A 144,179-nucleotide genomic window follows, 5' to 3' on the forward strand; every position below is an offset into this window, starting at 1 on the left:
GGGCAGACCAAACAGTGCGAGCACTGCAGCCCAGAATTCTGCCGTATGACAAAGGAAGATAACAGCAACTTAAAAAATGGACTATGATTGTGAGACCCTTTGCCGTTGTGAAGTGTTATCCCCGCTTCATTCCGTGAATGTCCCCGACTCACGACGTTCACGTGATCCCTGTCCACCCTGCGTCGGCCGAATGCCGTCGCCCCTTGCAGCAGGCAAAACGTAGTAGTTAGAAAAGAAATATATCCCCTCACTGATGAAATCCCCCAGCCATGCAGATACTGTGAAGTAAATCACAGCTTAGTGCCTTGTGTTCCATAACAGGAATAAGATGACAACATGTGAATTACGACCTATTTGCATGTTGAACTGCTAAAAGAAAGCAAATGAATAGGGAACGACCTGATGGGCCTTCCAGAAGTACCTGTCACATTTCACAGTTTTCTTAAATACGTATTGGGAGCAAGCAAATCAGCTGACATTGTAAAATGATTTTTGAAGTGGACCGAGTTATAGACGTAGAAGAGAAGGTAAGAAGGAATCTTTCGTTAGGGAAATTAATAAATAAGTCCATTTGGAATGGCCACTTGGTGTTATTGCAGAAATTTCAACTTTAAAATGAAGACTGCCAGATCTTTGCAATGGGAGTTCATTTACAGTCCTACAGATTCTGTCGAAGGTTTTCGCTGTTTCATAGAAAATAAGGATGTAGATCTATCCTGAAAAGTACAGTTTATTGAGCCGGGAGAGAATGGTAATAATCATAACAGTGGAAATTACAATAACAAATCCTTTAATGAGCACAATCTAAATAGGCAGAGGCAAAGAGAAATGAATTTAATAACCAGGAGAAAGAGACAGCAGTGTGAAAATAGGAACTTTCAAAGATAAATGGATACATTTGAGTCACGGAAAGATGATCATGAGTGACAGGGCCAAGATATGGTGATCCAGCAGCTGCTAACGTCGAAGACAGATAGTAGGGAAACTAACTGATGTCTCATACAGGATATGCAGAGGGAGCTAGTAATTATCCAATGAATAGGGCCAAACAACATAGTAACAGAATGAGAAAAGGTTAAGGGAGGGACAGGAAAGAGATTGGTATTTGTCATGTGGGTGCTACGTTAGGTGGAAAGAGAATGTGAAGGGGTACATAGTGTTTTCAAGGTTACTTGCCGGCACGGTAGCTTAGCGTGTTCGGTTAATGGATCAACAACGAGCTGAAACGAGTGTCTTTCGACGTCCGCCTAGAGCAGATACAACGAACAAAAACGAACAAAATGAGCTTAAAACAAAAAAAAAAGAAAGTGGTCAGCGCGAAAGAATGTCAATCCTAAGTGTCCGGGTTCGGTTCCCGGCTGGGTCGAATTTTTTCTCCGCTCAGGGACTGGGTGTTGTGTTTTCCTAATCATCATCATTTCATCCCCATCGTCTCGCAAGTCACCGAAGTGGGGGTCAAATCGAAAGACTTGCACCCGGCGAACGGGTCACACGACATTTGCATTTATTTAGCGTATGTGTGTCATTATCGAACTACTTTATACCAAACGCACCACTGTATCTTGTCTGAATGTAATGTCTTTTTCATCCACCGAAGTACAGATTTGAATGTAATTTCCAGACGATCGTCCGTCACACATGTTTTTCATTATTTTAAGAGCTTGTCTGCGTGTACTACATATGTTTCTCTGTTTCTTTATCATATATTCTGCCATAACGATGGTTGCTAAAACTGAAACTGATTGAGAGTAAAGGTGTAGTTTTATTAAAGTTGGTGCAAGTGGTCTTTTTATGTATGCCGTTTGATGCAGCGCCTGTTTCATTTATTTCAGGAGCATCCTTCCCACTCTTTCTGACTTACTCCGTCTAGTCCTGAACTACAGCGTAGGGTGGTCCCATCCGTGATTCATTTATGATGCAGGGGTGTCCTCCTCTTTGCCAGTAAAGTTTCATACTTTTAGTATTTTGTCGTCTACCTGCTGCCAGACGCGTGTTACGTATTTCTTCTCGGTGCTGAATGAGGCCAGTGGTCATGAAAGGCAGCCGTAATAAACGGAAGAGTAGTTCTTTTTATGACTGGCGCGCTGTGACGGCGACTGGAGACGAGAGACGAGAGACGGGAACCGAGTGCAGTATACGCCTTACATATATCCACCCCGCAGCGCAGGCGGCGGCAGCGCCTACCCTTTGCAGTGGCATCGAGCGTTCGGACCTAGAAGGCAGCTTCTCATTCTTCTTCCTGAGTTACCGCTCCACTCCTCACCGGCTTCTTTTTCTGTCTGTATCGTTTACGCAGCTCAGAATTTTCAATTTCCCTCCTGCTACCGTATAAAGATAAAATACGTTGAATTGCAAGAGCTGCAAACGTGGCCGGAATACGTTTATAGTTGGCCTGTCTAAGTACATCCACCTTCCAAGATCTACTTCACGTTCTGCGAAGAGTAAAATGCATTAGAATTGTATGGTCACTCAAAAGCCTTGTGAAAAATTGAGCAGGCTGGCTGTCAGGTGCTGTATGTCTAAAATTCAACTTTCACAACAATAAATTTAAGAGCTGCAGCTCACAACGACACAGTTCATTAGTAAATTAGGGCACGACAGTAACTTGCAAATGTAAACTTTTTATCGCAGCGTATATATCTATTGTTGAAAGGTTTCAACCACCTCAAAATTAAAACTTTCAAAGTATTCAACTTTAAATAACGATCTAAGCAGAATGAGCTTCAGTAAAACTAAACCATCTACTGAAGAAACAGAAGCGTTATTTATTGTCGAGTGATACTAAGAAAAAACGAAAACTGGAAAACATAAAATGAAAATTCAGACGATGTCAATATTTTGATCCTGTCGTGATTTCATCAAATTTTTCGTCACTCTTTGAAACGTTCCCACGACCACATTGTAAAACTAGAAAGAAATTTATGTCAGCAGTGAGGTATAAAGTTCAATAGTTCTGCCATAGTTTTTATTTGCTTCTGATACAAATTTTCCAACATGACAGGGCCATATATAATTTTTTCTACAGGAGGGAAGGAGCGGGCAGAGAGGGTATTCAGTTCTGTTCAAGTACAAGCTTTTTATTCAGATCAGTACCAAAAATATCCATTGCTCAATTATCATAAACTGTTTCAACGTTTAGAATGGGAAATCAAGTTACATCTACTAAAAATTCTTATAAAAATGAATGTAAATGAAAGCACTGTAGTAGAAAAATTGTGATGCTTATTGACGCTGCCGTGAATGGCTATGTAAACTGTAGATGATTAGCTCCTGTAAACTGCAATAACGTTCTTTCTTTGCGTAGTTGAGCTGGAAAGAAAGTACCTTGCAAAACATGGCACGCGTCTGAATAAATAGATAAAAGATCTGTCCGTCTCAGGATTAGTGTTTCTCAAAAATATTTGTCCTGGAAATGTTTTAGAACCCAACATAATAACCATTGTACGAAGTTTTTATGACATTGATACCAAGCACATTGTTCTACGCATGAATAAATAAATAAATCATGCCTTAAAATAAAAGTAGGACACTGGTAGCAGCAGGTAATAAGTACGTTCCATATAATGACACATCAACTTTCTTCTTTCTCTTGGAGCGGTTGCCTATCACATGCAGTTGTGTAACAGATACTGAATGATGAAGAACCAAACGGAATAATCCATGTAGTCATCTATGGAAAGTTGAAAGAAAGTTATCAGCTTAACTGAAATGATAAAGAACCACACTTCATCTACTTTTAGAACTTGTATATATTAATAATTTATGGTATAAAAATTGACGTTCGACTTAACGCGAAACAATAAATTCCAAAACTTCAGTGTATTTTCTCACGTTTTTCAAAAATTGTTACCTTCCATGATTCAGTCATCTGATTCTGTATGGTACAAAATGATTCAAATGGCTCTAAGCACTATGGGACTTAACATCTGCGGTCATCAGTCCCCTAGACTTAGAACTGCTTAAACCTAACTAACCTAAGGACATCACACACATCCGTGCCCGAGGCAGGATTCGAACCTGGTCACCTGTCAGTGTACGATTCCTTCACGTGAGGAGCCCTCAAGTCTAAGGCGTATCGCAAGAATCCTCATAGTCTTAAAGAACTGCAGCGAAACGTTTCGGATAAGACTGCAGCAATTCCAGCAGTTCAGCTTCGATTCGCCTTCACCATCTTGCTGACCAGGTCCCTAAAGTACCAAGAGATGAATGGTGGTCAGTTGCAGCATCTGCTGTCTGCAACTTAGTGTAATATTTGTTTTCCTCTGCTGTGTTTCTTTGTACCCTTGTTCTCGGGCCACTCTTATTTCCCCCGCGCTGTAGGACTTGTGTACTTATTCCTTTTTGTACGACTTTCTAAAGCTGATTTTTACTTCAGCGTCTACATTCGCTCGAAACTTTCCTTCTTTATGGTCTGGTAGCTCCTCACAAGATATTATTCCGGAATCCTTCCTTCTTCTTTAAATAAGTTCCAGCCTACCACATAAAATAACTCTTTCAGTGATTGGTATTAAATTCTTTCTAGTTTTCATACTTTTTGTTTGTTTCCCATTGTCAAACAAGTGCTCAGCAGGTGTCCCTGATTTCGTTTTTGCAGATAAAAATAGATATGCGTCATGAATTCAGTTTGTATGATTCTGATTTAACGTCTTGAACACCATGAATAAGCTATACTGCTATTGACTTATGCCAGAAAAATAATGTCCGTCATACTGCATTTACGTGGTTTCGTAGTATTCAAGAATTTGCATTTTCCTTCATCATGCTATCAATGTTTGCTGGGTTCTCGATGAACATAAATTGAAAATGCTCTCAAAAGTGCTTGTTTTGAGGTATAATTTGTTGGTAGCATAACAGAAAAAGGATCGGCAGCCCTTTGGAACAATTACCGAAGTGATGTATAAATCGACAGCATAATTATCTATTTATGTATATCAGGCAGTAGGACCTGTGTATGAAGTAACACTTCCATTCTTCTTTTCTTTCCACAATGGATCTGTCTTCTGGAGCATTACCCTTATTTTTAATGCATTTTAGAGAGCTACTAGAAACAGACGATTTTTACTCTATGTTAATAATAACCACATGAACTTAATGTTGAATGGGTGATATAAAAGCTACATTTCCTGTCATGTAAGGTTAGCCAATTTAATAACACTTCACACTTCTAAAATATAAATAAGAAAGTTTACAGTGAAAGATCACTTCAGGTGAACTGGTCAAACTATACAATTTGAGTCACTTTAAGAATTGCAGCTTTCTTCTTGCTGTCAGTGTGACGAAACGTTTTAAAACTTCCACAGACTCTATTTTTTTTATATCCTCATGTAAACTAATATAAGCTCGGTGATTGGTCTGTAACACTGGGACACTGGCATCGTATGTTGTTACGTCATTGGAAATAGTTCCAACAAATATATAAGAGGTACTGTTGTTACGTCAATGTGAATGAAACCCGAGACACTCTGAAGTCTAAAGGATTAAAAACCTTCAAGCTTTGGTAATCATTTTGTTGTTTAAGCCATTTTAACTTTAATTCATGTTTTAGTGGTGTTAGATATCGACAGAAGTCGATATAGTTGTCAATCCTAAGTCAAGCTCCGACTTCCGTGGAATGTGAGGAGCGGAAAAAGCAGGATGGAGAACTTTGTCGCCTAATTTTGGGAAGGACGTAAGAGGTATAATCTTTCTGCTACACAATGGTACCAGTACAGGCATGCGAGTATGGGGATAATCAGCAGCTATGGTATAAATTAGACGCAGAAGCAACAAGATTATGTGAAAGCATATCGTAGAGTTGTTCATATTGACACACACTCCTTACGCTATTTGCTTTTCAGTTGACACACGCAACACTATTTCGCTACGCAAGTATAGTGCTACAGTTGTTGTACCGCTGAAGTTGGCAGCAGTCGCAAATGAAAGACAGTCGACACGAAGTGTACAGATAACAAGTAGGAAGCCGAGGCTGAACTGAGCATCTACAACTTACAGACATCACGGCAGCTTCTTGCTGCTCCCTAAATTTTGGTTCTAATAGTCACTGCCAGTGTTCGAAAGGCAAAATTTAATTTCACATTCATTACAACTAATAATTATCATATTTTAACGAGAGTGACTTACACCTATTATTAAAAAAAAAGGCCCCCACCCGTATCTAGGCCCCTGCATCACGCAAACCCGTTTAAAACGGATGCCGAGCAGAGCTCAATGAGAGGTGGGCGCTGCTGTTTATAGGAGAACGTTTTTTCCTCAGTTCAATCTCCTGCAATTCAGTACTGACGTTCGGGGTTGATGTGTAAAAAAATATACTCCTTGTGCTTTATCGTACTTGCTATATGCATTTTCAGCCAGTTGCTTTCATGTCTACAACATTTCCCCTGTTCATAACACAGTCTTGGTAGTTGACTTTCATGAACCACAAACCTCTTCGTTACCCTGCGGTGGCAGTGGACTTGACAGCCATGAGCATTTGCATTTATACCAGTAACCCCCATGGCGCTCAGTTGTTTCATTCAGTGTTGGTGAACTACCGAACTAGAAACCACGCCACTTGTCGGATATAAAGAGCTGCACGTCTAGCACATTTATTTCAATTTCTGCGACTTATCTCTCTCTCTCTTTCCAAGCATCTATCCAAAATTGCGGGGTCTGCTTCGGAATACTGATTTGGGATGATTAACTTCGAAGGAGTGGCTGGGTGCCCTCCCTGTCGCTAAATTTCTGCAACTTATATCTACACCTTGGCAACTAACCCACCCAAATTTGTTGGCAACATGTAATCTACGTTTCATAAAGACACGTGATGACTGAAACACAAGCAATGTAACTTATTGGTGGAGAAAACATGAGGGTGACAAAAAGGGAGATTAATTGCAAATGTGGATTTCGTGTCACACATACGCTCTTTGCATGTAGTGACTGACACCTGACTAAGTAGGCGGAGAGCCATCACTATGTTCATTTTAACTGACAAGAAGTATGTGTCGGAAGTGGCCTTTTGCTGTGAAATGACAGCGGTGTAGCTTTGCATTAACTGCTTCCGTTTATGACGTTGTAAGCTAACCGAGCCGTTTTGGGATGTCTCGTAAATGCTGTAGTTATTCTGTTAGAGCTATCCTCCCGAGGATTATTCGGTGCTTAAACGATTTAAAAGATGATTAAACACAATTCTGTCAACTGACCTTTCCTTTCATCCGCATTGTTATTTCTGAACATGCGATAGTCAAACTGCATGTAATAACATACACAGGTATTAACAAATACGTCAGCAACTCAAACAAACTCCATGCAGCCATACGAAAATTAGCAAATATCTATTATCAACTATCGAAATGGTTGAATAACATACTTTTCACTGTACCGATCAACTTAAATAAAAATTTGACTGTAGACATTGAAATGATTGTATGAATATCCCCTTACTAAAGCTCGACCGCATCTGCGTGACATATAGCTCTGCATATTGAATGATTGGCGACGATTCACTGACACGGAGGTTTGAGGTTTACGGAATGACTGCTACAAGCAGTCTCACTGTGGTTTTGGACAGGGGTCTATTTAAGGGGCTCCGGAAAGGCTCAAAATCATGAAAAGTTCAATTTTTACTTTTTTGCGTTTTCTGAATCTGCAGACTATTATTACCTTTTAATAGATATATAATTTATTCAATTCCGAAGACTACAACTATTTATAATTTTTTTTAAATGTGTTCTACATGGGCGTGACCCACTGTGGCGCTGTTAAACTGCTGTCAAATGGTGTTATTATTAACGTCCGTGTTCATCAGGTACATTTTAGTGATGTGAGATAAAGTATGTGTTGTGGCTAACCTGTGATGGTTCAATATATATCGCTAGTGTGATTGTCGAATGTTTCATGTTTATTTACTCTGTCGTTATCTCGAAAATATTCGTAATTAATTCTGTTTCTTGAGTCTCTGTTTTGTTGAAGTATAATAATGAGTAAAAGTAAAGTTGCTGTTCCGACTTTCAATGATGGCAACATTGTAAGGTGCAAGGTATTTAGAAATATGGGAATGAAGATAGGTTCTAACATGGTACGAGCGATGCTTGCTTTAGACAAGGAACGCCTTCGGGCTGCAGACAGGGCTGTAAAGAGTCTAGAAATACAAGCAAGAGTAAACAGGAGGAGGAACAAGAGGAAGCTGGAGGAGGAGTTTGCAGAGGATGAAGATAATCCATCCTATGGACCTGGAATGCACTAAAAAGTTAATCCAATCTTTGTCGCTCGATTCCCAAAACTTTTATTTTCTCATACTAATTACATGTTTTCTAAGGATCTTCCAAAGATATTTGTTTCAAATTTTCAGTGAATGTTACACACTACCTTCTGCATAATTTAACACAGCCTTTTTCCAAAAAACTGTATATTTTTGAATATATAAATAAAAAATTGCAAAAACATGTTTTGAATTTTCATTACAATTGAAAAAAAATCATCTTTAATAACTGAACTAAAATTTTGTAAAATCCCTGAGTTAACTTGTAGCCCATATTCTAATAAATAATCTGTAAAAAGTTCAACTTCCTACCTCAAATACTTTGTGAGGAAAGATGTAATTTATAAGCGTTATTTTAACATTGCAAGTATAGGGCGTACCGGAGCCCCTTAAAGAAGTATGTAGGATGGACTATACAAAATGTTGAAATGTAAAGCAATTACTTTTTAGACGCTAACTAGAGACAGAAAAAGTAAGAAACTACGTAAACAGTTTAGGCAGAGAAATTGTTTTGCTCAACTATTGTATGGATATCCTTCACCTGTTAAGAATACTGGTTTTATTATATCGGCAGGAGCTTTGGTGAGCACTTGCGTCTAAGAAAGTCCGCCAAGAATTTCCTGACAACCTCGATTTTCTAAATCTAATATTTCACAAGCTAACAAGATGTTTTAGAAAAGTTATACATTTTCGGAGACAGAAAACTTCGGCCTACAAGACATTAATGGGAGAATAGGAGAAATTTTTGAAATACAAAGAATTCAAAAGAAACAGAACGCTTGTTTGAAAGAGAAGAACGAATGATTTCGAATGAGGTATGTCAATTCAAAAAAAAAATTATTAACGTGTTCGAATTTTGAAGGGCACATGGTTTTAGTGAATCGTATGTGCATGCGTTTTGTGTGTGGAATAGAAAACAGAAAAGAAAAAGTAATTATTTGAGGGATTTGATAATACCACGTCGAGGTATTCTACCTTCCTAAATTACAATATGTTCGACACACAGTGGTAATAAGAATGAGAAATTAAACGCCTACGACAGGTAAGGACTAAATGTAGAAATGTCTCAGATATAATACAGACCGTGAGGGTAAATAATCTGATAGTATACACTCAGAAGATAAACTGATAACAGTTGAATTCACTTACCGCTATTTTACCTTGTAAATATTGGGTTATATAATCTTTAAAGTCAATGTAATATGTATATAACGTCTATGTATTTAACAATGTTGAACTTTTTAGCAGGCAGCCACCCGATTAATTGCGCTCGAAACTGCAGCCTGTATGCCTAATAACGGAGAACATGCAAGCAGAGAAATGTGTTCACTTAGTAAATGTAAAGAAAGCATGCGTTGTAACGTGGGTTGTCGTTGACGGAACCATGCCACAGAAGGAAAATTGTACAGCGTGTACACCACAAACAGCCACAAACCTCTCTGAAATGGGGCGGCAAAATCAACATGCACTTTCCCCCATGGGTGGTTTGGTCACGGCCGTACAAACGCATGTTCTATTGCAGATTCGATATCGTGCCAATATAACACACGCTGGGCTGATGCCTTAATGCGTGTCATTTCCCAATACTAAGTATGAATTGGCTCGTGGGTGTATTGCAGATGGGGCAGAATGACGACACAACACTCATAGATGTCTGAGAAACGTTAAGGCGACGTTGGTTGCATTGAGCCTGCGCTGTATTGTAAAATAGTTGGGAATTGCCAGGTCAGGTCTGTTTGGCAAACACTCCTGCATCTCGACTCCACCACTGGCAAACGTTGGTGCCTTACGGGGTCGTAGGCCTATGTTCTGGCTATCCCTATCGCTGTCAGTGGGAATTATTCCATGGTTTGTTGCAGGTTCTGATTGAGTGTATAAGAATACATTTCCGGGTGATGAAACACGACGTATGGGCGAGTAGGAAGGTGTCCACGTTAGCGTGTTGGGCGATGGGGCAAAACTGAATTACGTAGTTATAGTAGCTCCAAAATCAGCCCACAACATCAGATGCTGAGCTGTCATTTTAGGGAGCTTGAACTTATGCCCAAAAAGCGATTTAGTAATAGGGCATAGTCTGGGATAATTTGTAGTGTTGGCAGAAGAGCCAACACTGTGTTGCAAGAGGAGGCCGAAATGCACGCGTCAACTCACGCAGGTGGGCGGTAGGTCTGAAACAGGATACGTAATGAATGCTATAAAGAAAAGTACGTAGCTGCTGGAATACTTAACTTTAATCCATCATTTGTATACAGCATTCTTGATGATACAAGTGAGGCTCTCTCTAGAAATGGTTAATGGCGCCTTGTTAGGTCGTAGCCATGGACTTAGCTGAAGGCTATTCTAACTATCTCTCGGCAAATGAGAGAAAGGCTTCGTCAGTGTAGTCGCTAGCAAAGTCGTCGTACAACTGGGACGAGTCCTAGTACGTCTCTCTAGACCTGCCGTGTGGTGGCGCTCGGTCTACAATTACTGACAGTGGCGACACGCGGGTCCGACATGTACTAATGGACCGCGGTCGATTTAAAGCTACCACCTAGCAAGTGTGGTGTCTGGCGGTGACACCACATAATTTTTATGCACTCTTTATTTCTTCTCGTGTAGATAGACCGTTCATCATTTTGCTGTTGTCTTATTTTTCATACCTGTCCAACTGCTTTAATATCTGTCGTTGCACGCTATTTATGTTTCATGTTGCAAGCGACGCTTCCGCATCACACGAATAAATAAGTTAATTTGTTCTTCCCTTTCCAGTCAGAGCAACTGGGATTGGTATTCAGCCGTACAAGAGTCGCGTGAAATTGCATTGCAACGACTGGTAAATATTTCCAATTTGCTTTTTCTGTTCAGAGTCACGGTCAAACAAGTTCTGCAACAAATTAAATATTCTCTTCGTTTTCTTTCGTCGAGGAAGTCGAACGTTCGGGAGCGGGCTGACTCTTAATTTTGCCCCGCACTATCTGTTTCAATTTCTGGCGCTCTCGCCCATCGAGTCTCTTTTGAAACGGGTCTCGTCCGATGTTCGCGCCGCCCAGTTAAGAGGCCGGACGGTCAACGTTTTCACAAAGGCGAGCCGAAGCGAGCGATCTTCTAACGGAAATTCCCCCTTTTCCCTATTTTTAAACACAAGCGCTTGCACGATCCGAATAAACTCTGTTCCGGTGCGTAATTAAACTTCCTTTGAACGGATTTCCGCATGAAAAAAGTTCGCAGAGGCAGTATGCCCGCTCGCCAGCTCCGTTTATGTGAACGATAACGTTTTTAGCCGGAGACGGCGTGGCTCGGTGCTGCGAAAGGGGGGCATGCAAGCCAGAAACACCAGCGCCAGCGGCTGAAGAGCTGCAAAAAGCGTTTGAGGCAAGGGACTCAACTGCCTATCACCCACTTCGCTTTGCCAATAACACAGGGAGACGAAATATTATTTTTCTTATTTATTCAGTGCTCCTAACATTGGTAAACAGCTGTTTGTTTTCGGGTTTTTATATACAATGTTAATAATTCTTTAGTTTTTCACTAGTTGACGATACCGTCTTCTTCATTACAAATCATTACAAATCTTCACCCAGGCATTCGTGACCTGTAATTACTCAAGGTATTGCCATTGTTTCGTACTGTGGATGTTCTCGAATAACTTTTGTGTTATTAATCAAGACTAATTTTCTAATTTCAAACTTTAATATAAGATACTATATAAATCCACAGCTGTTAAACGCATCTATAATTAAGATGCACTGTCGTCTCTACTGAATCTGACGTAAGTTTATTTCTCTGTGTTGCTCGAGACTGCACACAACTGTCTCCTTTATACTGGAGTTGTAAGGACGTGGAAGAGTACTAGTTACGTCTTGCCGAATCAAGAGCAAAACAATGAAGTTCTGAAAATGTCCATCATCTTGGCGTCTTAAGTTGATGTTCTCGTACCAGCACAGATAGCACTTACATCGTCATTCCGCTGAACTCCCTATGAGGATTTAATGGAGCTAATCATTAACTGGCTAAAGCTCACTGTTACAGAAATTAAAATCCAAAAGTTTTCTGAGATACCATCCACTTTTATTTCTCACAGCTCATCAGAGGAAACTGAATAATGCTCACAGAAATTGTGTGGCATAAATGTGTAAATCTAATTAAATGAGGTGATTCTGAAGGACACTGGGTGTTGTGTGATGTCCTTAGGTTAGTTAGGTTTAAGTAGTTCTATGTTCTAGGGGACTGATAAACATAGATGTTAAGTCCCATAGTGCTCAGAGCCATTTTTTGCTGAAGGACAAAACATTTCATCAGATGAACATCCACAACTGAGAAATACGTTTACATAATAAAAATCCACTTCAGTTGCTAATGATTTTCTTAATTTATTCTATGGCCGGTATCGAAGCTTAAAGCATCATCTTTAGCAGTGTGTTGAGATGGGCGCTGTGGCCGGTGGTCCTACCCTCCCATCCGTTTGTTTGACATGAGTGTGATCCCCAATGACTGGCCGGCAAGACAGTCACGATAATTATTTGGTGGCACCTGAAGATGAAGCTATAAGCTTCGAAACCTATAAACTAAGAAAATTACTAGCAATTGATGCGGAATTTTACTCTATAGATTTACTTAGGTAATTAAATTAGGACATGAGACATTTAAAGTGTTGCTATCAGAGCAGCAAAAAAACTGATGATGGCCGAAGGAGAAAGAAAATAAAATGTAGACTGACAATGGCAAGAAAATCGTTCTTCAATAAGAGAAATTTCATAACATCGAACATACATTTAAGTGTTAGGAAATCTTTTCTGAAAGTAGTTGTGTGAAGTGTAGCCATGTATGGAAGTGAAACATAGATGGTAAACAGTTTAGCCAAGAAGGGAACAGAAGCTTTTGAAGCGAGATACTACGGAAGAATGCTGAAGATGAGACGGGTAGATCACGTAACTGATAATACAATTGGGAAGAAAATAAATTTGAGGCACAACTTGACTAGAAAAAGCGATCGGTTGATAGGAGAAATTTTGAGACATGAAGGGATTACCGTAATGAGGGGGGAGGGGGGTAAAAGTCGTAGAGGGAGAACGAGAGATGAATACAGTGAGCAGATTCGCAAGTACGTGGGTTGTAGTAGTTATCTAGAAATGAAGAGGCTTCCACAATATAGAGCAGCCCAGAAAGCTGCATTGAAGCAGTCTTCGAACCTAAGACCACAACAATAACAAATGTTGGCCAACTATATTTACAAGTTAAATCGTTAATCATTCACATTATTCATAAATACAATTAATGAACATGATAAAGTTGTTAGTAAGTCACAATTCAAATTACAATTCCAATGCTCAGTTATTTTGCTCGGATACTTGCGAATGGCTCTAGTGGGTAACAAAAACAGCTTCTCGTTACTCAATTATTCTCCAAAAATTAACGCTAAAACGAACTTGTAGCTAATTTAACACTGCTGTATGAGTTTCCCTCACAGAGTTGACAGAGGACCTGCCACGTCCCTCTAGACCACCAAGTCATGTTCACATTCACAAATGTTTTACCATTTGAAAGCTGATATTTCACGACACATTCCGAAGTGTCTATCTTGTATCTTAGATTTATGAAGTTCCGTGGTTGCAGAAAATGCATTTGTAGTTTACCTATATTATTCTACTTCTTCTTCTTCTTCTCTTTCTTCAAGTCTTTAGTGATTTGTGATTTGCCTGTTGCGTCCTCTTTATCAATAAAACTCTATTGTGTGTGGCTGGTTATTACTTGATCTCTCCATCTCTGTCTAGGTCTATCTGTTAATCTTTTCCCTCTTGGTCAGTAATTATTCATTACTGTTTTACGCATTCTATTTTCATTAAATATTGTGTAATGATCCATCCAAAATATTTCTATTATCATTGTTCTGCTCACAAACGCTTTTACTCCCTAGTTCACTCCTCATTGTTGTATACCTTATCATATCAGATAGCCTAGAGTCACCTGCTCTTCTTAAAAGCCGCTCTTACATGGCTTCTGTTCTTAATTCATTTTCGGGTACTATTGTGGAAATCTCACTAGCATTAAAATTAGAAGAGGGGCCATTGTTTTGCAGTACTTTGTTAAAGTTTTCTCTCCTCGACTATTTATTCGTTTTTCTGCCTTTGGTGCCATTAACATAAATGAATATTTCAATATTTTCGGGATAATTTTTAGTATGTAATGGAGATCATATTTTCCAAGACGATGAATTCATTCATCTTTGGTTTCTAGTCGTTCATTAAAACTTTACCTGAGAGCCTTTATACCCCATGACCTACGTTCTTTGCTCAGAGACTGTTACATTATAGCTCTCGGCAGTAATACTTAATTTGTAAATGGCGTAAATAGCTTTTTGAAGGCTATCTTCACAGTCAGCTAAAAGAAGTTGGTCATCAGCAAAGAGCGTTGCTCATACACAAATCCGTTGTTTAAACTTGTGGGTGTAAAACTGTGTTGTATTGTCGTTGTCTCAGCTTATCAGTGGCTAACTATCTGGCAATATCGGAGACCGAATCCGTCCTTGTTGTAACCCTTAATTTGTCCTTACTTTTACACCAATAGCAATTTTAGGGCCCTGGCAAATTCATTGGAGTATACTTAGTGTTTCTGTGTTAAATTCTACATCATTGCTCCCTTGAACGTACAGTCTTATTCCTGGAGAAACGTGTAATGGCTACTACTGAAACGCTTGGACACTGAAATGTCTGCAGCCATCTTTACCAGTTCTTACTGGGTGCGCCGCATTCACCCAACTTTTCCTTTAGCAAGTACTGTTGGTCTTTGTGCTAATATCTTCGACATATTTTATATATTTTTAGTATAATATTATATAATTCTTACTGTGTTTCCTGTCTCCTTTCTTAATGACAAGTGTTGCTATGACAGATTTCCAGCTGTTTGGAATAGTCAAGCACTCGTTGATGTCGAAGAGAAGGAACCCTGATTTCACAAGGGGAGACTCATACTTGGTCAATTTAGCATTTATGATTTATTGAGAATATACAGTCCCTTTGTTTTCAAAACCATTGTTTCCAAAATGTATGACTTTCTTCCTATGAGTCAATTGTATCCAACGACGTTTCGTTCATTCTTATATTTACAACACATTAAAATCTATTCATGGTTTTTGCAGTTAGTACCAACGGGGTCAATATGACCCACCTTAAAATGTTTGTTTGTATCTTCTATGTAACATTTATGAAAATTGAACAATGAACGTAATTTTGAAACACATGTACCAATGAAAACATTATTTCCCACATATTTATGAAACTATTAGTAGGGTTTCTTGTATCAGTTGTTGTTGTACTCTTCCTAGTACTAATGTGGGATAACATAACTCCATAAGCCCATTATAAATAGTATTTCCCTTGCCCTCAAAGCTATATTTTTAAATGTGTTACTTTCTGTCTCTGAATCAACCGTAACCAGTTATGTTCCATTGAGTTTTATATTTGCAACACATTAAAAGTTATTAATGATTTTTGTACTGAGTACCACTGGGGACAGAATAAAGTCTACATACCCTTTCGTTTCTTGAACTTAATATTTACCAAAATGAATTATTACTGTTAGGTCGAACAACTGTAAAGTATATTTTATGCTAGTTCATTTATATTACTTGGGGTCTATATGACTCACAAATACAAAAACATCCTGCCAGTAGGAGGGTTAACTGACCAACAGTGTTGTTTCACTACCGTTGTTAGTCTCTTGTATTCATTGATGCTTTCTATTGTCTTGTTTTGTATCCACTTAAGGTACGTAATTTTTTTTATCTCCCTATATCTCTTTTATCTTCCGATACCATCGTTTCAGAATTTCAGTTCCTTTTTTTCTGCATTCGATTTCCGTACACATTAACTTCTTCGTATTATAGTTTTGCTGTGCTCCAATTCTTGATCTAAACCTTTGTTCTTCTTTATTTCCTCATCATATTTATTCCATCTATGTTCGTATAACTCCCTAACGAAATTTTTTTTGGGTAGAAAAGCTTACCTCTGCTTTCTGTGGCGTTTTTCATCAAACGGAATTTTCATCCATCTTGCTTTAAAGGATATTGTTGCCGTTAGCATATAGTGATTTGTAATTACTTCTGCTACTCTGTACACTCCTACATCCGTAAACGACAAAGATATTTTCTGGTTGTTTAGAAAGTAGTCCATTACTGATTGCCTTCCTCTCTACGCATAGGTTATGTTATGTTTTTCTTTATCCTTGAAATATTTATTATAATTCAGAAGTTTCTGAAGTATGTGAAATCTCTCAAGAGTTTTCTGCTGTTATTTATAGCATTTTCACCATTAATCACCGCAGTGTTTTCTATTGGGATATTTCTCACTCTTCCACTCATTTCACCACCAGTTATGATGTATTCTTCTTTTTTTTTTTTTTTGGCGTTTCCTGTTTCTTGCAAGTTCCGATACAAAATCTCTTGTGTCTATTTTCCTTCCTGCTTCACTGGAATAGGTGCGTGCCCTTTCTATTTTAAATATTAGGTATACCATCCTCTCATTCACCTGTATATACAAGCGTACCTTATTTTCCTTTTTTAAAGTTATTCAGATTGCTACTCCTTCTAAGGCTGTGGGACGCCACTGTATATAATGGAACATTCTCCTAAGTCTTTAGTTCCTTTCAATTTCTTATCTCTGTTATTAAATAATTATCTATATTTCTTTCATTTAGTATTCTTAGTTCATCTATATTCTTACTTGTTATACACCATTCATTCTAGTTCACATTTTTAAGACCACATTTTATAAGAAAACACCTGTCCTTCTCCGGTTTCCCCCGTCATTGCTGTTAGCGGTCCTGTACTCCAAGTCTTTATTGCGAGGACTGCCAGCTGGTAAGATGTCCCTTGCCCTGTGCATGGCAAGGGTTCTCCTGAGCCTGTTACCTTCTTTGCCTTCGGGCTGGCTTGATTTTCTGTCACAGTGTAATCCCTTTGCTTATAAATATCCGTCTGCGTTTAAGGTGTCCCTCCGTTAACTCCACTGTCCTGAAAGCAATCTTCGTTGTAGCTGACGTCACGGTCTTCACCAAAACCCAATTAGCCGTCACTATTTGCGGTTCCGTTTGGACCTTCACAGCCACTACAGTTGCCTCGGGGTACACAGAGTCCCCATTGTACTTACCCATATAGGTAATCCCCTACTTCATGCCGTTAATCGTCTCCCACGACCTGGACGATGCGGATTGACCTATGAGAGACTTTACCAGTATTATAAACGTAAATTATTCTTAGCTGATGGTTGTGTCATATGGTAACGTTGTTAAGCATAGATATTTTATATTTCATCATTGTAAAACTTGTTAACTAGCGCAAGATGGGCTTAAGGTTTATCAGTGACATGGAACAATAAGTTAAGGCATATGCTTGTTTCCAACAATGAACATCTCCCACAGTGTTGTTTACTATTACCTTGCGTGCCATTCTTTTACTTGACTTCGTCGTTGTCTCCATGTGAGAGGGTCATGTGTTGGTCTGTATTTGTACAAGTTGACTTACATTGCATATCTGAATACGATGCAAAAATCTGGGCTTTGAAGTATACAGAAACACTCATAGGTTCCGTAGCGTTTTTTTTTTTTTTTTTTTTTTTTACATTATCTAATTCTCATCTGGGTTTGAATAAGCTAATCACTTTTACTCGGACCTGAAGAACTGCATTTTAGCCATAGTCTGTGCGAATTATTCTTTTTTATATACCTGTGTCGGTCGTAACGATCGTCTTCGCAGGAAGTCTATCAAAAAAATTACATATGCAAAGTACACCTAAGAGAAAATAAGTAAATAAAACAATAAGTCAAGTAATTACGCGAGTGTGTGGAAAATCAATTCATCTTTTCTTTAGAAGATCTTCTTGTGGGACGCCACTGTATATTATGAAACATCCTACTAAGTCTTTAGCTCCCTCAATTCCTTATATCTGTTATTAAATAAATATCTATATTTCTTTCATTTAGTGCTCTTAGTTCATCTATAGTACTGAAATTTCTACTGCATATGGAGTACACTGCGCAAGAGACGTACATCGAACATGATGATCTTTCCTTTTAGTAGTTCCACGTCGCCTTCCAGAACCAGGACATCTTGCAACCGTATGTTCTCATTAGCACCACTGCCAGCAATCACAAACAGTGGCTGTATTTCTGTCAAGTCTTTTAGCAATATAACGGAAAACCAGCTTCTCGTAGTCCTATTTCACGACATCTTTCAAACATAATAAGGTGCTAATAAGATGTCTTTATCTCCTTGAAAGCATTCTTGACTAACAGCAGATAACCATGTCTAATTTCACAGATAACTAATTCTCGCGGCCGTTAAAACGTGTATTTCAAGCAAAACTGACTTGCATCCTCATAGTGGCGCTATGAGCGCCACTCTTAAGTGAATGATGCGAAACTTGAATACACATCATCTTTCAGAATCTATTGATCCATTGTGGACGTGGGAGATTGTTGTTGTTTGTTGTTGTGGTCTTCAGTCCTGAGACTGGTTTGATGCAGCTCTCCATGCTACTCTATCCTGTGCAAGCTTCTTCATCTCCCAGTACCTACTGCAGCCTACATCCTTCTGGATCTGCTTAGTGTATTCATCTCTTGGTCTCCCTCTACGATTTTTACCATCCACACTGCCCTCCAGTACTAAATTGGTGACCACTTGATGCCTTAGAACATGTCCTACCAACCGATCCCTTCTTCTAGTCAAGTTGTGCCACAAACTTCTCTTCTCCCCAATTCTATTCAATAACTGCTCAATACTTATGTGATCTATCCATCTAATCTTCAGCATTCATCTGTAGCACCACATTTCGAAAGCTTCTATTCTCTTCTTGTCTAAACTATTTATCGTCCATGTTTCACTTCCATACATGGCTACATACAAATACTTTCAGAAACGACTTCCTGACACTTAAATCTATACACGATGTTAACAAATTTCTCTTCTTCAGAAACGCTTTCTTGCCATTGCCAGTCTACATTTTATATCCTCTCTACTTCGACCATTATCAGTTATTTTGCTCCCCAAATAGCAAAACTCCTTTACTACTTTAAGTGTCTCATTTCCTTATCTAATTCCCTCAGCATCACCCAACTTAATTCGACTACATTCCATTATCCTTGTTTTGCTTTTGTTGATGTTCATCTTATACCTTCCTTTCAAGACACTGTCCATTCCGTTCAACTGCTCTTCCAAGTCCTCTGCTCTCTCTGACAGAATTACAATGTCATCGGTGAACCTCAAAGTTTTTATTTCTTCTCAATGTATTTTAATACCTACTCCAAGTATTTAATTTGTTTCCTTCACTGCTTGCTCAATATACAGATTGAATAACATCAGGGAGAGGCGACAACCCTGTCTCACTCCCTTCCCAATCACTGCTTCCCTTTCATGTCCCTCGGCTCTTATAACTGCCATCTGCATTCTGTACAAATTGTAAATAGCCTTTCGCTCCCTGTATTTTACCCTTGCCACCTTCAGAATTTGAAAGAGAGTATTCCAGTTAACATTGTGAAAAGCTTTCTCTAAGTCTACAAATGCTATAAACGTAGGTTTGCCTTTCCTTATTCTTTCTTCTAAGATAAGTCGTAAGATCAGTATTGCCTCACGCGTTCCAGTATTTCTACGGAATCCAAACTGATCTTCCCCGAGGTCGGCTTCTACTAGTTTTTCCATTCGTCTGTAAAGAACTCGTGTTAGTATTTTGCAGCTGTGGCTTGTTAAACTGATTGTTCGGTAATTTTCAAATCTGTCAACACCTGCTTTCTTTGGGATTGGAATTATTATATTCTTCTTGAAGTCTGACGGAATTTCGCCTGTCTCATACATCTTGCTCACCAAATGGTAGAGTTTTGTCAGGACTGGCTCCCCCAAGGCTGTCAGCTGTTCTAATGGAATGTTGTCTACTCCCGGGGCCTTGTTTCGACTTAGGTCTTTCAGTGCTCTGTGAAACTCTTCACGCAGTATCATATCTCCCATTTCATCTTCATCTGCCTCCTCTTCCACTTCCATAATATTGTCCTCAAGAACATCACCTCTGTATATACCCTCTATATACTCCTTCCACATTTCTGCTCTCCCTTCTTTGCTTACAACTGGCTTTCCATCTGAGCTCTTGATATTCATGCAAGTGGTTCTCTTTTCTCCAAAGGTCTCTTTGATTTTCCTGTAGGCAGTATCTATCTTTGCCCTAGTGAGATAAGCCTCTACATCCTTACATCTGTCCTCTTGCCATCCCTGCTTAGCCATTTTGCACTTCCTGTAGATCTCACTTTTGAGACGTTTGTATTCCTTTTTGCCTGCTTCACTTACTGCATTTTTGTATTTTCTCCTTTCATGAATTAAATTCAGTATCTCTTCTGTTACCCATGGATTTCTACTTGCCCTAGTCTTTTTACTTATTTGATCCTCTGCTGCCTTCACTATTTCATTCCTCAAAGCTACCCATTCTTCTCCTACTGTATTTCTTCCCCCCATTCCTGTCAATTGTTTCCTTATGCTCTCCCTGAACTCTGTACAACCTCTGGTTCTTTCAGTTTATCCCCATCTCCTTAAATTCCAACCTTTTTGCAGTTTCTTCAGTTTTAATCCACAGATTGATTGGTCGAATATTTAACAAAGAAATTCTCTAAACAGCCGTGCAAATTGAGAATTTATTTCGTTTTAATTTTGTCATCAGTTTCGGCAATTCAGTATCTTCATCTATTCTCAAGTGCTCGACAATGTCTGAGCGGTACATATGGGGCCTAAAGATGACCCACTGAATGGCCGAAGTTGGTAGCGAAAAAAAAAAACTTCTCAATTTGCAAGGCTGTTTGGCGAATTGCTTTGTTAGATCATCTTTCAGATGTAGAAACACGCCCACCATCTTCCCTTTATGTCGCATAAATGCGATTTTTTTCTTGCTGTACACAACTCGCAAAAATAAATACAGAGTTTAACTCACTAATTAGGTACAGCATAATTTAATCATAAATTGCGTGTAATGCAATATATGAAGCTACATGAACATGTTGTTGTTGGGTCTTCAGTCCTGAGATAGTTTGATGCAGCTCTCCATGATAATCTATCCTGCACAAACTCCTTCATCTCCCAGTACCTACTGCAACCTACATCCTTCTGAATCTGCTTAGTGTATTCATCACTTGGTCTCCCTCTACGATTTTTACCCTCCACACTGCCCTCCAATGCTAAATTTGTGATCCCTTGATGCCTCAGGACATGTCCTACCAACCGATCCCTTCTTCTAGTCTAGTTGTGCCACAAACTTCTCTTCTCCCCAATCCTATTCACTACCTCCTCATTAGTTACGTGATCTACCCACCTAAAATTCAACATTCTTCTGTAGGACCACATTTCAAAAGCTTCTATTCTCTTCTTGTCCAAACTATTTATTGTCCATGTTTCACTTCCATACATGGCTACACTCCATACAAATACTTTCAGAAACGACTTCCTGACACTTAAATCTATACTCGATGTTAACAAATTTCTCTTCTTCAGAAACGCTTACCTTGCCATTGCCAGTCTACATTTTATATCCACATGAACATATATCTATTAATTTTGAAGAAGTATAATACTGTCAAAATACAACTGTTTCAAATCGTATTCTTATACAAGTAAGATTTCAAGCGCTCATCAGTAAACATGTAACCACTACCTTGGGCAGTAATTATTTAATTTTTTAAATATCGACAAACGAGCAAAGTGCGTCTCCCGGCGGACAGTGGGAAAGATGGAGACTCCAGCAGGCTGCTATATGGAGACGAATTGCAGTATTTCTGCAAGATATGTATAAAATTCCTTACAGACATATCACGAGACAAGCATATGCACCAAATGAATTGCAGCAATGAGATGAGCTCATTGTAGCTTGAACCTTGACTCTAAACAAGGCACATTAGAAGTTGTAGAGATTTTATTCATTTTAGTTTATAAAAAAATATGATAAATCAACCAAACATGCAACAGTCGCTTAGGTTACTGAATATGGAAGCTGACTATGTCAGCAGCCACGATAATGTGTTTCTTTTACAATCAGACAGATAAATAAACAGTTTTCTGAATTTATATAACGTTACTATGAATTCTCCACACACTAACACTATATGAAGTCAGCATGACTTTACCCGACGATTACCCAAAAAATTGTGATAGTTATGAAACGTAATTCAACGTTTTAAGATGTAGTTGTACTTTTTAGTTTAAACCAAAACACGTTACAATGCCGGATATGAGAAGTATTCGTGTATTTATTAATATCTATTGAAATAATGTATAAATATGTTAATGAGAGGTCGATAACTGTCAGTAGGAATTTACTCAACGCACCCATACGTTGTACATATGTGAAATTATTATTTATAACTGAATAGTGGTCATTTCGTATATACTTGTATACAGTACAGTAGTAATCACGTTACCAGAAGCATAAAAAGGCAAGCAAGTCAGCGTGCAGAGTCTTTTGGTGATGTTTCATTTGCAGTTTTCGAGCAGAGTGATAGCCTGGTGTTTTTGGGCTACCAGAGCGTGTCATGGAGTAAGATAGCGTTCGTTGGACTTAGCACATTTCTGCTGGTCGCCAAGCGAACTCTTATAAATCTTTTGTGAGGTAAAACAGTTCCGTGAGAGTGAGGTCTGGATTTTAAATTCCACTGGGTCATATAGTTACTGTATGACGTTCATTGATTGTTTTTCCTTCGACCATGGGGACTTTATGGTTGTTTAAACGAAGGTAGCTTCAATTAAAATACTTACGTGCTTTTAGTATTTATAACCGTTTGACGATCTGGTCTCGATAGTTATGTTGATTAATGATCATTAGCTTTCGTAACGACTGTTAGTGAAATTAGCGCACTAATGAGCTCTTTAGATTTTGCTGTACGCTTTCGAGAATTGATGCGCTACAGTAAAAGTTTATTTCGCTCACGCGATTGATTTATCTCTTGCGAAGATTACCATTCCCGTATTTGCGTGCGTATCTAGTAAATAACCTTTTGGGTTGAACTTTAAACAGTTTAATTTTGCTCAGATTACTATCCTACGGGATCTCAAGCATTTGTTCCGCACTTCAGTTATTAATTTATTTTACGATACAGTTTCACTAACATGCTGTTCTTTTACTAAAAGGTTTGAAGAATGTTTATTTGTACCAACATTAGGGCTTAAATTCGAGGATACGCGACCGCCTCCCACAGATTTGAAGGGAGCCATTCTAAAAATGTTAGGTCGGGGTCTATTCCACACTAATTTGTCAGGCAGAGTCACAATAGGCAATGCCCACTTTGGTTCGTTGGTAGCATTTCAGTCCAGTTCGAATCGTCGTAGAATTGGAGGAAACGTAATTGAGTTGACTCGTCATGGCATCTGATCGTTACATCACATCAGTTCACTTTTATAAAACATCAGTACGCACATTTCTATTCAATACTAAACAGTAAAGTAATATTTTAGGTTCTCGCAGGTCTTAATTGTTTATGAAGCAAATTCTATAGCTTTTTTTTTATAAATATAGACAATTACATCATAGCATTGACGAAGCACAGTTTACTCTAAAGTAAAAGAGTGAATTTTTTTTTCTTAAAATGAAAATACTGATATTCACTACCACCATTTCTTTCTGTGAGACAGCGTTGTGTAGCCCCGGAAAGTATTGCGGTTAATAATCATACAAGTTCATTTTATGAGGTTAGTATAAGAGATGTTTCCTTTATTTGGCCACTTGCATATCAAATTTAAAAGTTGACGAGATGAATTTCACAGTTCTCTTCGTTAGTGAACTTTGCAAAGCCGTACATCTTGTGTTTATACGCCCACAATATTTTTATGGCGGTAAAGGCTGTTGTAGTCCCGGCCTACGCTTTGCCTGATTCTATACAACTTTAGGGGCTGCATATTAATTATAAGACTCTTTTGACAGCGACAAGAGTTTCGCTTTTCCGCTCTTTGCAGGTGAGCCCTGGTGTCTGCTCAACCTGCAACTTCCTTGGAGACGCTGTTATCTGCCGCTAAAGTTTCCTTCGTTAGCACCGACTTTCATTCGAAGAGGACGACGGTAGGCGTGGGGAAGGGGAGAAGCAGGAAAGAATTCCGACGAGCGCACGTCTATTGACCCCACCTGTCTCAGGACGTGAAAACGACGGAGGCGGGGTAATTACCTAAACAGCAAGTACGCAAGTGTGCTAGCACTTTTATCAGGGCCAACATTAGTTTATTGTCATTCCGTTTTTTTCTTCACTGCCTCTATTAGCAACAAAAACAGAACACTATTCCTTTCGCGTTCATCGAACACATATAAAGACCATCGATTAACACTCAGCACCCTCTGCTCGCTATCATACGTCTTTAAATTCTTTTTCCAAAGCTGTTTCACAGAGGAAGACCGCACTGCACTTCCTTCTCTAAATCCTCGCACGAACGAAAAAAATGGCTGACATCGAAATAAGTGTCCAAGGAATAGAAAAGCAACTGGAATCACTCAACAGAGGAAAGTCCACTGGACCTGACGGGATACCAATTCGATTCTACACAGAGTACGCGAAATAACTTGCCCCCCTTCTAACAGCCGTGAACCGCAAGTCTCTAGAGGAACGGAAGGTTCTAAATGATTGGAAAAGAGCACAGGTAGTCCCAGTTTTCAAGAAGGGTCGTCGAGTAGATGCGCAAAACTACAGGCGCATATCTCTGACGTCGATCTGTTGTAGTATTTTAGAACATGTTTTCTGTTCGCGTATCATGTCATTTCTCGAAACCCAGAATCTACACTGTATGAATCAATATGGATTCCGGAAACATCGATCGTGTGAGACCCAACTCGCTTTATTTGTTCATGACACCCAGAAAATATTAGGTAGATGCCATTTTCCTTCACTTGCGGATGGCGTTCGATACAATTCCGCACTGTCGCCTGATAAACAAAGTAAGAGCCAACGGAATATCAGACCAGCCGTGTGGCTGGATTGAAGAGTTTTTAGCAAACAGAACACAGCACGTTGTTCTCAATGCAGAGACGTCTACAGACGTTAAAGTAACCTCTGGCGTGCCACAGGGGAGTCTTATGGGACCATTGATTTTTCACAATATATATAAATGACCTAGTAGATAGTGTCGGAAGTTCCATGCGGCTTTTCGCGGATGATGCTGTAATATACAGAGAAGTTGCAGCTTTAGAAAATGGCAGCGAAATGCAGGAAGATCTGCAGCGTATATGCATTTGGTGCAGGAAGTGGAAACTGACCTTTAACGTAGACAAATGTAATGTATTGCGAATACATAGAAGAAAAGGATCCTTTATTGTATGATTATATGATATCGGAACAAACACTGGTAGCAGTTACTTCTGTAAACTATCTGGGAGTATGCGTACGGTACGATTTGAAGTGGAATGATCATATATAATTAATTGTTGGTAAGGCGGGTGCCAGGTTGAGATTCATTGGGAGAGTCCTTAGAAAACTTAGTCCATCAGCAAAGGAGGTGGCTTGCAAAACATTCGTTCGACCGATACTTGAGTATTGCCCATCTGTGTGGGATCCGTACCAGGTTGTGTTGACAGAGGAGATAGAGAAGATCCAAAGAAGAGCGGCGCGTGTCATCACAGGGTTATTTGGCAGGCATGATAGCGTTACGGAGATGTTTAGCAAACTCAAGTGGCAGACTCTGCAAGAGAGGCGCTCTGCATCGCGGTGTAGTTTGCTGTCCAGGTTACGAGAGCGTGCGTTTCTGGATGAGGTATCGAATATATTGCTTCCCCCTACTTATTTCTACCGAGGAGATAACGAATGTAAAATTAGAGAGATTCGAGAGCGCACGGAGGCTTTCCGGCAGTCGTTCTTCCCGCGAACCATACGCCACTGGAACAGGAATGGAAGGTAATGAGAGTGGCACGTAAAATGCCCTCCGCCACACACCGTTGGGTGGCTCGCGGGGTATACATGTAGATGTAGATGTAGATTTAGTCGTATCTAGACGTACCAGGGATTCCATATCACTCCAACTGCACACGCCCCTCACCATTACAAAGCCTCCGTCAGCTTGAACAATCGCCTGCTGACAAGCGGGGTCCATGGATTCATATGGCTGTCACCATACCCCTACAGGTCCATCCACTCGATACAATTTGAAACGAGACTCGTCCGACCAGGCAACATGTTTCCAGTCATCAGCAGTCCAATGTAGGTGTTGACGGGCTCAGGCGAGGCGTAAAGCTCAGTGTACTGCAGTCACCAAGGGTACACGAGTGGACCTTCGGCTCTGAAAGCCCATTGCGATAATGGTTCGACGCTGACACTCGTTGATGGCCTACTATTGAAATCTGAAAGAATTTGCGGAAGGGTTGCACTTCTGACACTTTCAACGATTCTCTTCAGTCGTCGTCAGTCTCGGTCTTGCAGAATCTTTTTCGGGCCGCAGCTATGTCGGAGATTTGGTGTTTTACCGTGTTCTTGTTATTCACGGTACACTCGTGAAATGGTCGTAGGGATAAATCCCGAGTTCATCGTCACGTCGGAGATGCTGTGCCTCATCGCTCATGCGCTGACTATAGCACCACGTTCAAGCTCACTTAAATCTTGATAACCTGCCATTGCAGCAGCAGTAACCGATCTAACAAGTACGGCAGACAGTTTCGTCTTATATAGGCGTTGCCGACTGCAGCGCCTTGTTCTTTCTGTTTACATATCTCCGTATCTGAATACGCACGCCTGTGCCAGTTTCTTTAGCGCTTTAGCGTAGATACAAAATTGCTACTCTGTACCGATATGGTCCAAAATCGATACAGCACATATAGATCGCAACAATAGAAGTGTGTGATTGCACCAGAGCACTCAAAAGTAAGTTATTCCCATACTGTCAACGCTAAGTATCGAAACGATATGTGCACCATTATTACATCTAGTTCCTGCACATAAGTCAGTGCAACACGATATAGGCGAGATACTTCACAGAAGGAGACCTGTCATGAGCCTGCGTACTGTCTACAACTCTCTTTGCATTTCCATACGTACTGTGGAAGCTACTGGGAAATGTATGTCAGAGAGCAGGCAGCAGTATCACAGTTTAGGATTCCTTCTCGTTCCGATCTGGTATGTACCACGGCAAGATGCCTAGGTGCGTGGTATAATTAACTGATATTGTCTTCGAGGTCCCTTCGGGAGTGATACGTCGGGAACTGAATTATGGTGTTAGATTCTTCACTTAATACTGTCTCTTGAAGCTTGCTAAGTAGGTTTCCGCGGTAAAATTCCGCGAAATATATTTTTTGATAATCCATGTGATGGTATTAAGTATAATAAACGTGGTTGTGATACTGTGTCAAACAGTTTTCGGAAATTAAAAAGTCTTACATTTACGTCTTTTTTTTAAGCTGTCGCACCACGAAAGCTGGATTTCGCATCACTAACATTTCATATATCCTTGATGTTTGGCATTGTGTTCGATGTACCTCATTAAACAGGCTTCTCGTAAAGTCTCAATCAATTTCCAAAACACAATGGATGCATTTACATAATACATCAGTATAATTAATTTATGTGATAGCGTGGTGGTGGTAAGTTCCTTTGAGACCAAACTGCTGGGGTCATCGGTTCCTACGCACTACTTAACCTAACTTAAACTAACTTACGCTATGGACAACACACATGCCCGACGGAGGACTCGAACCTCGACGGGGGCAGCCGCGCGAACCGTTTCAGTTATTACCCAGCTGCGCTGAGGCTAAATTTATAACACACATTTTTAGTGGTGTCAGAATTAAAACAAGGCAGTACTTCAGTGTATTCCTTTGTACGGGAACAGTACATTTGAAAATTGAGCTCAGCAGTTCTGCTTTTTCATTATTACATTAAATTTCGGTTCCTGCGCCATTTAAGAATATCATAGCACAAACTTCGGTGGAGACATTTTTCTATAAGATGCTGCTACTGTGTTAATTGAAGGCTTCACAAATTGTCGTTTTCAGAGTCGAACGCGCTTCATTTATCATCTCCGTAACACAGCGGTATGCTTTCTTTTACACTCATTGTGAAGTAGTTGCTGTTTCTTCCAAAACTGGTTACAGTTCTCCGACACGCCACTGGACCTATAATGACAGATCATCTTGAGATAACATTTGGGGGGGGGGGGGGGGGCACTGGAGAGGTTGTTCAGAAAACGCAAAATAATCTTCACACTTGCCAAACTTAACACCTCTGTACTTCTATCTCTGGTGAAAATTGAAAGAGGAATCAGGAAACGTAGATGAGTGGCGAATGCTTAAAATGCACTACAACACACGCCTCCAGATGGAATCCAGCGGCAGTATTCTCACAACCACTTTGCAGCGTTGAGCAGTACTCATGGTCGACAGTTTGAGCACTTGGTATGACAGCCGTGATAATAAACACACGAATCGTACCTGAGCTACGTGCCTGCTCACATTTGGCATAACAGGGCACACCTTTGTGTAAAGCGGGAGAGTGGTCTGCTGCCCTGTTATCTTGATACTACACTCATCCTCATAAACTAAGACTAATGGTGAAACAACGCTCTGGTGGGCGGTTTTCTGGTTTAAATCACCTCGGGGTATGACCATGTGCTGCATCTGACCTGCGGTCGTCGCACGGTGGCGCTGGCAGCAGTCCACACACGCAGAGGTGTGTTGGTGCATGTCAGAGTATGGCGCAGCGAGTAAGTGTACAGACTTTTCAGACTCGCTAATGGTGACTGTGTGTTAAAAATGGCTCAAAGAACACATGTTGATGACGTTATGAGTGGTAGAATTCTAGGGCGACTAGAGGCTGGTCAAACACAGCAGGTCGTAGCACGGGCCCTCTGTGTGCCACAAAGTGTGATCTCAAGAGTATGGCAACGATTCCAGCAGACAGGAAACGTATCCAGACGCTACAGTACGGGACGTCCACAGTGTACATCACCACAAGAAGACCGATATCTCGCCATCAGCGCCCGCAGACGGCCACAGAGTACTGCAGGTAGCCTTGCTCGGGACCTTACCGCAGCCACTGGAACAGTTGTCTCCAGACACACAGTCTTCAGACAACTGAACAGACATGGTTTATTCGCCCAGAGACCTGCAAGGTGCATTCCACTGACTCCTGGTCACAGGAGAGCCCGTAAAGCCTGGTGTCAAGAACACAGTACATGGTCATTGGAACAGTGGTCCCATGTTATGTTCACGGAGGGGTCCAGGTATAGTCTGAACAGTGATTCTCGCCAGGTTTTCATCTGGCGTGAACCAGAAACCAGACACCAACCCATTAATGTCCTTGAAAGGGACCTGTATGGAGGTTGTGGTTTGATGACGTGGGGTGGGATTATGATTGGTGCACGAACACCCCTACATGTCTTTGACAGAGGAACTGTAATAGATCAAGTGTATCGGGACGTCATTTTGCACCAGTATGTCCGCCTTTTCAGGGATGCAGTGGGTCCCACCTTCCTCCTGCTGGATGATAAAAGGCGTGGCGCCGCCGACCTGCCATCCTCGAGGAGTACCTTGAAACAGAAGATATCAGGGGAAAGGAGTTGCCTGCCTGTTCTCCAGACATCAAACCCATCGAGCACGTCTGGGATGCTCTCGGTCGACGTATCGCTGCAAGTCTTCAAACCCCTACGATACTTCAGTAGCTCCGACAGACACTGGCGCAAGAATGGGAGGCTATAACCCAGCAGCTGTTCGACCACTTGGTCCAGAGTGTGCCAACCCGTTGTGCGGCCTGTGTACGTGTGCATGGTGATCATATCCCAGCCGGCCGTGGTGGCCAAGCGGTTAAAGGCGCTACAGTCGGGAACCGCGCGGCCGCTACGGTCGCAGGTTCGAATCCTGCCTTGGGCATGGATGTGTGTGATGTCCTTAGGTTAGTTAGGTTTAGGTAGTTCTAAGTTCTATGGGACTGATGACCTTAGAAGTTAAGTCCCATAGTGCTCAGAGCCACTTGAAGCCATCATATCCCATATTGATGTCTGGGTGCATGCGCAGAAAACAGTGGCATTTAGTAGCACATGTGTTTCGGGACGTTTTTCTCAACTTATCACCAATACCGTGGACTTACAGAACTGTTTTGTGGTTGTTCCCTATGTGCCTATGCTATTAGCTCCAGATTTGTGTAGTGCCACGTTGTGTGGCACCACATTCTGCAATTAACCTTAATTTATGAGCATGAGTGTACATGGATACTCTGCAAATCACATTTAAGGTCCTGGCAGAGGGTTCATCGAACCGCATTCACAGTTCTCTATTATTCCAGTCACGTATAGCGCGAGGGAAGAATGAACACCTATATCTTTCCGTACGAGCTCTGACTTCACTTATTTTATCGTGGTGGTCGTTCCTCTCAATGTAGGTCGGTTTCAGCAAAACATTTTCACATTCGGAGGAGAAGGTTGGTAATTGGAATTTCGTGAGAAGATTCTGTCGCAAAAAAAATCCCTTTCTTTTAATGATGTCCACCCCAAATCCTCCCCCCCCCCCCCCCCCCCATGAACTATGGACCTTGCCGTTGGTGGAGGGGCTTGCGTGCCTCAGCGATACAGATGGCCGTACCGTAGGTACAACCACAACGGAGGGGTATCTGTTGAGAGGCCATAAAAACGTGTGGTTCCTGAAGAGGGGCAGCAGCCTTGTCAGTAGTTGCAAGGGCAACAGTCTGGATGATTGACTGATCTGGCCTTGTAACAATAACCAAAATAGCCTTGCTGTGCTGGTACTGCGAACGGCTGAAAGCAAGGGCCGTAATTTTTCCCGAGGGCATGCAGCTTTACTGTATGATAGAATGATGATGGCGTCCTCTTGGGTAAAATATTCCGGAGGTAAAATAGTCCCCCATTCGGATCTCCGGGCGGGGACTACTCAAGAGGCTGTCGTTATCAGAAGAAAGAAAACTGGCGTCCTACGGATCGGAGCGTGGAATTTCAGATCCCTTAATCGGGTAGGTAGATTAGAAAATTTAAAAAGGGAAATGGAAAGGTTAAAGTTAGATATAGTGGGAATTAGTGAAGTTCGGTGGCAGGAGGAACAAGACTTCTGGTCAGGTGACTACAGGGTTATAAACACAAAATCAAATAGGGGTAATGCAGGAGTAGGTTTAATACTGAATAGGAAAATAGGAATGCGGGTAAGTTACTACAATCAGCATAGTTAACGCATTATTGTGGCCAAGATAGATACGAAGCCCACACCTACTACAGTAGTACAAGTTTATATGCCAACTAGCTCTGCAGATGACGAAGAAATTAAAGAAATGTATGATGAAATAAAAGAAATTATTCAGATAGTGAAAGGAGACGAAAATTTAATAGTCATGGGTGACTGGAATTCGAGTGTAGGAAAAGGGAGAGAAGGAAACGTAGTAGATGAATATGGATTGGGGCTAAGAAATGAAAGAGGAAGCCGCCTCGTAGAATTTTGCACAGATCACAACTTAATCATAGCTAACATTTGGTTTAAGAATCATGAAAGAAGGTTGTACACATGGGAGAACCCTGGAGATACTAAAAGATATCAGTTAGATTATATAATGGTAAGACAGAGATTTAGGAACCAGGTTTTAAATTGTAAGACATTTCCAGGGGCAGATGTGGACTCTGACCACAATCTGTTGGTTATGCCCTGTAGATTAAAACTGAAGAAACTGCAAAAAGGTGGGAATTTAAGGAGATGGGACCTAGATAAACTGACAGAACCAGAGGTTGTACAGAGTTTCAGGGAGAGCATAAGGGCACAATTCACAGTAATGGGGGAAAGAAATACAGTAGAAGAAGAATGGGTAGCTTTGAGGGATGTAGTAGTGAAGGCAGCAGAGGATCAAGTAGGTAAAAAGACGAGGGCTAGTAGAAATCCTTGGGTAACAGAAGAAATGTTGAATTTAATTGATGAAAGGAGGAAATATAAAAATACAGTAAATGAAGCAGGCAAAAAGGAATACAAACGTCTCAAAAGTGAGATCGACAGGAAGTGCAAAATGGCTAAGCAGGGATGGCTAGAGCACAAATGTAAGGATGTAGAGGCTTATCTCACTAGGGGTAAGATAGATACTGCCTACAGGAAAATTAAAGAGGCTTTTGGTGATAAGAGAACCACTTGTATGAACATCAAGAGCTCAGATGGGAACCCAGTTCTAAGCAAAGAAGGGAAGGCAGAAAGGTGGAAGGAGTATATAGAGGGTCTATACAAGGGCGATGTACTTGACGACAATATTATGGAAATGGAAGAGAAGGTAGATGAAGATGAAATGGGAGATACGATACTGCGTGAAGAGTTTGACAGAGCACTGAAAGACCTGAGTCGAAACAGGGCGCCCGGAATAGACAACATTCATTGGAACTACTGACGGCCTTGGGAGAACCAGTCCTGACAAAACTGTACCATCTGGTGACCAAGATGTATGAAACAGGCGAAATATGGTTCAAATGGCTCTGAGCACTATGGGACTTAACATCTATAGCCATCAGTCCCCTAGAACTTAGAACTACTTAAACCTAACTAACCTAAGGACATCACACACATCCATACCCGAGGCAGGATTCGAACCTGCGACTGTTGCGGTCTCGCGGTTCCAGACTGAAGCGCCTAGAACCGCTCGGCCACACCGGCCGGCCCAGGCGAAATACCCTCAGACTTCAAGAAGAATATAATAATTCCAATCCCAAAGAAAGCAGGTGTTGACAGATGTGAAAAATTCCGAACAATTAGTTTAATAAGCACAGCTGCAAAATACTAACACGAATTCTATACAGACGAATGGAAAAACTTGTAGAAGCCGACCTCGGGGAAGATCAGTTTGGATTCCATAGAAATAGTGGAACACGTGAGGCAATACTGACCTTACGACTTACCGTGGAAGAAAGATTAAGGAAAGGCAAATGTACGTTTCTAGCATTTGTAAACTTAGAGAAACCTTTTGACAATGTTGACTGGAATACTCTCTTTCAAATTCTGAAGGTGGCAGGGGTAAAATACAGGGAGCGAAAGGCTATTTACAATTTGTCCAGAAACCAGACGGCAGTTATAAGAGTCGAGGGACATGAAAGGAAAGCAGTGGTTGGGAAGGGAGTGAGACAGGGTTGTAGCCTCTCCCCGATGTTATTCAATCTGTATATTGAGCAAGCAGTAAAGGAAACAAAAGAAAAATTTGGAGTAGGTATTACAATCCATTGAGAAGAAATAAAAACTTTGAGGTTCGCCGATGACATTGTAATTCTGTCAGAGACAGCAGAGGACTTGGAAGAGCAGTTGAATGGAATGGACAGTGTCTTGAAAGGAGGGTATAAGATGAACATCAACAAAAGCAAAACAAGGATAATTGAATGTAGTCGAATTAAGTCGGGTGATGCTGAGGGAATTGGATTAGGAAATGAGACACTTAAAGTAGTAAAGGTGTTTTGCTATTTGGGGAGCAAAATAACTGATGATGGTCGAAGTAGAGAGGATATAAAATGTAGACTGGCAATGGCAAGGAAAGCGTTTCTGAAGAAGAGAAATTTGTTAACATCGAGTGTCAGGAAGTCGTTTCTGAAAGTATTTGTATGGAGTGTAGCCATGTATGGAAGTGAAACATGGACGATAAATAGTTTGGACAAGAAGAGAATAGAGGCTTTCGAAATGTTGTGCTATAGAAGAATGCTGAAGATTAGATGGGTAGATCACATAACTAATGAGGAAGTATTGAACAGGATTGGGGAGAAGAGAAGTTTGTGGCACAACTTGACCAGAAGAAGGGATCGGTTGGTAGGACATGTTCTGAGGCATCAAGGGATCACCAATTTAGTATTGGAGGGCAGCGTGGAGGGTAAAAATCGTAGAGGGAGATCAAGAGATTAATAAATTAAACAGATTCAGAAGGATGTAGGTTGCAGTAGGTATTGGGAGATGAAGCAGCTTGCACGGGATAGAGTAGCATGGAGAGCTGCATCAAACCAGTCTCAGGACTGACAACAACAACAACAACAACCCCAAATCCTTTATCATTTCTGTGTTACTCTCTCCCATATTTCGCGATAGTAAAAAACGTGCTGGCCTCCTTTGAACCTTATCGATGTACTCCGCCAGTAAGGATCCCGCACTGCGCAGCAGTATTTTGAAAGAGGACGGATAAGCGTAGTGTAGGCAGGCTCCTTAGTAGGTGTGTTACATTTTCTAAGTGTCCTGCCAATTAAACAGAGTCCTTGGTTAGCCTTCCCCACAACATTTTCTATGTGTTCCTTCCAATTTCAGTCGTTCCTAATTGTAATACCTAGGTATTTAGTTGAATTTACGGCTTTTAGATTTGACTGGTTAATCGTGTAACCGAATTTTAACGAGTTCCTTTTAGCTCTCATGTAGATGACCTCACACTTTTCGTCATTTGGGTCAACTTCCACTTTTCGCACCATTCAGATATCTTTTCTAAATCGTTTTGCAATTTATTTTGATCTTCTGATGACTTTATTAGTCGATAATTGACATCGTCATCTGCAAACAACCTAAGACGGCTGCTCAGATTGTCTCCCAAATCGTTTATATAGATAAGGAACAGCAAAGGTCCTATAACTGACTTTCCGTCAATTACTACGAATTGTGACCTCTCTGACAAGAAATCACAAATCCAGTCACGTAACTGAAACGGTATTCCATAAGCAGGAAATTTCACTACGAGCTGCTTGTGTGGTACCATGTCAAAAGCCCTCCGGAAATCCAGAAATACGGAATCGATCTGAAATCCCTTGTCAATAGCGCTCAACAGTTCATGTGAATAAAGAGCTAGTTGTGTTTCACAGGAATGATGTTTTCAAAACTCATGTTGACGGTGTGTCAATAGACCGTTTTCTTCGTGGTAATTCATAGAGTTCGAACAGAATATATGTTACAAAATCCTCCTGCATGTCGACGTTAATGATATGGGCCTATAATTTAGTGGATTACTCCTACTACCTTTCTTGAAATTGGTGTGATCTGTGCAACTTTCCAGTCTTTGGGTACGGATCTTTCGTCGAGCGATCGGTTGTATATGAATGTTCAGTGTGGAGCTAATGCATCAGCACACTCCGAAAGGAACCTAATTGGTATACAGTCTGGACAAGAAGACTTGATTTCATTAAGGGATGTAAGTTGCTTCACTACTCCGAGGATATTTACTTCTACGTTAGTCATGTTACCAACTGTTCTCGATTCAAATTCTGGAATATTTACTTCGTCTTCTTTTGTGAAGGCTTTTCTGAATGCTGTGTTTTGTAACTCTGCTTTGGCAGCACTGTCTTGGGTTGTATTTCCATTGCTATGACGCAGAGAAGGCATTGATTGTTTCTTGCCGCTAACATACTTCACACACGACCAGAATCTCTTTGGATTTTCTGCCAGGTTTCGAGACAAAGTTCCGTTGTGGAAGCTGTTACAAGCAACTCGCATTGAAGTCAGCGCTAAATTTGGAGGTTCTGAGCGTGTGAGGTGGAATGGTTTCAAACAATCAAATTGAGCTTGCTTACTGAGAAATGAAATTACTTCATCTCTGGTGCAGAAACTGGGCTACCAAAACTATCATGTTCGACAATGCTGAACGTACCCTCCTATGGTAAGAGGTAGGAACAAATAAACATGATAATTTTGGATGTCCAGGTATTACTGTGTTGGGAGGCATAATGCTGCATAGGCGTACTCACCTCCAAATCTTCGAATACGGCACATTTACTGGTCAGCGTTCTTGTGACACTTTGCTCTTTCATCATGTATGTCTTTTCAGGGGTGCATTCCGCCCTGACTTAATTTTTATGGATGACAATGCACGACCGCATCGAACATCGGTGATGGAGGAGCTCTTCGAACTAGAGGATATTCCGCCCGTTACCCCAACATAAATCCCGTCGGGCGCGTGTCAGATATGTTGGGGAAAAATATTGTTCCACGGACACATTCACGAACGACCATCCAGCAGATGTGAATCATGCTGGTCTAGCAATGGAGCGCCGTATCACAAGAACTCTTTACCAATCTTATGGTCGGCTTGGGAGCAAATTGCAGAGTCCGTTTGATCAGACACCCCGGTAAGAACCATACCCCGAACTTTGTAACGGCCAGGGACCATCATAAAACGCAGTGTCTTCAGCGAAATTGTCTTTGAATAAAAGAGTCATTTCTGTTCAAGTCATTCGTTCATTTAACATGTGCGCTGTACTGTAGTAAGTCTGTTTATGTATGTTGCCCTAGGTTATTTGGCTGTGATACATCAGGCGAAAGTTACTTTTGAAACGTCCCCTTAGAAAAATTATACATGACTGTGCTTAAACTGACACACAATATTTTTAGCGCAACGCAATCTGACTTTCAAAAATCCCTACAAAAGAATGGCCCTGACTAACATTAACCTATACCTTTCACAAATCACTTACCTCACCAAAAATCTTCGTTACTCGAACTACTGCAATACAGCGAGCGCCACTACTGCCAGCTAAATAATAGATTCAAACTACGGAAGGCACTAACTACTGATAGGCATAGTTAGCAAATGAAAGACTTTAATAGAGAACAAGCAATGTATTTACCTCAATAGTGTTCAAAAGTCATAATGTATATAGCAGTTCATGATATCCAGTATTACAAATTTCAAAACTCCGCCATCTCTCTCCCCACATCCACCACTGCTGGCGGCTCACCTCCAACTGCGCAACGCTACGCGCTGTTCACATCCAGCTGCCCAACACTACAATGGCAGAGAACAATGCAAACTAGCCACAGACTGCATACAACACAGCCAGTGATTTTCATACAGAGCGCTACGTGGCGTTACCAATAAGAAAGCATAAACAGCCTACTTACATAGTGCAGCAATGGTTAAAATAAAATTTTATAGATGTACTAATATAAATATTTTATGCCTACAGACCCAGTAAAGAATATCTTTGATGTACTTCAAAAAAAAACGAAGGAGCACAAAAACACATTTCCCTTCACAGACTGCATACAGCACAGCCAGTGATTTTCATACAGAGCGCTACGCGGCGTTACCAATAAGAAAGCATAAACAGCCTACTTACATAGCCCCCATGCTCCCCACAAAAAAATTTACAAATTGTTTTGGGCAGTGGGCAATAATGATTTGAAAAAAAATTTCATAATTCCAATAACAAAGATATCAAATGCACACACTTATTGATACAATGTTGGTCAAAAGCTAAAATTTTCTCACAGTCCATAAAGACAGTCCTGATCATTCATCATAATAGTAATTACAGTTTCTTTTAGTTTCACTCTTAATTTTTGCCCATCTTCGTATTATGCGTGATATATTTGGAATTAACTGACACTTATTGAAGCAAACACCTGGGCGACGTGGTACCTGACGAGTACTCTTGGCCACTTTTCCCAGTCAGATGCCATATGTACACTAATGGTTCACAGATGAAGCTATCAAACCAAAACAAACAACTGCATTGCAGGCCAAATAAGTTGTTTAAAAATTTATGTTGTGCAAAAATATTGTTCTAGGTGTAAGCAAGGTAACAGGAGTATTAGAAATGACTTACCTTAATCAGACGCCAGGAAATCAGGTCCATCTTTATATAGATAGTTGCAGTACCTCTGCTGAGCAGTATTAAGTGACGAATCAAAACACCTTCGGCCATCTAAATTACCTGTTATTTTATTTGAGCAACCGGTTTCAGCGCTGCATACTCTACCTTCAAGTCCCCTGACCGACGTGTAAGAATAGTCCGACCTCTGATCCAGTCGAAATATGAGCCAGCATTCAGTGACTCCTATCCGCAGACTTTTCTTTTGTTAACTCTCGTCGCTAGGTTTGTAAAGGCCTCGTCGCTACTGCTGCGGACGCCGAGTTGCCACTGCTGTTACGGGAGGCAGAGTTTGTGAGTTCGTGAAACGGCTTCTGGCGCAGTACACCGCTAAGACAATTACTGCCTGCCACTACTAGACAGCTATGGTCCGGGTCAGGTAGCACGATACGAGAAGGAACGTTCTACAGCACTCCAACAAATTCTTAAAAAAAAAAAAATTGGCTCTAAGCACTATGGGACTTAACATCTGAGGTCATCAGTCCCCTAGACTTAGAACTACGTAAACCTAACTAACCTAAGGACATGAAACTTCCTGGCAGATTAAAACTATGTGCCGGGCCGAGACTCGAACTCGGGACCTTTGCCTTTCGCGGGCAAGAGCTCTACCAACTGAGCTACCCAAGCACATCTCACGCCCCGTCCTCACAGCTTTACTTCTGCCAGTACCTCGTCTCCTACCTTCCAAACTTTACAGAAGCTCTCCTGCGAACCTTGCTGAACTAGCACTCCTGAAAGAAAGGATATTGCGGAGACATGGCTTAGCCACAGCCTGGGGGATGTTTCCAGAATGAAATTTTCACTCTGCAGCGGAGTTCGAGTCTCGGCCCTGCACACAGTTTTAATCTGCCAGGAAGTTCAAATGGCTCTGAGCACTATGGGACTCAACAGCTTAGGTCATAAGTCCCCTAGAACTTGGAACTACTTAATCCTAACTAACCTAAGGACATCACACACACCCATGCCCGAGGCAGGATTCGAACCTGCGACCGTAGCAGCCCCGCGGTTCCGGACTGCAGTGCCAGAACCGCACGGCCACCGCAGCCGGCTGCCAGGAAGTTTCATATCAGCGCGCACTCCGCTGCAGAGTGAAAATCTCTTTCTGCAACCTAAGAACAGCACACAGATCCATGCACGAGGCAGGATTCGAACCTGCGACTGTAGCAGCAGAGTGGTTCCGGACTGAAGCGCCTAGAACCGCTGGGCGTCAGCGGCAACTAGTAACAAAATCAAACAAATGAATTGAAAGGTTAACTTATCTCTGTGGTTGGTTGAATATTTAAGTCTGCAACACTGCTTGTAATATAACAGAAAAACGGCTCTCAATGGCTAACTGCAAATAATTGTACGTAAACTTCACAGTACATAGCAAATGCAAATACAGCAACTGTTTGCACAATTCTAAGAACTCACTAAACGACGTTCCCTGTCTAAGACCTGGACGATGATCTATCACCAAGTGGGCGAGAGTTGCTCTTCTACCTTCCCAGTCATTGATGGATTGTACTCGGCCGGCAGCTGGCCGAGGCGAAGTCGATACCTTCATCCTCAGAGCCAATCTTGTGGCGCTGGTGGAACTCGCACAAGGGGTGACTCTCTATAGCACTGGCACCAGCTCGCTTCTTTGCGCCTGTGGTGCTTTTGCCCTGGCTCTGTCTTGTTCGGACGACACAGCACCTTCGATCATCACTTGTTGACGATGGCAAATACGAGGGCAGTTCAATAAGTAATGCAACACATTTTTTTTCTCGGCCAATTTTGGTTGAAAAAACCGGAAATTTCTTGTGGAGTATTTTCAAACATTCCCGCTTCGTCTCGTATAGTTTCATTGACTTCCGACAGGTGGCAGCGCTGTACGAAGCTGTTAAACTGGCGTCTGTAACGGATGTGCGTTGCAAATAACGGGCAGTGATCGAGTTTCTTTTGGCGGAAAACCAGGGCATCTCAGATATTCATAGGCGCTTGCAGAATGTCTACGGTGATCTGGCAGTGGACAAAAGGACGGTGAGTCGTTGGCCAAAGCGTGTGTCATCATCGCCGCAAGGTCAAGCAAGACTGTCTGATCTCCCGCGTGCGGGCCGGCCGTGCACAGCTGTGACTCCTGCAATGGCGGAGCGTGCGAACACACTCGTTCGAGATGATCGACGGATCACCATCAAACAACTCAGTGCTCAACTTGACATCTCTGTTGGTAGTACTGTCACAATTGTTCACCAGTTGCGATATTCAAAGGTTTGTTCCCGCTGGGTCCCTCGTTGTCTAACCGAACACCATAAAGAGCAAAGGAGAACCATCTGTGCGGAATTGCTTGCTCGTCATGTGGCTGAGGGTGACAATTTCTTGTCAAAGATTGTTACAGGCGATGAAACATGGGTTCATCACTTCGAACCTGAAACAAAACGGCAATCAATGGAGTGGCGCCACACCCACTCCCCTACCAAGAAAAAGGTTAAAGCTATACCCTCAGCCGGTAAAGTCATGGTTACCGTCTTCTGGGACGCTGAAGGGGTTATTCTGTTCGATGTCCTTCCCCATGGTCAAACGATCAACTCTGAAGTGTATTGTGCTACTCTTCAGAAATTGAAGAAACGACTTCAGCGTGTTCGTAGGCACAAAAATCTGAACGAACTTCTCCTTCTTCATGACAACGCAAGACCTCACACAAGTCTTCGCACCCGAGAGGAGCTCACAAAACTTCAGTGGACTGTTCTTCCTCATGCACCCTACAGCCCCGATCTCGCACCGTCGGATTTCCATATATTTGGCCCAATGAAGGACGCAATCCGTGGGAGGCACTACGCGGATGATGAAGAAGTTATTGATGCAGTACGACGTTGGCTCCGACATCGACCAGTGGAATGGCACCGTGCAGGCATACAGGCCCTCATTTCAAGGTGGCGTAAGGCCGTAGCATTGAATGGAGATTACGTTGAAAAATAGTGTTGTGTAGCTAAAAGATTGGGGAATAACCTGGTGTATTTCAATGCTGAATAAAACAACCCCTGTTTCAGAAAAAAATGTGTTGCATTATTTATTGAACTGCCCTCGTAATAATCGAAAGGATCGCTGTGTCAAAATTCTACAGATACCAGTCACAGAATACTGGCCCCTATTTTGATTGGACGAGAAGTGGGATTCTCCCTAGACGTCGGCCACGAGGCTTGAAGATAGCGCAATATAGCGCTGAAACTGGTCGCTCAAATAAAATGGTAACTGGAAATTCAGATGGCTGAAGGTGAGCCATGTGCGGATCACGTTGGTGCCGTTCACAGCTTGGCATCTCGTAAAAGCGATAGTGGCGTCTTGTTTTCTTAGTGTGTTCACTGGCACCACCACGTTTGCTCGCCTTGTCTCTCCGTGAGTGGCAGCAACAGCGCTTATCGATAGCGCGTACTGCGGTACCATGTTTGGAGCGACGTCTAGTATTTCCGGGTCGTCGTGCGTCGAGCGAGGGAATTGGGACGGAGCAGCAGTGAGGTCCGCATAGCCAGTACTCGCCCGACCGTTGGCGACACACATGCACTGTACGATGGAAGCACGTGGTCGCGAGACTGCACGACCACGGCAAGGACCGGATTCAGAGAGTTTTAGTTGAATGGACAGTGATATTTTTTTTCCTTTATTGTGATTTCATTCCCCTGCCCCATATGGGCAGGGGAGGGCTGTCAGCGGCACAATCCGCCCCTCTTCAGCCGAGTGACACGACAACTAAAACAAGAATAAAATAATACAAAGGAAATAAAAAAGGGGAACATAAAACAGAGTAAGGGGAGGAAATGGAGGTAAAAAGACATGGACATGTAGACGTTCATGGGGGACAGTTAAAAAAGTCACCATAAAGTTAAAGAACACAGTTGGCGATTCTTAAAACACAGAGAAGACACTGGATACTCATGCACAGGTTAAAAGTTGGCCACAGTATTAAAAACACTCCGAAACAACACACTTAAAACCCACTTGGAGCACACACGACGAAGAATAAAACTACCAGGTGGGACCTGCCGAGGGAAAGGTCAGAGAGGATGGAAAAGGAGGGGAGAGCATGGGGCAGCTGGGAAAGCAGCGGGATGAAGAGAGGAGGGGCAACCGCGGGTTCACGAAGAGGCAGGAGACAGGTGGGGCGGGAGAGGAAAAGGGAAGACAGGGCAGGAGGGAGTGCAGAGACACTGAAAGAAGGCACAAGAGATGGAGGGGGAGTAGGAGGGGGAAGCCACTCAGAAGGAGGGAGGGGGAGGATAGGGAGCCCTGAGGAGGAGGCTGGAAGAGGGGGTTAGAGTTGGTAGGAAGGGTAGATGTCAGGGCGAAGCTCATCATCCGGGAGGGGTAGACGGTGGAAGTTGTGTTGGGAAAGGAGGTGGAGGGTGTGGAGATGGAGAGAGGGAGGGACACAACGGTAAAGGCGCGGCAACTGGTTGGGAGTGGAGAGGAAGGGAGACGCCAGGGGGTGGGGGGGATCAGGGCGGCGGTCAATATATAGTGTGCGGATGTGTTCGAGGGAAAGGAGAAGGTGGGGGAAGGGGATGAGGTCATAGAGGATGCGCGTGCGGGACGGAAGGTGGATGCGGAAGGCGAGGCGGAGTGCATGGCGTTCGAGGAGTTGGAGGGCTTTATAGAACCGGGGAGGGGCAGAAATCCAAGCGATGCTGGCATAACAAAGGATGGGGCGAATCATGGATTTGTAGGTGTGAAGGATGGTGGAAGGATGCAGACCCCACGATGGACAGTGATATTCGTGTAGTGCAACTTTCACCTGTGTGTGTGCGTCCGCCTGTGGAAGTGCCCTTAAGGGGAGCCGGAGGTGGTCAATGCCAAAAAATTACGATTTTTTTTTTTGCTGCCGAAAATTAATTGGAACATTCCTCTTTAATGTAAACTTTGAATTATTGTTCTACTCGCCCTAGAAGTGGAGTTATTACTATTTTCCCCCACGCCTGCAGAGGAAATGGGCGGCCGCTGAATGCATCTAACACCCTCTCGTGACTTCCTGGCGAACTGCTCGGGATTTTCTCGGCCTGTTACGTATACAGCGCCTTACGTTACGCATACAGCGAGTGTCCAAGGGTTGGCTACATTGTTTTCTGTGACAAATATTACCCGTATTTCCTTATAGCTTACTTCTATTTTCCTCAGAATTTCAAACATCTTGCTCAATTTAATATTGACGTACACTTTTGTTCTGGTTACGATGCCACATTTTAGTAACCGTGTATATAAGAAGAGGAAGAACGTGAGGAAAAGAAAATTAACACTAATACCAAGTTGCGATACTACAATTAATAAGAGCGCGGAACATCGTCTCTTTGCTGTTTACCGTTTCAAACTAGTTCAGTGTTGCGCCTGTTGTTGGTAGTATTATACTTCTTGTGTAAAGCTGGTAATATGCAGTATGTACAAGAATCAGGAGGGAACAATAAAACCAATTTTTCATGACTTAGCACATCCAGAATTGTTACACAAATTTCTACACGGAAAGACGCAGAATCCTAATGAGAACGTAAACAATTTGATTTGGAAAGTGATTCCTAAAACGGTGTTTGTAAGCATAAAAGCACTGCACTTTGGCATTTATGATGCAATAGCAACCTACAACCAAGGGAACAGTGTGAAGTGTGACGTTCTGAAGGCATTAGGATTTACAGCTGGGGCGAACACTGTACGAGCACTAAGAAATATTGGCAGAGAAAGGATAAGAGGAGCAGAAACAAGAGGAAAGGCATATGACGTATAATGGAACAACAGGCCAGAAAAGAAGACAGAAGAGGAAGCTTTTGGAGGATGAAGAAGAAGACCCTGATAATCCATCCTATAGTGCAGGAATGTATTGAGAAACTTTGATAGCCATTTCCCGTAAATTAGAATTTTTCGAATATAAGGAACATTTTCTCAAAATCCACGCAAGCTAGAGAGATGAAATTTTGATACAGCACTCCTAGTGGTCAAACTTACATTGTTAACACAGCCATTTTGCAATACGTTCAGTAGTTTTATTTCAGTTATATTATAAAGCAATTATTTGTAAAAAATTTTGGTCATTAATAAAAAAATAATTGGAAGGAAACTAGAAAAGATACTCCAAAATCCCTCTGTCATAATTGCAATACTAAACCACTCTATATGTAAAAAAACATTCCAGTTTTTCTATTTGGTAGTTTATTCATAAATGTTCCTCAAACTTAGTGATTTTAACATGGGCAGCATAGGCACCCCCGGCTCCCCTTAAGGCAATAAGTTGTCAGTCGACGATTTATACTGGGCTCTTTCCCGTGCCTGACTTGAGTGGGGACGACCGTTGATCGGTCGATCTTTTGGTCGTCGCAGCGGACGGCGTGCATTTGGTCTCCCGTCCGCTTCTGGCTTCTCTGTGTTCGCGCCGACTTGTAATTCGTCCGTGTTGTTTCACAGTGACTGGTTTTAGTATTGTGAGTTCTTGGAGGAATTGTTTTCCCCGATCCGTGTGTATCTTGTGGTTTCGAATGAGCAGTCATTTTAAGGCTGTTTGCGTACTGGTTTTGTTGAGGGTTGCAAACCAACATCACTTTGGTTGGGGCGCAGCAGGCATTGGTTATTCGGTCGGTCGGCGCTTAAGCTACCCCTAGTTTGAGTTGCCATGCTGTTACGTGGGTACAACTCCTGGCTGCGTGTCTCACCTTATCTTATGTTCGAGCTACCTTTCCAGACGGATCCTTGGAACACTTGCTGAGAACCGCTGGTCCAGATTCCCTAGATTGTGAAGTTTGTTTGCTTTAAGGATATCTGTAATTTTCTAATTATTATTGGTGTGGCCTTCAGCCTAGCAATATTTTCACTTCTTTTGTGATGAGGCCTACATCCGTGTTACAGTAAATTTTTTTAAGCAAACTTGTTTTAAAGGCAAGGTATTTATTTTAAAAGTGCTATTTGGAATTGTTTTCCTCACTTCTAATTCAGGCCTTAAGTCGTTTGTTATTTGAAATTGTTTGTGGCCTTCAGAAGAGTAGTAATTTTACTTCTTTTATAATCAATCCTCCAGCTAAATTACGGTTTGTTTTAAAACCAAGTATTTATTTTAACATGTACTATTTGGAATTTGTCTTCTGACTACTAGTTCAGGGCTTCTGCCGTTTGTTGTTTGAAATTATTGTTGGTGGCCTTCGGCCCCAAAATTGCGGAATTTTTTCCCTGTGATAAGGCCTTCAGCCATCATACAGTCAATTGTGTTTTTTTAAGAGATTGTCTTAAAAATTTAATTTCTTTAAATAAAGTTTATGTATTTGTTGTGCAACCGAGAGTAACTGATTACGACCCCATCCACAATCTCTTTCCTGCCCCATCCTGAGAACCCAGCGCTCAGAAGGTGATTTGATTCGACATTTTGAAAGTCAGAAACATTTTTACTCAAGGAAAAGTAACAAAATAAGCTATCTCTGTCAAACTCATTAACAAGTGGAGTTCACATGAAACATTTTGACCACTTCCGCACACTGGACTCGCATTCTGGAGGACGACGGTTCAATCCCACGTCCGTCCATCGTTATTTAGGTTTTCTGTGATTTCCCTAAATCGCTCCAGGCAAATTCCGGTAGGTTACTTTGAAAGGGCACGGCCGACTTCCTTCCCCATCCTTACCTAATCCGATGAGACCGATGACCTCGCTCTTTGGTCTGTTTCTCCAAGCAACCCACCACTTCTCGACATGCAGCAGCACTGCTCAGGTAAAAACAAAAAAAATGCAATGACCATTTGTCCCGCCCTGCCCACTTTGCCCCACTTACCCCTACACGAAAATCCATGCTTTAAGACGTTGTAGTCTCCTAACCTTCATTGCTCACATATTCCGCCCTCAAATTCTTATTCCACATATCAAGATGCTTCATTCGAACCCAAACTCGATAAGATAAAGTCAGTGTTGTATGAATTCATGTAAACGATATGCAAAAAATGGTTCAAAATGGCTCTGAGCACCATGGGACTTAACATCTTAGATCATCAGTCCCCTAGAACTTAGAACTACTTAAACCTAACTAACCTAAGGACATCACACACATCCATGCCCGAGGCAGGATTCGAACCTGCGACCGTAGCAGTCCCGCGGTTCCGGATGGCAGCGCCTAGAACCGCACGGCCACCGCGACCGGCAAAACGATATGCAAATAACAAGTGTGCACCGGAGTTGAAAGACTCGAGGCTTGCGTACACATGTACATTCCAGACACGATGGTCACAGGAGCTTTTAGTTCGAGAGAGGCAGACCACACACCGGGAGGCTGGTCCCTTCAGAGGACGAGTCAACCTCGGCCGCCTGTGAAGCAGACAGAGTGTGCCCGAGTGAAAGGGGGAACGACCCCGTGTTCAGCTTAAAAGCAAATTCTGCTACATTGTGTGAGAGCGTCCAACCTACGCATTCTTTACACGTAGCACGCAGAATAACATAATAGCAGATCAACCCCACACTCACAATGTTTTCGAAAAACGACACTTGGACACTTTTTGTGTATAGTCGTCCTGCATTGTAACACAGTCCTAGAAGGAAGAACAAAACGTTCGAAATTGTAGTGCGAAGAAACAATAAAAGGATTTAACTCTTCAGGCTTTCCCGGCGATCTAATGACATCTTGGGTTGTCGGGTGTTCTGCCGGATATCAGCGTCGTACTTGCACAATATTTCGGTCACGTAGCTCGTGACCTTCATCAGGTGCGACCTGAGACTGCTCCTCGAGTGGACCTGGTCCAGTATTTATGCCTATGGCCTTCCCCCTCCACCAACGGCTGCAGGCGCTTCCTCTGTGGTCCGCGGCCATTCCCTGCGACCTGTTGGAGCGTTGCTGCTCCGTTTTCCGTTGTCCGTACGACGCTGATATCCGGCAGAACACCCGACAACCCAAGATGTCAATAAAAGGATTCCTATATATATCGTTAGTTTGGTAACTGCTTTATACCGTATTTAGTATTTTTGTAACTGTAAACAGTGATGTACTCATGCTCTCACCTTCGTTTGCGCTTACATTACACAATCAGAGTGCCTAGAACTAAATCACGCACAAACAATGGAGCATCGGCTTAAGTGACGACGAATTTCGCTGCCGGCGACGCCTGCTGAAGCGTTGCCGCGCCGGCACGACTGGAGTGACAAACGAGGAGCGGCGGAGAGGCGGCGATGCGGCGGCGCTGCCGGTAATCACTGGGCCCCGCAGCGCGCATTTGTTTCCGCGGCGCTACTCTGGCGCGCAGCACCCGCCGCTTCCGCCGCTGGGGTAATACCCGGCTCAAGTTAATTGCCAGTTCGTCATCAGCCACCGGCGCAGCGCCAGACAGCCTCGGTGCCGTTCGCCGTTACTTCTCCACTCGCAGCGTCCCAGTTGTAGCGATACGCTGACAGATGGCTCAGTGAGCGGGCCATCAATCCTGATTTCGTCTCTGGCGGAATGTAGTCCTTGTTTCAGCAATGCAGCCTCAACTCAGTGCTATGCCAAACACCTATCTAGCACGACCTCTTTTCCATATTAGTTCTGGCGCACTGTTTCTCGTTTCGTTTACCTGAAATACGCTACTGGCCATTAGAATTGCTACACCAAGAAGGAATGCGGATGATAAACGGGTATTCATTGGACAAATATATTATACTAGAACTGACATGTGATTAGATTTTCTCGCAATTTGGGTGCATAGGTCCTGAGAAATCAGTACCCAGAACAACCGCCTCTGGCCGTAATAACGGCCTTGATACGCCTGGGCATTGAGTCAAACAGACATTGGATGGCGTGTACAGGTACAGCTGCCCATGTAGCTTCAACACGATACCACAATTCATCAAGAGTAGTGACTGGCGTATTGTGACGAGCCAGTTGCTCGGCCACCATTGACCAGACGATTTCAATTGGTGAGAGATCTGGAGAATGTGCTGGCCAGGGCAGCAGTCGAACATTTTCTGTATCCAGAAAGGCCCGTACATTACCTGAAACATGTGGTCGTGCATTATCCTGCTGAAATGTAGGGTTTCGCAGGGATCGAATGAAGGGTAGAGCCACGGGTCGTAACACATCTGAAATATAACGTCCACTGTTCAGAGTGCCGTCAATGCGAACAAGAGGTGACCGTGACGTGTAACCAATGGCACCCGTACCATCACGCCGGGTGATACGCCAGTATGGCGATGACGAATACACGCTTGCAATGTGCGTTCACCGCGATGTCGCCAAACAGGGATGCGACCATCATGATGCTGTAAACAGAACCTGGATTCATCCGAAAAAATGACGTTTTGCCATTCGTGCATCCAGGTTCGTCGTTGATTACACAATAGCAGGCGCTCCTGTCTGTGATGCTGTGTCAAGGGTAACCGCAGCCAGGGTCTCCGAGCTGATAGTCCATGCTGCTGCAAACGTCGTCGAACTGTTCGTGCAGATGGTTGTTTTCTTGCAAACGTCCCCATCTGTTGACTCAGGGATCGAGATGTGGCTGCACGATCCTTTACAGCCATGCGGGTAAGATGCCTGTCATCTCCACTGCTAGTGGTACGAGGCCGTTGGGATCCAGCACGGCATTCCGTGTTACGTTCCTGAACCCACCGATTCCATATTCTGCTAACAGTCATTGGATCCCGACCAACGCGAGCAGCAATGTCACGATACGATAAACCGCAATCGCGATGGGCTACAATCCGACCTCTATGAAAGTCGGAAACGCATTTCTCCTCCTTGCACGAGGCATCACAACAAAATTTCACCAGGCAAAGCCGGTCAGCTGCTGTTTGTGTATGAGAAATCGGTCGGAAACTTTCCTCACGTCAGCACGTTGTAGGTGTCGCCACAGGCGCCAGCCTTGTGTGAATGCTCTGAAAAACTAATCACTTGCATATCACAGCATCTTCTTCCTGTCGGTTAAATTTCACGTCTGTAGCACGTCATCTTCGTGGTTTAGCAATTTTAATGGCCAGTAGTGTTTTGACAGGGTGTGGCGCTTACATCCAGAAAAATTTATTTAAGAAGGAAATTGATTAAAACAAAGTACAAATAAAAATGAAAATCCTTCTACATGTAAGTAGTGGTATCTTTCAAGAGTAACATTACTCGATGTAACCACCTTCAGCTGCAATGGCCTTATCCAGTCTTATCCTGAAACAATCGCCCAGAATCTTTTAAAGAGTGCTATGCAAATTCGCGAATGCTGCTTCGGTTGGTAAAGATGCGACATTAGTGTGCCTCATCTTATTAGTAACTCTTTCGACTACGCTCCAGACATAGAAGTCTAGGTGGTTCAAATCCTGGCTATTTGGGGACCAGAACTCCTTTGACCGTAACATGTCAACGTTATCCGAGAGCCAGTTTTGGACTACATGGCTCGTACAAGATTCTCCTCTGTCAGCCGACTCGTTGTTCGCTCGGCGACATACAATACTGACGCCAGTTTCCTCAGCTATTGTCCCGGGTCCTCCAAAATTAGCACCTGAACCTTTTCGATGAATTCTGCAGTTCGTGACATGCGTTTCCTCGAATGAGGTTTCCTCACCGTGTTAGCGTAACCTTCCCCAGACTTCTCCGAGGTTTTATTCTTGGCCACTATAACGTAAACAGTTGATCTCGGATAACCGAAGAATCGAACTACTTTAGTGGGCGGCCCAGTCCGAAGACCTTCGATAATCACTCCGCACTTCTCCTGCCATTTTTAAGTTCTGACTGTTTACTAGATGCCTATGGCTCCCAAGAACGCCAGTCGCCACCTCCGGCGAAACTACGATGTAACGGAAATTTCAAACTGAAATTTTTCCGGATGTAAGCGCCCCACGGTTTTAACCAACCATTGCTTCAGTAGCACAAAAGTTTCACTGAAAGGTGTACGAAACTATACTGTTACGACAATTAATCGCTTGTTTAACAAGGTGACTAAAGCTTGAAAACTGTCCATTAAATGGCTACATTGTTTTCAATTATATTCTTTCACTATCCGCTACTTTGCAAAGATGTTTCTGTAGCCACTAGTCGTAGAAACTCTATAGATCTTAGAAGTGCCTCTCCGAGATGTTTGGCGGGAACTTTTGACTGGAATGTCTGACTTATTGGCCAATCCAATTTCGGGCTGTTTGCGTGTATGTCGGTAAGTTGCTTTTCAAACAAGCTGTGCTTCCTGGTGCTTCTCGGAGTCGTTGACAGGTGTTTCAAATGATCAAATGTGTGTTAATTGGCCGGCCGGAGTGGCCGTGCGGTTCTAGGCGCTACAGTCTGGAGCCGAGCGACCGCTACGGTCGCAGGTTCGAATCCTGCCTCGGGCATGGATGTGTGTGATGTCCTTAGTTAGGTTTAATTAGTTCTAAGTCCTAGGTGACTGATGTCCTCAGAAGTTAAGTCACCTAATGCTCAGAGCCATTTGAACCATTTTTTTTGTGTGTGTGTGTGTGTGTGTGTGGGTTAATTCCTAAAGGATCAAATTGCTGAGGTCATCGGTCGCTAGACACACACACTACTCAAACTACCTTATGCTAAGAACAAATCATACCCACGCCCGAGGGAGGACTCGAACCTCAGGCGGGAGGGGCCGCGCAACCCGTGACATGGTGCCTCAAACCGAGCGGCAACTCCTCGCGCAACAAGTTTTTAATGCGGTTGTCGCAGTCTTACAGTGTTGGTCAGATGGTTCTGCTTGTTGTGGTTATTCGAACAAATTATTCATATCGTTTCCCAAGGTCTAACTTTCACTTATTTTGTGAGAAAAACGAGCTATGTATCGCATAATGGAATATACGAGATGCGACAGTAAAGTAATGAGACTGATGTGAAAAAAAAATTTTGCGTATCGTTTTAGTCAATTTTAGTGTTGTCTACTTCAAAGTAGTTCCCTTCTGATTCCACACACTTTTTCCAGCGCTTCTGCCATTGGTGGTAATATTTCTGGATCTCATCTTCTGTAATATCCTCCAAGACCCTCGTCACAGCATATGGACGTATTATGTTGTTGAAAATGGTGTCCCTTGACCGCCGTTTTGACTCTTGGAAATCGAAAAAAGTCGCACGGAGCGATATCTGGTGAATAAGGTAGCTGTGATAGTACTGAAATTTGTTTTGAGGTTGAAAATTGCTGTACTGACAGAGCAGTATGTGATGGCGCATTACAAACCATTTTTGCACCAATCTTTCTCATACCAAGATCTTCAGTTATTATTAGATGAACCGTTTCTCGATTGATGTTCAGTTCTTCTGCAATAATTTTCACGGATAATCTTCGATCAGATCGTACGAGTTCACGTATGCTGGCCAAGTTGACATCCGTCCGTGATGTTGATGGTCGTCCACTGCGGTCTTCATCTTCAACATTCGTTCTGCCATAACTAAACATTTTATGCCAACGAAAAACTTGAGCTCTTGACATAACGTCCTCTCCAAAAGCCTTCTGAAGCTTACCGTAAGTTGTCGTCGCGTTTTCCCCCAATTTAACGCAAAAATAAATGGCGTACCGTTGCGCAATATTTTGCGATTCCATTTCCGTGACGAGAGACACAAACACATGTTAACTTATTACAGCACAACTCACGACTGAGCAGTTGCATCGATGTGCTGCTTGGACTAGAAGCAGCTTATAAACCGAGTTCAAAGATATTGTGTCTACGCAAGCCTGCAGGGTTGCCACATCTTGCAAAGAAAATCAGTCTCATTACCTTATTGTCGCACCCTGTATTAATCAATGTGCTGTTGAAAACGAATCACGTCATTGTGAAGTCAGTAGGCACGGGCCTGGTTAAGAATCTAAATATTGTCACTCAGTCTGACACATTATACAGTCAGTTCAGTCACTCTTCCCTTCAGGTCAGTTTAAAAAATACAAGGAGCATTCAAGTTCTAAGGCCTCCGATTTTTTTTCTCCGGACTGGAAAGAGATAGAAACATGCGCATTGTTTTTAAATGAGGCCGCATTCATTGTCAATATGTCCCAGAGATGGCAGCACCGTATGGCAGATGGAATTTTACCGCGAATGGCGAGAATGAGAACTGTTTTCAATACTTAAAATGGCGACGTTTTCCTTACTTGAACAGCGTGCAATCATTCGTTTTCTGAATTTGCGTGATGTGAAACCAATTGAAATTCATCGACAGTTGAAGGAGACATGTGGTGATGGAGTTATGGATGTGTCGAAAGTGCATTTGTGGGTGTGACAGTTTAATGAAGGCAGAACATCGTGTGACAACAAAGCGAAACAACCCTGGGCTCGCACAAGCTGGTCTGATGACATGATCGAGAAAGTGGAGAGAATTGTTTTGGGGGATCGCCGAATGACTGTTGAACAGATCGCCTCCAGTGTTGGCATTTCTGTGGGTTCTGTGCACACAATCCTGCATGACGACCTGAAAATGCGAAAAGTGTCATCCAGGTGGGTGCCACGAATGCTGACGGACGACCACATGGCTGCCTGTGTGACATGTTGCCAAGCAATATTGACGCGCAACGACAGCATGAATGGGAAATTCTTTTCCTCGGTTGTGACAATGGATGAGACGTGGATGCCATTTTTAAATCGAGAAACAAAGTGCCAGTCAGCTCAATGGAAGCACACAGATTCACCGCCACCAAAAAGATTTCGGGTAACCATCAGTGCTGAAAAAATGATGGTGTCCATGTTCTGGGACAGCGAGGGCGTAATCCTTACCCATTGCGTTCCAAAGGGCACTACGGTAACAGGTGCATCCTACGAAAATGTTTTGAAGAACAAATTCCTTCCTGCACTGCAACAAAAACGTCCAGGAAGGGCTGCACGTGTGCTGTTTCACCAAGACAACACACCCGCACATCGAGCTAACATTACGCAACAGTTTCTTCGTGATAACAACTTTGAAGTGATTCCTCATGCTCCCTACTCACCTGACCTGGTTGCTAGTGACTTTTGGCTTTTTCCAACAATGAAAGACACTCTCCGTGGCCGCACATTCACCAGCCGTGCTGCTATTGCCCAGCGATTTTCCAGTGGTCAAAACAGACTCCTAAAGAAGCCTTCGCCGCTGCCTTGGAATCATGGCGTCAGCGTTGTGAAAAACGTGCACGTCTGCAGGGCGATTACGTCGAGAAGTAACGCCAGTTTCATCGATTTAGGGTGAGTAGTTAATTAGAAAAAAAATCGGAGGCCTTAGAACTTGAATGCACTTCGTACTTTCCTTCCTATCTTGTATGCAATTACGTTCTTGTAACGCTTCAAATATGACTTTTTTCACATTTCTGTCTGATAAGGGGTCATGTTTTACTAGTTTATTCGGTTTTGAGGCAACTATATAATATACTTTCAGGTACCAATTATGATTTCAGTATCCCTGATCATTCACTGAGTATTTATGTACATACCACAACATTTATTTTTTTCTGTCATTTCGTGATTGAGTGTTATGAGAAGGTAGATGCAGGGTCAAGGCCTCAGTGGAGCAGTCGATTAACCGATTAAAGCGTTCAGCTGTTAAAAGAGAGGTTGGTGGTCCGAGACCACCCAGGGGCGGATTCGTTTTAATCGCGACAGAAGCGATGACAAACGATGCCTTTAGCAGAGATACCCAGTTATTGTGACGTTCTGGCTCAGTTTAAATGATGTCACAATGTCTTACACACATTTAAGTCGTGGCGGTTTCTTTCTTTCAAATCTGCCTCTGTGTGCAACAGAGAACTAGCGGCACCTCGACACAGAGAGCGCCTTCCAACGTAGGTGCGCGGCCGAGCCACAGTGTGGTTTGCGTCATCGGATCGGACTGGGCTCGGCTGGCAGTGATACGCTGTGTGGGACCTGTTCAAACGGTTCAAACGGCTCTGAGCACTATGGGACTTAACATCTATGGTCATCAGTCCCCTACAACTTAGAACTACTTAAACCTAACTAACCTAAGGACATCACACAACACCCAGTCATCACGAGGCAGAGAAAATCCCTGACCCCGCCGGGAATCGAACCCGGGACCGGGCGCGGGAAGCGAGAACGCTACCGCACGACCACGAGCTGCGGACAAGGGACCTGTTGACACGGCGGTCCTACAGTAGAGATCTTGGTCCTGTGTGATCCTCGAGCGGTACTATTTATGTAATTTTACGTTCGGCATCTTGCTCTCATTTGGAAATTCAGTTTGTATTAACTAATGTACGGAGAGTCTGGTGTTTCGGAGGCTATGATTTCTTAGGTGCTTTGGCCATGGGTTATAGGACAATGGATGTCCATCGGACCTTTGTGCTTGGAGCTGGATAAACGCGTTAGACGGGTTAAGTCAGGAGGAATTGGTGGTTTTTGGGTTTGTTTCCTGTCCCAGTATCTTGCCTCACAATGCTGGGCAGAATGAAGGGGCTGCCATGCCTAAGACGCGATTCTAGTAATCGTATTGTTGGTTCTTGTGATCAGCAGTAATTCTGACAGGGTAGAAATGTTTAAAACTGTTAAATGATTGGTAACGCCTTCTGCGGAGAGTGTCAACTTTCGCGGAGGTGGTGGCTGCTAAGGGAAAACTTTCCTGAGTGAAGAGCGATTATGCGAGATTGTGGAAGGGGCTAGTGCTGTCGCAAATTAGACTCTCCCTCAGTTTGTTCCAGTCTTACGGCTGTTGTGACGCCACGCAGAAGACACCAAATCTGATATGATAGCCTCATAGTTCTCTTGTGGGCCAGCTGCCTGTGTGGATCGTGCCGGCCGCGGTGGCCGACCGGTTCTAGGCACTTCAGTCCGGAACCGCGCGACTGCTACGGTCACAGGTTCGAATCCTGCTTCGGACATGGATGCGTGTGGTGTCCTTAGGTTAGATAGGTTTAAGTAGCTCTAAGTTCTAGGGGACTGATGACCTCAGATGCTAAGTCCCATAGTGCTCAGAGCCATTTGAACCATTTTTGTGGATTGGCTGCCGAAATCCTCTTGCATCCTTGCATCACCGCACGCTCCAAAGAAATATGTTAAGTTACCTTGTTGTGGGTGTTTGCCACAATAATTGTAACATTTTTCTTTTATTATCCTGTTTTGAAAGAGAGATTCTGCTGTTTCTTGTCGCAATTAACGTAGGTTTGAGAGATTTTCTGTATCGGGTTCATGTTTGATAGGTGTCATGTATAATTTTGGTATCTGAATTTTTGGTAACTGATTCGACTGCCAGCGAGCAGCGATGTTGTAAGCTGCATCGCAGAAGTTAAGTGAGTACCTTTGAGCTGCGCGAGGGCGCAGTGGAGCAGACAATGTTTAGCTTTAGAGAGACAGTGTGGAAGTTCAGGTGTGTTAGAGTTAGGCTGATAAAGTTAACCAATGTTAGTGACGAAGGTATGGCAATATCATGATTCAAATTTAATTTCTCAGTTTATCATTTTGTACAATTAACATGGTTATGAAACTGATTTCTGAAGGAAGAAATCTAATGAAATATCAGGTAAATAAACAATAATGATGTTTTTTTCACTATTGCTGCGCCATCGAACGAACTTGGTTATTGTACTAAAAGTTGTTAGATTTGAGAGATCAGGATGTGTATTCTTTCGATGTTGAGAAGTTCGTTAAATTTAAAATCTAACTTTAGTACTTTTTCTCAATAAAAAAAAACGAAACAGAGTGTTGTCATTTATGCGCAGTTTCATTTTCTTACCAACCTTTCTCTTACAATTCTTTTTAATGTATTACCCAATCTAGTGTGTTCGATTTGCAGTTAACAGAGAACTCAGTACACCTCTCGAATGCCTCTGCGTAGATACAGTAATTTGCACAGCTTCAGCATGGCGCCTCGCAAGACAGAGCAGGAGTGCAACGCGTTTTTTTTTTTTTTTTTTTTTTTTTTTTGTCAATCAGGGCCAACTTAACGTTACTCAGAGACAGTTTTTGTGATCAAATTTTGCAAATCCAGTTGCCCTAGGTTTCATGTCCAAGTTAATTATTCAGGCAGTTTAAACTGTTCAAAATTCTTGCAATCAGATTGCTAACTTTTACAGTACGAAAGACTTGTATTTGCATTACGACAATTAATTACTGTTACAGTGCAGCTTTGCTTTCATAGGACAACAGTTGATTTATTATCACAGCACTGGCTTAAAATCAGTAACAGAGTACTTCAGTCCATATTTTTATTTTTTTAGGTACCTTTCACTATATTTTATTTATTCAGATAGCTTTCATGTTTTACAGGGCCGTAGACAGACGTTGCCCAGGTCGTTTTAAGGTTTTATTACCTATTAGTGGCGAAGTTTTCTTAATTAAACGTGCTTTCATATGTAGATACAATATGTTAATGGGATGCACATGTGAGTAACTTTCCTTATTATCCACCACGTCCTTGGTTTTATATTGAATTATGGCATAAGATTCTAGAAGACCAACTGGTCCTCTTTATCAGAATAATTACGTCGCATATTGACACTGATGGGTTTTTTCCTTTCTTCCTAAATGTGTAAACTCTAAATTATGGTAAATTCCATTACTTCTTGTTCTTAAACTTTTAAAGACGTTTTGGATTCAGTCTGTCTTAAATTTTCTAAGCATAAATAGCAACTAGGTATGTTCAGAAAGTTTGCCTACCGTAAAATTGGATGTTTGCACTTAACAATCTTTTATAATGTCTTAAAAATGGTGAAAGATGTTAACCAGTACCCCGGTCCTATCCTTCCACGTAATTTATCCTGAGCGACATTTGTATGGTCGTTCAGAGCGTGGTTCTGCCTGCAACAAAAGGGATTTTGTGTTCATGAAATCATTCGCCATTAGTTATTTTTGCTTGTATCTAGTTTAATTTCATTTGTTGTCTTGTATATTGAAATTAATTAAACTGTTTTCCAGATATTTACTTTCGAACACGGGATCATTTGCCTGTCCCTGCTTGTCCCCTTTGAAATAGGGACATTTGGCGTACCAGCTCAGAATACGCTGCCTCTTATATGAGAATGTAAGCTTTCTCTTCGAATCCGGATGATAAAACCTTCTCGGGTTGAGAGCCGAGTCAATGCGTTGTTCTCCAACAACATTTCAGCAAGTTTCTTACAAGCTATCTTCAGGCGAAGTGTCGGGTTCGCTGACGCTATAAGACGAGCCTGACTTGTATCGAAATGGTGCAGTATAGACAGAATTGTCATTCCTGAGGTTCGTAAGGGGGAGACAATAGATATTACTTGTCTTCTTGATTCGTCCTTGCTTGTGGAAACCTGTAAAAGAAGTAAACATACTCTGCTGTGCGATTAGTACAAATTAATCCCTCAGCACGTCAGGCCGACGCGTGGTTGGTCTTTGGTGTGTTTGTTGGCCCAGTCCTCTTATGAGCCGGTTGCGGCAGTCGCCCGCTTTCTCGTAGAACTTCCTGGCGATGGCGCAGGTCCTGTCTCAGAGAGGCAGGACCACGGTGTCCTCGTGGAGTTGGCGCATCGAGTAGCGCCTCGAAAGATGCATGGCAGTCTTCAGGGCTCGATTCTGTATCCGCTGCAGAGTCACAATGCAAACATCTACGGCTTTCCCCCCAGACCACGGACGCATACTCTAACAGTGGGTGAACCAATGTTAGGTATAGCGTGATGCCGTGTTGCGGTGACAATGACGACTGCGGATTTACCAGCGGATACAGGGCGAGAAGGCGTCCTATTGCTCTCCCATTCACATCACGGATGTGATGCTTCCAGCGGTCTAGGGTGACTCCTAGGTATTTCGCCGTCCCACTCCATGGGATAGTTTCTCCACGGATTTCGACTGGCGCAAGTCCTGGTGGCAGGAGTCTTCGGGTGAAGACAACTGCCTCACTCTTTCTTTCTTTGAAATTCAGCAGCCACTTTGTTGCGCATGGTCCCAAGGCTTCGCAACCGCGGTTTCTCAGCACTTGGGCGTTCATGGTGCGAGTGAACAGGGCTCTATCATCCGCGTACATCGCCAGTTCAACCCCTGCTACTTTCGGAGCGTCGGCAGTATGAGGGAATACAGCAAGGGGCCCAGTACCGACCCCTGCGGCACCCCTGCACGTATCTGCCGGTCTGTGGACGTGCCGCCGTCGGCCCTCGCGTGGAAGAATCTTTCAGACAGGTACGTCAGCAGAGGACGGTACCATTATTGAAGATCCAGGGAATATAAAAGATCTCTGGAAAGAACATTTTAAGAAGCTGTTAAACGCTGAGGAGCAAGTACATGAGGAAACAACAAATAATGGAGAAATTGAAAAAAGTTGGGAAGCAGAATTAGGACAAATTACACAGGAAGAAATGGAAAAAGCTGTGAAGAAGATGAACGGGGGGAAACCGCCAGAACCTGATGAAGTATCAGTGGACATGATAAGAGCAGCAGGTCCAGTGGGAATGCAGTGGCTGTATAGAGTACTATCAAGCGTGTGGAGAAATAGTAAAATACCTGGCGACTGGAGAACAGGAGACATTGTTCCCATCTTCAAGAAAGGCAATAAAAGACTTTGTAAAAACTACAGAGGAATAACCCTCATGAGTCATACAGCGAAGATTTTTGAAAGAATTTTACTAAATCGAATAAGTGAAAAGATAGAAAAGGAGCTGAGTGAAGAACAGCATGGGTTTAGGAAAGGAAGGAGCACAATCGACCTGATATTTTCTATCCGTCAACTGATGGAAAAAACGTTGGGAGTATAACAAAAGGGTGATAATGGTTTTTATAGACATAGAAAAGGCATATGACTCAGTTGACAGGGAAAGACTCTGGGAAGAACTGAAGAAGATAGATATAGAAGATGGATACATTAATGTTATAAAGACAATGTACAGAGGCCACAATTGTAGAATTAGAACACCATTGGGGAACTCTGAATACTTCGAAATAAGACAAGGACTTAAGCAAGGAACTATTCTATCTCCTGCGCTTTTTAATGTTGTGAGGGAGGGAATGAATAGGGCAGTTAAAGATATAGTAAAAGAAAATGACAAAAAGATGATTTTTGCAGATGATATGGGAATATGGGGTGATAAAGAGGTAGATGTACAGTTACAGCTTGATGTGTGGAAGGAAATAATGAAAAGGTATGGATTAAAAATAAATAAAGTAAGAGTGATGTAATGGTATTTGGAAGAGAGGAAATCAATGGAAATACTACCTTGAATGGAGAACCCCTCAAAGTGGTAGAAAGCTTCACTTATTTAGGGAGTGAAATCTCTAGGGATGGAAGAATAACTAACGAAATTAATAGGAGGTTACAGAAGGGAGGCAATTTCTACCAAACAATAAAACATCTGATTTGGAATAATGAAGTTTCAGAAATAGCAAAACTCCTGATATATAAGAATTATTACTTCCCTATTGACACCTATGGTGGAGAAACATGGACAATGAAAGAAAGGGACTGGAGCAGACTGCAAGCAGGGGAAATGAAATTTCTCAGAGCAGTTAAGGGAAAAACAAGAATGGACAGAGTAAGCAATGTAGAGATTAGAAAGGACCTCAAACAAGAAAGTATGAGAGAAGAAATTGAAAGAAAGAGATTAAGATGGTATGGGCATGTTAAGAGGATGCATGGGCAGAGACTCCCCAAAATTATGGAAGAACTAAAGATGGATGGGAAAAGACCTAGAGGGCGCCCAAGAACACGGTGGAAAATGGGAGTGAGAATATCTGTTGAAAGGAGAGGTGTGACCTGGCAGCAAGTGGAGGAAGAAAAGTGGTGGGAGGACCGAGCCAAGTGGAGGGGACTCGTCAGCACCCAGACCCGCCGATAGCTGGAGCGGGATCCTGATATAGAGAGATAGACGTCAGCAGTAGCGTAACGTGGGACGCCGGCAGCCCGTGTCAAATAGTTTGAACTCGAGACCGTCGTGCCAGACCGAGTCAAACGCTCGGGAGACGTCGAGGAACACTGCTCCAAGGTATTCCCTTGTTTCCAGTGCTCTCATAGCCGGTTTTACCACCCGCAGGAGCTGGTGGGAAGTGGCATGTCCTTCTAGAAACCCGAACCGCTCGTCCGGGGTTGTGCCCTCCTGGGTGACGTGTTGCATCAGTCTTCTCCAGTACAGCCTCTCGAAAACCTTCGAGAGGGGCGGGAGCAGGCTGATGGGTCGTTAGCTCGATCCCTGGCGTGGGCCCTTGCCAGATTTTACAACGGCCACCACCTCCGCATGTTTTCATGCAGAGGGGTAGACACCTGATCGGAGGGTATCGTTGAAGTTGCCGGTGTAACCCCAGTGGAAGGATCTTGAGCAGGAGTTTTGTGACGCCATCGCTGTCTTCAGCCTTCTTGGGGTTCAGAGAGTGTAAGCAACTTCTTCCTCCGTTATCGGCTCGATAACGTCGCCTTCTACCCTTGCGGCGCGGAAGGTTGGTAGTTGCTCGTGGACCTGCCGTATGTGCTCCTCGTCGATGACGTCGGCCACCGGTGTGAAGTTCACTGTGAACGCGTCAGCCAGAGCGCTGGCTTTCGCGTCTGGGTCGCTGGCGAAGTCGTTCTCGACCGGTAAGAGCGGTATTCGCTGTCGCCGGCGTAGGAAGGACTTTACCCCCTTCCACGCGCTGCCTTCCTCAGGATTGAGCGTAGACGCAAGGTCTGCCCATTCATGGTTCCAGCTGCCTCTATTTCCCGTCTCATGCGGTTTAAGCTTCACTTCGTGTCTGGTTGGCGAGTGAACTGCCGTTCACGAAACAGTCGGTTCTTCTCGGTGATCCAGGATAGGGCGCGGTAGCTGTCGCGAGAAGTCTTGTGGCCCTTCGCGATGCCTCATCGTGGCTTCCTCTGCTGCTCGGCGTATTCTTCGGGTAAAGAATGCTACGGCGGCGTCTGCCCCTACCTGTGTGGGGTTCGGCGCGTCCTCCTGCGATAGCTCGGACGGCTCTCTGGTAGAGAAGCTCCGACCACGTCGACGCCAAAGGTCATGGTCAGAGGACAGGACGTTTCGCACCTCAGCAGTCGCGAATTGCCCGATGCCCTTGAGGAGAGCAACATCGAGCAGGTCCGGTTGTCCCCGTACAGGAAGGTCATGGGGTTAAACGGACCCAGGGTGAACAGCGCGGGAGAGTCGGCGCCCGAAGCGGTTGACAGTTCGCGAGTTCCGTTTGGTGTGTTTCGCATTGAAATCCCCAGCAGTGAAATCTGGACCCTTTAATGACAACAGGGCGTCTAAGTCCGCTTCATCTAGCGGTCTACCAGGCTGCCGGTACACCGACACGAAAAGAATATTTCCGGCGGTGGTGTTGACTGCCACTCCTGTGGCCTCCAGCGCATTAAGCGCCGGCAGCTGGAGTCGGTAGTGGCGCAGTGAGTTCTTGACGTAGATGGGAGTGCCACCTCCGTGGGTGTCCCGGTTGCAGCAAAAATTTGCTGCTCGCACGTCGACCCCGAGTTCGAGGAAGGTGTCGTGCTCCAGGCAGATGTCTACCGCCTCGTCCCGCAGGAATTGACGGAATTCGCCCTGCTTTGGTTGGCGGCCCCTAGCGTTGAACGTGCAAATGGTTAACCCACAAATATGGTCGTTATCCATTTTAAGGCTGGCTATTTACAATTTGTACAGAAACCAGATGGCAGTTATAAGAGTCGAGGGACATGAAAGGGAGGCAGTGGTTAAGAAGGGAGTAAGACAGGGTTGTAGCCTCTCCCCGATGTTATTCAATCTGTATATTGAGCAAGCAGTAAAGGAAACAAAAGAAAAATTCGGAGTAGGTATTAAAATCCATGGAAAAGAAATAAAAACGTTGAGGTTCGCCGATGACATTGTAATTCTGTCAGAGACAGCAAAGGACTTGGAAGAGCAGTTGAACGGAATGGATGGTGTCTTGAAGGGAGGATATAAGATGAGCATCAAGAAAAGCAAAACGAGGATAATGGAATGTAGTCGAATTAAGTCGGGTGATGTTGAGGGTATTAGATTAGGAAATGAGACACTTAAAGTAGTAAAGGAGTTTTGCTATTTGAGGAGCAAAATAACTGATGATGGTCGAAGTAGAGAGGATATAAAATGTAGACTGGCAATGGCAAGGAAAGCGTTTCTGAAGAAGAGAAATTTGTTAACATCGAGTATAGATTTAAGTGTCTGGAAGTCATTTCTGAAAGTATTTGTATGGAGTGTAGCCATGTATGGATGTGAAACCTGGACGGTAAATAGTTTGGACAAGAAGAGAATAGAAGCTTTTGAAATGTGGTGCTACAGAAGAATGCTGAAGATTAAATGGGTAGATCACGTAACTAATGAGGAAGTATTGAATAGGATTGGGGAGAAGAGAAGTTTGTGGCACAACTTGACCAGAAGAAGGGATCGGTTGGTAGGACATGTTCTGAGGCATCAAGGGATCACCAATTTAGTATTGGAGGGCAGCGTGGAGGGTAAAAATCGTAGAGGGAGACCAAGAGATGAATACACTAAGCAGATTCAGAAGGATGTAGGTTGCATTAGGTACTGGGAGATGAAGAAGCTTGCACAGGATAGAGTAGCATGGAGAGCTGCATCAAACCAGTCTCAGGACTGAAGACCACATCAACTCTCCCGGCGGTGGCCTGGAGGGCCGCCGTCACTGCTCCCACGAGCACCGGCAGCTGAGTCATCAGCTGGCTGAGCGACAGCAGAAGCGCGGCCAGCTCGGTGGTGTCTTCCTTTGCTGCTTCGGGAATGGTTGACTCCATCGCACGTTTCCCGCGGTCGGGAGCGGAGCTGCGGTGCTGGGAACGCCCTGCGGGGCGGCAACCCTCCCTACAGCCGCGGTCGCCGGCAAGCCGACTCGTTCGACTGCAGGCGGTGCCACCTGCGAAGGCAGCTGCGACGGCCGCCGTGCCGGTGCGGCCTCCCCTGCGAGCTGCGCTGTACTCTCGTACTCTCGGAGGGGGCGGTCGGCTTCCCCTTAGCGACGTCCGCGAAGCTGCGACTCTGGTTTACGCGGCTGGCGCGCTTCCCGCGCTCGAATGCGGCGCATCCCCGGTAACAGGCGACGTGGTCCCCGTTGCAGTTGCAGCTCTACGGCGGGTCTTCCTTCTTCTTCGGGCAGCCCCGCGACTGGTGCTCCTGCACTTGCAGCAGCGCTCAGGCATCCTGCAGTATTGTGCCTCACGATCCGTGCGCTGGCAGTTGAAGCAATGGGCTCTCCTGCCTTTCGCACGGAGTGGTTCGACTTTTACGTCGAAGTCGGCAATGATATCAATCAGAAAATTTTTTCGGTTGTCAACGCTGGCTACCAGTACCACCAGGAACAAGGGCATGTCCATGTGAGTCCTGGGGGACCGCATCAGGCCGACGTGAAGGGTCTGTAAGCCGATTTCCTCCAGCTGCCGCTGTAGGAACGCCGGTTCCGTCTTCAACGGCAGGTGGCAAAAGACGACATTCAGCTGCTTCAGTTGTTCAGTACTCTGAGTAGAGCAGTGCCACTTCTCGGTTTCGCTGAGCTGCATCACTTTCGCGTAGTGCTCAATGCATTCTGCTCTAACGTCGTAAGTGTCGGTTCCCGCAATCATCTATCTCTGTTTCACGACCGAGTAGAGCTTCTCTCGCAGCTTACCACAGCCCTCGCGCCAATGGATGGTGATCGGCGGCGGGCGGCGGGGCGGTTTCGTGGCCGTTATCAGCCTGGTCCCGTCCCCATCAGTCACGGCTACACCCGGCAGATCTGCATACCAGTTTGCGGCCTCGACCTGTACCACCATCATCAGTTCGAACGCCCTGGCTCTTGCTGTGTGGCGCCAGGAGGGCGCTATGAAGCCCTCTTCATCGTGTTTCCTCGGCGATGCGGTCGTCCTGCCGCACGCCCTCTTGTTCTTCCATCTGGCGTGACCGGAACTTACCTGGGGGGAGGGGGGAGGAAGTGTCCTCTAAGGCCGCCGCCGGGCGCTTCCGCGAGGTTTGCTCGACCTCTGCAGGCTTGTCTGGTGTTGCCAGACCAGGAGCTGGCGAGGGCGTGGCGGCGTCTGTAGCCGAAGTGACTGGTGCTGGTGCGACTGCTCGCGCAGCAGTGAAAGGTGGCTACACTGAGTCACAGCGCCAGAGATTGCGCCAAAGAGTAATATTCAGCCGCCTCCACTGGCAGTGCTTGTCGAGAAGTCGTCGTGGAGAGTGTTTTTTGAGAAGTGGGCAGTAGGAGTTCTGATGTAGCCGTGACTAGTTGTGAGCATGTTGTATGCAGTTGTTCTGATGGGCTAGACAGCCGATGCTGTTCGATTGCGGATGTTCTAATGATCAGAGTGTATGTTTCGTCAATATATATGAAGGTAAAGAAAAATTTTTTTTATTTCAAATGTCCTAACTAACAATGTCTCTTGGTCACAGGTTCAGTCAACAAAGCATCTGGCTTGTGTTCGTGTATTAGAGTGTAATTCTGGTTTCTATATGCAATTATAGTATTTCTGGTCCTTTTTTTAATTACTTCAGTGTAAATGGTGCTTAAAATACCTTGTCTTATTGAGGAAGAACCGTGCCAGATGTGTACGTTGAATCACTCTTCCACACACAGAACAGTTACACTTGTGCTTTGCTGTTTCGTAGCTTTAATAGTTGCTGGGGACTTAATTAATTAATTGTGTTAACGGAAGTTTTCTTTCATTTCTTTTTGTTATTCTATGCAGTCAGATTGCATACTAATACCAGTCAGGGCCAACCGGTTACGAGACTGCGTAACCGGACAGTCAGCTACAAAACTTGAAAATTATTTGCATTTATATTCAATGAAGCCCCCATGCAGCAGCTGTCGCGGCCGCTACATGAGCTTGGCTGTCGCGACCCACGGCTACCAAGGACCGTCCTCTTCTGTACCGATGGCCAGACGCCACATCTAGCTGAAACTCTCGAAAGACGCCAGCCTGGCGATGGCGGTGGCAATATCCTCCTCTGTCAAGGGGACCGGCGGCTCAGCGCGTCGTCTCCGTCCTGAGAGTGTACGGGTGCGGCGCCGAACATTCGAGGAAATTTCCACGTCCATCCAGCGGCCGAGCGCATCACTCTCGCTCGTCCTCTTCTTCGGTGGTGGGGAGTCACATGTTGCCGTCGTCCGGGAAATGTCCCTTGGACGGACATCTGCTGCACCCTCCTCCATGTCGTAGCCCCCAACACGACAACTTTGCTCTTTTAGAAATAGACAACAATTTTGCTTTCTTTGGTAGTGGATTTTGCCACGCGAGTCCCTAAACGCCCTAGCGGGCTGATGTCAATTCCGGATGAACTCTGATGAGCGAGGACGCACAAGGCGAGTAGCCAACTGTGTGAACCCGCGCGAGTGGTCGCTACGCAATCACAAGCAAATGGTTAGCCTCGGCAGCGTCAGGATAGAGTGTCCGCGCGCATCGGCAGCCACAACGAGAGTGCATGTCTGGGTTGACAGCCGAGTCAATGCGATGTTCTCCAGAAACTTTTCAGCAGGTTTCTTATATGCCATGTTCTGGCTGCTGCTCTCGTCTAATACTTTCCCCTCTTTGGGGAAACGTGTGGGGTCGAATTTGTAGCCTTGCGGCTTTTACTCCTCTGTGTCCTTGTGTGTGTGAATTTATCTGCGATTTTTTGGTGTCTGTGAAAAGTAATCAATGTTTTGTCTGTGTCTGGTACTTGCCTGGGGGTGGCGAGATGATTGTTATTTTTGGGGCGGGAAGTGGATTAGGATTTGGATATAGGACTGTTCTCTTCGACTTAGTCGTCGAAGATCGTCATAGGGCGTATGTGCTTGTCGCGAGACATGTCATACCGACCTAAGGAGTGGATGAGTTTATTTCCAGATCTGGAAGGGCCCTCGCAGAAAGCCCTTGCCAGATCTTGGAATCTTTCTTTAGGAGTGGGATTTCGGCAGCGGCCTGCAGATCATCGGTGGGGAATTCAAGGGGTAGGTGCAGTGCCCTCCTGAGGGCGCGGTTTTGCAGCCTCTGGAGTTTGTCCAGGTGCTGCTTTGCCGCGTATCCCCAGACGGGGCATGCATATTCCATTACTGGCTGGATCAGGTCCTGGTACACATTTACTCCTACTCTGCAGGGAAGGGAGATGGTTGAGTTCAGGATTGGCTATAGGATGGACATTCTGGCGCAGACCTTCCTGTGGACCTCGTCTATGTGGGGTTTACACGTGTGACGAGAGTCCAAGGATACGCCAAGGTACTTGGCGGTTCTGCGCCAGGGGAGTTGGGTTCCGTTTAGGTGAAGATGGAGGGGGGAGGGCGTTGAGGAAGTTCGCGCCTTCCGAGCCTGCGGGTAATCAGCGTCTTTTCAGAGTTAATGGTGATGCGCCAGCGACAGGCCCAAGTTTCTGTGTCATCTAAAACCCTTTGTAGCCTACGGATGACCAGATCCTTGTTCGCATTTCTCGTGTAGAAGGCTGTGTCGTCTGCGTACTGTGTGCAGTGTGCTCCAGGGGGGGCATTGGTGTGTCCGCAGTGTACAGACTGTACAAAACGGGCCCCAGGACCGATCCCTGTGGCACCCCAGCACGAGTACGCCTTTTGGTGGAGGTGGCAGTTTCTACTTTGACGAAGAAAGTTCTATTCGTGAGATATCTTTCAATCAGCTTAACTATGCTCCCGGGAAACCCTTGCGTGTAAAACTTGTAAAAAAAAATGTTGAAATTAGTGTGAAATCTTATGGGACTTTACTGCTAAGGTCATCAGTCCCTAAGCTTGCACACTAATTAACCTAAATTATCCTAAGGACAAGGACACACGTCGATGACTGAGGGAGAACTCGAACCTCCGCCGGGACCAGCCGTACAGTCCATGACTGCAGCGCCCTAGACCGCTCGGCTAATACCACGCGGAGTACAACTTGTAGAGTACAACTTTTAGAGTAGCCCTCTATGCCATACTGAGTCGAAGGCTTTGGCTACGTCTAGTAGCACTATCCCGCAGTAGCCTCTGTGATTGAAGCTCTCTGTGGATGCTTCAACCACTCTCATGACCAGTTGTAGGGCAGAGTGGTTCTGCCGGAGCAGAAGTTGCTCTCTGGTAAAACGTTCCTGTATGGGTCTTAGCAGGAGGCGCTCATAGATCTTGCTGAGAGTTGGCAAGAGGCTAATCGGCCTGTAGTGCTGTGGGAATAGAGGGTCTTTCCCAGGTTTGTGTATCGCGACCACTTCCGCGTGTCGGGTTCACTTCGCATCCAAATATTTATAGCCGCTGGAAAACGGGTTCCTCTGCATCCTCGATGCCGGTTGGGCCAATTAGGCGCGAGCGGAATCGGCGCAGTGGTGCCTGGTGGTGGTGGTGGTGGTGAGGGGGGGGGTGAGGGAGGAGGGGGTTGACTCTGACGATGTACAGGTGAGCCTTGACCTTGGCCCAAGGTGTGGGAGTTTAAGCTTTTGAAAGCTGTTTCTCCTTAATTCCTTGCGAAATGAGTTGATGTTGCCTCACGTTGTGGTTTGTCCTCGCGTGTTCTGGTGGTGATTCCTAACCGCAAGTATGCAGGCATGCTAGCGGCAGGAGTTGGCGTTTTGTCTCTTCTTTCCCTCACGCATGATGTTGTTTAGTGCGGTCTTCAACTCCGGTGACAGTTTCCGTTCTCCGTCGCGGATCTCCTTCCGTAACCGGGCGACTGCAGACTCCAGGATGTAGTCCCAGTCGCACGGCGTGAAGACCGGGTTCCTATTGATGGTGTGTAGGTCCCTTTTTCTGACGAATTCGACCACGATTGCTCGATACCCGCCACGTAGTTCTAACGGCCCGTGCGGGAGTGTTGGCTTCCGTTTCCCTTCGACCTGCGCGAAGAGGTAGGGGTTCTTGTGGGCGTTGTAGCGCCCGTCCCGCAACATGGTGGCAATCTACTTCAGTACTTGCCGTATGTTGGTACTGTCGGGAAACGGTATGACGTCGGTATGTAGCTTGGCAGCCTCGTCTTCTTGTTTCTCCTGATGCTCCATCTCTCCGTCGGAAGGAGAGGACGGTGCTACGTCAATGGGCGTCTCCCCGGTTTCCTGTATTGCTACAGGTTCGGAGGGACGGCCGTTTGTGTCGCCACATCCACTCGTGCTTGTCGTCTCACAGTAGAAGTGGCGTCGGGGGCGGGTGTCTTCTTCTGCACCATCCTAAGTTCTTCCCGCTGCTGTTGAAGCTGCCGATGAACGGCGACGAGCTCCTTCTGCATGGCTGCCCTGTCTGCCTCCATGGCGGCTTCGAGAGCAGCCACTGCGTCGTCGGTAGCGGAGCTGGGCGAAACTCCAGCCTCGCTTACTCCTTGGGGGTGCGGTCCGTTTCCCCCTATGAAGTCTGATGGCGTGGCCGAAACCTCTTCTCTGTGTACCGCTTTCTCCCTTGTGCCGGTGCGTGTTCGCAGCGCCACCGCAGTTTACGCACGTAGGCGCGATGTGTCGCGGTTTCTCGCAGTCTCGTATGTCATGCGCCTTGCCACACTTCGAACGGCGACTGTGTCCCTGCACGTGCCCGACCTTCTGGCAGCGGTAGCACTGCCTCTTGTACTGCGGCCTGCCTCGCCTCTACTTGTTGCCCCGGCCGTCTCCCGCCAGCGCGAACATAAGCTTGGCCACAGCAGCCAGCTTGCCTCCCTTTCCGCGTCTGGACATGGCGTTGTGCTAGCGGCGTACGCGAGCGACAGTAACGAAGTGAGCTGCAGCGAGTCGAGCAGCGGAGTGCGTGAGCGTGTGCGTGAGGGGGGGAGGGGGGGGGGACGCAGCCGCCGGGTCCTTACGTCTCATCTCGGAGCGGCATGTTTCTACCACCTGCCGCCACCGACCTGTCTCCATCGGTGCGCTCTCGCCTAATTCTTGATAATACGAGGTGCATTCAAATTCTAAGGACTCCGATTTTTTTTTCTAATTAACTACTCACCTGAAATCGATGAAACTGGCGTTACTTCCCGACGTAATCGCCCTGCAGACGTACACATTTTTCACAACGCTGACGCCATGATTCAATGGCAGCGGCGAAGGCTTCTTTAGGAGTCTGTTTTGACCACTGGAAAATCGCTGAGGCAATAGCAGCACGGCTGGTGAATGTGCGGCCGCGGAGAGTGTCTTTCATTGTTGGAAAAAGCCAAAAGTCACTAGGAGCCGGGTCAGGTGAGTAGGGAGCACGAGGAATCACTTCAAAGTTGTTATCACGAAGAAGCTGTTGCGTAACGTTAGCTCGATGTGCGGGTGCGTTGTCTTGGTGAAACAGCACACGCGCAGCCCTTCCCGGACGTTTTTGTTGCAGCGCAGGAAGGAATTTGTTCTTCAAAACATTTTCGTAGGATACACCTGTTACCGTAGTGCCCTTTGGAACGCAATGGGTAAGGATTACGCCCTCGCTGTCCCAGAACATGGACACCATCATTTTTTCAGCACCGGCGGTTACCTGAAATTTTTTTGGTGGCGGTGAATCTGTGTGCTTCCATTGAGCTGACTGGTGCTTTGTTTCTGGATTGGAAAATGGCATCCACGTCTCATCCATTGTCACAACCGACGAAAAGTAAGTCCCATTCATGCTGTCGTTCCGCGTCAACATTACTTGGCAACATGCCACACAGGCAGACATGTGGTCGTCCATCAGCATTCGTGGCACCCACCTGGATGACACTTTTCGCATTTTCAGGTCGTCATGCAGGATTGTGTGCACAGAACCCACAGAAATGCCAACTCTGGAGGCGATCTGTTCAGCAGTCATTCGGCGATCCCCCAAAACAATTCTCTCCACTTTCTCGATCATGTCGTCAGACCGGCTTGTGCGAGCCTGAGGTTGTTTCGGTTTGTTGTCACATGATGTTCTGCCTTCATTAAACTGTCGCACCCACGAACGCACTTTCGACGCATCCATAACTCCATCACCACATGTCTCCTTCAACTGTCGATGAATTTCAATTGGTTTCACAACACTCAAATTCAGAAAACGAATGATTGCACGCTGTTCAAGTAAGGAAAACGTCGCCATTTTAAGTATTTAAAACAGTTCTCATTCTCGCTGCTGGCCGTAAAATTCCATCTGCCGTATGGTGCTGCCATCTCTGGGAAGTACTAACAATGATCGCAGCCTCATTTTAAAACAATGCGCATGTTTCTATCTCTTTCCAGTCCGGAGAAAAAAAATCGGAAGCCTTAGAACTTAAATGAACCTCGCATTGTGTTCTATGCGGTGCTGAGTTGGAAGCCACTATCCCGATTGACTAGGTTATCATTGACCCGTATATGCACTGTCTCTCTAAGGGGTGTAGGACGTCAAACCGGCCGACTTGGAGTAGGAGAGGCACCACAGGACATTTTAATTTCCACTGTCTATACTTTTACAAGTTAAATTATAAAACTTTGTCAGCATGACCAGGAAGGATTCAGGATTCACACTCGTAGCAGCGGAAGTTCAAAAACATAACAAAATAATTTTTTTAGATATGAAATTTCATCATTTTTTCACTTACTATTGGCTGCATTTGTTGCTATAGGTACACTTTTCTTCATATGTAAGGCAGACTGTTCGATGAATTTTGCACAGCATACAAACCATACTTACAGGTGTCTGAAACTCTAGAATCTACTTAATTTACGAGAAAATGAATGAGCTGTTACGTTTTAAACTTTATATTTAGAAAAAAAAATCAAATTTTGTAGTTAATTATCTCAATTTTTACCACAGTTTTTAATAGATTTGGAAAATTCTAGAGTTTCGTGGACCTGTAAGTATAGTTTGTATGCTGTGCAAAATTCATTAAAGAATCTCTCTTACTTGTGAAGAAAAATGTACCTATAGCAACAAATGCAGCCAACAGTGAGTGAAAAAATGATGAAATTTCATATTTTAAAAAAAATTATTTTGTTACGTTTTTGCACTTCCACTGCTATGAGTGTGAATCCTGAATCCTTCCTGGTCATGCTGACAAAGTTTTATGAATTTATTTGTAAAACTATAGACAGTGGAAATTAAAATGTCCTGTGGTGCCTCTCCCGCTCCAAGTCGGTCCGTTTGATGTCCTACCCCCATTAGTAACAAAGTCCCAGAAACTTTTCGCTCTACACAGTCTCCTGGTTTCCTCAAACTGAAACTTGTGTTCTTCACTGAGACTGTGATCCGCTACTGTGGATTTTTCCTTTTGCCCGAGGCGAACGCTTTTCAGAGATGCGTCGTGTGATGCAACGCTGCGTCTGTCCGATATATTGTTTTCCACAGTCGCAGGAAATGCTATAGACACCCGGTGTTCTTAGACCCAACCTGACCTTCATTGAGCCCAGCTTATTTCTGATTTTTGCTGCCATCACCAGCACAACGGAAATCCGTGCTCACTACCCTTGTCCGCAGAGCTCATGATGTATGCAACAGGGATAGTTTATCTATTGCGATTCAACACCTGAAGAAGAGTGGATTCACTGAAACGGAGATTAGACGCGCTTTCACGATGAGCAAGAAGAAGAAGAGAACAACAAAGGTCTGGCGTTCCTCCCGTACGCAGCGCCGCCACGGCCTAGATTGCCAGGATACTGGAGAAGAACAAGATAGAAACCGTCTTCTGTCCTCCAGCAAAAATCAGAATCATGCTGGGACGTGAACCCGGCACTTCACCTGAAGATGGCATGTAAGAAACTTGCTGAAACGTTGCTGGAGAACAACGCATTGAGTCGTCTGTCAACCCTAGAAGATTTTATCATACGCCACCTCTGTGTGATGGAAGCATCACGGAATTGGCAGCCCGCTTGCACTCGGGTTTGGACAGCCCCCTGACTATCAATATTGACAGCACTGGTGAGGCAGGTACCGCGCTAGCCGACTGCGCCGGTGTTATACCGGCCTTACGTCAGAATGTCTAATTCTTAGAAATTAGCCTAACCACCTGCAAGCAAATTTGCAGGATTCACGCGCATCTCGTTCATTGGCATAACCGTTCAGGGATATTCAGCACTTTGAGCTAATGCTAAGCAGTATTACTTACATATGCAGATGCGAGATTTGCAAGGTAGAGTAAGCCGCCTCGGGTTAGATGACTTAGGGGCAATGAGTAGAGGCAGGTGTCTTCTCCTTGACGCAAGCAGTAGTAAAGCAATACGTGCATGGAAGGGCCCACCTGGGCATTGCTTTCGTAAATTGCCTAACCAAATGATTTTGCTTGAGGGAACTGAGAAATTTTCTGTCCAAGGTTTGCGCCAAGCAGAATACATCTTGTGCCTGAAAGCCAGATTTGAATTTCATGCCGATGCGCTAGGAATTTCCCGTAATATTGTGCTTCGGTTGTTGTATCCATTAACGTGTGGCATATTGAGCCGCATATTCTCTGAAATCTTGCAAGAACGCGGGGCGTTGAAGCATCTGCGGAAACGTATTATCGGGCACAAATTTTCACCCCGCATTAATTTGAGCGGAAGCAGTTTTGGCGGCTTCAGACCTTCCACGAGATTCGGACTGCGGTCTCAACCTTGGAATTGCAGTTTACGGACCTGCAAATACGTGACACCTTACTGAAATTCCTGAGGCCGGAGGATCGTATTACGAGGTGCATTCAAGTTCTAAGGACTCCGATTTTTTTTCTAATTACCTACTCATCCGAAATCGATGAAACTGGCGTTACTTCTCGACGTAATCGCGCTGCAGACGTACACATTTTTCACAACGCTGACGCCATGATTCCATGGCAGCGGCGAAGGCTTCTTTAGGAGTCTGTCTGGACCACTGGAAAATCGCTAAGGCAATAGCACCACGGCTGGTGAATGTGCGGCCAGGGAGAGTGTCTTTCATTGTTGGAAAAAGCCAAAAGTCACTAGGAGCCAGGTCAGGTGAGTAGGGAGCATGAGGATAGACTTCAAAGTTGTTATCACGAAGAAACTGTTGCGTCACGTTAGTTCGATGTGCGGGTGCGTTGTCTTGGTGAAACAGTACACGCGCAGCCCTTCCCGGACGTTTTTGTTGCAGTGCAGGAAGGAATTTGTTCTTCAAAACATTTTCGTAGGATGCACCTGTTACCGTAGTGCCCTTTGGAACGCAATGGGTAAGGATTACGCCCTCGCTGTCCCAGAACATGGACACCATCATTTTTTCAGCACTGGCGGTTACCCGAAATATTTTTGGTGACGGTGAATCTGTGTGTTTCCATTGAGCTGACTGGCGCTTTGTTTCTGGATTGAAAAATGGCATCCATGTCTCATCCATTGTCACAACCGACGAAAAGGAAGTCCCATTCATGCTGCCGTTCGCATCAACTTTGCTTGGCAACGTGCCATACTGGCAGCCGTGTGGTCGTCCGTCAGCATTCGTGGCACCCACCTGGATGACACTTTTCGCATTTTCAGGTCGTCATGCAGGATTGTGTGCACAGAACCCACAGAAATGCCAACTCTGGAGGCAATCTGTTCAACAGTCATTCGGCGATCCCCCAAAACAATTCTCTCCACTTTCTCGATCATGTCGTCAGACCGGCTTGTGCGAGCCGGAGGTTGTTTCGGTTTGTTGTCACACGATGTTCTGCCTTCATTAAACTGTCGCATCCACGAACGCACTTTCGACACATCCATAACTCCATCACCACATGTCTCCTTCAACTGTCGATGAATTTCAGTTGGTTTCACACCACGCAAATTCAGAAAACGAATGATTGCACGTTGTTCAAGTAAGGAAAACGTCGCCATTTTCAGTATTTAAAACAGTTCTCATTCTCGCCACTGGCGGTAAAATTGCATCTGCCGTACGGTGCTGCCATCTCTGGGACGTATTGACAATGAACGCGGCCGCATTTTAAAACAATGCACATGTTTCTATCTCTTTCCAGTCCGGAGAAAAAAAAATCTGAGGCCTTAGAACTTGAATGCACCTCGTACATCCCTCAATAAACTTTCCGGGGGGGGGGGGGGTTTACACTGTAATTATGGATTTAGAACATAAACGTTTTTCTTGCGAAAGGACAAGTGGAAGGGGTGTTTTCGTTGAAATGAAGAGGTGCATTTCGTGCGTCAGCCCCCACCTGCTCTCGGCTGTGGTATGTCACATTTGCCAATTTTTTAGTGCAGTGTTCCAGTGACTGTTCAGTGTTGTTCGTCTTTCTCGTGTTGCGAACAGAAACCATGCTGTCGCTAGGTGTGAATTTTATGTCTTTTGCGAACAGAAACCAGACTGTCGCCGTGTTTTTTAATTGTCTGTCTACTGCTTTACCTGTCTGCTTCGTAAGTATTTTATTAGCGTCATCATCCCTCTGTTCTTTGTTTTAAGTGCCACGCTTTCTTTTTGCCATGTTACTCTTTAAGTCTCCGATTTTATCGCTTGTTTTTATTATTTATTCTCTTCATCTTTCTAACAAAGTCTGTAGGCTGAAGAGCGGCATACTAAGCTGCTGCCAGCCCGCCCCCTCCGGGGGGAATTGAAATTCAATAAAGGAAAAAAAAAAAGTACGTCAGTGCTCTGTTCAACGGAGGGAGAGGCCGAACAGTTGACGTCATCGGAGGCAAGAGAGGCGTATTCGCTGTGGTTCGCCCAAACTCGGTATTAAGGCTGTGGTGAGGGAAACTCTGCTTTACCTTCGTGCCCGACTTAATCAGTAGACTATGTGCGCACTTTTTGGCTATGGTAGTTATACGTAACTAACCATTCGTACAGTAAAACAGATGTTTAAATACAAGCGTTAAAACTAAAAAATATATAAAACTGAATAAAGAGTCCAATAGTCCGCTGTAACTGTATTTGTTTAATTTGGTTAAAGACCACACATCCGGTTTCGCAGCTTTTAAGTTAAATCTTCCGGCGTGTATAAATTTGCGTCGTATGGTACAGGGAGTTACAGAATGCCGCAGGGTAACAGTTTATGTGGCTAGACAAAGTTATCAGTCCTCCTCAACCGATAAAAACCATTATCAATGATGAATATCCAATCTCTGTTAAAATCACAAACTGTCATCACTTTACCGATTAAAATATGTTCCTGTAGGCTACGTCAAGCAACAGAAAATGCCCCTCTGTAAAAGACATCCAGGAAAGTATAGAACTCGAAGCTGGCAAGCTTGTGTATGCTTGTCAACAGCATAATAATAATCGTACCATGTGGGAACGAAAGCTGCGAGAGTCCTGTCTTGCCGTCTGGTACTGGTTCAATGACGTTTCCTGTTAAGAAACCATCAGTGAAACACCTCTAACACTTCGAACAGTGCTGGGCGCGGAAAAGTACAAATTTTACCAAAAGAGCGTAGTAATTCACAGAGTATTATCACATTTACGTAAGAATGGCATTACTTCCATTTTACACACACACATCAAAAAAAGGTTTTGCATAACCCCGGTTTACAGAACTCCTGAAGATAGGTGCTGACTGTGGATACTGTATCACAAACATAGTCCCTTTGACTGATGTCATTAAACCCGCCAAAAGATGTAAAAAAAAAAAAAAAAAAAAAAAAAAAACATGCATGAGCAGCGCCTGTTAGACGGAGGGGGTCCGACAGCCGATCAGTTCCAGACATTCCACCAGGAAGGATGTACACGGCTCGTGTTGTCTGTACTTTAACCCTGCCTAGACGGTCAGTATCGCGGTTCGATCGCGTCCGCATTGTTACTTTGTGCCAGGAAGGGCTCTCAACAAGTGAAGTGACCAGATGTCTCGGAGTCAACCAAAGCGATGTTGTTTGGACATGGAGAAGATCCAGAGACACAGTGACTGTCTATGACTTGCCGCGCTCAGGCCGCCCAAGGGCTACTAACTACAGTCGATAACCGCTACCTACTGATTATGGCTCGGAGGAACACTGACAGCAACGCCACCATGCTGAATAATGCTTTTCGCGCAGCCACAGGACGTCGTGTTACGACTCAAACTGAGCGCGATTGGCTGCATGATGCGCAGCTTCACTCCCGACGTGCATAGCGAGGTCCATCGTTGCAACCACGACATCATGCACCGCGGTACAGATGGACTCGACAACATGCCGAATGGACCACTCAGGATTGGCGTCACGTTCTCTTCACCGATGAGTGTCACATATGCCTTCAATCATACAATCGTCGGAAACGTGTTTGGAGGCAATCGTGTCAGGCTGAACGCCTTAGACGCACTCACTGCAATGAAGTCCTTCAGTTATCATTCCATTATTACAGTATGTCCGTTTATTACATACACAATAACATCATTAATAATCTGAAACTTAGCTATTAAAGTACAGCAATAGCTTATATGGGCAGATTTCGTGAAAATAAGCGCTCTATAATGTTTTACGCAGTATTTAGTTCTTGATTTAAGACAGTTCTACTTTTTATTCTGTTCAGTGAACATAAGGTTTCAAATCTACTTTATTACGAATGCCTTCGACTTTGTGTACACCAATTACACTCCTGGAAATTGAAATAAGAACACCGTGAATTCATTGTCCCAGGAAGGGGAAACTTTATTGACACATTCCTGGGGTCAGATACATCACATGATCACACTGACAGAACCACAGGCACATAGACACAGGCAACAGAGCATGCACAATGTCGGCACTAGTACAGTGTATATCCACCTTTCGCAGCAATGCAGGCTGCTATTCTCCCATGGAGACGATCGTAGAGATGCTGGATGTAGTCCTGTGGAACGGCTTGCCATGCCATTTCCACCTGGCGCCTCAGTTGGACCAGCGTTCGTGCTGGACGTGCAGACCGCGTGAGACGACGCTTCATCCAGTCCCAAACATGCTCAATGGGGGACAGATCCGGAGATCTTGCTGGCCAGGGTAGTTGACTTACACCTTCTAGAGCACGTTGGGTGGCACGGGATACATGCGGACGTGCATTGTCCTGTTGGAACAGCAAGTTCCCTTGCCGGTCTAGGAATGGTAGAACGATGGGTTCGATGACGGTTTGGATGTACCGTGCACTATTCAGTGTCCCCTCGACGATCACCAGTGGTGTACGGCCAGTGTAGGAGATCGCTCCCCACACCATGATGCCGGGTGTTGGCCCTGTGTGCCTCGGTCGTATGCAGTCCTGATTGTGGCGCTCACCTGCACGGCGCCAAACACGCATACGACCATCATTGGCACCAAGGCAGAAGCGACTCTCATCGCTGAAGACGACACGTCTCCATTCGTCCCTCCATTCACGCCTGTCGCGACACCACTGGAGGCGGGCTGCACGATGTTGGGGCGTGAGCGGAAGACGGCCTAACGGTGTGCGGGACCGTAGCCCAGCTTCATGGAGACGGTTGCGAATGGTCCTCGCCGATACCCCAGGAGCAACAGTGTCCCTAATTTGCTGGGAAGTGGCGGTGCGGCCCCCTACGGTACTGCGTAGGATCCTACGGTCTTGGCGTGCATCCGTGCGTCGCTGCGGTCCGGTCCCAGGTCGACGGGCACGTGCACCTTCCGCCGACCACTGGCGACAACATCGATGTACTGTGGAGACCTCACGCCCCACGTGTTGAGCAATTCGGCGGTACGTCCACCCGGCCTCCCGCATGCCCACTATACGCCCTCGCTCAAAGTCCGTCAACTGCACATACGGTTCACGTCCACGCTGTCGCGGCATGCTACCAGTGTTAAAGACTGCGATGGAGCTCCGTATGCCACGGCAAACTGGCTGACACTGACGACGGCGGTGCACAAATGCTGCGCAGCTAGCGCCATTCGACGGCCAACACCGCGGTTCCTGGTGTGTCCGCTGTGCCGTGCGTGTGATCATTGCTTGTACAGCCCTCTCGCAGTGTCCGGAGCAAGTATGGTGGGTCTGACACACCGGTGTCAATGTGTTCTTTTTTCCATTTCCAGGAGTGTAGTATAGATGTGAGGATTTCCTTGCACTTCATAGCACTGTAAATATAGTTAAAGTTTGAAATAAACCTGTCCCGCATCGTATGATTAAAGCGGTAGTTCTGTTACTGTGCAAAGTTTAGCACCAAATATCTTAATATTACTCCACTGCCATGTTCTTAGTGTTTACCTACTCCGAGCGGTCTAAGGCGTTGCAGTCATCGAATGTACGGCTGCCCCCGGCGGAGGTTCGAGTCCTCCCTCGGGCATGGGTGTGTGTGTTTGTCCTTAGGATAATTTAGGTTAAGTAGCGTGTAAGCTTAGGGACTGATGACCTTAGCAGATTAGTCCCGTAAGATGTCACACACATTTGAAAATTTTTTGTTTATCTACTCTTTCTATGTGCCTCAAGGACGTCTCAGTTCATCCCATCAGCTGTTATCTGCACGTACTTTATCTATATCTTGGACTTTCTTTGATTTTGGAGTCTGTCTTTTGCGATCTCTACCCGTTTTCGGTAATATGTATTACCGCGTGGTTCTTTCTTTTCCTGTTCTGTGTTCACTTTTTGCTTTTCCTATGAAATCACTTGATTTTCTGGTGCAAAACAAAATTTTCCTTTACGCAGTTGTTTATTTGATTTACATCAACGTATTCATCAGATCATTTGTAGAGATTTTCACACTAAGGGTCATAGTTTTCACCTAACGTTAGAAATTGTTTCTCTATCACAGTAGGACCGTCATCTGAGCTGTCTTTCTCATCGGTTCTAATGACGCCTACCTTCACTTTATTCTTTGTATAATCGTCATGTGGTTCAACAATTCGTAAGTAATCCTCCGAATTTACCTCTTCCCGCCTTTTAACAGCGGTTTATTGTATGGGTATTTTGTCAGTCAGGGGTGCCTTAACTGCAATGCTAAAGATTCCATTTTCCTCCCTTCTCTTCCTTATTGCAACAGTACTTATTTCCCTGTCATTAGCGTCAGTATTATTGGCAGCTGGTGATATTTGCATGTCGCCATTTTTCTATCACCTCTTAATATTTTCTGCCTGCAGAACCGCACAGCACCAAATATTTAAAACTTTCTCCCTTCTGTCTGGCCACGTTCCATTTCTGACATCACTTTTTGGAGCTTCACTACCGCCTGACGTTCCATTCACACAATTCCTTTTGAAATCTCCATTTGCAAAACTTCAGCCCTTTGTAGAGCTTGTCAAACTGTATGCATGAACTTGCAATCCCTGTCAATTCATTTTTGCAATGTTTATCATTATTTAAACTGTTGCCGGCACTTTCTTCTTCGACGACGAAAGTGTTCAGTGTTTTCTCTTGCTGTGGTGTCGTAAACCTCTGAAGAGTGTTCATTACTCTCAACTGTGTCGTCAGTACTCTACTCTTTTGCTGTGCCACTGTGCTCATACAGACTATTCTCTGCTTGCTGTGACATATTCCTGCGCATATCTGTTGCTATGCCTGCAGCGTCCTGCAACACTTTACAAAAAAATGTTCAAATGTGTGTGAAATCTTATGGGACTTAACTGCTAAGGTCATCAGTCCCTAAGCTTACACACTACCTAACCTAAATTATCCTAAGGACAAACACACACATAGACACACACCCATGCCCGCGGGAGGACTCGAACCTCCGCCGGGGGCAGCCGAACACTTTACAGTCTCTTTTTTGTGCACGTAATTGATAATGTTTATTCCAGTGATGTTTCGAATGCCTGGATCATGAGATTCTTTCTGCATTGGTTTGGAAAAACAGAATATGCAGTCCTTAGTCCTCCGCACTATTGCTATCATGTTCATGTGGTGGCTGCAAAAACCTCTACCGCAAACGGATGAAATATGTCGACCTGTAACCCTTGTCCTATGAACCACTTTAATGCCTTATTTGTCATCGTCATTCTGTTAAATGTCATTGACTACGTCGATTGTTGTTATTACGTGTTATTACACGGCTGTAGTCACGGTTTCCTCTCTAACGAACACAGCCCTCGAAAGTAGAACAGCATTGTCATTACTGCCTACATATCGCTTCGAATCCTCCGGTAGCTTTCTCCATAGCACATATGTAATCTAGGATCTGGATCGCTACTCCTTAGATGATTCAGTTTTCTATGCCAAGATTTTCAGATAACTTTTGCAGAATTCCTGCACCTATTGTCATACATTCTGGCCATGATGAATTCTCGCCATAAGCAGACTTGTTTCTGCTCTGGCTAGTATTCTTCGGTAAATTTTCGTTAAAAGTCGTTAAATGTCATCTGGTCTGTTTTCTAAATCAGACCCCTTCTTTTGGCGCCTCCTGCACCACTAATTGAACTGGGATGAAGAATTGGATACATGTCTTAAATACTTTTTAATCCGAGCTCTATGTTCTTGGTCATTCATTCTCGTTGTTCCCTCTGTGATCTTGCACATATTGGTATTATCCTTCTTCCCCTCCTGTGAATACATATTTTTTTTCTTACAATTCGTAATATCGTGCATTATTCTACGTTCTAGAACCCTTTCGAGTCCCATAAATATACCCGGATATTTCTTCATTCTTCCTTCCTTTATCAAGAACAACGTCTGTGCTGCCTTTACGCTGCGCTTACCTTCCCTAAAGCAAATTTGATTGTCATCTAACAGATCCTCAGATTTATTTTCCATTGTTCTCTATAGTAGTCTTGCGAGCGGCTTGGCTGCATGAGTTTTAAGCTGAGTGCATGATAATTCTCACACTTATCATCCCTTGCTAGCATAGCTATTGTGTGGATGATATTTTGCCGAAGCGATGAAACTAAAACGGTCTGCATCGCAAATATTTATTTACGCACCAGACTTGAATATGTTCTGCAAAGATGATTGATCCGGCTGTCGCTAACTAAAATGATGTGATCCATGTGCTGTCTGTGTATTCATTATAATAAAAGGGTCACACTTCCTATAACATGGCGTCAATTAGGAAGTTTCTTCTGGAACTCTGATGCTAAGTTTCTAGAATTGTAGATTCTATACACCAACTTGATAGTAGTTAGGATGCACTTCCCACAATAATTTTAGCACTTCTAATGGAATGTTATGTACCTCTTTCTGTAGTCTTCCAAACCTCTGTTAAACTCTAATTCTTAATACGCAATCGCCTCCCATTTTTCCTCTATTACGTCATCAGGTATAGTCCTCGACCTCTACTTCCATCAGCTCTCTCCTATGCTTTTTAACGGTAATATTTCTCTTCCACCCTTAATGTTAACACATATGCTTACAATTTCACCAAAAGTTGCTTTGACTTTTACTGAATCACTTTGTACAATAACAATACCTTTTTGTGTTTCTTCACATTTTGACTTTCCCTCAGGGGGCTCACAATTCTTTGGTGAATTAATGCTTGGGTACCACGCGACCCCACCCTTTGCAGCACCATTCCCCTTTCCGTTCTGCATGTCTATCCTCCTCCTTTTACTTTTCCCAGCCATTGGGGAACATGTCTGGGATATTGTTGTTTTAAGGGTTCTCTGGTGTCCAGCCGGATAACGATCGTCGAATGCCCACCTTGGCTTTGCGTGACTGCCAGTGCTCGTCTTGGACTACATTTGTTTCCTAAGGAAACTTCTCTGATTTCTATCTAACACCATAAGTTTCTCGACCTTAACACGTAAATTAGCGATACAGCGATACAACTTTGTGTACACTTGAAACGTTGCCTTTGAAAAATTATATACGACTGTGCTTAAACTGACACACAATATATTTAGTGCAACGCAATCTGACTTTCAAAAATCCCTACAAAAGAATGGCCCTGACTAACATTAACCTATACCTTTCACAAATCACTTACCTCATAAAAATCTTCGTTACTCGAACTACTGCAATACAGCGAGCGCCACTACTGCCAGCTAAATAAAAGATTCAAAGTACGGAAGGCACTAACTACTGATAGGGATAGTTAGCAAATGAAAGATTTTAATAGAGAACAAACAATGTATTTACTTCAATAGTGTTCAAAGGTCATAATGTATATAGCAGTTCATGACATCCAGTCTTACAAATTTCGAAACTCCGCCATATGTTTTCTTTATGTAAGTAGGCGTTTATGTTTTCTTATTGGAAACGTTACGTAGCGCTCTGTATGAAAATCACTGGCTGTGCTGTGTGCAGTCTGTGGCTAGTTTGCATTGTTGTCTGCCATTGTAGTGTTGGGCAGCTGGATGTGAACAGCGCGTAGCGTAGCGCAGTTGCAGGTGAGCCGCCAGCAGTGGTGGATGTGGGGAGAGAGATGGCGGAGTTTCGAAATTTGTAAGACTGGATGTCATGAACTGCTATATACATTATGACATTTGAACACTATTGAGGTAAATACATTGTTTGTTCTCTATTAAAATCTTTAAGGGGCTACGGAAAGGCTCAAAATCATGAAAAGTTCAATTTTTTACTTTTTTGCATTTTCTGAATCTGCAGACTATTACCTTTTAATAGATATATAATTTATTCAATTCCGAAGACTACAACTATTTTTAAATTTCTTTTGAAATGTGTTCTACATGGGTGTGACCCACTGTGGCGCTGTTAAACTGGTGTCAAATGGTATTATTATTAACGTCCTTGTTCATCAGGTACATTTTAGTGATGTGAGATAAAGTATGTGTTGTGGCTAACCTGTGATTGTTCAATATATATCGCTGGTGTGATTGTCGATTGTTTCATGTTTATTTACTCTGTCGTTATCTCGAAAATATTCGTAATTAATTCTGTTTCTAGAGTCTCTGTTTTGTTGAAGTATAATAATGAGTAAAAGTAAAGTTATTAGAAATCCTTTCAATGATAGCAACATTGTAAGGTGCAAGGTATTTAGAAATATGGGAATGAAGATAGGTTCTAACATGGTACGAGCGATGCTTGCTTTAGAGAAGGAACGCCTTCGGGCTGCAGACAGGGCTGTAAAGAGTCTAGAAATACAAGCAAGAGTAAACAGGAGAAGGAACAAGAGGAAGCTGGAGGAGGAGTTTGCAGAGGATGAAGATAATCCATCCTATGCACCTGGAATGCACTAAAAAGTTAATCCAATCTTTGTCGCTCGATTCCCAAAACTTTTATTTTCTCATACTAATTACATGTTTTCTAAGGATCTTCCAAACATATTTGTTTCAAACTTTCAGTAAATGTTACACAGTACCTTCTGCATAATTTAACACAGCCCTTTTCCAAAAAACTGTATATTTTTGAATATATAAATAAAAAATTACAAAAAAATGTTGTGAATTTTCATTACAATTGAAAAAAAATCATCTTTAATAACTGAACTAAAATTTTGTAAAATCCCTGTGTTAAGTTGTAGCCCATATTCCAATAAATAATCTGTGAAAAGTTCAACTTCCTACCTCAAATACTTTGTGAGGAAAGATGTAATTTATAAGCGTTATTTTAACATTGCAAGTATAGGGCGTTCCGGAGCCCCTTAATTTGCTAACTATCCCTATCAGTAGTTAGTGCCTTCCATACTTTGAATCTTTTATTTAGCTGCCAGTAGTGGCGCTCGCTGTATTGCAGTAGTTTGAGTAATGAAGATTTTTGTGAGGTAAGTGATTTGTGAAAGGTATAGGTTAATGTTAGTCAGGGCCATTCTTTTGTAGGGATTTTTGAAAGTCAGATTGCGTTGCACTAAAAATATTGTGTGTCAGTTTAAGCGCAGTCATGTATAATTGCTCTAAGGGGACGTTTCACACTGATGGCTCTAAGACCGACTGTGGTGTCGGGTGTGCCTTCTTCACTGACAACGACCATTTTCGTAATCGGCTTCCAGAACAGTGCTCAACATTTACAGCAGAGCTCTTTGCCCTCTATCAAGCCATCCGGTACATCCAGTGGCACAGGCTTTTCAACTGAACATTGAAATTGTAGCTCGTCCGAAAATTAGCAGCAACGAATGTGGTTAAAATGTCTAAAATTCATAAGACAAGTAAGAGTTACTGTGAAACAATTACACTTTCACTCCGGACCTCGCTCACGGTTAATCACTACCTTACATATTTTAAGAATCGTAAAATTGGTTAGTTGCTCTAAAAGTGCAGTTAAATTACATATAATACGAGAGGAAAACCAAAATAATCGCACAGGGTACACTGACTGGCACATAAAAAAAGCATAGATCTCGCAGCCACCCTGATAATACACTAAAATTTCTCCACAAAACCTTCAAAGTTGTACTACATTGGTTTGTCATTTTAAAAAGTGGGCAAATCGTCGGTAAATTAGCTTCTGCCCCCTCTGAATATAACAAACGTTCTAATAAAATGTGGCACACTTATTTGTACGCCGCAAGCGCCACACATTGGAGGGTTTCTTGCCGGAGCAATAAGCCATGCGTCAAAGGGCTGTGTGCTATGCAGAGACGAGTGAGGAAGACCTCATCTCGTATGCGTCGCTTAAATGACGTATGTCATGACCCAGTTATACCACTCTTCTTCCCGTAGGCACATGACTCTACTCCAGCAAAAAAAGGCCCTAAGCACTATGGGACTTAACATCTGAGGCCATCAGTCCCCTAGACTTAGAACTACTTAAACCTAACTAGCCTAAGGACATCACACACATCCACGCCCGAGGCAGCATTCGAACCTTCGACCGTAGCAGCAGTGCGGTTCCAGACTGCAGCGCCTAGAACCGCTCGGCCACAGCGGCCTGCTCTAGTCCAGCAGTGAGGTGATGGCTTGATAGCTTGTAGGGGGTTGTTGAACTGAACTAATTACTGAGACACGTTTTCTTGGCCGCTGTAACTGTCATGTCTTTTTATCTTAATACTCAAGGGCCCTGGTACCCAACTGACTGACATGTCCTTCCTACGCCTTTCAGGTGGACGCTTCTGTCTGCTGAGCACAAGCGTTGTAGATAGTTAAGGGCACTCAAGGAGTCGGAACAGATGAAGGATTTGGCAGTCGCGACACATCTTATTTGCTATAGTTCCCGCAACGTCACTTCTAATTCTCCATTGAAGACAGTGAATCCATCAGGTAATCGCATCTCGGTGACTCGATCAGGTAAAACAGTAGACGAAAGAGAGGAGTCCCTCTGTTCAGACCCATCCTTGAATACAACTGTACCATTGTGGTGTTCGTGTTATAAATATCATAAATCATTGCATCAGAAATAGACGTAGTAGTTCAGCGTCTCCCATACCACGCTACACATAATACTACTGTGGGCCTATGCGGGAAATAGATTGGCAGTCGGTTCACGCAGTTTCCAGAGGGTCTTGTTGCCCGTGGGAGATTATAAAAAAAGTGTTCCATAGCAGAACTAGTAGCAATAGATTATGTTGGTGAACTGGGGACAGCGAGGAACTTACGTGCTTAGCGTATAATGAGGAGTCGCTGGCGCATGATGGACGGGGGTTTCCAGCGACAACACAAAGATTGGGGACAGCGCTGTTCCTGTACGCATCCATGGCCAGCCTCGTACTCACGTGGCGGATAGCATCAGGTATCTTAAAGCAAGGTCTCACTGATCCTTACACAGCTTACACATTTAGTCCAGCCCCGATCTCACAGAAGTCCTATAAAACTGGAGCAGAAGCTTCCCGCAACCTGTGGCTAAGGCACTTTAAGATATTAAGTGCTTTCTGTGTCCTCTTACTGGTCTTTTACTTGCAGTAACCACGACAGTTTGGAATAAAAAATGAGGTCCAGAGACTTACACGATTCTTTAAAATTTACAACAGTGCACCTCATGCACAAGTCAGGTAAATTAAAAGTGTGACAAGGACAATTTAAATTAACATACACACTCATCTGTGGAGAAACCCGTCATGCAGCCCACTCCTCCCACATCTTGTAAGTGACGTGTCGTTATCACAATGTTGCAGCATTGTCAAAAAACAGAAAAATTGTTCGCACGTAGGATACATTGCATGAGACTGCTTACCATGCGTGTTATAGTGGTAATGGCTATGTTAAAGAGGGTGACGTTTAAAATACATCTCTGGAGGACTCCATTCTCGAGATATCTGATAGGACCTCACCAGCTCTGTACCTAAGAAGCATTTTGATAAGATGTAGGGAATGAGTATGTCGAGCTAGAAGCACCGAAAATGGAGATAAAATACCGCACCATCCAAACTTTTTCGCTGTTTAATATCCGTTGATAACTTGTAACACATTGCTAATTCTGAATCTGTAAGCTTTATTACAGAAAAAAACTTTTAACATGTAATGGATGTAACAGAGATTTTATTTGTAAACGTATGTAATTGATTGTAATTGTAATGTAAATATAGTAAATTGCTGGGTAATCACCAATAGAACTGTGTTTCAATGAATCGATACCAAAGTCGAAATGGCAGTAGCTATCCCGTTGTTTACCTTTGCGTATGGAGAATCTCTGACGTGCTGCGAGGAGAGAGGGGCAACAGAACTTGAGTCAAGAGCGCGGAAGTGTTTGTTGGGCGCTCCAGCAGACGCGGTGTGCACCTATGATCGGGCCAGTGTAGGCGCGACTACCTTATTAACCAGCGAATACTGAGAGCGTGGTCAGAGTGGACAGGCGGAGGAAGCATCAGTTCTAACTACGGCCTGTCCCACAATTATCTGTGGCTCTGGAGACGACTCGGGGTTCTCACCCAGAAGCAGCAGCAGCAACAACAACAACAACGGCAGCAGCTGCTCAGCATTGTCGTCCACTACATTTTTCGTCGTCCGCGCAGCTACACCGTAAGACAGTTAACTTACAAAGCATAACTAATATTGTACAGGCATTAACCAGTGGCATTTTTTTCACAAACTGTAATGGAAAATTTTCTTGAATGATAACTTGCTACAGCTAAAACTTGCAGTGAACCTTTGTTGTCATTGTCCTCAGACATTATTACGAAGCAGGTTTTCTTTCTTTTCCATGCAATCACCAAGTGTTGTAAAATATGAGAACTGATCAACCATTTACTGTCGGTTTTGTTTGTTTGCTTTTTTTTCCGTGTCCAGATCAAATTTTATTTTTCCAATAGTTAGCCACCGCTACGGCTTTGTCGTTGGCTTGTAGCAGGTCACTAAAACTGCAGGGCTCCGGCAGTAGTCGGCACATGAGCAGATACCTTGGTGTTGTACTTGACAGAACGCTTTCTTTCAAGCAGCATTGCCAAAACACCAAGGCTAAAGTCTGCTCCAGGAATAACATCATCCGCAGGCTGACAAACTATGAATGAGGAGCTCAACCATCAGTACTGAGAACATCAGCACTTGCTGATGGCAAGTTTATCTAAGTTTAGCTGCCTCAGTGACTGTTCATTCTTGTATTGCATAATAGAGGCTTAACTAACTTTCAATTTTGGGTATTTACTTCGCTTACTTAACGTTACGTAAAAGTCCACTGCCAAAACTAATAACTAAAGATCCAGCGCAAATTAAGATTGAGCAATTTAATTTATTCTACATTTTGTTTGGCGAGGTTTTTCTGCTGGCTTGAGACGTACTTTATTGTTCTTATGTTAAAAGTAAATTAGTTGCTCATTTGTTTAAAATCTTCCAATAATTAAAAATAAATTGCTGGCCCTTTTCCAAATTTTGCGTTAAGTTTCGCTGAGGTTACTGGAAGTAATTTTTTTACGTAACAGTTAAAGTTACAGGCATTTATTTCACCAACAACCTCATTTAGCTTTGCTTTCACAATTTAATATTTCATAATAAGTAACTACAAACTCACTGCTTTCTCATTCATTTATTTTCTCGTCAACTGACATATTGTGGAAAAGCGTGTCAACCTTACATTACCTCCCTAGTGATTATTTGCTTCATTTTCTTTGCCATTACTTTCTTAGGTTCTTCGATACTCATTACTTTAGCGGGCTGGCAACCGTTTAATCATCACTTTTTTTGCTAATTATTATTTTTGTATTAAATATTACTTGGTACACTTTTTTCCCCCTGTCTGATTCGTGAGCGATTGCTCAGTATTCCCCCCTTCCAAAATTATCAATGCTTAAAAAAGGCTTAGAATAGATTCTTCCTTCAGAATGGACTGTTGCACAATTTTTTCCTACTAACGGCTATTATTTTCCGTCGGTAACGATAACCTCACTCACTCTAAAATTTCATTAGGCTTACGCTATCACGGTCATTTATATCGAAATCCAATAGGCCGGTTAGGATGGCGGAGCTTACAAGCTGACCGCAGAAGCCACATTAGGGAAGCTGTCTGAGAATATTGTGGCTGTAAGTAGTGTCTTACGCCATGTTGTTGTTGTTGTCTTCAGTCCTGAGACTGGTTTGATGCAGCTCTCCATGCTACTCTATCCTGTGCAAGATTCTTCATCTCCCAGAACCTACTGCAGCCTACATCCTTCTGAATCTGCTTAGTGTATTCATCTCTTGGTCTCCCTCTATGATTTTTACCCTCCACGCTGCCTCCAATGCTAAATTTGTGATCCCTTGATGCCTCAGAACATATCCTACCAACCGCTCCCTTCTTCTTGTCAAGTTGTGCCACAAACTCCTCTTCTCCCCAATTCTATTCAATACCTCCTCATTAGTTACGTGATCTACCCATCTAATCTTCAGCATTCTTCTGTAGCACCACATTTCAAAAGCTTCTATTCCCTTCTTGTACAAACTATTTATCGTCCATGTTTCACTTCCATACATGGCTACACTCCATACAAATACTTTCAGAAACGACTTCCTGCCACTTAAATCTATACTCGATGTTAACAAATTTCTCTTCTTCAGAAACGTTTTCCTTGCCATTGCCAGTTAACATTTTATATCCTCTCTACGTCGACCATCATCAGTTATTTGCACCCCAAATAGCAAAACTCCTTTACTACTTTAAGTGTCTCATTTCCTAATCTAATAACCTCAACATCACCCGACTTAATTCGACTACATTCCATTATCCTCGTTTTGCTTTTGTTGATGTTCATCTTATATCCTCCTTTCAAGACACTGTCCATTCCGTTCAACTGCTCTTCCAAGTCCTTTGCTGTCTCTGACAGAATTGCAATGTCATCGGCGAACCTCAACATTTTTATTTGTTCTCCATGGATTTTAATACCTACTCCGAATTTTTCTTTTGTTTCCTTTACTGCTTGCTCAATATACAGATTGAATAACATCGGGGAGAGGCTACAACCCTGTCTCACTCCCTTCCCAACCGCTCCTTCCCTTTCATGCCCCTCGACTCTTATAACTGCCATCTGGTTTCTGTACGAATTGCAAATAACCTTTCGCTTCCTGTATTTTACCCCTGACAACCAGTCAACATTGTCGAAAGCTTTCTCTCTGTCTGCAAATGCTACAAACGTAGGTTTGCCTTTCCTTAACCTTTCTTCTAAGAGAAGTCGTAGGGTCAGTATTGCCTCAGGTGTTCCAACATTTCTGCGGAATCCAAACTGATCTTCCCCGAGGTCAGCTTCTCCCAGTTTTTCCATCCGTCTGTAAAGAATTCGCGTTAGTATTTTGCAGCCGTGACTTATTAAACTGATAGTTCGGTAATTTTCACATCTGTCAACGCCTGCTTTCTTTGGGATTGGAATTATTATATTCTTCTTGAAGTCTGAGGGTATTTCAGCTGTCTCATACATTTTGCTCACCAGATGGTAGAGTTTTGTCACGACTGTCTCTCCCAAGGCCGTCAGTAGTTCCAATGGAATGTTGTCTACTCCTGGGGCCTTGTTTCAATTCAGGTCTTTCAGTGCTCTGTCAAACTCTTCACGCAGTATCGTCTATCCCATTTCTTCTTCATCTACATCCCCTTACATTTCCATAATATTGTCCTCAAGAACATCGCCCCTGAATAGATCCTCTACATACTCCTTCCACCTTTCTGCTTTCCCTTCTTTGCTTAGAACTGGGTTTCCATCTGAGCTCTTGACAATCATGCGAGTGGCTCTCTTTTCTCCAGATGACTCTTTAATTTTCCTGTAGGCAGTATCTATCTCACCCCTAGTGAGATAAGCCTCTACATCCTTACGTTTGTCCTCTAGCCATTCCTTCTTAGCCATTTTGCACTTCCTGTCAATCTCATTTTGGGGACGTTTGTATTCCTTTTTGCCTGCTTCATTTACTGCACTTTTATGTTTTCTCCTTTCATCAATTAAATTCAATATTTCTTCTGTTACCCAAGGATTTCTACTAGCTCTTGTCTTTTTACCTGCTTGATCCTCTGCCGCCTTCACTACTTCATCCCTCAGAGCTACCCATTCTTCTTCTACTGTATTTCTTTCCCCCTTTCCTGTCAATTGTTCCCTTATGCTCTCCCTGAAACTCTGTACAACCTCTGGTTTAGTCACTTTATCCAGGTCGCATCTCCTTAAATTCCCACCTTTTTGCAGCTTCTTCAGTTTTAATCTACAGTTCATCACCAATAGATTGTGGTCAGAGTCCACATCTTCCCCTGGAAATGTCTTACAATTTAAAACCTGGCTCCTAAATCTCTGTCTTACCATTATATAATCTATCTGATACCTTCTAGTATCTCCAGGAATCTTCCATGTATACAACCTTCTTCTATGAGTCTTGAACCAAGTGTTAGCTATGATTAAGTTATGCTCTGTGCAAAATTCTACCAGACGGCTTCCTCTTTCATTTCTTAGCCCCAATCCATATTCACCTACTATATTTCCTTCTCTGCCTTTTCCTACTGTCGAATTCCAGTCACCCATGACTATTAAATTTTCGTCTCCCTTCAGTACCTGAATAATTTCTTTTATCTCATCATACATTTCTTCAATTTCTTCGTCATCTGCAGAGCTAGTTGGCACATAAACTTGTACTACTGTAGTAGGCATGGGCTTCGTGTCTATCTTGGCCACTATAATTCGTTCACTATGCTGTTTGTAGTAGCTTACCCGCACTCCTATTTTTTTATTCATTATTAAACCTACTCCTGCATTACCCCTATTTGATTTTGTATTTATAACCCTGTATTCACCTGACCAGAAGTCTTGTTCCTCCTGCCACCGAAATTCACTAATTCCCACTATATCTAACTTTAACCTATCCATTTCCCTTTTCAAATTTTCTAACCTACCTGCCTGATTAAGGGATCTGACATTCCACGCTCCTATCCGTAGAACGCCAGTTTTCTTTCTCCTGATAACGAAGTCCTCTTGAATAGACCCCTCCCGGAGGTCCGAATGGGGGACTATTTTACCTCCGGAATATTTTACCCAAGAGGACGCCATCATCATTCAACCATATACACTCCTGGAAATGGAAAAAAGAACACATTGACACCGGTGTGTCAGACCCACCATACTTGCTCCGGACACTGCGAGAGGGCTGTACAAGCAATGATCACACGCACGGCACAGCGGACACACCAGGAACCGCGGTATTGGCCGTCCAATGGCGATAGCTGCGCAGCATTTGTGCACCGCCGCCGTCAGTGTCAGCCAGTTTGCCGTGGCATACGGAGCTCCATCGCAGTCTTTAACACTGGTAGCATGCCGCGACAGCGTGGACATGAACCGTATGTGCAGTTGACGGAGTTTGAGCGAGGGCGTATAGTGGGCATGCGGGAGGCCGGGTGGACGTACCGCCGAATTGCTCAACACGTGGGGCGTGAGGTCTCCACAGTACATCGATGTTGTCGCCAGTGGTCGGCGGAAGGTGCACGTGCCCGTCGACCTGGGACCGGACCGCAGCGACGCACGGATGTACGCCAAGACCGTAGGATCCTACGCAGTGCCGTAGGGGACCGCACCGCCACTTCCCAGCAAATTAGGGACACTGTTGCTCCTGGGGTATCGGCGAGGACCATTCGCAACCGTCTCCATGAAGCTGGGCTACGGTCCCGCACACCGTTAGGCCGTCTTCCGCTCACGCCCCAACATCGTGCAGCCCGCCTCCAGTGGTGTCGCGACAGGCGTGAATGGAGGGACGAATGGAGACGTGTCCTCTTCAGCGATGAGAGTCGCTTCTGCCTTGGTGCCAATGATGGGCGTATGCGTGTTTGGCGCCGTGCAGGTGAGCGCCACAATAAGGACTGCATACGACCGAGGCACACAGGGCCAACACCCGGCATCATGGTGTGGGGAGCGATCTCCTACACTGGCCGTACACCACTGGTGATCGTCGAGGGGACACTGAATAGTGCACGGTACATCCAAACCGTCATCGAACCCATCGTTCTACCATTCCTAGACCGGCAAGGGAACTTGCTGTTCCAACAGGACAATGCACGTCCGCATGTATCCCGTGCCACCCAACGTGCTCTAGAAGGTGTAAGTCAACTACCCTGGCCAGCAAGAACTCCGGATCTGTCCCCCATTGAGCATGTTTGGGACTGGATGAAGCGTCGTCTCACGCGGTCTGCACGTCCAGCACGAACGCTGGTCCAACTGAGGCGCCAGGTGGAAATGGCATGGCAAGCCGTTCCACAGGACTACATCCAGCATCTCTACGATCGTCTCCATGGGAGAATAGCAGCCTGCATTGCTGCGAAAGGTGGATATACACTGTACTAGTGCCGACATTGTGCATGCTCTGTTGCCTGTGTCTATGTGCCTGTGGTTCTGTCAGTGTGATCATGTGATGTATCTGACCCCAGGAATGTGTCAATAAAGTTTCCCCTTCCTGGGACAATGAATTCACGGTGTTCTTATTTCAATTTCCAGGAGTGTAGTTAAGCTGCATGCCCTCGGGAAAAATTACGGCTGTAGTTTCCCCTTGCTTTCAGCCTTTCGCAGTACCAGCACAGCAAGGCCGTTTTGGTTAGTGTTACAAGGCCAGATCAGTCAATCATCCAGACTGTCGCAACTACTGAAAAGGCTGCTGCCCCTCTTCAGGAACCAGACGTTTGTCTGGCCTCAGAACCGCTCCGTTCTGGTTGCACCTACGGTGCGGCCATCTGTATCGCTGAGGCACGTAAGCCTCCCCACCAACGGTAAGGTCCATTGTTCATGGGGGTAGGGTCTTACGCCTTACTGATGTAAAAAAAAAATCACCATACAATACTTTTTACGTAGGAAAGCCTGCCAGATAGCTGCCTCCAGCAGTCCCAGGTTGTTGACATGAATCAATGTCGCCTGAATCAACAGTGTGAGAAGCTAAGAAGCTGCATGTTCTTCAACATCCAGCCCAGACAGCGCTTAACCACTCGCCCCATGATCTACTCTACAAAACCCGTTTAGGCGACTCTTCGCTAGCTACCGTGACACACTTTGTCCTTCTCTTGTTTGAGGTGGTATCAAAATTCCTCCACGATTTTTGAAACTGTTACGACCACCTTATCGAATTAAAAAATTCGAAGACGGTTGCTCCTGAAGCTGTTTGAGAGTTTCGCAGCATGCTGTAATGAATTTCTTCCTAATCAGGCGCAATATCACAAGCCTCAGACAGTGACAAACCCAGCTCCCACTTGAAGATAGGGCAGCTCCATGTCTCAGAGTTATTAGGGCTAAAGCACAACACACATCTCTTCATTGTCGTACGGTAGAGGCGAATGCTGGATCCTGGTTGGCAGTGGCAGCATTCATAGGATATTGTGGGCGACGACCCCAGGTGTTGTTTGGAGACACACCTGTTTCAACATTGTTGCTGTAGTTGTAAGTAGGCTGTTTATATTTTCCTATTGGCAACGTTACGTAGCGCTCTGTATGAAAATCACTGGCTGTGCTGTGTGCAGCCTGTGGCTAGTTTGCATTGTTGTCTGCCATTGTAGTGTTGGGCAGCGGCAACTGGATGTGAACAGCGCGTAGCGTTGCGCAGTTGGAGGTGAGCCGCCAGCAGTGGTGGATGTGGGGAGAGAGATGGCGGAGTTTTGTAATTTGTCATGAACTGCTATATATATTATGACTATTAAGGTAAATACATTGTTTGTTCTCTATTAATATCTTTCATTTGCTAACTATCCCTATCAGTAGTTAGTGCCTTCCGTAGTTTGAATCTTTTATTTAGCTGGCAATAGTGGCGCTCGCTGTATTGCAGTAGTTCGAGTAATGAAGATTTTTGTGAGGTAAGTTATTTGTGAAAGGTATAGTTTAATGTTAGTCAGGGCCATTCTTTTGTAGGGATTTTTGAAAGTCAGATTGCGTTGCGCTAAAAATATTGTGTGTCAGGTTAAGCACAGTCTCGTATAAAATTGTTCTAAGGGGACGTTTCATAGTTAACGGTCAGAACTTACTAAAAATCTGCGATGGCTCCCCATATGTCTGTAGAACAAGTGGAGCAATTGATAATGTTCAGGAATGTATGGGATGACTTTTTCTTGCCGTCCTTGATTATGCATGGAGCTTTTTGGCTATCGCTACTCGAAAGTATTCTGCTGTAGGGCGGCACTTAAATTGTCACAGAGCTGCATGCTTGATCTGGCATATTGAACAGCATGCATCAATCAACCGATGTACATGCTGCCGTCTAATATCACTTGAGGACTTTGGGGCGAATACATTGATAACTGGGCGAACCAGCCATGGGAAGTGATCCACTCATTCCTGGACGTAGCCTCGGTGTTCAGACAAAGCCAGCTGGCGGATGAGCGTCCAGTTAGCTCTGGCGCCATCATGTCAAGCGTTGCTAGTGGAGGTAGGTGAATCCAAAGTGGGAAGTGGTCGCTGGAACAAAGGTAATCAGTAACCATTCCATTGAGAAGAATCTGCGAGGACTGGGAAACACAACGAGAGGTCTATGGTTGAAGATGGCCCAGTAGCAATGTGGAAATGAGTGGAATGGCCTTTGAGACATAAGGCTCTCTAAAATTCGGCCCCTGGGGCAAGTAAGTGTGAGTCTCATAATACATTATAGGCACTGAAGTGTCCCAGTGTGGAAATATTTAGGGACATTGTTCTATAAGATGTGTGAGAACCTCATCGTCTACTGTTCCCTGTGATGTCACATACAGAATGCGATGATCCTTTGATCCACATGAACTTCAGTGGCAACTTTTTACATATCAGTAACCAGGGGGAGAGCACAGGAGTGGTGTGAGTCACTGACAAGCAAAGCTACACCTCACTTGACCTTTTCCCCGATGGCGTTATCCTTGCAGTGAAGGGTATAGCTCCACAGCTAAGGGACATCAGCAAGTTAATGTTATGTTTCTTGTAAGTAAAAGCACAGGGGGCGTTCCTGGGCTAGGAGTTTAAGTTCCTCCACACGTGTCCTAAGCCCGTTAATGTTCCACTGCAGTATGGGACTCGTTTATCGATGAGGTTTTTCTTTCACCCTGTCTCTTCGACAGGATGGGAATCCTGAATCGGATGGAAGAGAAGATGGCTGCCCAAAGCAGACTTCCTATTCATTGTCTCCGAATACGAATGCTGGTCTGTTTACTGAATTCTGCCTTTTCACCTGCCAGAATCTCTACAGAGTCGACAACTGGGTCGTCTTCTGATATTCTGGTGGATCTATGGGCTCTGGAATAATAGCAGCTTTGTATTTGCACTAAGAAACGCAGGTAGTACTGCTGGTACTGACAACCTACGTTTGTATAGAGGCAGAGACTTCCGGAACAGGCTTGTGAAAACCTGAAACGAATGAACCAGTGAAATTTGCAGGCTGCGTAGCCTTATATAGATTTTTTGGCCTCACCATATGGGACACACTTTGTTTTTACTTCCTGGCAGACAACAATGCAAACTAGCCACAGGCTGCACACAGTACAGCCAGTGATTTTCATACAGAGCGCTACGTAACGTTGCCAATAAGAAAATATAAACAGCCTACTTACATAGCCCCCATGCTCCCCACAAAAAATTTTACAAAATATTTTTGGGCAGTGGCCAATAATGATTTGAAAAAATTTTTCATAATTACAATAACAAAGATACCAAATGCACACACTTATTTATACAATGTTGGTCAAAAGCTAAAATTTTCTCACAGTCCATAAAGACAGTCCAGATTGTTCATCACAGTAAAATTTCAGTGTTTTTTTTTTTCTAAGTCTGAGCAGTAAAAGACAATGCACACGGAAGTAGTGGATTTCCATGCAGTCTTGAAGAAGTAGTGTTGCCCTTCCAACGGAAAGACAGTGCTGACTCTTGACATGCAGACAGGTAATGGGCCACAACAGAGCAGACCCACAGCAGTGTCAGTCGAAGTTTTGAAGAGGATTGGTAGGTAGGTCATCACAGAGCAGATCCACTGTAGTCGTGGTAGAGAGTATGGTATTGGTGTTGGTGGGCCACCAGAGGTGCAGACCCACTGCAGTCCGTGTAGAAATTATGGACAGGCCCACTGTAGTCCTTGTAGAGATGACCAGCAGCCATCTGTTGTGACTGTGCGGGTGCACAATCACCATTGAAGAGTCTTGCAGTTAATATAGCAAGTCCATAACCACCACTTGTGCACTCACAAAGTTTTTTGGAATTGTCCTTAGAACGAGCAATGCTGTTATCCAGTCCCTTGCTGAGTTATCAACACACGTGCAAACACTAACAGTCCCTACTTCTCACATATTGTCCATATACTATGACCAACAGAAATGTGTGCAGTGAAATGAATGCTTACAAGTTACATAATTTTATGAACTGCTGTCAATTACAATTTTATAGCAGAAAATACAATAACAAAGGTACAAAATGCATAATTAAAAACATAACAATACAGATAACATTTGTAGTACAGGCTTTACAACAGAATAGAAATAAACATATACATCAGTGTTGCAGGAATTATGACATGAGTACAAAAATAAAAGATTAGAATCACTTTTGAAACATCAACTTTACACATGAGCATTAAAACAAAACAGAATAAATAATGTCTAAACATCTTTACAAAGTAAATAACATATTAGTAATGCAAATTATATTTGAGGATAACAGTGTTCCTCATCATAGTTCATGTAGCTGAGTATTAGAAAAATTCTACAACATAAGTCTTATCAGATAAACATATAAATACAGGAAAAACATAAATACACAAGGGTACACAAACATATAGCGGAATAATACAAGGAAGGACAGGGTTTCTTTTACTGCAGTATTTTGCAAACAAAACTTTCTTTACTTCTCGGATATCTCCCTTCATTCTTCATTATTTCGAAAAGCATGCACATATTTCCTACTGCTTATTTTCAAACTTGTCGAACACTACTGTAGGCAGCAAGGTCGCCGGGTCTGTCCCTGATTGACAATGTTTGGAGTATTTTCAGCAGAGTCCTCCAACCATATCGAGATTTTGACGTTCTAATGGGCCAGTTGGACAGAACTTGGCAAGATATCTCTTAGGAGGACAGGCAGCAACTCTGTCAATCAATGCCAAGTTGAATGGTTTCATAAGGGCCAGAGATGGACCAATGCTTTACATACTCCCTCAATTGGTGAAGTTTCTTATCTTGAAGGAATTATCCAATTTTTTCTGAGATTGTAATCATTTGCTTGTCTGTCCATGTACATCACATCTATCGATTTCCATCCCATTTGGTCAATTCCTTCGTGGTGCGTCGTCCTTTTTGTCTTAAACTGTAGTTTGCACATCAGCGATACTTACACGAGCTCACTCATCCTTCGGAATGGCACAACGCCTTCACTGTAGATCAGGGCGTGTGTAACTCGGTTTCGATTTCATATTCTCAGAGGCATTTAGTTGCCCATAGATTCGTAACTCGTTTGGGAACTAGAACATTCACCAGTGTTCTATTTGTCAAAAGATTTTCAGATTTCAAACTGACAGTAATGCCCTAGAAAAAAGTAGAACGGTGAAACTGTCTCAAAGCTGCTTTCTGTTCTTTTAGTTACTGAAAACACTTTCTGTCTAGCGTCATGTGTGCTATTACTATCAACTGCACCATTGGAATGATCCCTGTATCAGGAGGACTACACGAGCCATCTTGTTGTACTGGGCTGGGAGCGGAACACCCTTTCCGCTGGGCGGGGGTTGGAGGGTTCGAAGTTTCATATCGGTCCCACGAGCACAAGGCAAATAAAGGTCCACCCACACAGAACGCCGATAGCCTGGATAAGACTTAAACAACAGAGGTGTGGCAGGTGCCCCATAGGTTGAGCGATAATAATTATTAGTTCTACCACAACAGCAATGCTTCTCATCAGCACCTTGAGAGTGTAAGTTTTTTTAATAGACTGATCCGGGCGGTCAAGCCAAGATCCCCATTCCCTGAGACACACAACACAGTGATATCGCTGAAGCATTTTTAACAATTTAATGTTAAAGATAATAAGTTGCCGTCTCTTCATGTAAGAATAGATGATGAATGCAGCTAGCCGCTAACTTTGTGTAATGTCTTGTCTGTATAGACGTGTATCTGTTGCCTTTAAGATCCCTTCACCTTCACACATAAATCTATACAGTAAAGTAAGGGCCTCCCATTTGTCGGCTGATCCGTGATAAGACAGGCGAAAAGTTAGACTAATGGAGGATTATTAGTATTTTCTCTATTTTCATTCGCTCTCTCTCTTCCTCTCCTTTATCTATGTACAGTTTTTAATATAATATTTCATTACGTGAAATCAGCCAAACAGAATCTTCGGTGGAGTCCTTCGTCTTGGTAATCAGCGGCTGGCTTGCTGTAAGAGATCTTTACATTTATTATTACTGTTAAACACTGCATTCAGTCGGGAGAATCAATCGTGTGGACAATTTGTTCCTTTTACGAAAGATTGCGAATTTCAGATGTGTACGAAGCCTTTTTGGACGATTTAACACAGACTCAGTGATTGCAGGCTCTCTTCGACACAGCTGAAACTTCCCCACTAATTACGGGGCCAACGTGATCATCAAATGATTCAGAAAAAAACTCATTCGTTCATTCACTCCAGAACAAAAAAGTCACAAACCTTATTTATGAAGGAAATTGTGTATTCAATCCATCTCCATTACATGTCCAGATCTCCGGTGATTCCACGTCTTAATTATTTTCCGATTACAGTCTGTTTCTCTTCAAACAAACCGCTAGCGGCACAAATGTTAATTGGCTCGCTTTAGCGAGAAGAAAAGCAAAATATGTATCTCTCAGAAACACGTCAATCCCCCAACAGATACTACAGAAGCTGTCCTAGTTACCACTCTAACAACCATGGAGAACGCATATATGCATCTCTGTTATTTCAAAGAATAAACGCACGAGAAAATACTTTGGCGTCGTCGAGCTGTCGCCGCATGTGTTACGAGAAAATCAGATCAGATACTTTTCCAAAGTGAATGAATGTGGACGCTTTGATTGGCAATGATTAATTGGTGCGTGGTAGAGGGTATTTTCTGTGGGAACATTACACATTCTCAGAGCTTATGGTTACACAGTATAGGCGGTGATCTCAAGTTCATTGCTCAGGAAACCCACGTTCGCGAAGCGCGTACCCGACGAACGAATGCTGAGGCTGGCAAGGCGCTCGCCGTGTACAACGACGAGAGGGCCACGTATGGCCTTAGAAAGGAAATATCACGGACCTCCCACAACCCTCCCCAAGCACCCGAAAGATTTAGAAAACCGAATTTTGTGCGTAATTCGTTACCAGTACTCTCAAATGTCGCTAGATGTTTGTGCATAAACATTCCCTACCCGTAAAGATAGTGCGCACACTTACATCGATGAGTCATTGATGAGCCTGGGACCACTACAAAACCTCCTAGAATCAATGACTGTGGTATGTGGCTGTGAGCAGAGTGGTTGGTTTACTTGATGGCGAGGATATTCCCTTTGTCGTGTTTCGATGAATCTACGGTTTGACAATAGCTGCCGCGAAAGTGCTGCATATATGTATACAGTTTTATTTCAGACTTAGTGGAGACTGCTCCAGAAACGCTTCAAATGTTCAAGCAAACCTTTCGAGACAATGCATTGTGCCAAATACAGATCTATGACGGTTACTGTAAGTAGGCTGTTTAGGTTTTTATGTTGGTAATGCCACGTAGCGCTCAATATGAAAATCACTGACTGTGTTGTGTGAAGCCTGTGGTTGGTTTGCATTGTTGGAGTATATGCTATTGTAGTGTTGAGCAGTTGGATGTGAACAGCGCGTAGCGTTGCGCAGTTGGAGATGAGCCGCCAGTAGTGGCGGATGTGGGGAGGGAGATGGCGGAGTTTTGAGAGCGGATGATCTGGACGTGTGTCCATCAGAGACAGTAAATTTGTAAGACTGGATGTCATGAACTGCTATATATATTATGACTTTTGAACACTATTAAGGTAAATACATTGTTTGTTCTCTATCACAAACTTTCATTTGCTTATTACGCCTATCAGTAGTTAGTGCCTTCAGTAGTTATAATACTTTATTTAGTTGGCAGTAGTGGCGCTCGCTGTATTGCAGTAGTTCGAGTAACGAAGATTTTTGTGAGGTAAGTGATTTGTGAAAGGTATAGGTTAATGCTAGTCAGGGCCATTCTTTTGTAGGGATTTTTGAAAGTCAGATTGCGTTGCGCTAAAAATATTGTGTGGCAGTTTAGTGTTGATAAGAACAGGTAAAGAGCGAAATGTCTGAGTACATTCAGTTTTGCTCAGCTGTTTGAAAATCAAACAGCGTAAGAGTTTTATCAGCACAGTAATTCATAAATTTTCCAAGGGGACGTTTCATATGGCGACCCTGCCAGAATACTTTGCTTTATATTTATATTTGCCTATTTTGTTTAATATCTAATTTCTAGTTGCACTGGAGCATTGTTTAAATTAAAATTTAATAGATGTACTAATAGAAACGTTTTCTGTCTACAGACCCAGTAAACAATAATTTTATGATCTACTTTCTTAAGAAAGGGAGCACAAATAGACATTTCTCTTCACAGGAATTGCATACATAATTTTTTTCAATGACTGGGTAAGTAGTTTCATAGAGTAATTTGTCGTGATGCATCACTCTAGTGTTAAGTTCTCACGTAGTTGTTAGACATTTCCTATTTTTACTGTAACATTTTTTTCTGCTCGAGCTTTGTCATGTTTAGGTATAAGTTATAACATTTGCTGCTGTTGTTTGCCAGGTATAGTTCTACTGAATTTTACATTGTATTAAGCCAGTTTTACTACCGATTTATTTTTCTTTTTGCTGCACGTTGGCTCATATTAGTTATAGCGTTGCATTTGTTTTGCTAATTTATATTTATTGCTGCTTGCTTTGCCAATTTGCGTTTTTTGTCAATTGTTTTGTGCTGCTGCATTGCCTCGTCCCTTAGTTTAGCATCTGAGCTCAGTAGATTTAAGTAAGCTTAAGAGAGGGTAGGCTATATAAGAGAATGAGTTGTGATAAATTGGAAGAAATGCATTGATAAGGCATAAAAAAAGTGAAATAAGAGGAAACATCTACGAAATGAAGTTTTGGGTTAGACTGCAGTACCAAACGTCACACTGAAAACAAATTCTGTCCTGTCCTTTTGTGTTATTCCACTAAGTGTCTGTGTACCTTGTGTATTTGTGTTTTTCCTGTCTTTATGTGTTTAGCTAATAAGATTTATGTTGTAGAATTTTTCTAACACTCAGCTACGTTCACTATGATGAGGAATTCTGTTATCCACAAATATAATTTGCATTTATAATATGTTATTTACTTTTTAAAGATGTTTAGACATTATTTATTCTGTTTTGTTTTACTGCTCACGTGTGAAGTTGATGTTTGGAAAGTTATTCTGACCTTTTATGTATTTATTTATGTCATAATTCCTGTAACACTGATGTATATGTTATTTCGGTTCTTTTGTAAGGCCTGCTTTACCAAAAATGTTATCTGTATTGTTATGTTCTGTAATGATGTATTTTGTACCTTTGTAATTGTATTCTTATGTTGTAAATTTAAAATTGTAATGGGCATCAGTTCATAAAATTAAGTAACTTGTAGTGATTCATTTCACTGCACACATATCTTTCGGTCACAGTATACGCACAATAGATGAGAAGTTGGGACTGTTAGTGTTTGCACATGTGTTAATATTTCAGCAAGGGACTGGTTAACAGCATTGCTGGTTCTAAGGACAATTCCAAAAATTTTGTGAGTGCACAAGTGGTGGTTTATGGACTTGCTATATTGTCCGCAAGACTCTTCAATGGTGATTGTGCACCTGTACAGTCGCAACAGATGGCTGCTGGCCATCTCTACAAGAACTGCAGTGGGTCTGCACCTTTGATGGCCCACCAGTACCATTATCTCTACAAGCTCTTTTGAACACTATTAAGGTAAATACATTGTTTGTTCTCTATCAAAATCTTTCATTTGCTAACTTCGCCTACCAGTAGTTAGTGCCTTCCGTAGTTTGAATCTTTTATTTAGCTGGCAGTAGTGGCGCTCGCTGTATTGCAGTAGTTCGAGTAACGAAGATTTTTGTGAGGTAAGTGATTTGTGAAAGGTATGGGTTAATGTTAGTCAGGGCCATTCTTTTGTAGGGATTTTTGAAAGTCAGATTGCGTTGCGCTAAAAATATTGTGTGTCAGATTAGTGTTGATCAGAATAGGTAAAGAGCGAAATGTCTGAGTACGTTCAGTTTTGCTCAGCTGTTTGAGAATCAAATAGCGTAAGAGTTTTGTCAGCACAGTAATTCATAAATTTTTCTAAGGGGACGTTTCACAAACTTTTGGAGACAATGCATCTTGTCAGATACAAATCTATGACTGTTACGAACTTTTCAAAACGGACCAACATTGACTGCTGATGATGATCAGTCAGGTCAGTAGCCCACGAACATCACGCTAGAAAATGGTCTGAAAGTAGTGAATCTGATTCTGGAATATCGTACGCCGATATTAAAAGTTCTCTACAACACCTTGCCAATAAGCACGCGCGAACGTAATATCCGCGCGGTGTGGCCGCGCTGTTTGAGGCGCCATGTCACGGATCGCACGGCCCTCCCACCGGATGTTTGCGTCCTCTCTCGGGCATGGGTGTGTGTGTGTTGTGCTTATCATATATTAGTTTAAGTTAGTTTAAGTATTGTTTAAGTCTAGGGACCAAAGACCTCATCAATTTGGTCCCTTAGGAATTCACACGCATTTTAACATTTGAATATCGAACGTATTCTGACAGAAGATTTGAACTTCTGAAGGACTGTGATATGGCTTGTGACGCAATTCCCTCTCTCATATCATGGTTCTGCTTCAAAATAAACAATCTTCCAACATGTAACATACTGAAACTTCAATCGTTCACTGCCTTATAGTTACTTAGAGAAACATAAAATAATTAAAATCATTCATACGTCAGGAGTATTTAACAATTTTTCATATAAGCAACCCAATTTGCTTTGTTTTCATCGAACAGGTGACAAAATTGTGCAAACCTGTGTTTTAGTGAGAAAAGAAGAATGAACTGATAAACTTAGCCAGTAAAGAAAGTCGTCTGGATCATCCATACGATTCTGTTGGCGTGGCTGTAGGGCGACAGAAGCGATAATATGATTGCTATTCGAAACACATGACACCTGATGTCGTGGGCCACGTTTCGGTGGGAAATAATAAATCCGCCACCTATTTGTGCACCCATGTCCAGTAATCGTTCTAATAGTACTGCGGGGTTCTTGTTCTGTAGTCAGAAATCTGATTTCGTTAGGATGGCAGCCGGAGATAAGTAGGATTATGGGTGAATCCTCTTTCTCAGAGAGGTTCGCAAACTCGAACGAGGAAACCAGCAGCACGGAATAGAAAGCGTTTAACGACCCCTCACTGCTATAAAAATTTTAGTGTGCTGTAAACGTAACTCTACGAATGAGTATGGAGCCAATAAAAGCTTACAACGCGAAGAAATCTGATACCCGGGAAAATTTCCTGTTTCGACGGGCCAATAAAACGCTATTGTTATTAAATTTTCTCTGACATTAATGCACTGAATTTTCAGCATCACAACATTCTGAATGTATCATAGAATTCCGGTATGATGTTTAGGTCTTGTGAAAATGACGTCACAGGGACGTGTTTCTAGGCTTCGATGGATATTTTGTCCATGTCTTTAGGTCACCAAGGCATGGCTTCATTTGGTGGGAGGCATCTAAATGCAAACCTTTCACGTCTTCACTATTTGTATTTTAAGCTGTGTAATCAGAATAGTTTTACCATTATTGCAGATGGCTCAAATTTCATTCTGAAAGAATGCCTTAAAGACTGCAGATGGAGACAGGGATTACACATATTGAGAAGTTTATTGCATACCCGTACGCATCCTATGCAGTCAAAGATGCTATGTGTAGCATTCTGCAAAGCATAGTTCTGATAATTCCATCGTTTTACAATGAATCAATAGTGTTACCATCAACCATCGACCCTTAATTTATCGCCTACAGTGACGATAAAACAGGCATTTGTCATATGTATAGCATCATGGCTAGGTGCATTACTTATTCTTTGTAATAGGAAGAGCAAGTACAGATTAACAAATTCTGCTTGCACTCTTCGTTTCTCAGGAATCAGGAAATTTCTCTTAAAGAAGAGCTTCTTTTCTAATAAGGGTATCTGTAGAGAATTATCGAAGAGAGGACATGATTCAAATAATTTTTTGTAATACTCCTAAGAAGATTCGGTGGGTAGATCACGTAACTAATGAGGAGGTATTGAATAGGATTGGCGAGAAGAGAAGTTTGTGGCACAACTTGACTAGAAGAAGGGATCGGCTAGTAGGACATGTCCTGAGGCATCAAGGGATCACAAATTTAGCATTGGAGGGCAACGTGGAGGGTAAAAATCGTAGAGGGAGACCAAGAGATGAATACACTAAGCAGATTCAGAAGGATGTAGGTTTCATTAGGTACTGGGAGATGAAGGAGCTTGCACAGGGTAGATTAGCATGGAGAGCTGCATCAAACCAGTCTCAGGACTGAAGACCACAACAACAACTCCTAAGAACTAAATTTGAAGAGAAATTCGCAACCCGTATTGTACTGTAAAGGAGTGATGCGTTTTTTTTTCCTTTTTACTCCCTGAAATTTCATCCTCATATGATTACATCTAAGGTATCGAGGAAGTATGTAACTATAACATATCGCCAGTGATGTCTGCATTCATAGACTGATAATGTTAAGGTGACAATGAAAACGAAAAATCTGAAAAATGCATCAAAGCTACAAACAATTTCCACTCTGCATCAACAAAAATAGCACCCAGTGTCACTCATCGACAGTCCTCAAACGGGAGAGATGTAATTAAACTTTTTAAAAGTGTATCCAACTTTGATGCCATCTATAACACTTTTCTTCCTTATAAAACTTCGTATTTTCTCATTTTAATGTATTTATTGCATTACTTTTGTTTTATATTTTCTAATGTTGACTCATAATTAACGTGTAACAAAATGAGTGTAGAAAGTTAAAATTTATTAGGTCGAGATTCGATCAGGTGAATGTGGGGATTGCCGGCCGCGGTGGTCTAGCGGTTCTAGGCACTCAGTCCGGAACCGCGCGACTGCTACGGTCGCAGGTTCAAATCCTGCCTCGGGCATGGATGTGTGTGATGTCTTTAGGTTAGTTAGGTTTAAGTGGTTCTAAGTTCTAGGGGACTGATGACCACAGATGTTAAGTCCCATAGTGCTCAGAGCCATTTTTTTTTAATGTGGGGATTAAAGAGGAACTAGCCTGAATTTTTACTGTTGTCTGGAATAATATTTCCATGTCCAGTCCGTCAAGCTTTCGTTTCTCATTTTAGTGATGAAATGGAGAAGGTCCTTTCCAAGCTAATGACATAAGCGTGTGGAATAAGTACAAGGAGGAATAAGGATACATAACATGAAATATATGGATATACCAACCAATGTTATTTCGATGTCCGTATCCTATGTTTTTCTTCATAGGCCCAATTGTGTAATGTAGTGTGTATTATCCAGCGAAGAGTTCGACGGAATGATTTCCTAAAACCATAACGTTCTTATTAAAGTAGGATCGAAAGGAAAATAATGTTGAACAACAGATTTATTTAATTGTTCAAATAATGCTTGTGGGGTGTACAATAAATGAATTTCGGTTTTTCTGCTCTGAGTTTAATTTTCTTTACTCCCAGATTTCATTCATCCTTAGTGTGTCGATCGTTTTTTCCCCGAGTCTATTTTCCTCCTTTTACACACCTCTTACTTTCCTGAAATCCTGCATTTCGTGTTCTTTCTCTAAAAATTATCCTATTATCTATTATGTCCCTTCTAATTCCGATGTTTGTCAATCTCAGTGAACCATGTGGTTTGAATTTGTAACTGTTTAGTGAATTGAAGATCTGCTTGGCTAGTCTGTTCCCATTCATTCGGTATGTGTCCATAAAACTGTAGTCTTCTCCTCCCCATTACATCAGTTAGCTTTTCCAGTTGCAAACCGATCTCTCTGTTTGATCTTAACTGCTATTCTACTTTACTGTTACGTCTAGGTCGCAATATTTACTTTATATTCCTTCTTTCAGTTTTTTCCCCAAATCTTCTTAATTTAAGCGTTTCTCCTGCATGCAGTGTTCCAGCCTTACTGCTGCTTGATAGTTTCTTAGTTTTGTATTCCAGGACAAAGTTTTTATGTTTTTTGTCATTCATAATGCCCTTTCCATTTTGTGTACTCTCTTTTCTATTACTGTATTTTTCTTTGTATTGCTTGCTATCCATTATCCTAGGTATTAATACCCCTCTGTTTTAGACATTGCGTTATGAATTTTAAGATCTGAGGGTCGTCTCTGATATGTCACAAAGTGTGTTTCGTAAAAATGGTATTTTCAGTCCTATTTTATGAGCTTGTTTCTGTAATTCTGTGATATTTTCTCTGTGGCGCTATTCAGTGAGTAGTAATTGGCGCCACGCCATCTGCAATACTAGACAATCTATTGTGATTCTATTGAGTTTCTTTGTGGTTTCAAGTCCTTAGTAATGACAAATTTTTTCTATTCTCTCACCACCATCTCTAACAGGCTGCCGAAAAATAGGGGTGATAAATCATCTCCCTATCTTACTCCCGACTTAACGTAGGAAGGTTTTGATAGTTCCCCCATAAATTTCACTTTATATGTTCCTTTCATTAATATTGTTCTAATTATATCTATTTTCTTGTCGATTCGGAATTCCTTTATAGAGGTGGTTAGTGCATTTCCGTCTACTGAATTATGTGCCGTTTTAAAATCTACAAAAGTTATAATGTATTTCAAGTTTCTCATTTTCCTCACTTCTGTTATGTTCTTTCGATATACTAATCACTCTGCTTCCCTTCGTAGATCCTGCTAGGTACTCTCCTTGGGGGTCAAGTATTCCTTCAGTTCTCTTTAAAAGGACAAAACCTTACACGTGACTGGTGAGAGGGAGATCACTCAATAATTATTAGAATCGGTTTTCTTTCCCCTTTTATGGAGCGGATGTCTTAATTCCGATGTCCATTCTGATGGTAAGCTGTTTGTTGTCCCGCTTTCGTTAATGATTTCTGTTATAGAAAGGACAATTTTGTCACCAGAGAGTTTCTACAATTCAGCAGTTATACCCTATTCTCTTGATGCTATGTTATTTTTAAGATTTCTGGTTTCCTTTATTGTTGGTGGCTTTGAGTTTGGTTGTAATGGGATTGCATTATCAAAACAACACATTGTTAATTTTTTATAAGGCTGATGGAAGTGACAGAAGTTACTGAATATTTTTTTTCGTTTTCCATCCCGGAAAAACAGATAATCGTTTACTTTTCTCAACAACTAATTTTTGTTTTAACTTGACATAAGATTATCTTAGGGAGACGGCTGAACAATCAAGAAGACTATTCTGCTCAGTATAACGCCGAGTCCCATTTCACTGTTTCTGGACCTAGAAACACTAAGTGAGGAACGTTCCAAAACCACTCTCCAATTGACCATTAAGACTCTTAACAACCTACAACTTTACAGGTGTGGTACCTCCCTCATGGTCTCGCGGTAGCGTTCTCGTTTCGCGAGCACGGGGTTCCGGGTTCGATTCCCGGCGGGGTCAACGATTTTTCCTGCCTCGAGATGACTGGGTGTTGTTGTGTCGTCTTCATCATCATCATTCATCCCCATTATGGTCGGAGGAAGGCAACGGCAAACCACCTCCATTAAGACCTTGCCTAGTAAGGCGGTGCGGGTCTCCCGCATCGTTCCCCTACACTCTGTAAAGAAGCATGGTACTTCATTTCATTTCATATACCTGTCAACATAGTTCGTCACGTTACCTTACAGCTGTGCCAATCACGTTGCCTTACAGATGGACCAACTGAAGTGCAGAATTCATGAGTGTATGATTGCCTAATTGCTTGTTGCTATGTGTGTTGTATTGAGTGGCGTAAATTTGAGGAGCTCCGAAATGTTAGAACCCGAAATTTCTCTCTCTTCTACCTCTTTTAAAGTACAGGAAACGATATTTTATCAATTCGATTGATATTGGCGTTGATAGACGAATTACAGAACGCGCATACAGTATGGCATTACCCCAATCTTTAAAGACTGATACAATCTCCCTGTTGTGGAAAACTGAAGGTAGGCCGGCCGCTGTGGTCGAGTGGTTCTAGGCGCTTCAGTCAGGAACCACGCGGCTGCTACGGTCGCCGGTTCGAATCCTGCCCCGGCATGGATGTGTGTGCTGTCCTTAGGTTAGTTAGGTTTAAGTAGTTCTAAGTCTACGGGACTGATGACCTCAGATGTTAAGTCCCATAGTGCTCAGAGCCATTTGAACCAAAACTGAAGGTAGTCGTGACAGGCCCTTTTCTTTCCCAGACAAATGGCAATTGCTATCGTGATTAGGTTTCTTAGTTGTAAGAGGAAATGCCTTTGCGCGAACTGGAAATGAATATCATGCTACAGCCGTATCTATGATGTGTTGGGAATTTTCGCCAGTGTTCGCTGTTGAAGTGGTCCTGTAGCACTGCTCTATAAAGGCTGTGCAAGAAAGTGACAGAGCACAGATAGAAGATTCAGCATCGACAATATTCTTTAATTATTACATCCGTCTTCACTGCAAGACAGTACTGAAACCACCAGTATCCCAAGCAAACACCATAGTTTCCCATAAATAGACTGACAATAGAATAAATCAGAATTGTGCAGTGATGTCTAAGTAGTGGGACAGTGTGGTTTCAAGCTAACAATGCTGTCCTAAGATGTGTCAACACTTTGTTATCTTAAAGCTCACGAAATCCAGAAAACTGTGATCGTTATATTTAGCTGACATCAGCAACAGCACTTTCCTATCATCAAGGTCACCCCCGCAACTGCTCCACCTGTGACACCATCCCTATGTACCCACCTCCCATCACCCAAAGCACCCCACATAATCCTGCTCAGCCTCCTCCATGCAATGCAGTTTTTCATGCTATCAACCAATGGCACGCAAGTGCAGCTTCCCACATTTCTAAGAATGTTCTTCTAATAATTTGATTGCAGTGCTCAATTATTTGCTGTCCAGCTCAAAGTACCACCAGCAACATCAACGATCAGCTTGGAAGAAGAAAACTATCAGTAAGTACATTGTCAAAGTATGTCTAATAATAATAAGAATTATTATTATATAATGAGTACATATTGTCATAGTTAGGGCTTTGTTGTTATTGTTGCAGACCAGGATGTGCAGGTGTTCCACACATTACAGTAGCAACCACTGTCCATAGGATGTCTTCCTGACCTAGTGTCCTTAGACTATGCAGTAGCACAGCCACTGCAGCGCCAGCAGCAGCAACAACAAGGCTTAACCCAAGGCTGGAAGAGGACACTCAGTTGTTCCCACCTGTACCCCAGCAGCATCGGATGTCACTCTCTGAAGGATATCATCCTGACCTGGTGTCATCTATGTCGTAGCAGAGCCACAGCAGCCAAGAATAAAAGAGCATTGTTCTTAGCCAAAACCTATGAATGCTATTGGCACTAAATGCGTCAACGTAGGTGTGGTACCTGACACTGTATTTGAAGTACTGTAGATCTCCAATAATCCAAACTACAACTATATGGATCAACGATTATCCAGATAGTTTTAAGGAAAAAAATTATACTCTATGAGCAAAATTGTTGGTTTTGTTATGTAATTGTTACAGTATATAGCGCAACATATGTTTCTTTATTGTTCTAAAATCAATCTGCAGTGAATGTATTAAAAAGCCAAATCTTCCAGCGAAGAATTGACACAGTACATGCATTGTTGTGCAGGCAATATGGGCAGTTTTGTTTGTGGTGCTCCTCATTCAGTGTGGCCTACATCAGGCCGTATCATGACTTTAACGTATCTTATCGTTGGAATACAAAATAAAAGTCCTTGGAAGTTAGACTAATGCGTGAGTGGTAAGTAGTGTCGGTTAACGAGCATTTAATTATACGGCCGAAAGAGTCAGCCTACAGGAATTGTGAAACGAACCCTGTGGTCGAGGACCGTGTGCCACAAAGGGCACAGATTCACTACGAGATGGAGAATTTCACAGGCGTCTATTGTCTATTGAGGCCTAAGAGCTGTAGTGTGCGAGTTAGACAGAAGAGAACCTACATAATAGGGAAATCCAGTAGAAGCCTGTAACGCCGGAAATGCATAGCCTCCTATTTCCATCTATTGTACTATTTTTTTTTCCTTGCTTTGTTACCTCAAGATATGACATTTCTGCCTCTTTGCATATTGTAATTGTTTTACTGTTTGTATATATATATTTATACATTTATGTCGATGTATAATTGGTTTGTTTCGTAAATATTATTTGTATTTTTACGCTGGGTCTTGCCTAGGGAAAACTGCTATCGAACGATTACGTCGATAGGTCGTGTGAATGAACAAAGTGTGTAGGATCTTTGGTAGTGTTAACTCTGCCGCGGAGAGCGCGGGCTGAGCAGAAGGAGTGTGGCGGGAGTAGCGAGTGGAGCAGGTGTGTTGTGTGACGCTCCCGCGAGTTGCCGCGCTTTCGGGGTTTGGCAGCATGTAATTGCGCTCGACTTGCGATGATAGTTTCTGACATGGTGTCGCGGACGGGAAACATTAACTAGCGCACATCAAGAGCCCGTTTCGTCTGGTGACCGTGTCGAGAAGAAGGCGCGCCAACATCCAGCTTCTGCAACAGCGACGGCCGACAATGAGTGACTGTCGCCACCTCCTCGACCGACGGCTTCAAACCTTCAATCAACCGACAAGGAAGACTGGACGCACGTAAAGTTTTAGAACTGTATGGCAGACCTCAGCTTTTCAAACTGTTCCATTTTCGTCACTATAATTACAGAAACTTAGCATGAACGTTTGTTGCTCGTTGTCCCAATTGCATTACCAAGCAGAGTCCCTTCCTTTTCCGAAATGAACCCGAGTGTCGTTGAAATTCAAACGCCAGCATTAAAGTAATATAGCTAACTCGTTTTCACTGCTTTAATTTCAAAATTCGGTTAAAGTATTTATAGCTGGCTACACTATTTAGATTACACAAGCACAAATTAAGAGTGCGAGCTTTGTTACCGTATTTTAGCTTAACTGTGACTGCAGCTCAGCTTGGTACGTACTAAATTTTACTATTGTTAATTGTTCGGAATCATTTAATTCAAGTTCAAAGTTAAATCTCTTATTTCTAAATTGCGTAGATTCAAGTAGTTTTTGAAATGATTGTTGAGGTAGTCCAAGACTAACCGTATTTTACTGAATTTCGATGTGCTTCAGAAAGAAAGCTCACTATTAACTTCAGTCACTAAATTAACTTTCGATTTTCCGGTTTTATTAATTCTTTTGCTAAATTAAGTCAGGGTGTAGCAAAATTTATTACTTCTGACAAACTTTCAGTTTTCACACTACACGTGTCAACCTTCAGTTGCCACGCTTCTAGTGCTAATTATATGTGTAATAACCTTTCTTTTTCAGTTACTATAGTAATTGTCCTTACGACTGGCGACCGTGATTTCCCCCAAATCTCAAATACCTAATTACCGCTAGTTAATTGTTAACGTAACGGCTGCACATTTACTTTCTTTATTAACTTTACCCCTTTTCAAAATTAATTTCCACCAGTTTCATTAGCACTTTTCCTTTCATTTAGATGTAACTCTTTCCTCCCTCTTTACCGACAGATTAACTTCGGTGACGATTGCTTTTCCAAAATTCCCATTAGGTACACGCGGTTTCATTTTTTACGGTCATTAAGGTCGATAAGTGAAGGGGGGAGGTTACAAGCCGTTGGTGGCTGAGGAGATGTAGCAGTGTCAAATATGGCGAACCTACGATCGGCTATAAAGGGAAAGTTTATGGAAACTATTTCATTCTGTAGTAATGCAGGAAATGAAGCCACAGTGATTTTAATCTCCCATCCTCCATAAATTTTTATGGTGATCCCAATAACATTTGACTATTGATCATATCTATAATGTTTTAAGATTTACTATTCACTGGGGGAAGTGGCAACAAAACGACTATTCACGTTGGTATGTAGAATATATGAGTCTGACGATATACCATCTGACTTTCGGAAAAGCATCATCCACACAATTCCGAAGACGGCAAGAGCTGACAAGTGCGAGAATTATCGCACAATCAGCTTAACAGCTCATGCATCGAAGCTGCTTACAAGAATAATACACAGAAGAATGGAAAAGAAAATTGAGAATGCGCTAGGTGACGATCAGTTTGGCTTTAGGAAAAGTAAAGGGACGAGAGAGGCAATGCTGACGTTACGGCTAATAATGGAAGCAAGGCTAAAGAAAAATCAAGACACTTTCATAGGATTTGTCGACCTGGAAAAAGCGTTCGACAATATAAAATGGTGCAAGCTGTTCGAGATTCTGAAAAAAGTAGGGGTAAGCTATAGGGAGAGACGGGTCATATACAATACGTACAACAACCAAGAGGGAATAATAAGAGTGGACGATCAAAAACTAAGTACTCGTATTAAGAAGGGTGTAAGACAAGGCTGTAGCCTTTCGCCCCTACTCTTCAATCTGTACATCGAGGAAGCAATGATGGAAATAAAAGAAAGGTTCAGGAGTGGAATTAAAATACAAGGTGAAAGGATATCAATGATACGATTCGCTGATGACATTACTATCCTGAGTGAAAGTGATGAAGAATTAAATGATCTGCTGAACGGAATGAACAGTCTAATGAGTACACTGTATGGTTTGAGAGTAAATCGGAGAAAGACGAAGGTAATGAGAAGTAGTAGAAATGAGAACAGCGAGAAACTTAACATCAGGATCAATGGTCACGAAGTCAATGAAGTTAAGGAATTCTGCTACCTAGGCCGTAAAATAACCAATGACGGACGGAGCAAGGAGGACATCAAAAGCAGACTCGCTATGGCCAAAAAGGCATTTCTGGCCAAGAGAAGTCTACTAATATCAAATACCGGCCTTAATTTGAGGAAGAAATTTCTGAGAATGTACGTCTGGAGTACAGCATTGTAAGGTAGTGAAGCATGGACTGTGGGAAAACCGGAACAGAAGAGAATCGAATCATTTGAGATATGGTGCTATAGACGAATGTTGAAAATTAGGTGGACTGGTAAGGTAAGGAATGAGGAGGTTCTACGCAGAATCGGAGAGGAAAGGAATATGTGGAAAACACTGATAAGGAGAAGGGACAGGATGATAGGACATCTGCTAAGACATGAGGGAATGACTTCCATGGTACTAGAGGGAGCTGTAGAGGGCAAAAACTGTAGAGGAAGACAGAGATTGGAATACGTCAAGCAAATAATTGATGACGTAGGTTGCAAGTGCTACTCTGAGATGAAGAGGTTAGCACAGGAAAGGAATTCGTGGCGGGCCGCATCAAACCAGTCAGTAGACTGATGACCAAAAAAAGAAATTTTCTAGCAGCATGCAGGGATGGTTTTATAAGGGGAATGCCCGACGAGGCGAAGATAAAATTCGTGAAAAGACATTTGTAAGGTGAGCCGCAATCGTGGACAAATATACACAGTGATACATTCACTACCTACGAAATATTTGAAAGCAGTTTCCTGAAAAAGTTCTAGAGTGAAGCGAAGCAAACGCGACTCCTAAATGAGTTTCTGCACGGGCCAACATTTAAATACGGAAACGGGTCGATGCGAGAATTTTGTAAACGTCAACTTGCGAGATTAACGCATGTGAAACGTCCATTGGGAGTGCTCACTGAAATTACGACGTTGAAAAGGCGATTACCGGAAAATTTGCGATGGGATCTAGTGCACAGTCCTCAAAACTCAACAGACGAATTTTTGAACTTTGTAGAAAAATTATAACTGGCATTGAAACTTAAATTGCAAAGTAAGCAGACGAATAGTTTTCAGAATGTAAATCATAACTACAGTCCGAGTAACAATGATAGACATCCGGGAAATTATCAACGGAACGCAAGAACAGTGTTGGTAAGGAAAACGGTAACAGGAACACATCCAATGATAAATGTTAAAGGCGTAATGGGAACGGATACTTTCGTGACAAGGACCGACACCAAGAACGTAGATTTGAGGGACCGGCACCTGGCCAAATGAACCAGCGCAATGGGAGATCGGGAAACTCAGTTTCGCCGCATCTCAGGTACGGAGATGGCAATGTTAACCGGCGACAAATACGACGCGAGTAAACGATAATGTGATAGGTGTTAATAAATCAGCAGAAAGGCGTTAGAATATTGAAATGAAATTAGTAAGAGATGGGAATCAAATAGGTAAAGTTTCAAATCAGACCGTACGTAAAAGGCGTAACCCTAAGATAATGAAAAATAACGATAACGGCGATGACGACGATTTAGGGCTAAATGATTTGTTTTATGAAAGTGAGACAAAAGAGTGTGTGACTGTTAATACAATGAAAGATTCTATGTGCCAAAAGGAAGCTGAGGTGAAGCTAAATTTGGTGGAGTTACATGGTACAGAAAATTCTAAAGTGGCACTAACCAGCGGTAACGATTATAGTGATGGAGATGATGATGTTTCAGTTGATATTGTGACGGAGAAAGCTATTAAGGAGGTAAATAAGGGCGGCGTAGCATTAGTCTCGTCAGCTGTTAATGAATTTGAACTGATGACCATAGATGTTAAGTCCCATAGTGCTCAGAGCCATTTTTTTTAATGAATTTGTGTGTATCGGCGGATATTGGTGAATTATTTTTGACGGAAGGTAATAATGATGTTTGAAATGCAGAAGTTGCGAAAGTTGACGCTGTTGGTATTGATACTTCAGAGGAAAGACTCTGTGCGTATCTTTCTACTAATGGAGGTGAACCCGATTTCCTGGATATATCTGTGGATCTTGAATGTTTGTTTGACAATGAATGTGGATCTGAATTTGATGTGCGATCTGAAATTAATGTGGCACAGGAGCGTGTAGGAGACAAAAAGGTATTATGCTCAGGTTTAAATCAAAACGCAGCGGAATTTAATGGTACCGTTGAGTCTGAAATTGCACGAGGCTGTAGCTATAATTTATGTGATGTAACGGCAGAGGATGCTGAAACTATGAACGGTTCTTATATTGGTGATTTGTCGACGGAGGTAAATAAAGTTTTATGTGGCGAATTGAATGGTGTCTTTAAGGGAGGATATAAGATGAACATCAACAAAAGCAAAACGAGGATAATGGAATGTAGTCGAATTAAGTCGGGTGATGTTGAGGGTATTAGATTAGGAAATTAGACACTTAAAGTAGTAAAGGAGTTTTGCTATTTGGGGAGCAAAATAACTGATGATGGTCGAAGTAGAGAGGATATAAAATGTCGACTGGCAATGGCTAGGAAAGCGTTTCTGAAGAAGAGAAATTTGTTAACATCGAGTATAGATTTAAGTGTCAGGAAGTCATTTCTGAAAGTATTTGTATGGAGTGTAGCCATGTATGGAAGTGAAACATGGACGGTAAATAGTTTGGACAAGAAGAGAAGAGAAGCTTTCGAAATGTGGTGCTACAGAAGAATGCTGAAGATTAGATGGGTAGACCACATAACTAATGAGGAAGTATTGAATAGGATTGGGGAGAAGAGGAGTTTGTGGCACTTCACCAAAAGAAGGGATCGGTTGGTAGGACATGTTCTGAGGCATCAAGGGACCACCAATTTAGTATTGGAGGGCAGCGTGGAGGGTAAAAATCGTAGGGGGAGACCAAGAGATGAATACACTAAGCAGATTCAGAAGGATGTAGGTTGCAGTAGGTACTGGGAGATGAAGAAGCTTGCACAGGATAGAGTAGCATGGAGAGCTGCATCAAACCAGTCTCAGGACTGAAGACCATAACAACAACAACGTGGCGAATTGTATAATGTATCAGCGGTTGTTGAAAGTGCTGTTTGTGAAGGTGTTTGTAATGACGTGGAAGTAAAAAGCAACGCTTTATTTCATGATAATGATGTTGTAGCTACTAATTTCGATAATTTTAAGGGAGAATACAATGAATTTGATTCTAATATAGAAAGTGATATTTGGACAGATTGGTATCTTATGGAATAATGTGATTTTACTATAATTTATTGGCGATGGTACGGTAGAACATTACCATCGTTACTGCCTCATTTGTGGACTGCAGAGAACTTTAAGATACCGAGAGGTCTAGAAGGGAGAAAAAAATGAACTTGGGTCGAAAGAAGCATTCACTGACTTATTTTGGGATGAGTACGAAATTGAGGGCTGGATCGAACAGGATATGTGTACTCTAGAGATGGAACAGATGAGAAAAGTAGGTTAAGAAATAAGTATATCTGTGTTATAATGTTTTATTTCAGGATTTATTATAGCATTTTTGTTGTTTCTTTGCATAAGGAATTTTATGGGCACAAGGTCTGGCAGTTATAAAGAGACAGTTTAGACGCACATTTGGGTGCGAGGAGGTTGGAGAACACAGTTATTTGGTGAAGGGTACAAAGTCGAAAATCAGTGTACAGTATGCATATAAATTAGGTTTTTGGGGATGTATAAGGTATTTATTTTTGTGTATCTATGTGTTAGACTTAAGTTTTGGATGGTTTTATGTTAGTCGTAATTTTCAAATTATAAGTTATGGTCACGCCAGTTTGAGCGCATGGAGGTTTGAGAAATTTGGAAAATTAAAATTAATAATGCCTACCTATGAAGACAGATGTATGTTTATCTACTTATCTGAGAATATTTTGGGGAAATAATTTACTGTTGTCTGGAGTAACGATTTGTGTATGCAGCTTCACTGCACGGACGAGGGAAGGGATTTGTTCATATTTGTTATTAGTTTTGAGTTTAAGGGAGTTATTTAATTTAAAAGAAAATATTAATTTGACGATGAAGTCGATTGGGAATCCGTCACGAGATGCATGTCTCTAGTGGGACTTAAATAACGTGTCAGAAGCATTGAAGCATTTACGACCATCTTGCAAACGCTGTAAATCAATTGTTTACTGTGTACTTTATATCAGTTTGTATCGATTCCCCTGGTGGAGGCGCTCAGTGCAGATCTCGGTGGTTTCGGAAAGTGTTTGTTTTCTGGTATCTACATCCGATTCGATTTTCAACAGACTTTTTCCCTGAAAATGGTTGGCGATGGAATGCAGAGCCATACAGAAGTTCGACAGGGTACTCCGCTCCGAATCTGTGGAGCGTCGCTGGAGACTTAGTTGCGACAAAAAGGTTCTGTGAAAGTGAACTCAGTAGCGCTGATGTTTCTGCGGCATTTCAATAGACAGTTGATTTTGATAAATCTATAGTTTTATTGGGCATTTAATTAATATGACGCAGTTCATAATTTATGTTAGATATAAGTTCTTTAAATTTAAAGCATGCTGCTTCAACACTTCTACAAATAATTACACTATTGATCTGGCGCTTCGGATATTTATGTTGTTGTATTATGAATTTGTGTCTGGTAAATTTGGGTGCTTCTTCATAACATATATGGAACGCCAACATGTTATGAAGTGGAGGTGTGTGATTTAACGAGGATTGCGCTCTCATTTAAATATATGGCCGAAAGAATCAGCCTACAGGAATTGTAAAACGAACCCTGTCGTCAGGGACCGTGTGCCACAAAGGGCGCAGATTTACCGCAAGATGGGGGAATTCACGCGCTTCTTTTATCTACTGAGGCTAAAGCGCTGTAGTGTGAGAGTGAGACAGACGAGAACCTAGGTCATAGGGAAACCCAGTAGAAGGCGTTGGTGGCCGAGGAGACGTAGCAGTGTCAAGTATGGCGGACCTAAGATCGGCTATAAAGGGAAACATTTATGGAAACTACTTAATTTTATAGTTATGCATGGTATGAAGCCACAGTGATTTTAATCTGTCACGCTCCATAAATTTTCATGGTGATCCAAATAAAACTTGAATATTGACCATATCTATAATACACTCATGTTCACAAATTGAGGATAATTGCAGAGTGTGGTGCCACACAACGTGGAAATACACAAAACTGGCGCTAATAAAAAAAAAAAAAAAAATGGCTCTGAGCACTATGGGACTCAACATCTTAGGTCATAAGTCCCCTAGAAGTTAGAACTACTTAAACCTAACCAACCTAAGGACATCACACACACCCATGCCCGAGGCAGGATTCGAACCTGCGACCGTAGCAGTCCCGCGGTTCCGGACTGCAGCGCCAGAACCGCTAGACCACCGCGGCCGGCCTGGCGCTAATAGCGTAGGCGCATAGGGAACACACACGACGCAGATCTGTAAGTCCACGGTATTGGTGGTAAGTTAAGAAAACCGTCCAGAAACACATGTGCTACAAAACGCCACTGTTTCCTGCGCATGTACCCCGACATCAATATGCGATATGATCACCATGCCCACGTACACAGGCCGCACAACGGGTTGGCATACTCTGGATCAGGTGTTTGAGCAGCTGCTGGTGTATAGCCTCCCATTCTAGCACCAGTGCCTGTCGGAGCTCCTGAAGTGTCGTAGGGGTTTGAAGTCGTGCAGCGATACGTCGACCGCGAGCATTCCAGGCGTGTTCGATGGAGTTTAGGTCTGGAGAACAGGCAGGCCACTCCATTCGCCTGATACCTTCTGTTTCGAAGTACTCCTGCACGGTGGCAACACGGTGGGGCCGTGCATTATCATCCATCAGGAGGAAGGTGGGACCCACTGCATCCCTGAAAAGGCGGACATACTGCTGCAAAATGACGTCCCGATACACCTGCCTGTCACAGTAACTCTGTCAAAGACATTCAGGGGTGTACGTGCACCAATCATAATCCCACCCCACACCATCACACCATGACCTCAATACAGATCCCTTTCAAGGACATTAAGGGGTTGTTATCTGATACCTGGTTCACGCCAGATGAAAACCCGGCGAGAATCGCTGTTGAGACTATACCTGGACTCGTCCATGAACATAACATGGGACCACTGTTCCAATGACCATGTACTGTGTTGTTGACAGCAGGCTTTACGGGCTCTCCTGTGACCAGGGGTCAGCGGAACGCACCTTGCTGGTCTCCGGGCGAATAAACCATGTCTGTTCAGTCGTCTGTAGACTGTGTGTCTGTAGACAACTGTTCTAGTGTCTGCGGTAAGGTCGCGAGCAAAGCTACCTGCGGTACTCTGTGGCCGTCTGCAGGCAATGATGGTGAGATATCGGTCTTGTTGTGGTGTTGGCACCGTGGACGTCCAATACTGTAGCGCCTGAACACGTTTCCTGTCTGCTGGAATCGTTGCAATAATCTTGAGATCACACTTTGTGGCACATGGAGGGCCCGTGCTACGACCTGCTGTGTTTGACCAGCCTCCAAACGCCCTAGTTTTATACCCCTCATAATGTCATCAATATGTGTTCTTTGAGCCATTTTCAACACACAGTCACCATTAGCAGGTCTGAAAACGTCTGCACACTTACTCGCTGCACCGTACTCTGACATGCACCAACACACCTCTGCGTATGTGGACTGCTGCTAGCGCCACCGTGCGACGACCACAGGTCAAATGCACCGCAAGGTCATACCCCGAGGTGATTTAAACCCGCAAACCGCCCACGAAAGCATTGTTTCACCATGTATCAGCAATATCGTTAATTTATGAGCATGAGTGTAGTCTAGGATTTACTGTTAAAGTGAAATTAACAAGTTTTGTAACAAGCACCTGAATGCTAAATTCTTTGTTCGATCGAAGAGCATCATTAAAATGACAAACGTCGTAAATATTTACTCTGTGACTTTATTTGTTTAGAAGAGATAGTAAATCTAAATTATCAGTATTTTTAGTGAAGCATCATATCATCATTTCCTCCACACAGAACACATTGAACGATGACAGCATGACACCTTATTGAATCATTAGGTAATAGAATATTTGTTGTAAAGGTTAGTGCATAATAGTTACTTTTGTTCTTTATTTATTTAGCAGAAAGCACATTGGTGCAAGGCTACTCTCCGTGGCATTCGAAGCTAAGAAGGAAATTGTTTTGGTTTTATGTAAAAGAATTTAACGTTTATTATGTAGTGGATATTATTGTTACTTTATTTAGAACGTGAAAGTGGTCAAGCTTTGATTATTTAAATATGTCAAACTCTAAAATAACGTACAATAAGCTGTAGCCAATCAGATGGATGGCTTCAGGAAAGGGAACTGCCACAGTCAGTTGAGCGAGGATAACCGGCGCGTGAGAAACGAGGCCGGAGATGGGCAGAGGGAATGCTGGTGCAGACGCGAAAGTGGACAGTTCGGCTGTAGACACCAAACGGTACAGTTCGAATTCAGATGCGAAAGCGGACAATCAGTCTTTACGCAGCTAGGAAGTGAAAAGACTTAGAAAATTTCGCGTTATGTGGGATCACGCGACTTAGTCTCTGAGCGGTTAGTAGCCACACGCCTGGTGTGATCTCCAACTTTTCGTGTAAATATCGAAGTGGAGTACTGAACTTGAGTTTCGCGATGAGGTTGTGAATCATCGAACTGTGTCAAATGGATATACGCTCGAGTGTAATAGTAACTCTAAATACGACCGCTTTCGCTATTAGTTTTCTTTCTTGATAAACATTATTCTAAGCAAATCGCAACTGCGTGACCTACGTCATTTATGGGTCGTTAATTTAGTTCCCGACATTATTATTACCGATTATACGAGGTGCATTCAAGTTCTAAGGCCTCCGATTTTTTTTTTCTCTGGACTGGAAAGAGATAGAAACATGCGCATTGTTTTAAAGTGAGGCCGCATTCATTGTCAATACGTGCCAGAGATGGCAGCACCGTACGGCAGATGGAATTTTACCGCCAGCGGCGAGAATGAGAACTGTTTTAAATACTTAAAATGGCGACGTTTTCCTTGCTTGAACAGCGTGCAATCATTCGTTTTCTGAATTTGAATGGTGTGAAACCAATTGAAATTCATCGACAGTTGAAGGAGACATGTGGTGATGGAGTTATGGATGTGTCGAAAGTGCGTTCGTGGGTGCGACAGTTTAATGAAGGCAGAACATCGTGTGACAACAAACCGAAACAACTTCGGGCTCGCAAAAACCGGTCTGACGACACGATCGAGAAAGTGGAGAGAATTGTTTTGGGGGATCGCTGAATGACTGTTGAACAGATCGCCTCCCGAGTTGGCATTTCTGTGGGTTCTGTGCACACAATCCTGCATGACGACCTGGAAATGCGAAAAGTGTCATCCAGGTGGGTGCCACGAATGCTGACAGACGACCACACGGCTGCCCGTGTGGCATGTTGCCGAGCAATGTTGACGCGCAACGACAGCACGAATGGGACTTTCTTTTCGTCGGTTGTGACAATGGATGAGACGTGGATGCCATTTTTCAATCCAGAAACAAAGCACCAGTCAGCTAAATGGAAGCACACAGATTCACCGCCACCAAAAAAATTTCGGGTAACCGCCAGTGCTGAAAAAATAATGGTGTCCATGTTCTGGGACAGCGAGGGCGTAATCCTTACCCATTGCGTTCCAAAGGGCACTACGGTAACAGGTGCATCCTACGAAAATGCACTGCAACAGAAGCGTCCGAGAAGGGTTGCGCGTGTGCTGTTTCACCGAGACAACGCACTCGCACATCGAGCTAACGTTACGCAACAGTTTCTTCGCGATAACAACTTTGAAGTGATTCCTCATGCTCCCTACTCACCTGACCTGGCTCCTAGTGACTTTTGGCTTTTTCCAACAATGAAAGACACTCTCCGTGGCCGCACATTCACCAGCCGTGCTGCTATTGCCTCAGCGATTTTCCAGTGGTCAAAACAGACTCCTAAAGAAGCCTTCGCCGCTGCCATGTAATCATGGCGTCAGAGCTGTCAAAAATGTGTGCGTCTGCAGGGCGATTACGTCGAGAAGTAACGCCAGTTTCATCGATTTCGAGAAAGTAGTTAATTAGAAAAAAAATCGGAAGCCTTGGAACTTGAATGCACCTCGTATCTTACATTAACTTTGTTTCATACAATTTCGCAAACTTGCCATCACCCAGACAATTTAATAAAAGGGTCACAAGTGTCTAATTTAGGGCGTGTAATGCGACTCATGCGGTTCAACCCTTAGACGAGTCTGAGCCAAGACATTTCGACGAAGAAGAACCGCATGTGACCACGAACATCTTTGAGATGTTAGCTCGCAGTATTTAGCTGAGATTTTTAGCGTTGGTACATCAACAATTTCAGACATAAACAAAACAAGTCCTCATTTTTAAACTTTGTGTCTGTCCTTTAGAATGAGGGTGGGAGCTTGTTGAGAAATGCGATGAAAACGACAGGAAACAGAGCTTGAAAATGCTGTATCACGTAGTTTTTGCAGTAATGAACACTGAGAAACACTCTAGGGCCGATTATTTGAGAAAATGCGAAACTTTTAGCCGAGAAAAACGTTAGATTGTCTTCATTTAAAGCGAGCAGTGGTTGGCTACGGACTTCACAGACAAAGTGGGGTATTTGTGAGTTGGATTAAAATGGTAAAAAATTATCAGAGACCCAAAAGCAGCAGAAAATTTTATTGAAAAATTTAAACTTCATGCAGAATTTCATGACCATGGAGTTTTGTACTTTACAGATGAGCCAAGCCTGATTTGGAATGCTTCACCTGAAACAACTTCAACTTCTGAAAAAGAAACTAGGGCTCCTGACCTTAAAGTTAGTAACGGCAGTGTTACTGTGCTGAACTGTGTTAACTCTGTAGGAGACCACAAAATACCTCTTCTGTTGATAGGAAAACAGAAAATCTCCGAACTTTCAAAACTCTTAACTTCCTATCTCTTACACGGATCAACAAAAGGCCCGTGTCACTGCTACTTTGTTTTGCAAATGATTCGATTCCGTTTTCCTTCCTGAAGTAAAAAAAAACCGAAAGGTCATAGGAAAAGAAGGCAGTAAGGTGATGTTAATTCTTCTCAATGCACGCAACCCACAAAAAGCCTTCTTGATAAAGAAGATGGACGTTTCAATACCACACTTCCTGTCGCCAATCGCAACGTATTTTCTGCAGCCAGTGGACCAATATGTTATCTAAATAATAAAGCGGAAATACAGAAGATAGCAGTTGAGGAAGCTTTTGATAGAGCACGAATATAAAGCAGGAATTGTGGCTCATGAAAAGTTGAATTTAAGAGAGTGCTCTTACATGGTAGCGGAAGTACAAAATTTGGTGAAGACAACCACATTAAAAATCATTTGGAATAAATTGAGGCATTTAAACAAAAGATGAGTTACAGAAAGACAAAGATGAAAAGAAGCAGCCTGAAAAGCAAGAGGAAGAGAAGGAGTATCAGAGTACGAAATATCACTTGAGGACATAAGAAAGTTCCTTCTGAAAATTTCTGGGCTCTTCGATTGCAATGTAAAGGATACAGACAAGTGCCTTGTTTGTGATTCTTTGGACCATATGTTCCAAATTGTTACTGATGATGCAATCAAAGCATGTGGGAAAGCCGCGCGGGTTAGCCGCGTCGTCTCGGGCGCCTTCCCCTGTTTGAAGAGTTCAAGTCCTCCCGCAGGCAAGGGTGTGCGGTTTGTCCTCAGCGTAAGCTGGTTTAAGATAGATTAAGAAGTTTGTAAGCTTATGGACCGATGACCTCTGCTGTTTGGTCCCATAGGATCTTACCACAAATTTCCAAAAAATTCCATGTGGGAAAAAACTAATGGCCAGGAGGATGAAATTTTCAGTGAAACAGATGCAGGACCGTCAACTAGAAGGCGCAAACTTCTGTTGTCACTGCGCTAACATGGATAGAGTGGCAGCGTGAGTCTGACCATATACTCACTGTCAAGCACATGCTAGAGTTTGCTGCACAAGAACAATTGTAAACAGCTAACTTAGTTCTGATTTGATCCTTTATAAATGGGTTTTGAAAGCCTGCGACTGTAGATATAATAGGTTTGTTTATAAATAAATAAATCTTCTGCTACCAGTCACGATTTTTCTTTATTTTACTATTCGCACGACGCGTTTCGAGAAATAATTCCCATTATCAAGTGCGTTTTTTATGTGTGTTAAGCCATTTCTTTTTATGTTGTCAGTGTGTGTGTGTCTGCTTCATTTTGTTGACTTTTACTGTAATACATAAGAAACGCGATTTTTAGTTGGGTATCAATTCTTTCTGTGAGGTTAGTGGCTAAAGTTTGAGAACAATTTGTACTTACAGTTTTCTAATGGTCCATTTGTGTAGAGTCTCACACACACTTAACATCATACACAACTTGTACACTTTACACATCGAAAATATCTTATATAAACAAAACAGTTACAAAGATCTTCTTACAGGTAGTTCACAGAGATAACATTATAGGTCTTCCACAGATTATTGTTAAGATAAATAACCTCTGTACAAAAGCATATCATAATCTGTGGAAGACCATAATGTTATCTCTGTGAACTACCTGTAAGAAGATCTTTGTGACTGTTTTGTTTATATAAGATATTTTCGATGTGTAAAGTGTACAAGTTGTGTATGATGTTAAGTGTGTGTGAGACTCTACACAAATGGACCATTAGAAAACTGTAAGTACAAATTGTTCTCAAACTTTAGCCACTAACCTCACAGAAAGAATTGATACCCAACTAAAAATCGCGTTTCTTATGTATTATAGTAAAAGTCAACAAAATGAAGCAGACTCACACACACTGACAACATAAAAAGAAATGGCTTAAAACACATAAAAAACGCACTTGAAAATGGGAATTATTTCTCGAAACGCGTCGTGCGAATAGTAAAATAAAGAAAAATCGTGACTGGTAGCAGAAGATTTATTTATTTATAAACAAACCTATTAAGCTAACTTAGTGACTCTGGCCGCTATTTTCAAAAACTGACACTGCATGTAAGTACAGTACTGTACAAAATTTGAACAGCACTGTTTTGTAGGCATTCACTTATTATTACAGGAGCATGTGTAGGCAAATTTAGTTTTTTTGTAAATAAAGGAACTATTTTCATCATTTATCCAGTTCAGAGTTATCGGGGAGATTGTTCTACTGCATTTGTAGAACTATAAAAAGCACAACATATCAGTCATAAAGTGCGGTATTCATGGTATGAGTGGGACTATCTATGCAGTTTGATGGAATATGCATATAGAGAGGAAAATGACTGACAAGTTTAACCCATCTCATACTCAAGTTTTCATTCACAAATTTGATCATAAAGTGTCTGTAGTAGGCATTAATGGTAAGGCAATTCTAGAACTAACCCCATGGGACATAAATAACATCAAACCGTTGTTAAACTGCAGATACACTGTGCCATTGGTGCCCTTATGTAACAGAGGAATACTAAGAAGTTGTAGAGTATTTGTGCAACAACAATGTAAACTTAGAGCAAGTGGAGCAATGCCTCATTTTCTGTACTCCTTCTGTACCACAGTGTGTAAGTGTTGAGCCTGTAACTATAAAATTAGTGGAGGCTCAATTTACTGAAAGAACGCCTGCCTACGTAATTTTGCCTATAGGGCTGAATATGATTGAGGCTTAATTCATTTATTTGTGCACTTTGTAAAACGAAGTGACTGTGTGTATATATCTGTAAATTTTGAAAAAAATATTGTACAGTTAAAATTGTACATATTTGGTACGATCGTACAATAACATTAACAGTGAAAGTATCAAATAACAACACAGATGTAGAAAATTAACACAAGGTTTGTAATAATTAAAATACATTTTTTTTTTCAAAAGAGATTGTCCGTATGCAGTCTGATTTCATATAGATAACAGCAACCTGCCAGACACTTTGGCATTTATTTTTCTACAATATTTACAGCATAACACAAGATACATAAACATTATACTAAGACAGGTGGAGAATGATGTTTGTGTACACAACAGCAACTGATCAACTACTATGGATTATTTACGGTGTATAGGAACTAGCAACTGCAGGAGATGAACCACACATATACACACATATCAGAAATAAGGTTCAAGAAATACCATGTACATGGTACATACAGGGTGTTTCAAAAATGACCAGTATATTTGAAACGGCAATAAAAACTAAACGAGCAGCGATAGAAATACACCGTTTGTTGCAATATGCTTGGGACAACAGTACATTTTCAGGCAGACAAACTTTCGAAAGTACAGTAGTTACAATTTTCAACAATAGATGGCGCTGCAGTCTGGGAAACACTATAGTACGATATTTTCCACATATCCACCATGCGTAGCAATAATATGGCGTAGTCTCTGAATGAAATTACCCGAAACCTTTGACAACGTGTCTGGCGGAATGGCTTCACATGCAGATGATATGTACTGACTGCTTCAGCTGTTCAATTGTTTCTGGATTCTGGCGGTACACCTGGTCTTTCAAGTGTCCCCACAGAAAGAAGTCACAGGGGTTCATGTCTGGCGAATAGGGAGGCCAATCCACGCCGCCTCCTGTATGTTTCGGATAGCCCAAAGCAATCACATGATCATCGAAATATTCCTTCAGGAAATTAAAGACGTCGGCCGTGCGATGTGGCCGGGCACCATCTTGCATACACCACGAGGTGTTCGCAGTGTCGTCTAAGGCAGTTTGTACCGGCACAAATTCACGAAGAATGTCCAGATAGCGTGATGCAGTAATCGTTTCGGATCTGAAAAATGGGCCAATGATTCCTTTGGAAGAAATGGCGGCCCAGATCAGTACTTTTTGAGGATGCAGGGACGATGGGACTGCAACATGGGGCTTTTCGGTTCCCCATATGCGCCAGTTCTGTTTATTGACGAAGCCGTCCAGGTAAAAATAAGCTTCGTCAGTAAACCAAATGCTGCCCACATGCATATCGCCGTCATCAATCCTGTGCACTATACCGTTAGAGAATGTCTCTCGTGCAGCAATGGTAGCGGCGCTGAGGGTTTGCCGCGTTTGAATTTTGTACGGATAGAGGTGTAAACTCTGGCGCATAAGACGATACGTGGACGTTGGCGTCATTTGGACCGCAGCTGCAACACGGCGAATGGAAACCCGAGGCCGCTGTTGGATCACCTGCTGCACTAGCTGCACGTTGCCCTCTGTGGTTGCCGTACGCGGTCGCCCTACCTTTCCAGCACGTTCATCCGTCACGTTCCCAGTCCGTTGAAATTTGTCAAACAGATCCTTTATTGTATCGCTTTTCGGTCCTTTGGTTACATTAAACCTCCGTTGAAAACTTCGTCTTGTTGCAACAACACTATGTTCTAGGCGGTGGAATTCCAACACCAGAAAAATCCTCTGTTCTAATGAATAAACCATGTTGTCTACAGCACACCTGCACGTTGTGAACAGCACACGCTTACAGCAGAAAGACGACGTACAGAATGGCGCACCCACAGACTGCGTTGTCTTCTATATCTTTCACATCACTTGCAGCGCCATCTGTTGTTGAAAATTGTAACTACTGTAATTTCGAAAGTTTGTCCGCCTGAAAATGTACTGTTGTCCCAAGCATATTGCAACAAACGGTGCATTTCTATCGCTGCTCGTTTAGTTTTTATTGCCATTTCAAATATACCGGTCATTTTTGAAACACCCTGTATAATAATATACAATAGCATGCAGTCATACACACACGCCCCAGCCACACAAATGGAGCATTTGTCGTCATGGAACAACATGCCGACTTTCAGTTGCAGTACAGACGCACCTCATGGCCCCATGACTGACTTATTACACTTAGTGCACTATATGAGAAGATTCGTCATCACCAAGCAGACACTGCTCATAGACTTTGATCATAAGGTAGCCTATCTCTGAGTAGAAGCTGCATCTATATGGTATGCATATATCTTCGATCTGAGCCCTACAGATTTCACCATCTGCGAGCCATTTGCCTCATCATTCATCAGGCCAATAACGTACTTGTTCTGACGTGTTACACCACAAGGATTATTGGCCACATATCATGATATGTCGAATTCTTCAGGATTTTATCTAATTATTTTATAGGGACCACAGCCTTTCACTCAGTACATGGATCTCTTTGCATCGATACAAAGTAACATGACATCAGTAAAGTTTGGTTTTGGCAACTCATACCAGAATCGGTACATTCAGAGTACGCAGAGGTCCAGAAGACAAAACACTGATATGGAGAGGCTTCGTGAACTCCACACAAACCTTGTCAATGGGGAACAGGCTTTCATTGAAGTTGTGGCCCGCTTAAAATTTAGTCCATCCCAATGGTAAACTAAATGAATTTCGTGACGGTTTCTAACATTCCCCATGGTTTTGACGAAAGGTGAATTAGTCATTATTTCATAAAAATCGTTTCCAATATCATATGTCGCACGAACCCTCTTTTCTGTTGCAATCAATGTACTTCTTCAACCACGGACGCTGGTCAAAGGATATGCTATGGGTGATTCTAAGAAGTAGCATCCCCTATGTGAGACAATGATCAAGGTTTTTATAATATAGAATGTAATTTCGCTTATTCCCCAACATTGTCATGAGCGTGGCTATGGAACCATTTCGTGGGACTATGGGCTCTGGATGCAGCGGCAAATCACTGTGCTAGTTATGCAATTCAGTGGGATAGTCCAGGTGTGCCTCTGGGACATACCAACAGCAATAGCAGCCACCTCTTGGATCCTGTCCTTCACTCTGATGATTTAATCTTTGGACAGTGATTGGAACCCTCCTAACTAGAGAGTTTGTTACATTGTACGCTCATAGAGATTGTTTACATCCACGTAAAGGACTCAAATAGTCACATTAAATGAACCCCCTTCACTCAGCCGCACATTACTTGCCTTGGTGTACCTGTGGACCCACAACTAAAGGCCCCTGCAAGTCCCCTATTTGAAGAAGAGGAACATATCAACATCAGTACAATGTTCGATATTTATAGTGTCATTTTTAATACTGTGTCCCACAAAAGCCCTGGTGTGGTGTGATAGGATCCAGAGTGTATGTGCCCAAGCATATATTCTGTAATTTTTCAAACATCTGTGAGCAATTGCACAACTATCTCCATGTACAATTTAGCATATCCCTCTGCATCAGGTGTTCGAACTTCCGCCAAATATTAACTGCATACTCCTACTCAGCATCCGTTGTGGCAGTACCTGGGAGTTTGCTGGTGAATGTTGTTATATCAGGCGATGTCGTTTCACAGACTCTCCAACAAATACATATATCCATGTGGGAAGATTCTCTTCTTCGTTACAAGCTGAAAGTTTGCATCTCTGAAAATGCAGTTCGAGTGACACACATATGCTCCAAATGCATTGTCTCAGCAAGTTCCTGAATGGGTGCTTCCATACATAGTAAGGAATCCAGGAAACGAAACATTATGTGTGATGTGCTTCGCTTGGAGACTGAAATGTATTTTTCTACGAAATTGGATTAAGGACTTCAAACCAGCCAATATCACTACTGCAAAGCATTTATTTTGATTACCTTTTCAGTGAGCTATGTTGCCACCTTCCGATCCGTGAATCATTAGGTTGGTAGTGCAAGCACAATGGGATCAGAGACAATGGGGTGTGATACTTTTTACATAACATGAATAGCCTATATACCACATACCTTATGCAATACATTTTTGTAACACTCGACCATGTGCTCGTTATACAGTGTCACATAAAATGGACATTTAAAAACTTTAACTCCACAGCGTATCAGAATGTCAAATATAAAAGAATGGTTATACCAATTTCCATGCTTCTTGCACCTACTATACGTGCTCATGATCATACAATAGCAACATCAAAACTGAGATTCCGAAGTAAACAAATATTTGGAAATTTGTGGTAAGGTCTTATGGCTCCAAACTGCTAAGGTCATCGGTCCCTAAGCTTACGCACTACTCAGTCTAACTTAAGGGGCTCCGGAAAGGCTCAAAATCATGAAAAGTTCAATTTTTACTTTTTTGCGTTTTCTGAATCTGCTGACTATTACCTTTTAATAGATATATAATTTATTCAATTCCGAAGGCTACAACTATTTTTAATTTTTTTTGAAATGTGTTCTACATGGGCGTGACCCACTGTGGCGCTGTTAAACTGCTGTCAAATGGTGTTATTATTAACGTCCGTGTTCATCAGGTACATTTTAGTGATGTGAGATAAAGTATGTGTTGTGGCTAACCTGTAATTGTTCAATATATATCGCTGGTGTGATTGTCGATTGTTTCATGTTTATTTACTCTGTCGTTATCTCGAAAATATTCATAATTAATTCTGTTTCTTGAGTCTCTGTTTTGTTGAAGTACAATAATTGGAATAGAAACACTTCACTTTGGTGTGTATGATGCTGTTGCGACTTTCAATGATGGCAACATTGTAAGGTGTAAGGTATTTAGAAATATGGGAATGAAGATAGGTTCTAACATGGTACGAGCGATGCTTGCTTTAGACAAGGAACGCCTTCAGGCTGCAGACAGGGCTGTAAAGAGTCTAGAAATACAAGCAAGAGTAAACAGGAGGAGGAACAAGAGGAAGCTGGAGGAGGAGTTTGCAGAGGATGAAGATAATCCATCCTATGGACCTGGAATGCACTAAAATGTTAATCCAATCTTTGTCGCTCGATTCCCAAAACTTTTATTTTCTCATACTATTTATATGTTTTCTAAGGATCTTCCAAACATATTTGTTTCAAACTTTCAGTAAATGTTACACAGTACCTTCTGCATAATTTAACACAGCCTTTTTCCAAAAAACTGTATATTTTTGAATATACACTCCTGGAAATGGAAAAAAGAACACATTGACACCGGTGTGTCAGACCCACCATACTTGCTCCGGACACTGCGAGAGGGCTGTAAAAGCAATGATCACACGCACAGCACAGCGGACACACCAGGAACCGCGGTGTTGGCCGTCGAATGGCGCTAGCTGCGCAGCATTTGTGCATCGCCGCCGTCAGTGTCAGCCAGTTTGCCGTGGCATACGGAGCTCCATCGCAGTCTTTAACACTGGTAGCATGCCGCGACAGCGTGGACGTGAACCGTATGTGCAGTTGACGGACTATGAGCAAGGGCGTATAGTGGGCATGCGGGAGGCCGGGTGGACGTACCGCCGAATTGCTCAACACATGGGGCGTGAGGTCTCCACAGTACATCGATGTTGTCGCCAGTGGTCGGCGGAAGGTGCACGTGCCCGTCGACCTGGGACCGGACCGCAGCGACGCACGGATGCACGCCAAGACCGTAGGATCCTACGCAGTGCCGTAGGGGACCGCACCGCCACTTCCCAGCAAATTAGGGACACTGTTGCTCCTGGGGTATCGGCGAGGACCATTCGCAACCGTCTCCATGACGCTGGGCTACGGTCCCGCACACCGTTAGGCCGTCTTCCGCTCACGCCCCAACATCGTGCAGCCCGCCTCCAGTGGTGTCGCGACAGGCGTGAATGGAGGGACGAATGGAAACGTGTCGTCTTCAGCGATGAGAGTCGCTTCTGCCTTGGTGCCAATGATGGTCGTATGCGTGTTTGGCGCCGTGCAGGTGAGCGCCACAATCAGGACTGCATACGACCGAGGCACACAGGGCCAACACCCGGCATCATGGTGTGGGGAGCGATCTCCTACACTGGCCGTACACCACTGGTGATCGTCGAGGGGACACTGAATAGTGCACAGTACATCCAAACCGTCATCGAACCCATCGTTCTACCATTCCTAGACCGGCAAGGGAACTTGCTGTTCCAACAGGACAATGCACGTCCGCATGTATCCTGTGCCACCCAACGTGCTCTAGAAGGTGTAAGTCAACTACCCTGGCCAGCAAGATCTCCGGATCTGTCCCACATTGAGCATGTTTGGGACTGGATGAAGCGTCGTCTCACGCGGTCTGCACGTCCAGCACGAACGCTGGTCCAACTGAGGCGCCAGGTGGAAATGGCATGGCAAGCCGTTCCACAGGACTACATCCAGCATCTCTACGATCGTCTCCATGGGAGAATAGCAGCCTGCATTGCTGCGAAAGGTGGATATACACTGTACTAGTGCCGACATTGTGCATGCTCTGTTGCCTGTGTCTACGTGCCTGTGGTTCTGTCAGTGTGATCATGTGATGTATCTGACCCCAGGAATGTGTCAATAAAGTTTCCCCTTCCTGGGACAATGAATTCACGGTGTTCTTATTTCAATTTCCAGGAGTGTATAAATAAAAAATTGCAAAAAAATGTTGTGAATTTTCATTACAATTGAAAAAAAATCATCTTTAATAACTGAACTAAAATTTTGTAAAATCCCTGTGTTAAGTTATAGCCCATATTCCAATAAATAATCTGTAAAAAGTTCAACTTCCTACCTCAAATACTTTGTGAGGAAAGATGTAATTTATAAGCGTTATTTTAACATTGCTAGTATAGGGCGTTCCGGATCCCTTAAACCAACTTAACGCTAAGGACAACACACACGCCCATGCCCGAGGGAGGACTCGAATCTACGACGGGGGAAGCCGTGCGGACCATGACAGGACGCCCCAGACTGCGCAGCTACCCCGCGTGGCCCGAAGTAAACAACACAGATGATATGATCAACCACAAGATGGCACTGTGTTGGTAATGGAGAAATGTCCTTAAGAGCACCAGCAACCACAGGGTAGTCTAAGGTGACTGCGATATTTACCTGATGTTGGTCAGCAAGGTGGGCTGTGGAGCCGCTTCTATACTGAGGATGAGCTGGTGACGACACTACTGCCCTTCTACAACCATGTTGGGGACAGCAACCATTTGGCCCATATGGGCCAGATGACACAGGAAGAAATGGCCACGTCAGTGACGGATCCAGCGGTGTTGTTGTTGTTCTTGTTGTTGACTGTGGAAGTCAAGTTGCAGCAGCTAACCTGCCTCCAGATACATCTCGCGTATGCGGCAGTACGTCCATGTCTGATCGAAGTACACTCCTGGAAATTGAAATAAGAACACCGTGAATTCACTGTCCCAGGAAGGGGAAACTTTATTGACACATTCCTGGGGTCAGATACATCACATGATCACACTGACAGAACCACAGGCACATAGACACAGGCAACAGAGCATGCACAATGTCGGCACTAGTACAGTGTATATCCACCTTTCGCAGCAATGCAGGCTGCTATTCTCCCATGGAGACGATCGTGGAGATGCTGGATGTAGTCCTGTGGAACGGCTTGCCATGCCATTTCCACCTGGCGCCTCAGTTGGACCAGCGTTCGTGCTGGACGTGCAGACCGCGTGAGACGACGCTTCATCCAGTCCCAAACATGCTCAATGGGGGACAGATCCGGAGATCTTGCTGGCCAGGGTAGTTGACTTACACCTTCTAGAGCACGTTGGGTGGCACGGGATACATGCGGACGTGCATTGTCCTGTTGGAACAGCAAGTTCCCTTGCTGGTCTAGGAATGGTAGAACGATGGGTTCGATGACGGTTTGGATGTACTGTGCACTATTCAGTGTCCCCTCGACGATTACCAGTGGTGTACGGCCAGTGTAGGAGATCGCTCCCCACACCATGATGCCGGGTGTTGGCCCTGTGTGCCTCGGTCGTATGCAGTCCTGATTGTGCCGCTCACCTGCACGGCGCCAAACACGCATACGACCATCATTGGCACCAAGGCAGAAGCGACTCTCATCGCTGACACGTCTCCATTCGTCCCTCCATTCACGCCTGTCGCGACACCACTGGAGGCGGGCTGCACGATGTTGGGGCGTGAGCGGAAGACGGCCTAACGGTGTGCGGGACCGTAGCCCAGCGTCATGGAGACGGTTGCGAATGGTCCTCGCCGATACCCCAGGAGCAACAGTGTTCCTAATTTGCTGGGAAGTGGCGGTGCGGTCCCCTACGGCACTGCGTAGGATCCTACGGTCTTGGCGTGCATCCGTGCGTCGCTCCGGTCCGGTCCCAGGTCGACGGGCACGTGCACCTTCCGCCGACCACTGGCGACAACATCGATGTACTGTGGAGACCTCACGCCCCACGTGTTGAGCAATTCGGCGGTACGTCCACCCGGCCTCCCGCATGCCCACTATACGCCCTCGCTCAAAGTCCGTCAACTGCACATACGGTTCACGTCCACGCTGTCGCGGCATGCTACCAGTGTTAAAGACTGCGATGGAGCTCCGTATGCCACGGCAAACTGGCTGACACTGACGGTGGCGGTGCACAAATGCTGCGCAGCTAGCGCCATTCGACGGCCAACACCGCGGTTCCTGGTGTGTCCGCTGTGCCGTGCGTGTGATCATTGCTTGTACAGCCCTCTCGCAGTGTCCGGAGCAAGTATGGTGGGTCTGACACACCGGTGTCAATGTGTTCTGTTTTCCATTTCCAGGAATGTATAATCAACGAATCCTGAAAAACTACTTAACAGTTAACAAGTATTGAGGAAAAAACATGTAGACACACACACGCAAAACACACACACACATAAAAGCTGTTACCTATGAGCAATAAATGCATCTAGCGTTAACTTCATATATGATGCATCATTCATAGGAGGTGATGGCGGATTTCCATCAGCCTGGGAGGGAGGGCCTGAGTAACCCCGTCACAGCCAGCTAGTGCAGATCTTTTCATGGCTGATGCTGTCCAGACTGATATGAGTAGGAGCTGTTCAGCGCTGATTATACGTAAGTGGTGGGTAGAATACGTGCACATGCTGCTGTAGATGCATTCGTAACTAGAGAAAACATCAGGAATCGTATATTGCTCCTTTCTGCACTTCTTGTGGTGCTTCTTTCTGCACTTGCGTCGCTCTTCGTGCTCAGACCAAGAGCTGTCATTCATTCTCACCGAGTTTTGTTCAAAATGGTTCAAATGGCTCTGAGCACTATGGGACTTAACATCTGATGTCATCAGTCCCCTAGAACGTAGAACTACTTAAACCTAACTAACCTAAGGACATCACACACAGCCATGCCCGAGGTAGGAATCCAACCTGAGACCGTAGCGGTCGCGCGGTTCCAGACTAAAGCCCTAGAACCGCTCGGCCACTCCGCTCGGTCCCAGTGAAATTGCGGTGTGACCAGGAACTGTATCTTTATCACGACTGCATAGAAAGTAATTCGGGTAAAAAGCATCAATTTTTTTTTTCAAAACTAAGTGCAGCCATCTTCATTGGAAAACACGTCCTGACACAGCAAATCCATTGTCAGCATCACAGTAAGACTCAGTTTTTACAGTTTCTAACACACAATTAAACAAGAACCGATATTTTGACCAGACAGAATGGGCATATTATAAGCGAGACGGAACAGTTCAAGTTCCTAGGAGTTCGGATAGATAGTAAACTGTTGTGGAAAGCCCATGTTCAGGATCTTGTTCAGAAACTAAATGCTGCTTTATTTACCGTTAGAACAGTATCTGAAATAAGTGACACTTCAACACGAAAAGTAGTCTACTTCGCATATTTGCATACGCTTATGTCGTATGGTATTATTTTTTGGGGTAATTCTTCTGATTCAAAAAGGGTATTTTTGGCTCAAAAACGGGCTGCTCGAGCTATATGTGGTGTAAGTTCGAGAACGTCTTGTCGACCCCTATTCAATAGTCTGGGAATTCTGACGTTTCCCTCACAGTATATATATTCTTTAATGTCGTTTGTTGTTAGCAATATTAGCCTATTCCCAAGAGTTAGCAGCTTTCACTCAGTTAATACTGGGCAGAAATCCAATCTGCATGTGGAATGCACTTCCTTGACTCTTGTGCAGGAAGGAGTGCAGTATTCTGCTGCATCCATTTTGAATAAGCTACCAAAAGAACTCAAAAATCTTAGCAGTACCCCAAACACTTTCAAGTCTAAACTGAAGAGCTTCCTCATGGCTCACTCCTTCTATTCTGTCGAGGAGCTCCTGGAAGAGCTAAAAAATTAAGCAAATTCCAGTGTTACATTGTTGATTTTCTTTATTTAAATTTACGACTTGTCACCTGAATATGTTTTTTTTTTATATTTCATTTTATCTGTTTCTAATATCGTGTTATAATTTCATGTATTGACTCGTTCCATGACCATGGAGACTTCTCCTTAATTTGGTCCCACGGAACAATAAATAAATAAATAAAAAATAAAAAACCGTGTAGGCTGTGAGCGGCTGGCGCAACCTGAGAGTGGATGGATCTGCATGATTGCCTGGTTATGAATCAAATCAGCTTTCCGTCTGCTCAGACATGGACACCACAAGGAGAGTTTACTTTCCAAACAGTGTGTGTACATATATTTACAAATTGAATGACTGGTATTTTACCATATGCAGCGAGTGTAGCAAGGGCCCCTGGATGCCAGTGGCAATCCATTTCTGGTGCATCCATTGTCACATGGACGATGACTTCAAATTATTTCTTATATTCTTCAAGACAAGCATAGAGAACATAAGGGTTCTTAAATTCATGTTGCCCTTCTCTCTTTTTCAGCCCCTGTAGGCAGGACATCCTTGTGTTTTCAGCTTATGTATAACCTATGGAATCTTCAAAGTACAGCATCCAGTCAGCGGCGGCAGCAGCGAAATGTCCTTTGAAGCATAAAGCAGGAAGAAAAAGGTGTGTTAGTATTCAGCGATTACTTAAGCTATTTGGTAGGATAATTCTGTTTCTAACCCTCACATCTGCTGGGCTTTCGGCCATTGGTTCAGCAGCAGCAGGAACCACTGCCCTAACACAGTAGTAAAAAATGCACGAGATACATCAAACGACTACATGAGACCAAAGGACATATGGCCGTCGCTACAACGCTGTGTTTAAAACCATACAGGAAAAGGCTTGGGCCGTTCATAAAAAGGAAAGCTCATAGCAATACTGCAAGAGAGACCAATCACAAACATATATATCCTTGAAATCGTCAGAAAAATAAAACTCCCAAGATTTCGCAATGTTTATGGAATACATTACCAAGGACGATGTGAAAATTCACAAAATGCGGGATTGTCAATTTAGATCTTGTGGTAGGGGGGAGGGGGTGGGGGATACGGGACACACTGTGTGGGGCGGCGGGTGGAATTAATTGGTTTATAAATGTAGAATATAATGTAGAAAAGATGCATTCCCCGGCCGATTAACCATATGTGGGTGGTGGGTGGAATTAATTGTTATAAAAATGTTCCTATTATTTATGCAGTCTTTTGCCATTCTCAACACTGGCTCTCTAACTACAATATTGGCAACCAGAAAGTGATTAACAAAACGTGAAGCCTGTAATTAGAATTCCTAGTGCCCACTTCATCTGAGAAATATACTTATAGCTACAGCTTATAGCTCTGAGGAATTAGGAGATTGTCTGGGATTCATAATCACAAACGATTCTCTCTAAAATGTTCACTATATTCTGAAAGTCACAGACCAAAAAGAAACCACACAATCCAACCAACAGAGCAGTTCAGAGTCTAATGCGCTGATGCCACTGTAACTGTTCAAATTAACTGTTCAAGTGAATGCTCGCCACAATTTGATGATAATGTTCATCAAACGCCACGTTAAATAATGGTAGAATGTCTGTCCCGCGACGGCACGTGAAAATACGACATACGCAAATTGAAGATAGATCATTAAAGTCATCCCAGAATTAACACTTCACTCGAAAACGATTTTATGGTTACGCGTATCCCGAGTAACTTATTACGGCATCCGAGGCTGTTTATAGCAATGATACCGAAGCGACGCGACTCCCAGCACAAGTGGTGTGCTATTCAGCATCTGGAGAGAACTGGGGCCTTTTTTACTCTCACGCCGCGCTCTTATATATAAAGCCGCGGTGCGGACGGCTAAGGGAACGCCTGAATAATTCCGCTCTCCCGACTAGCCGCTGGGCTAGTAATGCACCACTTCAAGTTATTGAATAAATCATTGCTTCCTTTGCTGATGGCCGATGAAGCTCTCAATTTTAATGTGTAATCAGCATACAGGTAAGTAATCATAATAAAAGTCTGACGTGGATAAGTCAAATATTTTGGGCGAGAGAATTAATTTAATTACACTACACGCAGTAGACGAGGTCTGAACTTGCTCTTTGGAGATACGCTATAGCTATAGTTTTATAGTTATTCCGTTGAAACTTCTCACATTTTTATGATTATAGCGTATCTCCCTTCTACTTCAATTTAAACATCCTAGCTTTATTTATTCGCCTACTTAATCTATCTTGCTTCCTTAATTTCTAAGACAAGAACCAGAAAATCATGAATTTCAACTAAAATTTTAATTTGTGAGATCCAGAATACTGTTTCTACTAAATTATTATGCAAAAGGAATCTAAATACAAATGTTTAAGTTTCTAGCTCTTTTCTGTTGCGCCAATGATTTTTACAGAAAAACGTCCAAATTTCGAAAATGGTTAAAGTTATTGAACTGATATTCAACACATATTGATTTAGTATTACTCCTGACATGCTAGAAACGTTTCAGGTTATTTACTTGATTTTTAAAGTATTGCGCAACATTTATGACGTCAGAGCTAGTTACAGCGGACTAGGCTGGCACACAATGGAAAGACTGATGTGAATTTTATAAGGCGTGAGTAGGCTGCTTCCCTACAACTGGGTGGTGTACTGTATGTTAAAGAAACACTGAATTACGTCCACTACTTCGATTTATATGGCGATTTGAGACCGCCAGAAGAATTGTGTCGTTACTTCATCGACAAGACCCTGGTGTGCTACAATTTTTGACGTTACCAGGACTGTAATTTAGATCTTTGCAGATATGTCAAGAAAGGACAATGGTATAAGACAATGAGTTGCTTCATTCACTGCCATACTTAGACTGGGTGCTGGAATAACTTTGAGGCAAACTATGAATTCACCTCATCACATGATCTATGACCATTGACTCTCCTAACGTTTACATAATAACAAGTAATACGAATTTCACTGCACTGGTTGAGATCTAGCTGCGATGTTGTGCGCTAACTTTTAAAAAACGTACACGCAAATTCGTCTGTTGTCTACAGTATATTGGTAGAGTTACATTTTAGTACACTGTGTTCTACGCAGAATCAATAGAAGTTTCGTAAGTAGCAGCACTGATTCATTTTTCTAGTTTTATCTATAACCAAAACGGCATACTGTGAATTATTCCAGAAATCCCCGCGTATGGTAACGAATTCCGATATTACCTTCCTAAATCCGCTTCAAATTCCAACTATCCTGGTTGAAAGCGTTAATGTGGCTCGCATTATGCCAGTCCAGCTGCTTCGGGATCCTTGAGTATGTCTGGCTCAAGTAAATTATATCCACTTGCATATGGCGACCAAAGCAATAATAGCTCATATTGACTTTTCATTGTAATATCATCAAATAAGAATACGCTTTTTGGTTTTACTTTTTCAGGAACTGGAATATCGCTGCATTCACTGAACGACTTGTGCTTTTCTCCCTCAATGCGACGCAAAATTATGAATTTCCCCGGAACCCATGATTATCTCCCGTTGAAGGTTACTTCATTCTTGTTGGATCATGATGCCTGGACTTAGAATTTGTTCCAGCATTCTGTTACAAACATAGGCGGTTTATTTGAGACGGTAGTTCTGCAGATTATTTCTGTTTCCTGTTTTGTAGTTAAGTGTGATCTGCTCTCTTTTCTAGTCACAGGGAACAAGTCTCTACTCAATGCATCTGCCATAAGCTACTGCCGAGACTGGAGCTCATTCACTGAAAATTACGAACAGAACTTGAGAGTGCGTTCAAGGTGTCCTGGGACAACATTCAGTTTTATCGATGTAAGATAGTTTTCATAACTATAATATCTGTGCCACTCGTAATAGCATCAGGTAACTCGCAACTGTGGCTCAACCATCATGTATATGCCTACACCGTGAAATTTCAGCTAGTGGTGAACATGTATTTTACTAAATTCACTAAATAAATAGCTCAAAAACATTAATTAATGAATATGTGTATCGATAAACGACACACAATTAAATATTTTGTCATTTTTATCATGTGGGTGTGCACATTTAATCTAATGCTCTATCAAAACATACGAGACCTATGGTTACTTCTCTCATTCCTAGCACATACTTCCTTCTTGATGTCCATATGATTATAGAAAACGAATCAAAATACATAGTACACACAGTTTTTATACTTAATGCGGGGGAATGTGGGATAGCTGAGCAAAATACACTGGCTGAAAATAAATCGCGACAGCAAAAATTAATTAATGTAAGGCAATAAAATTTCGGGAATACATTTGTCTTGTGACATATTTAACAGATTAACACTGTAAGATCACAGGTTAATGTAAGAGCCGGCCGGAGTGGCCGAGCGGTTAAAGGCGCTACAGTCTGGAACCGCACGACCGCTACGGTCGCAGGTTCGAATCCTGCCTCGGGCATGGATGTGTGTGATGTCCTTAGGTTAGTTAGGTTTAAGTAGTTCTAAGTTCTAGGGGACTTATGACCACAGCAGTTGAGTCCCATAGTGCTCAGAGCCATTTGAACCATTTTTTTTTGTTAATGTAAGAGCAAGATAAGCCATTGCAAGTGTGAAATTCTGGTACATGAACAACAGGTGTAGCCATCAGAATGTTGAATGCATGCATGCACATGTGCTTGCATTGTGTTGTAGGGGTGTTGGAAGGCAGTTGTGGGATGGAGACCCAAGCCTGTTGAAGTAGTTAGGTCAACACTGTTACGGTTAACGCTGTTTTTGAATGACGCTGGGGCTGTCGTTCAATGATAGCCCATATGTGCTCGATTGGAGACAAATCTGGTAATCGAGCAGGCCTAGGTAACATGTCGACACGCCGAAGAGCATGATGGACTGCAACAGCCGTATGTGAGCGAGCGTTATAGTGTTACAAAATAACCCTGGAATTCTGTTAGTCAGTAGCAGCGCAAGTAAACGATTTTTAATAGTTCGTTGTGACACTATGGTGCCAATTGCTGCTCAGATTGCTGCAGCAGATACAGTATGTTGTGCCAGAGCCATATGCCGAACACGATGGTCTTCTCTCTCAGTAGTGACACATGACTTTCCGGAGTCTGACCTTCTTGCTACCGTATATTCTCGTGCCTACAGCTGCCAGGAATCTACATCTACATCTACATGACTACTCTGCAATTCACATTTAAGCGCTTGGCAGAGGGTTCGTCGAACCACAATCATATTATCTCTCTACCATTCCACTCCCGAACAGCGCGCGGGAAAAACGAACACCTAAACCTTTCTGTTCGAGCTCTGATTTCTCTTATTTTATTTTGATGATCATTCCTACCTATGTAGGTTGGGCTCAACAAAATATTTTCGAATTCGGAAGAGAAAGTTTGTGACTGAAATTTCGTAAATAGATCTCGCCGCGACGAAAAACATCTTTGCTGTAATGACTTCCATCCCAACTCGCGTATCATATCTGCTACACTCTCTCCCCTATTACGTGATAATACAAAACGAGCTGCCCTTTTTTGCACCCTTTCGATGTCCTCTCCGTCAATCCCACCTGGTAAGGATCCCACACGGCGCAGCAATATTCTAACAGAGGACGGACGAGTGTAGTGTAAGCTGTCTCTTTAGTGGACATGTTGCATCTTCTAAGTGCCCTTCCAATGAAACGAAACCTTTGGCTCGCCTTCCCCACAATATTATCTATGTGGTCTTTCCAACTGTAGATGTTCTTAATTTTTTGCACCCAGGTACTTAGTTGAATTGACAGCCTCGATAATTGTACTATTTATCGAGTAATCGATTTCAAACGGATTTCTTTTGGAACTCATGTGGATCACCTCACACTTTTCGTTATTTAGCGTCAATTGCCACCTGCCACACCATACAACAATATTTTCTAAATCGCTTTGCAACTGATACTGGTCATCGGATGACATTACTAGACGGTGAATTACAGCATCATCTGCGAACAACCTAAGAGAACTGTTCAGATTGTCACCCAGGTCATTTATATAGATCAGGAACAGCAGAGGTCCCAGGACGCTTCCCTGGGGAACATCGGATATCACTTCAATTTTACTCGATGATTTGCCGTCTATTACTACGAATTGCGACCTTCCTGACAGGAAATCACGAATCCAGTCGCACAACTGAGACGATACCCCATAGGCCCGCAGCTTGATTAAAAGTCGCTTGTGAGGAACGGTGTCAAAAGCTTTCCGGAAATCCAGAAATACGGAAACAACCTGAGATCCCCTGTCGATAGCGGCCATTACTTCGTGCGAATAAGTAAATAACCTGAAACGTTTCTAGCATGTCAGGAGTAATACTAAATCAATATGTGTTGAATATCAGTTCGAAAACTTTAACCATTTTCGAAATTTGGACGCTTTTCTGTAAAAATCATTGGCGCAACAGAAAAGAGCTAGAAACTTAAAAAATTATATTTAGATTCCTTTCTCATAATAATTTAGTACAAACAGTATTCTGGATCTCATATGAATGTACAGAGATTCGCGTATCATATCATGTATAGTGGCTGCATTCCTGCCCAAGTCTTTCTGCAATATCTCAGAAGGAACATCCTGCTCGTCCAAACTCAGTGAGACAATGACGTCTTCGTCGCCTTAGAGGCACTCTTGATTAACGTCAACTCACCACGTCCAATCACAAATGTAACTAACTCTCACGACCGTTACAGCGTGTATTTAAAGAAAACCTGATTTGCATTTTCATAGTGGCGCTACCAGCACCACTCTTATGCGACTGGTGTGAAATGTGAACAGACATCAGCTTTCATGTTTGGAATACCCCTACCAACTTTCATTTATGTCGCACCACTCCTTCTTGGTGTTTCAATTTTTTTTTCCATCAGTGTATTCCGCAGGTAAAATAGTTCCCATTTACATCTTAAAAATAAATCTCAGGTTATAGGGGCTGGAGCGTGGAACGTTATAGCTCATATTCTGGCAGGTGGACTAGAATATTTAAAGAGATGTGGACAGTTTGAAGTGAGTTATAGCGGGAATTAAAGAAAAACACTTTGAATCAGTGTATCACTGCAGAATCACAGGTAAAATGCTCCGAAGGTATACTTCATTGCCCTTTTCCTAGGCAGTAGGCTGAGGAGAATCTCCACATTTCTTATCTTATCAGTCTACCTGATTTTCAAAGTTTTTCTGTACCGCCATATCTCAATCGCTTCTATTCTATTCTTTTCCAGTTTCCTCACAGTCCACGATTCACTTCCAACAGTGCTGAAGTCCAAACATTTCTTCCTAAAATTAAGGCTGACATTTAATACTAGTAGATTTCTTTGGGAAGGAGTGACCTGTTCCCTGTGCTAGTCTCCTTGTCATGTCATCTTTTCCTCATCAGTCATGTGTTATTTTGTTTCCAAGGTAGCAGCATTCCTTCTTTTCATCTACTTCGTGGTCCCCAATTTGATGTCAATTTTATCGCTAGTCTCATTTCGGCTATAATTCATTACTTTTGCCTTTCTTCGGTTTACTCTTAATCTTTACTCTTTACGTATTAGACTATTCATTCTACTCAACAGATCGTGTACCTCTGCTTCTCTTTCAAAGAGTACTGCAATGTCATTGTGAATCATATCATTTTAAACCTACCACGTGGGTTACGTATCATGCGGACTTTTGATTCCACTCATAAAGCTTCAATCCTTCCTCAGCTTTTGTCGCTGATTCTTTTACGTATTGTCTGAAGAGTAGGGGCGAAAGACTTCAACCACGTCTTACGTCCTTTTCAATCTGAACACTTTGCTCTTGGTCCTCCATTATTATTGGTCCCTTTGGTTGTAGACCTATCTTACATTACTGGTGCTCCCCCTGTAGCTTACAGCCATTTTTTTTAAATTTGAACGTATTTCACCATTTTGCGTTGTTGAAAGTTTTTTCTAAGTCGAGAAATCCTGTGGAGATATCTTATCTTTCTTATATCTTACCTCCATTATCAGTCGCTACGTCGAAACTTCTCTCTGACACGTCGTCTAACAGATCATCAATTTTCTTTTCCATTTCTCTGTACATTAGTCTTGATGCAAGAGCTGTTTATATAACAGTGCGATAGTTCTCGAGCTTATCTACCCCTGCAGTCTTCGGTAGTGTGTGTATGATATTTTTTCGAAAATCTGTAAGTATGTCTGCAGTCTCACAGATTCTACACACTAACTTGAACATTCGGTTGTTTGCCACTTCTCCAGTATATTCAGAAATTCCGAAGAAATATTATTTATCTCCTACACCTTATATGACTGCAAGTCTCCCAAAGCTCTGTTCAACTCTGATTCAGTTATTGGATCCCACATATCTTCCATACTGACTCCCATTTCTCCTTCTACTCCATGAACACACAGTTCGTCCCACTCCATCTATCCGCTCTTTCCTCTACGCCTGACAGTGGAATTTCTCTTGCGCTCTTAATGTTGATGCATTTGCTTTTAATTTCAACGAAGATTTTTTGACTCTTCGGTTTGCTGAATGTCTTTCTGACGACCACTTATTTTTCGATTTCTTCACATGGTCCCTGTAGCCATTTCACAATAGCTTCCCTGCACTTCTTACTTATTTTATTCTTCAGTTGCTCATACACCATATTCCTGTCTTTCCCTGACCATGTTTGTGCTTCCTTCTTCGTTGATCAGTTGAAATATTTCTTCTGTTAATCAAGAGTCCTTTGCAGCTACTTTCCTTGTACCTATATTTCTCCAAGTTCTGTGATTTCCATTCTTATATGCAAGAAAAAGTGCCGCATCACGCATAAAGTCTTATTGTTTATTACGAAGACACTTCTACAGTCGGGTCAACTTAATGAAATCCCTGATACCTGACAGCTTTCAACTTCCAAACGCAAATGGCTTTAGGCGAAAACGATAGTGGTCTTTAGAGCCATGAGGAGGTGTTGCCACTGAGACAATTACAAAATCGCATTGTAGACATGTGTAGCAGCTGCTCCCAGCGTTCAGAAACTGTACCTTCCTAAAAGGAAATTGGCAAAATAAATAACCGGGCAATGCCGAGTTTGTGAGCTAGTACTCTACAAACAAAACCGCACTCGGGGCATATATGGCAATTTCAAAGCACT

At 43.1% G+C, this 144,179-nt stretch overlaps 1 non-coding gene across 1 annotated transcript; it reads right to left on the reverse strand.

Moving 5' to 3' along the window:
• Nucleotides 1-38,322: 38,322 nt before the first annotated feature.
• On the reverse strand, nucleotides 38,323-38,397 carry Trnas-cga (transfer RNA serine (anticodon CGA)). Its single transcript has one exon. It is a non-coding gene; the product is annotated as a tRNA-Ser (tRNA).
• Nucleotides 38,398-144,179: the final 105,782 nt, after the last annotated feature.

Source organism: Schistocerca cancellata, chromosome 6 (assembly GCF_023864275.1).
Source record: "Schistocerca cancellata isolate TAMUIC-IGC-003103 chromosome 6, iqSchCanc2.1, whole genome shotgun sequence".
Lineage (NCBI taxonomy): Eukaryota > Metazoa > Arthropoda > Insecta > Orthoptera > Acrididae > Schistocerca > Schistocerca cancellata.